Source organism: Arachis ipaensis, chromosome B1 (genome assembly GCF_059453495.1).
Source record: "Arachis ipaensis isolate K30076 ecotype BB chromosome B1, ASM5945349v1, whole genome shotgun sequence".
Taxonomy (NCBI): Eukaryota; Viridiplantae; Streptophyta; class Magnoliopsida; order Fabales; family Fabaceae; genus Arachis; species Arachis ipaensis.
The window spans coordinates 144,656,329-144,800,507 of NC_142436.1; the positions used below are offsets into that span (position 1 = coordinate 144,656,329).

Here is a 144,179-nt window from a genome sequence, read left to right on the forward strand (position 1 = left end):
CGTTGATGAAGTAGCACACCAGGGTCATGCCATGCTTGCTCACGGAACGGTTACTCGGCAACTTTGGTTATGGCACAGGCCATCTCAGACATCCTTCGTTTGGGTACCTCAAGTTTCTATTTCATAATCTTTTTACAAGTAGTACTGAACCCCTCAAATGTGAAACTTGTATTCGTGCAAAAAATTACAGAGTTTCTTTTCCTCCAACCAACACTAGAGTCAATTCCAGTTTTTCTCTAATACACTCTGATGTGTGGGGCCCATCCCCTATTTCCCATAATAATTTTTAATATTTTGTGTTATTTTTGGACGATTTCTCTCGCATGACTTGAGTATATTTTTTAAAACACAAATCTGAAGTACCTGATAAATTCTTTGCTTTCTACCAAATGATTCAAACTCAATTCAAAAAGAAAATCCAAGCACTTCGCTTAGATAATGGTGGGGAATTTATAAATCAATCAATGCACGAGTTTTTTATGAAAAATGGTCTTATCCATTAGACTTCCTCCCCCAAATACACCCCAACGAAATGGTGTGGCTGAGCGGCGAAATCGTAAGTTACTTGAGATGACCCTAGCCATGCTTTTTGATGCACAAGCTCCAAAAACTTTTTGGCCTGAAGCTATAGCGACCTCTGCCTACTTACTAACTCGCCTACCTACCCAAGTTCTCCACCACAAAATACCCTTACAAGTCTTGGCTACTCAGACTACAATCCCGTCTATTCTAACCTTACTACCTCGAGTATTTGGATGTTCCGTCTTTGTCTATATTCCCAAAGTCAATAGAACCAAACTTGATCCTTGTGCAGAAAAATGTGTTTTCGTTGGGTATGCTACACACCAAAAGGGGTATAGGTGCTACAATCCAATTACTCGTCGTATTCATGTGACCATGGATTGTGATTTTTTAGAATCTGAATTTTACTTCAGCCACCAACATGGCATTCAGGGGGAGAACAATAATGAACTACCAAGTTGGCTAAATAACCTTTGTTGCTCAGAAACTGTTCAAACAGAGCAAGTAGATGGAGCCACCGAGCATACTTCACTCAACGTAGAAAACAACTCGGTACATACAACCAGTGAGAGTCCTTTCGAGAATGTCAGACAAGAGGTAAGTAATTGTCAATCTGATAATTTACTCCATATTTTTAATAAGGCCACTAACAATAACAGTATAGCATTGGAACATGAAGAACCAGAATCCAATACCTTTATTTTTCCTCCAAGAAGAAACAGAGGGATGCTTCCTGATCGATACTCACCAGAACATGTTCCCTGTAACTCAAGATATCCGATAAGAGTGGACAGAGAAGGAATAGCAAATGTTGCAAAGGTTTTTTCCACTAGACTCTTAACAGAAGACATTCCAAGAACTGTCCGAGAAGCCAATGAGAAAGCTGAATGGCGAAAAGCCATGAATACATAAATAGAAGCTCTAGAAAAGAACGGAACTTGGGAGAAGTGTATCCTACCGACAGGAAAAAAGCCAGTTGGGTGCAAATGGGTTTTCACTATTAAACATAAGGCAGATGACACTATTGAACGGTACAAGGCAAGGTTGGTGGCTAAATGTTATACACAGACCTATGGTATCGACTATACTGATACTTTTTCACCGGTTGCAAAGATTAATACTATCAGGGTGTTTTTTTCAATAGCAGCAAATGAAGATTGGCCACCCCATCAATTTGACGACAAGAATGCTTTCTTGCATGGAGAGTTGAAAGAAAAAGTGTACATGGAAGCTCCTCCAGGTTTCTCAACGGGATTTAAAAAACATGAAGTTTGTCGGTTAAAGAAGGCTCTTTATGGGCTTAAACAATCTCCATGTGCATGGTTTGGAAGATTTACAGCTGCCATGAAAAGGTTTGGGTACAAGCAAAGCAACTCTGATCATACCTTTTTTTTGAAAAAACGGGGAGATTTAATCACTTGTCTAATAATCTATGTGAATGATATGATCATAACGGGAAGTGATGTCGAAAAAATTGTAAAATTGAGAAGAAACCTATTTACAGACTTCGAAATGAAGGATTTGGGAGGACTAAAATATTTCTTAGGAATAGAGGTTCTATGATCCAGCAAAGGAATCTTTATCTCCCAAAGAACGTACATTTTGAAACTTCTGACAGAAACAGCAATGGTGGATTGTAAACCAATATATACGCCAATGCAAGTTAATCACAAGTTGAAGATAGTAGAAGGTGCCACCCTAGCAGATAAGGAAAGGTACCAACGACTAGTTGGAAAACTAATTTACTTATCACATACTCGACCTGACATAGCTTATGTTGTGGGAATAGTAAGTCAGTTTATGCATAAGCCACAAGAAGATCATATGGAAGCTGCCATGAGGATAGTTCGATATTTGAAGGGAGATTCAGGAAGTGGAATCATTTTCAAAGGGAATGGTCATTTGAAGGTTGAGGCATACACTGACGCAGATTGGGCGGGCAACCCAAATGATAGAAGATCAACAGCTGGTTACTTTACACTTGTTGGAGGCAACCTGGTAACTTGGAAAAGCAAGAAGCAGAAAGTTGTAGCTCTTTCAAGCGCAGAGGTAGAATTTCGAGGGATCGTTAAAGTCATAATTGAAGTATTGTGGATAAGACAATTGATGACTGGGATTGGGTTTCCACCACAATTGCCAAGTTAGTTGAAATGTGACAACAAAGCTGCAATCAGCATTTCAGAGAATCCCATACAACATGATAGAACAAAACATGTTGAGGTGGATCGACACTTTATCAAAGAAAAAATTGAGAATGACATTATTGAGCTTCCATTTGTGAGATCAGAAGATCAGTTGGCTAATATTCTTTCTAAAGCAGTTTCAAGACAACCCTTGCTAAAGTTCTAACCAAGCTGATTATTGGTGAACCCACTACTCACCTTGAAGGGGGAGTATTAGAATATCATAATTAGGGAACAAAATCAGGAAAATATCAAAGATGATTAGGAAAAAAATCAATGTAATTTATTAGGATACTATTCCATAACGAGTACTCTTAGCGTACTCTTGGTCTATATATTGGTAAGAACCTTGTAATCACAGATAAAAAAATATGAATAACAAAAATAATACTTTTCTAAATAATTCTTCGTTTCTTTCCTAAACTCTTTGTACCATGGTAACAGTAAGTAGCCCAGCTTTGTCCTCAATCACGCCGCGGAGAGCGCCGTACGCAGCCTAGCCTCGTCGCGCCTCCATCGCGCAAATTTAATACTTGAAATTCAACTAAGTCGGGATTTTTTTCTTTTTTTTTCTTGTGAAAATCCTGGTAGAAATAAATATTTTACCAAGCAGGCAAAGGACCCTAATTTTTTATTTCTCCTGTTATTTTAGTTGTATAAGTTTTTTTATGAGTATTTTTCATTCCCATTTACATTACGGTGAAGTTCTTGAAAATTGACTTGCTATTTTTTATTTATTGTACGCCGTTGTAAGCAGCTCAGCTTCGTCCTCCATCGCGTCGCGATGACTGCCTATGCCCCCTCGCCTCCATCGCGCTGCTGCAAGCATCCCAGTTTCGTCCTGCATCGCGCATGCGGATGTTTAGTTTTCATGCAAATGGGACGTTTATTTTTCATGCAAATGGGATGTTTGTTCTTAATGCGAATGAGATGTTTGTTCTTAATACGAAAGGGACTGCATTTGTTTTTAATGCGAATGGGATGTTTGTTCTTCATAAAAATGTGATGTTTGTTCTTCATAAAAATGTGATGTTTGTTCTTAATACAGAATGACTCACTTGCACTTGGGGTTGGTGACGACGGGACTTGGGAGCTTTCTCGCTGGAGAGAGGGATTGCGTGCTGTCGTAGGTGACGGACGACTGACTGCGGTGAAAAGAAATTTTGGGTTAGAAGAGGATGTACTTAGGTCAAAGTGAAATTAGGTAAGAGTGGTGAGGTTGGGGTGAAAGTGAAATTGGATGGTTATTGTAAGACCTAGATTTTTGACATTTTTATTATAAACTAATTTTAAATTCAATTATTTATTTATAACTTTAATTTCAGAAATTTCTTTATTAAAGATAATTAAAGCAAGTTTCGAGTAATTGAATTTGAAATAAACTAAGATTCTCATCTAATTTTATAATTATTGAGTTATTTTCTACATTTAAAATTATAACGTAGTAGTTATGAAATAATAAAAATTTTATATGATTTAATTTAAATAGTTGATATTCTTTATAAGTCAATACTTTAAGTTTTAGAAATAAAGAAAATTAATCTTAATATCTTATAATTTCAATTAAAGTATTTAATTTTAAATTAATTAATATTTTAGTACAACAAATAATATTTTAAAATAATTTTTAAGAATTTAATTAGATTTCAAATTAATACCATATGTCCTAATTTTATTAAAATTACCCTACTCTAATTAAACCCAAAATCCCAAAATCAAAACCTTAATTTTTTACCTAGCTAGTAGCTACCCAACCCTCACACACTCACACAACACACACCACTCACACACACACACACTCCACACAAAAGCGCACACACACACCTGAAGAAGAGAGGGAGAGGATAATAGAAGACAGAGCACTGGAGGGAGAAGGAGACCGCCCCATCTCACCGCCACTGCACTGCTCGGGACCGCTGCCTCGCCACGGTTGTCGTTGCGTCGCTGTTCGTGCCATCGCCGAGGAGACCGCGCGAGAGAGAGTGAGATGCGAAGGAGAGGAGGCCGTGGGTTGCCGTCCATGAAGTTGCCGTCGCTGGTCCGTCCACGAGCCACCGCGAAGAGAAAGAGTCGCACTGCCCAGCCGCGTCGTCGTTCGTGAAGTTCGCCGTCACTACTACTGTCCGTGCCGCCGTCTAGGTCGCGTAGAGGAGGGAGGAGGTGCGCATATGGTCGCCACCACCGTGTGTTGTCACCGCCGCATTTTGTTCCGCCGTCGCCTTCGCGGAGGTCCAAGTCGTCGGAGCTCCACGCTGCCTCTACCGCCCGAAACCCCGCTGCCATCGCCGGGAAACACTGCCGGTAAGGGGTTTTAAGTTTAGTTTCTATTCTTTTGGGTTTCGAGAAGATTATTGACGCTGCGTGATTGTTACAGTCACCGTCATTGGAATTTTTGCTCGCTGCAGTCGCTTGAAGTTATTGTTGGAGCTACTGTCGGGTCGATTCGGAGTCGCAGCTGCTTTTTTGTTATTTCAGTAAGTAATTATGTTTCGAAAATCCTCACGTTAGTATTCTGCTGTGTTTGGTTAATAAATATGAGGTTTGGTAATGTAGGGTCAAGTTCTGGTGGTTACATGTCGCTTTTACGTTCCTGAGGTTGCGGTTGCCGCTGATTTCGGGTTGAGAGAAAAGGTTCTGTTGGCGCGTTTGGGATATAGTTTCGACAATCGAGGTAGGGGCTTTTTCTAAAAACTCAATTTTATATTTTGGAATTGTTATAAATGGATATCGATGTGAGAAATACATTTTTTAGTGATTATATAAGTCTTATGTATTGTCTGGCTGTTTTGGATGAATATGATTATATGTTTGATTAGATTATTGTTTGGTTTTATAAATAGACTATTGTTGAATTGTCTCTTTAAGGTTTTGGAAATGAGTTTGATCAGTTGATAATGATTTGATTTTGAATCGGTTTCCTTGAGATATGAAAATGATATGAATGGTTGGATTTAGCTTGCTTTTGAACTGATTTGGTTTTGGACCCATTGAAAAGGGTTGCGGAATGGTTTGGTTGGGACCTGAAAAGGGTGGAAAAGTCCAAGTTTTAGGAGAGGTATTGCCGAAATTTCTATAAAAATCTGAGACTTTGTTTCAAAGGTTATTTAGAAAGGTTTAGATTTGAGAAATTGTATTATTTGATTTATTAAGAAAATAGTTATGTTTTCAAGTTTAATTTATTTAAGAAAAGAATTACTTTACGATTTTAAGTCATTGAAGAAAAGTATTATGTTCTAATATCGATTTTAAATATAAAAAAAGGGGCTTATGTTCTTAGTTGGACTTGAGGATTTCGTTTAAAGGAGCTTTTAGCGATTTTAAAGGAAATTGGATTTTTGTTTTGATTTGATTTAGGAACCTTGTTTGGTCGATTTAATATAGGAAACAAAGATTTTTACGGATTTGTAATGAATTTAAGAAATTGAAATTTGGTGGGTTCCTCCTTAAAATCTGGAGACTTTGCTGCGATGGTTAATTTATAACCCCTAATTTAAAATAGTTACATGACTGATTTTAAGAGTGAATGATTTTTTAGTCTTTTCAAAGAGATTTTCAATTTGGTATGACTTTGAAGTTGCTGACATTTTTGGAGATTGTTACAAAAAAGAATGGGTTTTGATTTTAAAGAAAATTGATTTGGGAAATTGGAAACCGATGATGAATTTGAGTATGTGGTTGTGAGATGTATTGTTCACCATCATAGGAGCTGTGACAGTCTCCCACCTACGTTCGGATGTGAGAGTTATGGCAGTCTCCTACTCACGTGACATGCATTGATTTGGAAAGTCACTATGCGCTTTCGGCAAGAGTTGTGGCAGTCTCCCGCTTGTCGAGGTAGTGGTGCCGGCGTAGGAGTTGAGGCAGTCTCCCGCCTACGTTGAGATGTGAAGGCTATGGCAGTCTCCCGCTTACATAACCTTTCTACCGCAATAGTTAACTCGGGCACTATATCCCTGGCGTAGCAGATTTTCTGTTGCACGAGTATGCAGCGCACTATATCCCTGACATGGCAGAAAGGCGACATCCCAGAGATGTGTCGGGTTGGCATTTTGAACTGAAAAGTGATATCACGAGCCAATAGGATAGACATTCATGGTATGCTTTTATGTAACATTGTTTGGGTGTGCATATTGTAATTTGTTTGTCTATGTGAGTAATTATGTTTAACTGCTAATTGTTATACTTGATGTAACTGCTTTGTTTGTCTTTGAACTTCTCTACTTGTGTTTGTAACTGAAATTGGTTAGATTGTGGTGAATTGGATGTTGATTGAGTTGTTTGGGCTTGAGGCCGTGATTGATTATGTGATGGGCCGGAGGCCGTGATTGGTTTGAGTTTTCGGTTTAGTAAAGTATGAAAAATCAATCTGGTTCAGTATAGACTTAATGAACCTATACTTGGAACAACTTGGTCATTCATACTGTCTATGAAAACTTTTAATATTTGATACAAAAGGTTTTGGGTTTTGAAGAATAAACGGATTTCTCTTTTAAAAAGGATTTTGGATTTTTGAATGTAAACCTTTGATTTTTGAAACGATACATAAGGACCCTATAATGAGAACCAACGAGGACGATGTTCTCACTCCCCTACAGGTGTTTCCTTTTCAGGATATGGGCGAAGAAGTCACGAAGAGTTTGTTTCATTTCTGTTTATATGATGTATTGTATTGTTTTAGATATTATGTTTTTCTATCGCCTTTATCTTTTCACATTTTGTAAGAGGGATAAGATTTGTATTATGTAATGCTTGTAAGTCAATATTATATAAATATATATACATATTCTTCTTAAGTGTTGTATATGGTTTGTGAGTATGTATTTATGTTTTTAACTAAAAGTCTTTTGAAAGGTTATATGGTTTTAAGTTTTAGTCAGGCTCCTATCTTAGTATTAAATATATTTAGAGTTGTCGTAATATCCGAGCTATTAGAGTGGCATAGCCGTAAGCGTGACATTATGATATTGAGAATGTTACAGTTATTAGGCCTGAAATGCGGTTCGTTGTTCACATTGTTTGCATAATTCGTTGTTTATCTAGTGAAATTGTTCAATGAAACCGTGACCGTGAAATCTTTTAAGTAGAAAAAATTGATAAAAGATTTTACTAGGTGAATTCTTTTTAAAAATATATTTAAAAAAATATAATTTATATTTAAATATTTTACATAATTTTTTATTTATTAATTATATTTTTTGTATAATAATATAAAATATTTATTTATTTATAAAAAATATAAATTATAACTTTTAAAAAATATATTTCAATTTTTTAATATTTTTATTTTATTATCAAAAATTTAATAAACACGCTAAAAAATACCTATTTTATTAATAAAAAACATCCAAACAAAAAGTGATAAAATAAAAAATTAATTATTTTTAAATTAAGTTAATAAGACTTATATATAATAGAGTTATAAATTAAATAATAATTAGTTTATTATTTTATTAATTTTTTTTATTTTAAATTATCTAAATTTGTTAGAGACAAATTCAGTTTGGATAAGTTCATAAATAATTTTTTTTTAATTTATAAAAAGTTATAAGATTTATGTTTGGTGTAAGTTTTAAAATTAAATTATAATCTTTAAAAAAATTATTTAAGTATTTATAGAGAAGTTAAAAAAAATGACTTGTTTTATAATAAAAAACTTTTTATCACTCTTCTTTTAAACTAAATATTTTTGGAACTAAAAAATTAAATACAAAATAACTTATTTATAAATTATTTTTTATGCAAATATTTATTGTTTAAACTTGTTACGATGGATAACCGGAGATTGTTGGGCTGGACTCGCTGGGTTGGCCCAATCGTCTGAGGAAGGAAGCCTTCGAGTGGGTCTGTGCCTTGGGGGCCTCCGTCCGACTTGTGCGTATGAACGAATGGGGGTGGTACCTGCAAAGACACTCCAATGCCTAAGTCTGTGCCTGAGAGGTGTCAGTGTATTTATAGTGATGAACCAATAACCACCGTTGAAGTAGTGCCACTTTTTTAGGGTGTTAACCGTCCCTTTATCTCAGGGAGGTTAAGATATGGCTCTTGGAAGTGGTCAGAGAGATTCTAGGGGCAGTTACTCATTCAAACGAATGTTTATCTGCCAGCTAACTCTCGTCCCCAACTTCTTTAGGGTAAGTCGTGGTAAGAAACCGACTTTGCAGGAGGAAGGTCGGTGCTAGGTGAGGCTCAACCCTTCGGATTAGGCCTTTTATTTGTACCTGGGCCTTATCGTTGGGCCAGGGTATGAACAGTGCCCCTACTCGAGCCCAATTTCTTTTAAGATTTTGGGTTCGAGTATTCTACTCGGAGACGTAGCCGACTTGGGAGGGAACCGACGTGTTTGTTTGGAACCGACGTGACTTTCGTGACTTTTGATTTTTCACAGTTACGTCTAATCAAACGTCGCGTCTGTTAGAGGTTCGCGTAGGTATTGATTACCTTGGTAACGGTGCACCCATTAATGACTGCCCCGTTTTTACCATTATGCCCCTAACGTGTTTATAAATACTTTCCCTCTCTTTCATTGTTTCGTTTCTGCGATTTTTTAAATTTCCTCTCCACCTGTTCGTGAAACATTCTTGCGTTTGAAGGCTTTCATTTCCTCCAACCTTTTTCAGATAAAGGTTAGATTTTTCTTCTTTTCCTTTAACGACATGCTTTCTGTTTGCATGCTTTTATTTTTTAGATGGATAGGTTGATCCATAGACCTCTGTTTGATTCCGTACTTCCCCTTAGAGACCATGTTTTTTTTATTTTCTTTTCTTTTTTCCTTTTGTAGGTTTTACCAACCCTTTTTTCAAAGAAAGAAAATGTCTTCTGTTGAAAGTCTTGCTCAGTGGGTTGATGTCACAGTCCTGGGGGAGGAACCTTGGGTCGACACTGATTTTCTTACTGATCGTCGCACTCGCCAACGGCTCTACACCTCTGATGAGGATGAGCCGAAGTATGAACTACTTGCCCCGGGTCCAGAAGACCGGGTCTGTTTTGGGAGGGCTTCGGAGGCAGCCCCTCATTTCTTTTTCATGTATGAGAGCATGCTTACCCGCCTGGGCGTTTTCCTTCCCTTTTCTGACTTTGAGATTGATGTTTTACGCCACTGCCGTGTTGCACCTACCCAGCTTCATCCCAATTCCTGGGGTTTTCTGAAAATTTATCAATTTGTCAGCCATGCTTTAGACTTTCCGACTTCCTTGAGAATTTTCTTTTTTCTTTTCCATATGACTAAGCCCTTCAGTGGGCAAAATAATAAACAATAATGGGTGTCCTTCCGGGCTATAAAAGGTCGGAGGATTTTCACCCTTTTTGATGAATCTTTTCATGACTTCAAAAATTATTTTTTCAAAGTACAAGCTGTAGAGGGTCACCACCCCTTTTTCCTGGATGAGAATTCTTCCCCTCGCTTCCCTCTGTATTGGTTGGAGGCCTCCCCCTGTGAGAAATATGGTCTGGATGACCTGGATGAGATGGAGGCTGCCATTGTGGGGTTCCTCCGAGAAGTATGGGGGAGTGCCCCATATCTGGATACTAAAAAATTTCTCCAAGGGTCTCCGACCTTTGTTCAGACACAATTAGGTAGCTTTTATTTGTTTTATTGGATTTCCGACTTGTCTGACTATCTTTTTCCGACTTGTCTAACCTTTTGGCTACTACTTGTTTTTACAGAGATGGCGAGGAGGAATTCGAATGAGTCTTACCAGAGGTCCAAGAGGCTAGGGCGAGGTCCCGGGCCAGGACTGGTGGTGCCAGGGCAGTTATCTCTCCCCTTCCTCCTCCCCGAAATTTGGAGACTCCTTCTGAACCTATTGTTATCTCCTCTTCTGCTCCTTCTCAGCCGTCCCCTCCCCCCCGATCCTCCCCTGAGCCTGAAAGGAAGAAGCGCAAGGCTTTAGAGCCTAGTTCTTCTTTCGAGGGTAAAGCCAAGGTGGATGCCCCTGAATTTATCTGGAAGTACATCTATCCTCATGCCCGTATAGGCTTGGATGATGTTTCTATCCGGAACCACCTCACTATTCTAGCTCAGGAGAGTATCAGGGCGGCGGCGGTGTGCACCAAATTTCTTGATATTTTCGAGAAGACTCCTCTTAGCTCTCTTGGTTCGTCCTCGAGGGCTAAAGAGTTGGAGGAGAGACTTCTTTTATATCAAGAACATGAGAAGAAGTTGAAGGAGGAGGTCGCCAAACTAGAGGAGGAGAGGAAGGGTCTCCAGGAGAGGGAGAGCAAGTTTCAGGCCCAGTGCAACATGGAGGTCGGTTTAAGGCTGAAGGCGCAGGAGAGCTATTCAAGCCTTTTTGAGGACCTTGTAGTTGTGAAAAAAGATCTGCTGAATGCTCGGACTGCCTATGCCGAGTTGGAGGACTCTATTGCCGAGGGATCTGAAGAGGCCTGGAGGATTTTTAAGGAGCAAGTCGGAGTCATTGCTCCTGGCTTGGATCTTTCTCCTTTGGATCCTGACAAGGTTGTCATTGATGGTGCTATAGTGTCTCCTCCTGCCCCCCAAGTTGTTTCTGAGTCAGACTTGAAGACTCGGGGGCAGAGGATTATTGAGTCCCCTCCTCGCTCAAAGGATGCTCCGAGCTCTTCAAAGGTTCCTCCGACTTCCTCTCCATCTCCTATGGATGTCTCTCTCCCTGGTCTTGACGCTGCTCCAACTATTCTTCCCGGCTCTGGTGGTGATCCGTCTACTCCTCTTCCGAAAAAATAACTTTATTGGCTATATGGGGGCCCGGCCTGTGGGTCCCCCTTTTTTAAACTCTTTCTTGTTTGTTGGTGGTGGTGATAACTTAACATTTCTCTGGCCTTTTAAGGCCGTAAACAAAATATTTATAATTACCCTTTTTTGGATAAGGGTTTTAAGTTTCGGAAGAAATACCCTTTTTTGGACAAGGGTTTTTAGTTACCTTTTTGTGTGCATGCTTTCTGATTTTTCGAAGTCCCTTTAATCTTTTTTGAAAACATTTTGCTTGTCTGTCTTTCTAAGCCTTTTCGCTTTAGGACATTCTTTAAGCTTTTTCCTAGGTTCTTTGATCTCTTTTTTGTTATTCCTTATACTCAATTTTGTCTTATTGAGTTCTATAACTTAGGTTATTTTTGCGATGCGTTTTCTTTTCTACTCGGTTTTTCATTTCGACTTATAAGTCGAAATGTCTCCGAGTTTCTCACGATCAACTTTTATAACCTCTTTACACCAACTTGTACCTCGTCGTTTTATCCTGACGACCATCTAGGTCGGTTCATGGGATTTTCACGTTTTGTCGAGCTTAAGTCGGCGCGTTTCATAGGAAGAAAAAATAAACGAGAAGGAATTTATAAGAGATATTGTAAAAGATCCTTATTAATTTTGGGAAGGTACTTTACTGCTACTAAGGGTTTTTGACAGCCTATTTTCCCTTAGCCTCTACTATGATGCCTTGTTGAAAACCCTTCTCCAGAAAAAACCCTTTTACTTTCGGGAAAAAATCGTGAAGTTAGGCAAAGAGTACATCAGGGAGTAGAGTTCGCTTTTAACTGTAGTACCTTTTCATATTACAAGCATGCCACGACCTTGGTAACTCGGTGCCATTCAGGTCGGTCACTTTATAATAACCTTTTCCTAAGACCTCATTGACTTTGTATGGTCCCTTCCAATTAGCAGCGAGTTTTCCTTCCCCTGATTTGTTAACTGCAATGTCGTTTCTGATCAAGACCAAGTCATTTGGGGTGAAGGTTCTTCGAATGACTTTTTTGTTGTATCTTGTAGTCATTCTTTGCTTCAGCACTGCTTCTCTTATCTGGGCTTCTTCTCGGACTTCGGGGAGCAAATCGAGCTCCTCTTTGTGCCCCTGTACATTTCCGATCTCATCATGGAGAATCACCCTTGGACTTTGTTTGCTGATTTCTATTGGTATCATGGCTTCTACGCCATAGACTAATCGGAAGGGCGTTTCTCTAGTGGCGGATTGGGGCGTTGTCCTGTAAGCCCATAACACTTGTGGGAGCTCCTCAGCCCAGACTCCTTTTGCATCTTGTAGCCTTTTCTTCAGCCCTGCCAGTATGACTTTGTTGGCTACCTCGGCTTGTCCATTTGCTTGCGGATGCTCCACCAAGGTGAACTGGTGTTTAATCTTCATACTGGCCACCAGGCTTCTGAAGGTAGAGTCGGTGAACTGGGTTCCATTATCTGTAGTGATGGAACATGGTATCCCATACCTTGTGATAATATTTCTGTAGAGGAACCTTCGACTTCTCTGGGCTGTGATGGATGCTAGTGGTTCTGCTTCTATCCATTTTGTGAAGTAGTCTATTCCCACAATCAGGTATTTGACTTGTCCCGGGGCCTGGGGGAAAGGACCTAACAGGTCCATCCCCCATTTTGCAAAGGGCCATGGGAAGTTATACTGATTAGTTCCTCAGGGGGAGCCACGTGGAAATTTGCATGCATTTGGCATGGTTGACATTTTTTCACAAATTCCCTGGCATCTCTCTGCAAGGTTGGCCAATAGAATCCAGCTCGGATTACTTTCCTGGCGAGTGACCTGGCTCCGAGATGATTTCTGCAGATCCCACTGTGGACCTCCTCTAATACCTCGGTGGTTCTCGAGGTCGGTACGCATTTTAACAATGGTGTTGATATCCCTCTTCTATAGAGAATATTTTTCACCAGCGTGTAGTGTTGTGCTTCCCTCCGGATTTTCTTAGCCTCTTTTTCCTCCTTGGGGAGGATGTCGAATTTCATGTATTCGACCAAGGGGTTCATCCATCCGAGGTTTAGTCCGGTTACCTCAAGGACCACTTGCTTTTCCTCCGTTTTTACCACAGAGGGTTCCTGGAGAGTTTCCTGGATCAGGCTTCTGTTATTCCCTCTTGGCTTGGTACTTGCTAACTTGGATAGGGCGTCTGCTCTGCTATTTAGATCCCGAGTTATATGTTTGATCTCGGTTTCCGCAAAGCGCCCAAGATGCTCCAAAGTTTTTTCCAAGTACCTCTTCATATTTGGGTCTTTTGCCTGATACTCTCCACTTATCTGGGAGGTCACCACTTGAGAGTCGCTATATATCATCACTTTTGTAGCACCGACTTCTTCTGCCAGCTTCAACCCGGCAATTAGGGCTTCATACTCTGCCTGATTATTTGAGGCTGGGAATTCAAATTTGAGGGAAACCTCTATTTGGGTTCCCCTTTCGTCCACTAATATTATGCCTGCACCGCTCCCTGTCTTATTTGAGGATCCATCTACATAGAGTTCCCATGTAGTTGGCTTTTCCTCTTGATCTCCTGCGTATTCTGCTACGAAGTCGGTAAGGCATTAAGCTTTAATTGCCGTCCGAGTTTCATATCTCAAGTCGAACTCGGAGAGCTCTATTGCCCATTGAACCATTCTCCCTGCAACATCCATTTTTTGGAGGATTTGCTTCATGGGTTGGTTCGTGCGGACTCTTATTGTATGCGCTTGAAAGTAAGGTCGTAGCCTTCATGAGGCTATTACTAAGGAGTAGGCAAACTTCTCTAGTTTGTGATACCTTAGCTCGGGGCCTTGTAGAACTTTGCTGATGAAGTACACTGGATGTTGTCCGACCTCGTCTTCTCTTATCAGAGCTGACGCAACAGCTTTGTCTGCTACCGACAAATATAGGACGAGGTCTTCTCCAACAATGGGTCGGGTCAGTATCGAAGGCTGAATCAAGAATCTTTTGAATTCTTGGAACGCCTCTTCGCATTCAGGTGTCCATTCGAACTGACATCCCTTTCTTAATAAAGAAAACAGTGGAAGGGATTTGAATGCTGATCCTGCCAAGAATCTAGAGAGGGCTGCAAGTCGGCCATTCAACTGTTGAACCTCTCTTAAGCAAGTCGGGGTCTTCATTTCCAGGATAGCTTTACATTTATCGGGATTTGCTTCAATCCCTCTCTGTGTTAGCATAAAACCCAGGAATTTTCCAGCTTCTACCGCGAAGGCACACTTTGCGGGATTTAGTCTCATCCCGTGTAACCTCATGGTGTCAAAGACTTGCGAGAGGTCTGTCAAGAGGTCGATTTCTCCCTTGGTTTTTACTAGCATGTCGTCGACGTAGACTTCCATTAAGCTTCCAAGGTGAGAAGCGAACACCTTATTCATCAGCGTCTGATATGTGGCCCCTGCATTTTTCAATCCAAATGGCATGACCACGTAACAGAAATTAGCTCTGGGCGTGATGAATGATGTTTTCTCCTGGTCGGGCTCATACATCGGGATTTGGTTATACCCCGAGTAGGCATCCATGAACAATAAGTATTGATATCCCGAGCTAGAGTCTACTAGGGTATCAATACTTGGTAGTGGATAAGGGTCCTTGGGACATGCCTTATTTAAGTCGGTGTAGTCGACACACATTCTCCATTTGCCGTTTTGCTTATTGACTAGAACCACATTTGCTAGCCATGTTGGATATCTGACTTCTCTGATGAAGCCGGCTTCTAGGAGTGCCTGCACTTGCTCTTCTCCAACTAAGGCTCGTTCCAGGCCGAGCTTGCGTCTTCTCTGCTATACAGGTCGGGACCCTGGGTATACCGAGAGCTTGTGGGACATAAGCTCGGGGTCTATCCCGGGCATGTCGGAGGCTTTCCAGGCAAAGAGGTCGGAAATGTCTCTTAGGAGCTTAATTAACCCTTGCCTTAGGGTTTTCCCTAGGTTGGCTCCTATGTTGGTGTTTTTTCCTTCCTCTTTGCCGACCTGTATTTCCTCAGTTTTTCCTCCCGGATGTGGTCGCAGCTCTTTTCGGGCCCTTGCACCGCCGAGCTCTATGGTGTGAACTTCTTTGCCTTTTCCCCTCAGGTTCAGGCTTTCATTGTAGCACTTCCTTGCCAATTTCTGATCTCCCCTCACCGTTGCTATTCCCGCTGAGGTCGGAAATTTCATGCAAAGGTGGGGAGTGGACACCACTGCTCCGAGTCGATTAAGGGTAGCTCTGCCGATTAAAGCATTGTATGTTGACCCTACGTCGATGACTATGAAGTCTATACTCAGAGTCTTGGATTTTTCCCCTTTTCCAAAAGTGGTGTGAAGGGGCAAAAATTCCAGTGGCTTTATTGGCGTGTCGCCTAGTCCGTACAAGGTGTCGGGGTAGGCTCTTAATTCTTTCTCCTCCAACCCTAGTTTTTCAAAAGCGGGCTTGAAAAGGATGTCCGCTGAGCTTCCCTGGTCTACTAGGGTTCTGTGGAGATGGGCATTTGCTAGGATCATGGTTATTACCACTGGATCGTCGTGTCCAGGGATTATTCCTTGCCCATCCTCTTTTGTGAATGAAATGGTTGGGAGGTCGGATGATTCTCCTCCGACTTGATAGACTCGCTTGAGATGCCTTTTGCGAGAGGATTTGGTGAGTCTCCCTCCCGCGAACCCTCCTGAGATCATATGAATATGTCTCTCCGGGGTCTGCGGTGGTGGGTCTCTTCTATCCACATCGTCTCGCTTTCTCTTCCCATGACTGTCCGACCTTTCTATGAGATATCTGTCAAGCCGACCTTCTCTAGCCAGCTTTTCTATCACATTTTTAAGGTCGTAACAGTCATTTGTCGAGTGACCATATATTTTATGGTACTCACAGTAGTCGCTGCGACTCCCCCCTTTTTTATTTTTAATAGGTCTGGGAGGAGGCAGCCTTTCAGTATTGCAAATCTCTCTGTATACATCCAATATAGAAACCTTTAGAGGAGTATAAGAGTGATATTTTCTTGGTCTATCGAGACCGAGTTCTTCCTTCTTCTTGGGTTCCCTCTCCCTCTTTTTTGTTGAGGGGAGATGCCTAGGTCGCCAACTCGAATCTCTCAGTCTAGCATTTTCCTCCATGTTGATGTACTTTTCAGCTCTTTCCTGTACATCACTTAAAGAGGTGGGGTGTCTTTTAGATATGGAGTGTGAGAAGGGACCTTCTTTAAGCCCATTGACTAACCCCATTATGACTGCCTCGGTGGGCAGGTCTTGGATTTCCAAACATGCTTTGTTGAACCTTTTCATATAGGTCCGTAAGGATTCTCCGACCTCCTGCTTTATTCCCAGGAGGCTTGGCGCATGTTTTACTTTGTCCTTCTGGATGGAGAACCTCATCAAGAACTTCCTTGAGAGGTCTTCAAAACTGGTGACCGACCTCGGGGGGAGGCTGTCGAACCACTTCATCGCTGCTTTCGACAGGGTAGTCGGGAAAGCTTTGCATCGCGTAGCGTCGGAGGCATCAGCCAGATACATCCGACTTTTGAAATTGCTTAGGTGGTGCTTCGGATCTGTGGTTCCCTCATAGAGGTCCATATCGGGGCTTTTGAAGTTCCTCGGAACTTTTGCCCTCATTATATCCTCGCTGAAGGGGTCCTCCCCTCCTAGGGGCGACTCCTCTCGATCATCACAGGGGTTCCGACCTTTGAGGGAAGATTCTAACTTCAAGAGTTTTCTTTCTAACTTTTTTCGCCGTTCCATCTCCTCTTTTAGGTTCTTTTCAGTCTCCCTTTGTCGCTCCCGTTCTTGTTCCAATTGTTCCAGGCGGCTTTGGTGGACATGGACTAATCCTATAAGTTCGGTTGCGTGGGACTGCCCGTCCTTCTCCGATTCGCGCCCTTCTGAGGAATTTACCTTCGGATTTTTGACTCCGGAGGTACCTTCTCTGTGTTGATCGTTGGTTCCCTGGTGGAGGGTTAGGTCCACGTCATTGTTTCCGGTGTCCAGATTCTCTTGTTCGGAATCTGTCTCCACATGACCCTCCTCAGGGGATCTGTCCGCCATCACTGGTTGATCTCTCGGGTCCCCGGCAACGGCGCCAATGTTACGATGGGTAACCGGAGATTGTTGGGCTGGACTTGCTGGGTTGGCCCAATCATCTGAGGAAGGAAGCCTTCAAGTGGGTCTGCGCCTTGGGGGCCTCCGTCCGACTTGTGAGTATGAACGAATGGGGGTGGTACCTGCAAAGACACTCCGATGCCTAAGTCAGCAAGGGTGTGAGCAGGTCTAGAGAGTATTGGGACTTAGAGATACCTGAGAGGTGTCAGTGTATTTATAGTGGTGAACCAATAACCACCGTTGAAGTAGTGCCACTTTTTTAGGGTGTTAACCATCTCTTTATCTCAGGGAGGTTAAGATATGGCTCTTGGAAGTGGTTAGAGAGATTCTAGGGGCAGTTACTCATTCAAACGAACGTTTATCTGCTAGCTAACTCTCGTCCCCGACTTCTTTAGGGTAAGTCGTGGTAAGAAACCGACTTTGCAGGAGGAAGGTCGGTGCTAGGTGAGGCTCAATCCTTCGGATTGGGCCTTTTATTTATACCTAGGCCTTATCGTTGGGTCAGGGTATGAACAAAACTCTTTTTTTAAAATAACTTAATTAAATTATTTTTACCCAAATTAAATATTACTCTACTTGGCCAAGTTTTCACTTCTTTAATGATTTGATTTTAAATTTAATTTTGATATATTAAAATCACATAAAAATTTAATTATATAATTATCTTTTATATTGATAACATAAATAATTATTCAAAAGAAACTTTTGCGCTGCGAATGGAAATTAAACTATAGTATTAATATTGGAATGCTTGGGCGTGCTCGTTCTTTATCTCTTGTTCCTCTTGAGGGGTAAGTTCTTGCTTAATGTTGAAGATCTTGCGGATTTCACTTTGACTCTTGCCTTTCATCATGTCTCCTATTTTATTGCTTGTCAGATCCAGAAGACTCTTGATGTTTAAGTAGTTTGAAGCCAAAACCAGGTCAAACAGTTTTTCCGGTTGGTCAACCTTCAAGAATTCAGCATCCCACTTGGAAGAAGATTCAGATTCAGATTCAGATTCAGTAGTGTGCTTCTTGCAATATTCAATCACCTTCTTCAGTGTTCTGCTATTCACTAAAGAAATTGAAATTTCATCACTAGCAGCAGCAGGATTAGCCTTGATGACATCTTCAATTGTTTGTGACATAACTGCAACTTTATAGTCCACTTCAAACACATCTCCATCAGAACTCACCAATTTTATTCTCTTTGATGAAACTATTGGATTCTCATGTAATTTCTCTTCCTGTATAACCAATTGGATGCATCATTATTCAGTGATTGAGTTGGTTATGCTTATACAAATATTTTCATTCACTTATTTAGGTTGTGTTTGGGTTTAATTATTTTGTTAGTTCTTATAGTTATCAAATTTACAATTAGCTTTTTATATTTTTTTTTTCAATTAAGTTCTTAAACCGTTTTTAATTTTGTAATTAGGTCCTTCTTAGTGTAAAGACGGTTAGAGTTAACTAAATATTTATTTTGCAAATTGAATGTATCTACAATTAAAAACCTAATTAGATCTTTGACCATATATTTTTTGGAAAAAATATTTCGTTAATTTTAATGTTTTTGACATGAAAATGACCTAATTGTAAAATTAAAAACAGTATAGGGACTTAATTAAAAAAATATATAAAAATTTAATTGTAAATTTAATAAAATTATAGAAACCAAACAGAGTAATTAAATCTTGTGTTTTGATACTATCTCTTTGTTTAATTTGGAAATAAAGATAAAGGATTTGAATTCTCTAAATTTTGAATTTCACTTGAGAGGGTAATGTGATCTTTTACTATTTATTTCATAGGTGAGACCAAGAAAAAATATTCAAAGATGACAGATCACATTTTACCCTTTCAAGTGAAAATCTAAAAATTTAAAATTTAGAGGATCCAAATTCTGATAGACACAAGTTTTCTATCTCAAATACCTAAAATTTTGGAAATAAGGTCACCTTTGGTGTGTGATCCTTAAACTTAAAGGAAGAGCTTGCTATCCAATTTGAAGCTGCATCAGAATAGAATGCAACATTGTCTTTAACAAGTCTTTCTACAAAGCCTTGTGCATGGTTTTTTGGTTGGATAGCCACAATGTTGTTAATCAATTTCCAATCCACCTCCTCTCCTGCACTTTCCTTATGAATCTGCATTTGTATAAAATAACCATCATTTGGAACATTAGAATAAGGTTTTAGTGCAGATATGTGTCTCCTCTATATACATATGAAAATAGAAAACATAATTATACCATGGATAATATAGCATCCCCTACTTGATTATTCATCTCATCATCAAATACCTGAGGCACATAAATGAAAAAGAGGTAATAAAATTGGGAAAGAGCAAAACCAATTTATATAACGAAATCACAAATTTAATTTTCATACACCGTCAGCATGAAAAAGTTTCATACAAATAACTAATCCTGTATCGCCACGTTATTACTTAAAAAAGTCATCTAAACGCATGAATCTGATCAAATAACTGTATACTCTTTACACTATTAATGCATTAAAATTAAACTTCATATATAACATGAGAAAATCATATATTATTACCAAGTCATAGAAAGACAACAAACTTGTTTCTTCAGTAGAAGGGTGCCCAAATCTGGGGAGATAGTATCTGTCAAGATAATGAAAGAATCTTAAGAGCCAGTAAGTCAAAGTTTTGTGATTGGACCATCTTGTGAGCAGTTCTCTCAACAGAATGTCATCTTTCTTTCCTCTCAAAGATGGAAGAACCTAGTGAAAAAAAAAAAAAATACAAAAAACCATTAACTACAATAATATCAATTATCATGATGCCAACAACAAAAGTTAATTAACTTGGCATAGGAAATCAGATTAGACATAACCTTGGAACTAATGTAATCTTCAATAGCCTTCTTGTATTGGAAATAGAGCAGCTTGGCATTCTCTTCTCCAGGTTTCTGAGTACACAATTCATAAACAATTCTAGGCACAAAAGTTAAGGACCACACATACATTATCTTAGAATATCATCAAATTAAAAAATGTAACATAGTTAAAACAAAGAATTTAATTTTGATGCATCCAATTACGTAAGATCACATCTGTAAAAATAACTATATTTTACATTGACAACGTGAATAGTTATCCAAAAGAACGGATATGATTGCACGACTGTGTAAAACGTTTTACACTATCAGTGTATTAAAATTAAACTCTAAAACAAATTGAGCAGTGAATTAAATAAATTTGAAAGGATACGTATAATAGGAGATGTAATCTTTGCTTGTGAAAGAATCAAGCCCTTCTGCTACACTGATGGTTCTGTTTATAGCTTTCTGAAGTAAAGACCATGTTTCCTCAAAACTCTTGCTGGAGCTTTTGCATTCTTCCATGGTGGAACTCATAGGTTCAGAATCAGCAGCAACAAAGAGATTGGAAGAGGGAAATAATAATAGGGAAAGAGAAAGAGTCGAGTGCAAAAGGAGATGATGACCGTTCATTTTGACTTTGGTTAGAGAAATAAATATTAAGAGTTGACTAAACTCTCTGATTTACATCTACATTCTACATACCATATATTGCAAGGAAATATCTACGCTCAATAATTTCTTAGCCGCCATGTTTGAAAATTCTAAATAAATATGTTCGTTTATTTTTTTTCTGGGGTGCTAAAGAATTAGTCCTAGCAAAACTTTGAAGTGTTACAAAATATTTTAACAACAATAACACTTTGTTTGGTATAATGGAACTTGTGAGGAAAGAAAAGGGAAAAGATGAAAATGAGTGGAAAACTTGTTTTTCCCCTGTTTGGATTAGCAGGGAACTTGAATGGAAAATAAAAAAACCTACGTAGGGCCCACTTAAAAATTTTTTGCCCAAACTTGCGAAAAAAACTGAAATGGAAGTATAAAAATGTGTAAAATTACATATATACTCTTTCATTCAAAACAAATCAAAATCCCTAATCTGAAAAGGAAAGCACGTATCTCTATCTCCATCTTCCCTGTTTCTGCATCATCTTCAACAGCGACGCCGTAGCTTCCTAACGCCGTCAGCATTGCTGCAGCAGCTTCAGCATCTTTGGGACAGCTCCACCGCATCTTCATTCCTACATTCTCAAGCCAAAGGTGCGTTTTTTTTTTGTTGTAATCGTAGTTTTTTTCCCAAAAATGAAATACAAAAATCATCATAGCACATATAGGTGTTAATATGAGTATGAAACATGCCATTTAACTTTGTGTGTGCTATTTCTTTGTGAGAAGTGGATTGCATGGTGTGTTATGAGAAGGGCCATGATATGAGGTATGTAAAAGAATCTTGAAAAGATAATTTTAAATTTTGCTTTTTTTAACATGGTAGAAGATAACATAGAGAATACAACACTCTTTAAAAGATAATTTTAAATTTTGCTTTTTTTAAGCATATAATTAACCGGATTAACGAGTTGTTCTTTTGAATTTTTTAATGATTCTAATATAACATAATAAAATAAAAAAATTAAAATTTATTTAACTAATAAAATGTACAATTTTTTTTTTACTAAAGAATGAGGGTTTAAAGATGTATCAATAACTCCTGTAAACTTATAGTATGAGTGATGACATAAAAGTTGTTGGTGTTCTCCATCATCAGTAATTCATAACATTTCTTCTTTTTCTTTTTTGGTAAAATTTCATAACATTTCTTCCCGGAAAGTAGGGATGCACATGGGCCGGGTGAAGCCGGGTTTGATGTGACCCAGACCCGACCCGAAATATACACCGAGTCTATTTATTAGACCCGAACCCGGCCCTAGACCCAATGAAACCAATACACTTTCAGGCCATAATTATACCGGGTAAAAACCGGGTGAAAACCGGGCCGTTAACATTACATTACGTTGATACCTTCTTGTAAGCTAGCATGTAAAAATATCCAAATTTCCAAGACTCCAACCATTAGTTAACATGGTAAAATTCACTTAAAAAAATATAACAAGAACCAACCCTTCTTTAAAATTAAAGCATAACCACAATCAATACTAAAGCATAACCACAATCAATACTGATATTGTCTAATAATACCAAATATTTAAATCAATACAAATAACACAATCTTATGTATTAGTCTAAAGTCTTATGCATTCTAAATATAAAACATTAATTTATAGTCTTATAATGACTAATAACACAAAATATTAAGGTTTACAATACTTAAATTCCACATAAGAATAGTCATGATCCATCACTAATAACACAAAATATTAATTGTGTATGATGACCGGACCACCGGGCCGACTTCGAGGGACCCGAGCTATGGCCCGGACCCGACCCGAAATAATGAACGAGTCTATTTTTGAGACCCGTACCCGACCCTAAACCCGATGAAATCACACCAAATTAGTCTTTAAAGTGTTCGAGACCGGGCCGGGCCTTCGGGCCGGGCCGGGTCTGTGCACCCCTACCAGAAAGGATTCAGCTTGTCGGTGCAAAGTGCAAACACTAACGTTTTGTGTGTGTGTGTGTGTTTTATGAAGATAAAAATATTGATGGTGAGTATGGGCCTTACTATAAACCTTCAAGATTTAAGTTGTCTAATACCCTAGGTCATTTTATTTCAAAAGCCCAAAATGTCTTCAAACATATTTATTATTATTGATTTTTATTAGTGACCTTTTGGTGTTTTTTTTTTTTTTGGACGTGGACCTTTTGGTTAAATGGTTCGCATAATTGATATACAAATAAAAGTAAAGAGACTAATACCAAAAAAGGTAGAGACTTTTGTGCCCTTTCTATTCGGCATTTATGTATGTATCCAATAATCATGGGACTTGGAAAACCTACAGAAAAAAAAAGTAATAAAAATTAGTAATGACTAACCAAGGAATAACTAATAAGTATTTAAACGAAGTTCAATATCAAGGCATATTAATTTTTGACTGTCAAGTTAAAAAATATCGTAAAAAAAAATTAAGTATACCAGTTGCGGTATAGTTTGGTAGCTTGTTAATTATGTGAACTTTAATTAAAATATGGTTTAATTATTTTGTAAATTCTTATAGTTTCACTAAATTTTTAGTTAGGTTTCTATACTTTTTTTTCTTTTTAATTGGATTCCTATACTATTTAATTTTTTTAATTAAGTTCTTATCATTACAAAAATGTCTAAAATAACAGAATATTCTATTAAAAAATGAAATATTCTAAAGTTAAGGATTCTAAACCTAATTGAAGACACCTAAAATATTTTTTAAATTTCAAAATTATCCTTTTCATTTCAATCTTCAATACTTCTACAGGGATTCTTCTCTTAGTACTGAGTAGTGCTTCTTCTTCTCCTCCATCATTGTTCAGCCCTCTGTGGTTAATGTCACTGTTCCGCCCTCCACCGTCGCGAGGCTGTAGCAATCCCACTCAGACTTGTAATGAAGCTTTTACTCTGTGTCATCATTGAATTCTTTGTTACGAGCGTTGTACGTTAATTTCGGCATCTTTCGAAAGCGATTCTGTTTATTACTTGAATGATTTAGGTGAAGTTCAATTGGGATGGTTTGTTCAAAGAAGAAGAAAGGATTGTATTTGGATGGAAGCCAAAGAAGGTGAAAAGTGAGGGTTCATTTTCTTGTCGGCAAAATGGAATGAAAAAGAAAAACAGTAAAGAAAGGGTACTCGCTTGTGCTTGTGCAATGGCTTCTGCCATTCTTCTTTTTTTTAATATATTTTTGGTCGTTTGAAACTGAATATGGACCTGTTCTTTTTGCTCTTTGACCCGCTTCCTCTGCATAGGCATCTTCATTGATGCCGCTTGCAATCGCCGCACCAGCCATCTTGCGCACCTTCGTCTCCACCTTCCCCTTCACAACAACGTCGTCATCGGCATCGTTTTTGGTCGTGCATCGCGCGCCATCGTCGCATTGGGTGGTTCTACTGCTGTGCACGTCGTCGTCTTCTTTATACAGATATGTGGTAGTTGGTTCCTGAATTAGAAGTTCATTGCAGATCTAGAATTGTTGTTTGTGATTTAAATTTGTCATGATTTTGTTACTGAACTTGGAATTTGGAATTTGTATGATTGAATTGTTGATTTTTGATAAGGAATTGTTGACTGTAATTTTGTTGATGATTTTTTTAATATGATTTGTTGTTGCTGAAAGGTATCAGAGAACCAGATGAAAAGCATAATGAACTAAAAGAAGATGTTAGAGTGTTGTGAGAGTCATAGAGAATTCCAGAATTTGAAAGAGAGTTCTAGAAATTAGAGTTACATAAGTGATATCTAAACTGAGCTGTGATATGCTATTTATGCATAGTGAGGGCTGTAACAAACTGATGCCACCTCACCATATTCCTAACCACATTCCTAACTGATTGACAGCTCAGATAATAGAACTATGCCAAGTCACTAACTACTAACTGCCTATAGGCTATTCCTAACATCCTTCCTTAACCTGAGGGGTGCTGCTTCCCTGGTATTTGGAATTTGTATGATTGAATTGTTGATTTTTGATAAGGAATTGTTGACTGTAATTTTGTTGATGATTTTTTTAATATGATTTGTTGTTGCTGAAAGGTATCAGAGAACCAGATGAAAAGCAGAATGAAGTAGAAGAAGATGTTAGAGTGTTGTGAGAGTCATAGAGAATTCCAGAATTTAAAAGAGAGTTCTAGAAATTAGAGTTACATAAGTGATTTCTAAATTGAGCTGTGATCTGCTATTTATGCATAGTGAGGGCTGTAACAAACTGATGCCACCTCACCATATTCCTAACCACATTCCTAACTGATTGACAGCTCAGATAACAGAACTGGTGCCAAGCCACTAACTACTAACTGCCTATAGGCTACTCCTAACATCCTCCCTTAACCTGAGGGGTGCTGCTTCCCTGGTATAGCCTCACTGAAATCCTCCCTTGAACTTATGGGAGGTCTTGGTGTGTCTGTGGAAACTCGAAGCTTTGGCCTGAGATTGTGGAAAGCTGCCTGCGACGGTGGCTTAGTCAGTATATCCGCAAGCTGATCTTGTGAGGGTATGTGAACTACATGAGCTAGTTGCTGCACTACTCTATTCTGTACAAAGTGTAGATCTATCTCAAAATGTTTTGATCGACTGTGGAGAACTGGATTTCGGGTCATTAGTACTGTGCTTTGGTTGTCACAGAACATTGTGGGTACTAGGCCAGGTGGTAAGCGCATCTCTAGTAGTAACTTTTGCAACCAAATTGTGTCTATCATAGCATTAGCTAACGCCTAAAATTCAGCCTCCGTGCTAGACCTTGAGACTGTTTGTTGCTTCCTACTCGACCAGGTAACTAAATTCGGGCCAAGAAAAACACAGTATCCTGATACAGACTTGCGATCATCAGTGTCTGTGGCCCAGTCAGAATCACTGAAAGCCATGATTCTTAGGGTGTCGCTCTTGTGGATCTGTAACCCTAGATCAATTGTCCCGGCCAGGTAGCGAAGAATCTGCTTAACTGCTTTCCAGTGCAGATCTGATAGAGCTTGCATGTATTGGGACACCTTGCTGACAGAATAAGCAATCTCAGGTCTGGTAATGGTAGTATACTGAAGCCCCCTATCACAGATCTGTATAATGAGGGATTTTCGAAGGGAGATCACATGCTTGTTGTGAGCTTGGGACTGCTGAGCATAGGAGTCGACACTGGTTTGGCATCTGGCATGTTGGCTCTTCCTGGAAGCTCTTTGATGTATTTGGACTATTTGAGAAGAAGGAAATCTGGCGAGTTCCTGACCACTTCAACCTCGAGAAATAAGCTCATTTCTCCTAGATCTTTGAGGGTGAATATCGCATGCAATTGTTAAATTAAGCTTTCAATTTCAGTGGCGCTGGTGCCCGTGACGAGAATGTCATCTACATAGGCCAAGAGATAAATGGTGGACATCGAGCAGGAACGCACAAAGAGACATGGATCCGAGGTTGTACTGGTGAACCCAAAGCTGAATAGGGTGCTGCTGAGCTTGAGGTACCAGGCTTGTGGGGCTTGTATCAGCCCATAGAGCGCCTTCTCTAGTTTACATACAACACTAGACCCGTGCTCATAGCCTTCTGGCTGCACCATATAGACTGTCTCATGCAAGTCCCCATTGAGGAATGCATTGTTAAAGTCAAACTGCTGGACCTTCCAGCCCTTTGTCATTACAACTGCGAGAACTGTCCGTACAGTAGCAGGTTTAGCTACTGGGTTGAACACCTGATCATAGTCCAATCCTTCTCTCTGATGAAAACCCTTTGCAACTAACCTTGCCTTGTACTTTTGCACCTTTTCATCAGCCTACCGTTTGACCCGAAATACCCATTTGCACCCAAATATTTTTGTGTCAGCAGTCTCAGTGACCAATCGCCGGGTATTGTTCTTCATCAACACACCAAATTCCTCATCCATGGCAGCCTTCCAGTGTGGTGAGGATAGTGCTTGAGCAACTGTGGCAGGTTCAGTCTCTGTGAGGTCCAGTAAAGAACTCTGGAGTTGAAGATAATACACTTTTGGCTTGAAGATACCTGCACGTGACCTAGTGATCATGGGGTGCGTCTGAGTGGGTGCCAGTGCTGACTGATAATTTGTCTCAGTTAACCCTGCATCAGAACAAGAGGGAAACACAGTAGTAGAAGAGCAAATATCTGTATTATTAGATAATGAACAAGGATCAACATTAGTAGTATTGGTTGTGTGCTCTAAGGTGTGAGAGTTGGAAGGGGGAGTTGGTGAGGGTGCACTAGCTGCTGGGTTGGAACAGGGCGGGTGTGAAGGAAGGGAAATGGTGCTGGGTTGAGGCTGCTGCGCTATGAGCTGAAGGGTAGGGGCTGTTGGGTGTGGAGCAGGTCTAGAGAACTGGGTTGATATGGTGTGGGGCTGATGTGGTACAGCACAGATAGGGCTTTGGTTATTGGTAAAGTTTGAAAATAGGACAGGGAAGGGGAATCCAGTCTCGTCAAATAGCACATGTCTGGAAGGGTGAGTAGCCAAGGAATAAGCACTTTGAGGTCTTAAAAGCAAACTTGTGGGGCTGATAGTGTCTTAGCTGGGGATAGCAGGAGCAGCCAAAGGTCTTAAGAGCTGTATAGTCAGGTAGTTATTTGTTTATAAGCTCATACGGTAATTTTTGGTGAGTAACAGGTGAGGGCAGTCAGTTTATGATGTGAGTGGCTGTAAGAAGGGCTTCATCCCAAAATTTTAGCGGCATTGAGGCCTGGGATAGGAGAGTGAGACCCATCTCTATTATATGTCTATGCTTTTGTTCAGCGCTCCCGTTTTGCTCATGAGTGTAGGGACAGCTCATTCTATGTACAGTCCCATGTTACATCAGTGTCTTTGTGAAGGTATGAGAGGTGTACTCTTTTCCATTATTTGTCTGTAGTATTTTGATTTTACAACCTGTTTTATTTTCAAAGAGCAATTGATATTGCAAAAAGGCATGATGTGCTTGCACCTTGTTATGCAAAAGATAAATGCATGAGTACTTTGTTGCTGCATCAATGAAAATAATGTAATATATGAATCCTGAACTGCTGATCATGGGGGCTGGTCCCCAAATATTTGAGAATACTAGTTCTAGAGGCTGAGAGTAAGTTGTTGTTAAATCAGAAAAAGGTCAATTGTGGTGTTTTCCATGATAGCATGCACTACAGAGATTTTTTATGATTGAAAGAGGACCATTTTTATTGAATTCATTACTAGCAATATTACACAATTTCATTACTTTGTGTACAATGTGTGTGGCTAGATGTCCTAGCTTTCTATGCCAAACATCAAATACAGACACTGGTTTTACTCTAGAAGTACCCTCAACTGGTCCTAAGTGGCTTGCAGGCTTTTCAGTCATAATATTCACAGTAGTTGGACAAACTTCAGTGGTGTAAGTAGCATGAGTCTTGTCAGCAGAAACAGCATTAGTTTTCATGAATTTTTCCATTCATGGTTCTGACTTTGAGGTAGAGTTGTGTATGGTATTGTAGTTGGCAGAGGCTAAATGATTGAGTTTATGTGCAGTAGGTTTATTGATGTGGTTCGTGGTACTAGGTTTTGGTGTAGGGTTATTTTGAGTGGCTTTGGCCATGACTTTAATATCATCAAATTGATATAACCCTTGTCTAAGAGAGCCTTTGAGAAGCGTCTCCCTGGTCTCCTGGAATTTCACAAAGTAGTTAAATGGCCAGAATTCAAAGAAGACTTGGTTGTCAAAGGCAAATTTGGCTACACTAATGAGATTTTTGGAGATTGAAGGAACATGAAGTAGATTGAGCAGTTTAAAGTAGGAATGAGGATTTGAGGCTGAAATTAGAGTAGTTTTGCCAATATTAAAAATGTTCATACCTTGGCCATTACCTGTGAATACTTAATTTGTACCCTCATACTCTGAGCCTGTGATCAGATTGTTTCCATCGAAGGTTAGGTGGTGAGAAGCCCACGTATCTAGGTACCAGGCCTTGTCTGTCAATGGAGTGGAAGGTGGCGCTGCAACTAGTAGTGCCGTAGCCTGCGGTGGTGGCTGGGGTTGAAGAATTGTAGTTGAAGGAGGTGCCAGATGTGTGACTGTGGCTGCAACATTTGGAGTTTGATAGTTTTCATTGAAGCGGTGATAGCACTCCCACACCGTGTGACTAGGCCGTCCATAGAGCTGACACACCATTCTGTTATGTTGAAAACCAGATCTGCCACCTCTATAGGATCCTCTACCTCTGAATCTTCCTCTGGATTGAAAGGGTTGACCTCTACCTTGATTGTAGCTGTTGGTGTAGGATTGTGAATTGTTGTATTGACTGTTGTACGATATTGGTGACTGATCTTTATGCTGATAGTGTTGAGATCTTACTTGTGAGTGACTTTCTCCTCCTTGAGTTAGGTTGACCTGGATTGTTCTATTTTCTTGAACCTCTCGACCAGTTCTTCTTAGCTTAGGAGTTGAGCTTCAACTTCGCTTTCAGTGACACTTTTAGCTCTGGCTGAGATCATCATGATAAATGTGCTATAGTCTTCGTTGAGTCCCTGAGTAACTGCATCCACAAATTCTTCACTGGAAAGTGGTGATCCTAGGGTAGAGAGAGCGTTTGTGATTTTCTTGAGCCTAGACATGTATTTGGTTGTAGATCCTTGTAGTTTCACAGTTTTGATTTGTGCCTTTAGTTGTTTCACCTTCCACTTCAACCTTTTTGCAAAATACTCCTCTAGGTTATTCCAAATTTCACACGCATACTCACAGTTTGTTACTTGACTCGAAAAGGCTGGATCAATTGATACAAAGAACCACGAAATCAGAAATTGATCGTCTTGCTCCCATTCCAGAAATTCTTGCGTTTCATTATCTGCAATTCTATCTTCTTCAGAGGCGTATCGGCATGGAATTTTCTTCTGGTTTAGGTGATCCTTGAGACCATTGGATTTGATGAACGCAAGGGCTTGGCGCTTCCATGTAGTGAAATTATTCTCATCTAGCTTCAAGGCTACAGTGTTGATAGATGTGCGAACTGCGTTGTTTGTTGTTGTTGCGGAGGCTACTGCGGAAGTGACGGTGACACTGGTGTCGGCCATGGATCAGAACCGGATGCTCTGATACGATGAAAGGTATCAGAGAACCAGATGAAAAGCAGAACGAAGTAGAAGAAGATGTTAGAGTGTTGTGAGAGTCATAAAGAATTCCAAAATTTGAGAAAGAGTTCTAGAAATTAGAGTTACAGAAGTGATTTCTAAACTGAGCTGTGATCTGCTATTTATGCATAGTGAAAGCTATAACAAACTGATGCCAGCTCACTATATTCCTAACCACATTCCTAACTGATTGACAGCTCAGATAATAGAACTGGTGCCAAGCCACTAACTACTAACTGCCTATAGGCTACTCCTAACAGTTGCCGACAAGTTTCTCCTTTCCCATCCATTGTCGGTGTCCATTGCTCGCCGCCTCAAATTCGATCTCTGTTCTACTTCGTTTTTCTGTTTAAATCTACTTTTGCTTCAGCTTCTATTTCATTCTGTTTTTACTTTCATTTCTGTTATTGTGTTAAAAAATTTTGACTATAAATTCTGACTATGTGTTTTGTTTGTAATTAATTGATTATGTTATGGTAAAAATTTTGATTTTGATCATGCTAATTTTTGAATTTGTGTTGATTATGACAAAAATTTTACAATAATAATAGAAATGAAATTTATTGGTAAAGGGAGGGTGATAACAAAGGAAAAGAGTAAGAAGATAGTGGATGAGGTGAAAAACAGTGAAAGTGAAAATTATAAATGTAGAATATAGATAAATAAGTAAATTTTCACTTCACTAATGTTTTTTAGACGTTTATCTAAAAATTTTATTAAAAAAATATAAAAACTTAATTAAAAATCTGATAAAACTATAAAGATTTACAGAATAATTAAACCTTAAAATAGTGATTGTTGAATTTCACTTAGAATAAAGTGGTATCTTATTGCAACATGCTGTTTATCCTTAAGGGAATGATTTATCGAAGTGAAAAAAAAAAAAAAAGAGATATTGTGCTTGAGTGCTTGGCAACGATAGATTCCTTAAAAATCAAAGAAATAAGAATAACATTTGGCCATGAAATATGGCTACAATATAATATAAAGCTTAATTATTAAAAATTATTAAATTATAATTTGATTAAATATGTTAAAATATCTAATATTTTTTAATTATCGATTTCATCTAATAACTGTATTTAAATTTTTACTATAAAATATATTAAATTGTTTCAACAAGCAATAAGACCATGCATACTGTATTATTTCTTATTTAAAAATAATTATGCTATATATATATTTTTTAAAATTAGTTATTAATATAAAATATATATTAAAATATAAAATATAAAATATATATTAAAAATAAGTTAATTAATATTTATATTTATATATAAATATATGATGATTGAATTTAGTGATTAGTTTTAATATATAAGGTAAAGTATATTTTTTGTCCTGAAGTTTTACAAAAGTTTTAAAAATACTCTTAAGTTTTATTTTGTTTTAATTTTGTTCCAAAAGTTTTCGATTTGCATCAAATATACCCCTAACGGCTAATTTTTCAAAAAATTTAAGATCAATTCAACAACAATTTCATAAGAACAACCCTCAATACAAGTAAATTAAGCATAATTTTCATGCATTATTGTTAGATTGGTCTTAAATTTTTTTGAAAATTTAGCCGTCGAGGGTATATTTGATGCAAATCGAAAACTTTTGGGACAAAATTGAAATAAAATAAAACTTAGGAATATTTTTGAAATTTTTATTAAATTTTAGGGACAAAAAGTATACTTTACCCAATATATAATTAGTATTTTGGTTTAAAAAATAAATCGATTTATATTTGTTTTTTCTTGCCAGCACACTATTAGCTTCATAAGGAGCACTAATGCGGGTTCTCAAAGTTAATGGTGCGCATGGTGTTTGTTGTCTTCATTGGAATGCAATATAGCACAAGCATATCACTGGATAGTACTAAATTTTAGTTTGTAGTTTGTTGTCGGTTAGGCACATTCACACGTGTTAACCCAACAACAAAGGTTTACTACTAAATTTGTTGCGTGCGTGTCTCTCTTTATATAGAGTGCAATTAACAATTAAGTTGGATTAGTTTTATAGTTAATTTATTAATCTGTTTAAATAATTATTGAAATTCTAATAATGTTTTGTGCGTATAATAAATATATTAACTAATGACAAATTTTAAATGAAGTTTTAATCTGTAATTGTGTAGTCTTTAACTCCTTATTCTACCGACTTAGGAGGTAGTTTGAAAAAAAAAATAAAATAGTGCAACTGTGCAACCAATTGCATGCTAGAAATACCATTAACATCAATGAGAGATGATAGAGAATCCAATGGAAAGCGATGCAATCATTTAAAAATTTATTTTCGGGTAAAACATATTTTTTATTTTTAAAATTTTTAATTTATATTAAAATATTTTTTATAATAAAATTTTTTAAAAAATTTAAAATCAATTCAATAATAATATATGACAATTATGTCCAAATGACTTATATTAAAGATTATTTTTATAAAATAATTATTAAATTATTGATTCTAAACTTTTAAAAAATTAACTATCAGTGATATATTTAATACAAATCAAATTTTAAGACAAAATTCAAACAAAATAAAATTTAGTAGTATTTTTAGAATTTTAAAAAATTTAAAAATATATATACTTTATTCTTTATTTTTTAAAGAATTTAATTTTAAAGTTCCACATAAAAAATTTATATAATTATATAATTAAATTTATGTGTTTAAATCATTATTTAAGTAATAAATTTAAAAATTAATTATTTATATATAAAATTAAATTAGTATATTTTGGTCTCTTTATCCAATGTTTTGACACTGCTTTACATAACAAAAAAAAAATATTATTTCTACCTTTAATATTTGGAATAAATTTTAAAGTTATTTTTAACATTTAATCTTTTTATCGAGACTTCTTCTTTTTCTTCTTTTGTTGTCCTCTTCTGCATGCTTCTTTTTTCAACGTCATCGTCACTGCTTCCACTTTTAGGTGGCATTGTAAGCCACTTGATCTGAGCTTGAAGGATACTCCCTTAAATAAGGTTCCTTTGCTCCTTGGTTTTCTTCTCTTCCTTCTTCTCCGTCCTTCCTCTCTTTTGCGTCACTCTCGCTCGCTCCTCTAGCTCTTTCGGCGACGACAAGTGGCGAATGTTGTCCTATTGTTAGTAATCTATTAACAGAATTAACGATAGAATAACATTAAGATGATTGTGAAATATTAGAAATTTAAATAGGACAAAAATATTGATGACAAAAATGATACATTACTCTTAAAATAATTACTAAATTAGGTAACATGACAGTGAATTTTAATGGAATGAGTTGAATTACGAATTTAAAGTTTTTACTAATGCTTGTAGAATGGTTAATAGATAACTTTTCGAAAAAGAGAAAAAAAGAATATGATACATATACAATAAAATATAAATTATACTTTTTTGTCGCTCGTATACCGAAGTTTTTAATGTTTAATTTAATTAAATTTTATTTTTAACTTTTACATAAATTTTATTTTTTTCTTCAACAATTTTAATTTTTCTTATGAATGATAATAATTTAATTTATTTATTTAATTTTGTTTTTAATAAAAATAATTTTACTTAAAATAAAAGTAATGTGATTAAGAGTAAAATAAAAAAATAAATTATTTAGAATGAAAATAATGTGATTAAAAATAATTTATTTAGATGTGATTAAAAAATAATTGAATAATTATTTACTATACAAAATTTGATATTGTTAAAGGATAAAATTAAAATTTATTTTAAAATAAAAATAAAAATGAATTAAATTAATATTAAAACAATTCTATAAATTAAAGACAAAAAAATATAATTTATACTTGATTGTATATATGTCATGCTCTTTTTCTTTTTTTTTTCGTAAGATTATATATGTACTAATCATTCTATAAATATTTATAATGAATAAAAATTTTGAAGAATAAAATTAAAAAAAATTACTTGAAATTAAAAGTAATGTAAATGATTAAGAATAATTTATTTACATATAATTAAAAATAATTGAATAATTATATATAGTAAAAAAATAATATTATTAAAAGGTAAAACTAAAATAATAAAATAAAATATATTTAAATTAAACATTTAAAAAATTTGATATATTAAAGATAAAAAGATATAGAGTGCGTAAACATGTATGACTATATATTTCTTTTAATTTTGTATCTCATTAAATAGACATACAATAGACATGTGTCGAACAAAAGTAACACATGTCCTTGTTCAATGAATCTAATTGTAATATATATGTTCATTAGGAAACTCTAATTTTTTTTTTTTTTTATTATTCGTCATCATTAGTTGGCCTCATTGTTTTGGAGTTGTGTTGACTGTTGACATATAATGAATTATGATAATTGTTAATAATGTGGCCCCAAGCCCTTATTAGAATTATCAATTATGAGTTCATGAAAGTAGCCTACATATATTTTGTGAAGATACTAGGATGGGTTTTATCTTATGTATCGAAACCCTAGCTAGAAACTAGAAAGTGACTTTATACCCATTTTATCAGTGACGGCGAATGAGTATATATATACAGACTCATTCAATAATTATGTTGGGATGATTATGATATTTTAAAAAATATTATTTAAAATAAAAAACATATATATATATATATATATATATATATATATATATATATATATAGTAGATTTTATGTATTTTGTTTACATTAAAAGAAAATTATTTTTTATAATATATTTAATTATTATCGAATAAAATAAATTATATCATCATGATTAATATTAATTCTTAATTTAATTTAAATTTTGATAATTAAACTAATTAAATATAATTAATTTTTTTAATTATAAGAGTTACAAAAGAGATTTTATTTTATAATTTTTTTAAAATCACACATATATTAATTAGATCTAACAATACAAAAAAATAAATTAAAAAACTAAAAAGAAAAATCAATAAAAGGCTGAATCATAAATATAAAATAAAAAAAATAGATAAGGTATTAATTGGGTAAGAGTGAATTCAATAGTTATTAATGGAGTTGATATATAAATTGTGTGATTTTGTAGGTATAACCTTTAAGTGATGGTTTTACTATAATTAATTAGTTTAGTTGTTAAAATTTAAATTAAATTAAGAGTTAATATTAATATTTTGATGATATAATTTATTTCATTCAATAACTATTAAATTTATCATAGAACTTATTTTTTATTTACGAGAGAATTGGATATATATATATGAGTTTGGTTAGAAATGAGAACTACTAGAATGAAACTAGGTTGACATTGCTTGAATAAGAGCCAGGAGGAATATTCTTTCATATTCTACAAATTAATTAAATTAAGAGAAAGTGTAAGAAGTTAGTACTTTTATTAAAATTTGAGCCGTATTTGACCATTAAAAGAAAAATAAGTAATTTTACATTATTAAATATTATCTCACACCTTTAAAATTATTGATAATGGCTAATTAATAACTACACATCACAAGCTCTTAACACTCCTCTTAAATGAAAGCATCTTAAAAATTGGTTAAGATAGAAGTATGGCATTTCAGAATTGAAGCAATAATATGATGAATATGCAGATCTAAATTAAGTAGTAGCAATCATGCATTAACCTTATTATTATTAGTAACCAGCATGTAACCATAAAAAAAAAAAAGTAATCTCACACAATTGAATGAAATCTCGCACCATTAAAAATATTGTTAATGACTACTTAATTACTATAAATCACAAAAGTTGTTGGCACTAACAATCTTCTTATTAATAATAACGATTGGATCCAGTAACATAACTATTCATCATCATCAAAGGTGCTATTCCGTGTATCTCGTTCTTGATTAATAGTATGAGTAGTTCTAGTGTGATGATGATCAAGATCAAGTTCTCTAAATCTCTGCAAATACCTCGTGATAGGATGAGCATAATCATCGAAGCCAAGAGAGGCCAGAGCGAAGCATATGTCATCTCCATTAACCGTCTTCCTCCGCTCCTTCCGGCACTTGTCCGATGCCTCGCTAGTGACGAAGCTGATGAACTCCGACACGCATTCTTGCATGGTTTCTTTGGCTTCCTTGGAAACCTTGGCGTTGTGGGGAAGAATCTGCTTCATGATTCGACCAACGTTCGCTATTGGCAGCAACTTCTCTTGTTCCTTTATGCTACTCTCTCCAATCTCATCCATTCTCTCATCAATCATCATCATCAATTCCTTTCACTTAACTATATATATACATACATGCATCCCCATATATACGTATATATGACGATAACTACTCTTATTTTTACGAAAAATAATAAAGTAGCTTTTGTTTTGAGGTATTGAGACAGAAATTGGGAGACTGAAACTCAGTATTATATTTGTTGGTTTAGAGATTGGTACTAAAATTTTTATCTCTAAAATTTCAATATTTCAATACCTCAAAAAAGTATGACACATACAGGGGACTAAAATTTTTAGAGATGGAGACTGAAATTTTAATAACATTTTATACTTAAAATATCCTCATTTCAATTAATTAATTTCAATTTTACCCTTTGTACAAATTAAATTAGAATTTTATTCTTGTTTTAATTTCTGTCTCCCACTTTGCACCAAACAGAATACTGAAATTTATTTCAATATCTATTTTTTAGTCTCAGTCTCTCAGTCTCCGTCTCTGTCTCTCCATCAAACGCTACCAAAAGGATTATTAGAATTCATTATTTTTGTCCATAAGTTGATCATTAATATTTTAAAATATAAAATTATTAGACTAAAAAAATTAAATAAATGACTAAATGATAACTAAAAACAATAAATTCTGATAATCTTTTAATATTTTTTTATTTTTATCTGTTTTTTTGTGATTGTTTTCATTGTTATGATTGCTTATCATATCCACTACAAATAATCACAAAAAAAAAACCACTACAAATATTATTTTTTTCAATTTTATTTTACTCTCTAGAAGCAAATTTAAATAATATTTTCCTCTTTTTTTTTTTCTGTTTGGTGGTTAAAAAGTTTGATTCAGATATAATTTTTTTAAATTATTTAATTTTTCATAATTTATATGATTAAAATTTTAGAATTCGATTTTTGTTAACAAATTTAGTATAAGATAAATAAAAAAATTATAAAAACTTCATATAAATTAAAAAAAATTAAATAAAAAATCTGTTAAAGATATAATTAATTATGTATATTTATATTTATTGATAATTAATTGAATGCAGTTTTTTTTAAGATTATAAATGTACTAAAATTAGTGATATATATGGGAATGATGGTAATTGGAGAATTGGATTGGGTAGAATTGAAAGTGTGTGGGGTATGTGATGATGATGCAGGTCATGATCAGTTCATAATAATTGAATGGAGTACACAGTCATGTATTTTGTTGCAAAAACTAGCCAAATCCCACCCGGATAACCTTTCTATCTCATTGGCTTCTTATCTTAATTAATGGACGTTGACAAGGCATTTTTTTAACCTTGCCTACCTAGTCAACACTTTTTCTTTTATCAATATATATACTTAATATTTATAAAAGATTTTAAAATATATAATATTTTTGTAGTGTATATCTTTTGTCAATGTATACGTAAATTAATGTGAATTTAAATATACTAATTATCTTTTAAAAAAAGAGAGTCAGTTGAAAAGAGTGAAAACGAAAAAAGGAAATAATATTAGCCTTTTGAAAGTCCTAAGATACGAAGAATAAATAAATTCAAGGGTGTTAGCGTCGTTTAGATAAGTTTATAAGTGATTTTTTTTAATTTTTAACTTATAAAAATGTGTAGTATTAATATTTGGTACAATTTTTAAAATAAAATTGTAACTTTTAAAAAATTATTTTGGTGTTTAAAGAGAAGTTAACAAAAATGACTTCTCTCATAATAATTTTTTTTTTATCATTTTTCACTTAAAATAAATATTTTTAAAACTAAAAAACTAAACACAAAATAACTTATTTATAAGCTACTTTTAATATAAGCATTTATTGTTTAAGCTATTTCTTTAAAAGGAACTTAATTAAGTTGTTTACTCAAATTGAACTTATTATAAGTAGGAATAAAAGAATGGAATTCACTAAATTATTAATAAAGTATATATATATTTTTCAAAGTTACATTTATTAACAATAAAGGGTTTGTACTTTGTACTTGTTATAAACACTAGTGGGTGTTAAACTATACTCATCGAAATTTTTTAATTAGTGGATTGAATCATTCTCAACTTATTACACACGAAATTATATTTTTTAATTTTCACATTAGTTTCATTGCATGGCTTTTACTTTTATTTTTATGCATGTGGACGTAGTTAATAACTTATATATGTTTGACTTCTAACGTACGGATATATTTTCAATCTATTAGCACGACTATATGACTAACACAATTTATTATTTTTAATTAATAGTTAATTAATTAATAATATTATTTAAAATTATTAATTAAAAATGATACTAAACTAAAAATATTAAGTTATTAATTAAAAATACCAACGAATATAAACTAAAATTATATTTTTGTTCTTAAACTTTTCTCTTATACTAATACTATTATTGACATAGAATATAAAAATTTATCAAATATTCATAAAATGATGCTTAATCATGGGATACAAAATTTGTTTATAGAAAGTAAAGATGTAAAATGCTCTAAAATAGTTTATTTAAATGAATTATTGGGATGTTATGGACACAAGCTTTTTTGTAAGTTGCCATTTTTTTTTAATTTTCAATTGTTTTAACTTTTGCTTTTTTAATTGTTGGTTGCACAAATGTTTTTTAATTTGTTATTATTTCTTTTTACAGTTTGTGAAAAAAATGTTTAAATGTTTTATTTTGGTATTTACAAGTTGTGAAAAGCATATTATCTCTTGCAATAAAATGTGTCAAATACATGGCCACATTCTTCTTCTTTTTTTTTTTTTTCCAGCAGGCTGCAAAAATCATGTTTCAAGATTAAAAAAAACAATTTATATATGTGTATTACACCTCATTTATTTCTTTTTGAGGAATGTTAGCTAGGGAGCCAACAAATTTTGTGATGTGTAGTTATCAATTAGCTATCATTAGTATTTTTAACAGTATGGAATTAAATCTAATAATGTGAGATTGTTCATTTTTTTTGTTGGTTAAATATTGATCAAATTTTAATAAAAATATTTCCTACTAAACTTTCTTTTTTTTTTTTAAGAATTACGCCATTATATCCCATTTAAGAATTAATTAATGTAATCATGCTTATTTATTTATTTTGTTTTAGTAAGGTTATCGTCATTCTACTATACGACAGCGGAGTTTTGTTTTACAAGGTTGTCGAAATTCGGTGGGTGGAATCGGAATGTATGATCCGTACGACGGACCAACTGTCAATGAGTTCGTTCCAACTTCCAAGGTCGTTGGGAGTTTTCAATTTCCACTTTTGCACCTTCCAATATAATCCATTTGGCAGCAAAACATATTAGCACGTATTTTTTAAGTAAGTGTGGGGTTTATTTTGAATATTGTTTTATACATGCATTAATTTATTAATCAGTAAATAATTTTTAAATAGAATTTTGATTCATAACAAATTAATCTTTGACCTTTTAAATTAAAAAATACACGAGAAACAAAAGAAACATATTAGCACGTATTTCATCATTTAAATTTGTTAAAGATAATTAGTTGGAATAATATAGTTGTAATTTTCTTTCAAGAAAGAGGACATAGTTGTAATTAAATTTCAGAGAAAAAATAATACGTGGAAGTCACACAAAATATGCATGTTTCATTGTTTTTTTTTCTTTTGTTATTACTTAAAGCTTGGTATATCTTGTATTGGCCATTGGGCATATGCATAAAATTCAGGTCAAATGAGATTAAGACTTCTAAAGAGATACCATCACTTGCATATTTTTTTAATGGTGCCGGCTAAAGTAGTTCTTTTCATTTTATTTTATTTTTTAGTTCATTGATGAATATGTAATTTTCAACAATGTGATAAGTTATGACAATCTTAAAATTTTTCTATATATATATATTTGGTTCTGTTTAGTAAATATTTATTTTAAAATAAAAATATACACTAAATACACATAAATATTATCTTTAATCTTTATCTCTATTATTCTCAAACTACCGATATACACTATGTCGCATATGATTTAATAAAGTATTGATTAATTAACATCAAAGGACAAAAAGCTATCGAAACTGCCAACGAGTTATATATAGTTCAAATAGCATAATTTTTCTTTCTTATCTAAAAATTTTGAGTTCAAGTTTCACTTCTAATTTTAAAAAACACGGTGTATTCGCTCAACATCAATCTTGTACTCTTATAATAATCGAAATAATAATAATAAGAGAACAACTAGGGAACCAAAAACATATCAACCAAAATGTGTTTGGATTTCATGAAAAATCAGGTTTTGGTTTGTGCTCCGTGATCTCAGGAGTGGTTTTCAAACATATTATTCAAAATGTGATTTTAATTAAACGGTTTTGTTTACTTTTTGGCTGATCACATTTTGGTTCCATATACTTTTCCTAATGCATGCACATACATTATTGCAAATAAAAGGCCTTGAAGCATTCTTTTGACCCACTATTATGAATGCTAGCTAGGTGAACAACGTTAAATTAGTCTAATAGTTAGCTCATTAGTCGGTTTAATTTGTCTGGTGGAATCTTGTCAAGGGCGACTTTGTTTTATGCCTCGCAAAAGCCTTTGACCCCAATTTTCAAAGTATGCTATACGGCTGACCTCTATAGCTTATTGATATTCGAATATTGATGTTAACGATGTTAGTTATCAGTTTTTTGCCTAACACAAAATAGTATAATCACTGATGAATAGAGAAGACATATCATTTAAGAGGATCATCGATGAATGAAAAAGCATACCTAAATAAAGCTTTGGTTTTTGTCAATTTGTTTGCCGTTATACGACAAAGAAACGGACGACGCAATAAAGCTAAAATCTCAGAGACTTCTTCACTTGGCTACTTGAGAAACCTGAATTGAATCAGTCTCAACAAGTTCCAGTCTTAGACATGATTGTAATATCATGGGTCTCATATAAGAAAATTCAACTAATCATGATTGGGTCAGTGAATGTGGTACAAGTTAGGCCTAATCCATTTGGAAGCTTCAAAAATAATTTTTTTGAGTTTTTGACTTATAAAAAATAATAATATTAATGTCTGGTGCAATTTTCAAAATCAAATTGCGGCTTTTTAAGAAGTTATTTAGGAGCTTTATAAAAGAAGTTAACAAAAATGACTTATCTCATAATACTACTACTTTTTATCACATTTCTATAAAATAAACACTTTAGAACTAAAAATCTAAAGACAAAATAACTTATTTATAAACTACTTTTAATATTGTCATTTATTATTTAAGGTATTTTTTTAAAAGGAGCTTAATTAAGCCTGTTTATCCAAATTGGACTTATGTCTATTTAAGCTACAACAACCGAATAGGCCCAACTTTCATATCCTAGCTCACATGTAACCATTTTATTAACGCTTTCTCATGTACCAGATTAAGTGTGTGTTTGGTTTAGGGTGGGTGTGTATGGGTGTGTGGTGAAAGAGACCCAAAAAAAAAAGTGTGTTTAGTTTATCGTTAATCATCTCCCAATATACATTAAGTTTGCCAATAATGGTTACAATTGTGTTTGGACAATTTTTAGTTAACTCAATGTGGATTGATTTTTTGCTCTAGACGTACTTTTGGTGAAAGTAACAATATTTTTGCTTTTCTATCCTTGAGAATTACATTGAAATATTGATAAAATGTTAAATATCTATTTTAACCTGTTATATTGACAAGTGATAAGTTAAATCTTAAGCTTTTACTTCTTTTTTAGTAATTTTGCATTTCAATGAAATTTTAGATAACATCATTCAAAAAGTATTCATGTTTTAAAAATCATGTTTGACAAAAAAAAATGTTCAAATACAAACCACACTGAATCTGATTTTAATAAAATATGTTTTCTCTTCCTAATGTTTGTAATTTTCTTTAAGAATACTTCTAACGTTTAATTTCATTCAATTTTATCCCTATCGTTTTTTATTTGGGTCAAAACTATCCCTAATTGTTAACCCAATCTAAAATTTGAGAGATAAAATTGAAACCGTACAGAGATAACTTTGACACAAATAAAAAACGTTGAGAGCAAAAATTAAATAAAATTAAACGTAAAGGATATTTAAAAAAAATTGCAAACGTGAAGTAAAAAAAAAAAACTTTAACTTACAAATAAATAGACAAGAATAAAGAAAACTAAGCAGGTGGAGCACGAGCAGGGGCATCTGCCGGGGGTTCAACATCCCCATGAATGACGAGCTTCCAGCGTCGAAGCCGGGCACCAGCAGTTGAATTTGGGCTTTCAAGTTGGCAACCGGTTGGCCAGAAGGGCGCCCAAATCTTTAAGAATGTTGTCCTCAGAGAATGTGGCAAGCAGTTCAGCGCTCCAGCTCCCAACAACACCTTTATTGCAAAAGACCTCAAAAGACTCCTTCAGAGCCTATATTTTAAAACTTTCAGATTTATATGCACATATCAATCCACCATAACGATTGTAAGTAAAGTCAATCTCTGATCAATGCCCTGTGGAAGAGAGTATGATTCTGGAAACAGTCATTTACATATGACAGGTACTTGTCATGGAGCTCAATCACTTTCCGGACAAAATCCTGAACAACCAGACCAGCTTCAGTTTCCTCTGCCTGTAGAGATTTGCATTTAACAGGATAAGGAAAACAGGCAATAGGCAAAATAAACTCAACCAGTAACAAGCAAAACCAAAATATAACAAGTTCAGTAACAGACCCTTTTGGTACTACAATAGAAATAACTGCATCTCTAACTTTCCCATTTAGCTCCTTGTAAACCTGTAAATAATAAACGCAAAAATTTATTACGTTATGAAAAAATGGAATGACAATAATAGGAAAAACATCTAATCTGTAGTAGCATTACAAAACTTGTCTATATTTTTAACATGGAGAATAGTAGTTAATTGAAAGAATTAACATAACACTATGTAAGGTTCGCCGTAACATTACCCGATCATAGAAGCAAGTTAAGCCAACTTCATTAAGGGGTGGGAGTGACCTCCGGGCAGCAATGGAGGTTTCCAAGTAGCGAAAGAAACGACAAAGCCAACCAACCATAATTTTATGGTTTGCCCACCTCTTTACAAGTTCTCTCAACATAAATTCATCATGCTACTCTCTCAAAGAAGGTAATACCTTGAACCAAAGGGGAAAGAAGTTACTCATTTGAAAAGAAGCACGGAAAAAAAAATATATATATATATATTAATACAAGATACAACAGTCATAAGTATTGAATCATGTGGACATATTTACAGTTAAAATGTACAAGATAAGTCAGGTTTTACACCCCATCCATCAAAAAAAGGAAACTCAATCACACTATAAAATATATCACCTATCTTGATGAAAGATTAGTAGGTTATACAACAAAAGGAAACAAAATCACTATAAAATATATCACCTTCTGAATTGCGTCGATACTAGTGCATTTTGAGCTGGAAGCTCAGGCAACTACACTAATCCAAATTCAAATCCTTACCTCATACACCCCCTACCAAATATACACATCCATCTTGATAACGAGAGGATGAACTAATGGTATTTTTGTTGACACTGGCCTCAAGAAGAATAAGCAAACCGATCTCTTGTTCAGTTTATTAAATTTTAAGACTTTAGCATTTACCTTATAACGAGTTACATTGATAGGTTAAACTAGTTACCAATTACAGACCTTACGTTCCCCTTTCCTCTCTCATTGATCAACCAAACAAGAGGTAGGCAGAAATTATTTTTCCAATCCATCTCTTTGGTTCCTATCATATCTTTTTAATAATGTGAAATTTAAGCATTAACTTCATTCCATCTATTTCCTTCTTTGCAATGCTTTCACTCGTCTCTCTAGCCTAGTATATATCATCCTCTGTATTTTCCTGCTGCAGGATCACTTCCGCTACCTACAACTTGTTCTTGGGCAAGATACGTGAGCAGATGCCAGTCAATGGCATCCTCTCACTCTCAGCTTATTACCCTCCACTATCTGACTATAATATGTTATTTGTATTGTGGCTGCTGTGGCCAAAGCATTTATCACCCAGGTTTGCTTCCTAGAATCAATAACAATGACCAAACCACTTACTCTTAGAACTACCATGAGACCTATGTCTACATGATACAAATTCTCCATCAGTCCCTGGAGCTTTAGAGTTTAGACAGAGACTAAACCATTCAAATTATGCTGGTGATCACAATCAATACCAATATACAGCACCTACTCACCTACCTAACCCTTATAAGCAATTAATGATGACCAACCGGAAACAATCTCAAATGACAATGTTATACAGTTATACTCACCGTTGATTGGATGTACTCTTCAAATAACTCCTTGTACTTGTCATAGAGTTGTTGGGAATAGTCATGAGGAGGCTTTTGGGTGCACATGGTATAGATGGTTCTGCATATCATTATACAAGAATGGTAAAAATAAGTGTTTTGTTGGATTAGCTTTTCTTGTTAAATTTTTTTTTTTCTTTTTGAACAAAGTACTTTTATTAAGTTTTAAACATGTTAAGATACATCTTAAAAAAAAGTTTTTAATTATTTTCTTTACCAAAAATATCCTTTACCATAATTAATAATTACAATTTATATTAAATCCTAATTTTCCCTCCAAATCCTAAATTTCTCCTTCGAATCCTAATTTCCCTCCACATCTATATTTATATTTTCCCTCAAAGTTTTCTACACTCATCATCAATTCAATTTAGGACAAAAGAACTTTCTAAAGTACCTTCAATCTCATACAGAAAAAAAAAAGTTGCTTTCAAAATTTTCCATACACAAATTTAATCTTGGTTCACTTACTCTTCTTCAACATCACGTATCTTCTTTTTTATGATTTTTTTTTGAGTTTCAGTTTTAAAATAGGGTCTTTTTATTGTTTTAAATGTCCAAGGGCTATGCATTTTTCTACTTTTTTTTTTATTAGCCATTTGAAATAAATACACAGAGCCAATCCACCGTGGATGAAATTGAAAAAAGTGAAAGATATGCATCAAGAAGAGGGAATAGATGGTTTACGTGTAAAGCATCATGTAGTCCTCGGAGCTGAAGTGAGGTTCAGGCAAGCCTTCTAGAATATTCTTGAGCTTGGTGATGCCCTTCTGCATGAAGTCCCATGCCTGCTCCAGGTCAATGATCTTCCGCTCACTCGTCGACATGAAGATGAAGATGGCAAGCTGTGGATTTGAAACAAAACCTGCAAAGAACAAATGGTGAGGGCAATTGCTGAATGAAATTCCATTTGGTATGAAATAGAAATCGGGGAAGGTTGATGCAATTGTGGATCGGGAGCATGAGAGAAAGAGCAAACCTTGATATGGGGTCACAGTCACACACTCACAACACTCACCTTGAAATTAATCAGGGTTGACTGAAGTCTTTGATTTATATCCACACACCATATTGCAAGGAAACACCTACGCTCAATAATTTCATAGCTGCCACCTGCCAGGTTTGAAATTTCTATAAATATGTTTTTACTTTTTTGAGGGGAGAGAGAGGTGGAGGCCATGTCAATTTACTATGGCTGAAACAAACTGCTTGCTCTGGTTTTGTACAGGCAAATTTTGTTAGGATTTCAAACAACATTCAATTCCGTAATTCCTTTGAACAATTCCACTTCTTTGAACAAGAATACACAACAAAACCAACAAACAAGCATGGTGTACAAAGTTATCTCTGAGCACAAAACCATTTATACCCCTTGATCAATTACTTATGAACAATCAAGTAACTGATTCAGGTAAGATCTATGTGTAAAATCTAAAATGCTTTCAGCCAAGCAAATGAGACGATTCAATCAAATTAGTATCCAATTATAGACTAAAGTGACATGAAGAAACAAAAGATTGCCTAACACAAAATTTGGGATCAAGAGTTGACTAACTCAAAAAATGCTAACACCCTCCCTGATATAGTGTTAATAGGCGAGACCTATCTTTCTCCTCAAAACATGTGATACACTTCTTGAGGAACAGCTCCTCAGTCAAAGAAAATGGTGTGATTATGCTAGCATTCTTCTTCATCAAACCATTGGAGAGAAGATACTTGACAACCTTAGCTCTAGGAATAAGCCTCTTCTCCAAACTGTATCCAAAAAGACACGGTCTAATGCGAAACGCCGAAGAATCCCAGCCGAGATTACTGATCCAAAAGCTCATCACTGCATTGAGTTTGTCCTTGGAACGTAGCATAAAATGAGGGTGCCTCCTAAAGGCCTCCGAAAAATCTTGTTCGGACCATCCCCATTTCTTAAGGACATCAACTTTAGCATCCCATTGGGACTTAGTTACGGCCTTTTTGGCCAGCAACACCACACTGAAATTACACTGTGAAGGATCAAACCCCAATTGCTTCACTTCCTCAACTGTTTTCTTCAAATCAGCAGAGGACAGCACAGAAGGCCTAGTTCTAAGCAAATGGTGAATGTTGGCCTTGGTCAACCCTTCATCAAGCAGCAATTTCACATTTTGAGGCACACGAACATCAGCAATGGATGATGGGCATCCACTTAGATAAGCAATGGCTTTAAGATCAGAGGGACAGAACCTCCTTACCAATTCGTACAAGGATACTATATGGTTAAGGCTTCGAAGCAAGAAGTTGGGACTCTTTGTGGTCATGAGTACAATGTCAGAGGGAGAAGCACCTTTGGATGCCAAAAATTGAAACTTTGGCAAGATCGCTTTGGTGGGGTCATATGTGAGTACCACGGGAATCTTGCACATGATGGTGGCTATTTGGGAGGGGGAGAAACCGTGGGCTTTGAAGAAGGAGATGACGGAATCTGGCTTGACGGGGGTGTCAAAGCGAACGCGCTTGTTTGCTCTGAGAGCGTCTTCATGGGAGAAGCCGCACTTGGTGGTGAGGTAGGAGATAGTGAAAGAGTGGTGGTCATCGGAAGTGGAGGTGGTTGAGTGGCGGCGTGCTTCTGGCCGAAGAAGAAGAAGGTAAGATTTTGTGGATGGAGATGGAAGAGGGGGGTTGTGGCTGAGGAAGAAGAGAAGAGCTCTTGTAAGAGAGTGATGCTTTGAGTGAAACATGAAAACAGAGATTGTGTGCGGCAGCTCTGCCGTCAGGTTCGTGTATTTTAAAATTTAAATAAAAGCTTAATTTTATGTATTATTATTCGTTTCAATAAAATAATAAATTGTAAATGCGGGGATAGCTCAGTTGGGAGAGCGTCAGACTGAAGATCTGAAGGTCGTGTGTTCGATCCACGCTCACCGCATTATTAATTATCTTTTTTCCGTGTACGAGAAAGCGAGGGGTTAGTCTCACCACTACCAGTGTTCGTTGCCAGCTTCCGATCCTCTCCCTCAAATTTTTATCTTTATTATTCTCAAACAACCGATGAGAAATTCCAAGGGATACACTGTCTTAGTCTAGTAGTTAATTTATTAATTCGTTTAAGTGTACCTAAATAAAGCTTTGGATTTTGTCAAATTGGTTGCCATTATACGACAAAGAAACAGACGACGCAATAAAGCTAAAATCTCAGAGACAACCTGAATTGAAACAGTCTCAACAGCAAGTTCCAGTCTTGGACATGATTGTAATATCATCGGTCTCATATTCAACTAATCATGATTGGGTCAGTGAAAGTGGTACAAGTTAGGCCTATTATGTCTATTTAAGCTACAACAACCAAATAGCCTCAACTTTCATATCCTAGCTCACATGTAAACCTTCCATTAACCCTTTCTCATATGCCAGATTGAGTGTGTGTTTGGTTTGTCGTTCATCATCTCCCAATATACATTAAGTTTCCCATGAATGATTACAATCGTGTTTGGACAATTTTTAGTTAACTCAATGTAGATTGATTTTTTGCTCTAGACATACTTTTGGTGAAAGTAACAATTTTTTTTTGGCTTTCCATCCTTGAAAATTACATTGAAATATTGATAAAATGTTAAATATCTATTTTAACCTGTTATATTGACAAGTGATCAGTTAAATCTTAAGCTTTTACTTCCTTTTTAGTAATTTTGCATTTCAGTGAAATTTTAGATAACATCATCCAAAAAGTATTCATGTTTTAAAATTCATGTTTGACAAAAAAATGTTCAAACACAAACCACATAGACATTAATCTGATTTTAATAAAAAATAATTTTACAAGAAGTACATTCATACTAACATTCCTTTGCAAATTTTAATCCAGACATACTAAGCTTTGCATCCATAACTTCTTGTTGGGATCATCCCAAAGTCTTAAGGATATATGACACGCAAAGGGTAAAATATGTTTTTTCTTCCTAATGTTTGTGATTTTCTTTAAGAATATCTCTAACGTTTAATTTCATTCGATTTTGTTCCTAACATTTTTTATTTGGGTCAAAACTATTCCTAATTGTTAACCCAACCTAAAATTTGAGAGAAAATTTAAAAAGTACTGAGATAGTTTTGACACAAATAAAATACGTTGAGGGCAAAAATTAAATAAAATTAAACGTAAAGGATATTTAAAAAAATTGCAAACGTGAAGTTTAAAAAAACATACTTTACCTTACAAATAAATATACAAGAACAAAGAAAACTAAGCAGGTGGAGCATGAGCTTCCCCGGGTCGAAATCCTGAACAACCAGACCAGCTTCAGTTTCCTCTGCCTGTAGAGATTTGCATTTAACAGGATAAGGAAAACAGGCAATAGACAAAATAAACTCAACCAGTAACAAGCAAAACCAAAATATAACAAGTTCAGTAACAGACCCTTTTGGTACTAGCTGCATCTTCAGCCTGCTTAACCAATACCATACCTTCACTGATAACATGCTGGAAAATGTTACAAGAAAAAGTTTTATAAGCAAGTTAGCAAGAAAAGCCCAATTTTGATTGGCATAGTGATAGATTCACTACCACCAACCTGCTTAAATATACTGGAAACAGGATCTAAGCCTTCGGTATCTTAGAAGATAGCCTGAACATCCGTGACAGATCTTCAACCTACACATTTAAGGAAAAATATGACAACATTATACTCACATTAAATTACTAGAAGAAAAATCGTAACCATAACAAGTTAGTAGAATTTCAAGAGTACCTTGTCATCTCTAAGCAAAGCATGACATCCAGAGTGCTCTTTCTGGAGGAGTTGGTTTGCATACACGAATAGCAGCTCATGTTGAACTTTCTAGAACGATATTCCAAGAAGTAAAAAATAAAACCAAGAGAAATGTTCAGAAACTACAATATGTGAAGGCCACGTTTTATACTGTGATTGCATCAAAATTAAACTATTTTTGTCACCACCCCACTCTTTCTTTTAGTTGCCTGGCAATACTACACTCAACATGGGTGAAGAGCACATTGCTGAAATAGCATGAAAAAGGCCCAAGAATAAACCTCTAACAACTTTGGCTCGCCACTGGAGTGCAAATAATGAGCAACCCTATCTTTCTCCCATTTTAAGCACTCCTCAGCCTGTTATAAAAGACATAACAACAAATGCAGATCAGGCAGTAATGTAAATGAGAAATCAAGTTACTGCAAGGACAACTGAGAAACCACACCTTGAGCATGTAATCAGAACAAGAATCTTCTAGGATCCAATTAGAAGCCTTCTGAGAGTAATAAGCAGAACTGTCTTTAAGCATTGCAGTTTCAAAATCATTCTCATAGTGATCCATTCGCCCCATCCCAATTCCAACAAATATATCTAATACATTCTTTAATAAAGCCCGATCAATATGCATTCCTTCACGTTCTTGATCAATCTTTAAACAGATAAGGGTTAGTTATCTAAATTTGTAAGCACCGAAAATCTAGCATAAGGAAGAAAAACCTACAAGAAAAATAACTGCATCTCTAACTTTCACATTTAGCTCCTTGTAAACCTGTAAATAATAAACACAAAATTTATTACTTTAGGTAAAAATGGAATGGCAATAATAGGAAAAACGTCTAATATATAGTAGCACTACAGAACTTGTCTATATTGGTAACATGTAGAAGAGTAGCTAATTGAAAGAATTAACATAACACTATGTAAGGTTCGTCGTAACATTACCAAATCACAGAAGCAAGTTAAGCCAACTTCACTAAGGCGTGGGAGTGACCTCCAGGCAATAAAGTGGCGATCCAAAAAATGAAAGAAACGAGAAAGCCACCTAACCATAATTTTATGGTTTGCCCACCTCTTTACAAGTTCTATCAACATAAATTCATCATGCTTCTCTCTCAAAGAAGGTAGTACCTGAACCAAAGGGGAAAGAAGTTACTTATTTGAAAAGAAGCACGAAAAAAAAAAATTAATACAAGATACAACCATCATAAATACTGAAATCATGTGGACATATTTACAGTTAAAATGTCAGGTTTTACACCCCATCCATCAAAAAAAGGAAACTCAATCACACTATAAAATATATCACCTATTTTGATGAAAGATTAGTAGGTTACACAACAAAACGAACAAAATCACTATAAAATATATCACCTTCTGAATTGCATCGATACTAGTGCATTTTGAGCTGGAAGCTCAGGCAACTACACTAATCCAAATAAAAATCCTTACCTCATACACCCCCTACCAAATATACACACCCATCTTGATGACGAGAGGACGAACTAATGGTATTTTTGTTTACACTGGCCTCAAGAAAAATAAGTAAACCGATTTCTTGTTCAGTTTATTAAATTTTAAGACTTTAGCATTTACCTTATAATGAGTTACATTGATAGGTTAAACTAGTTACCAATTACAGACAGACCTTACATTCCCCTTTCCGCTCTCATTGATCAACCAAACAAGAGGTAAGAAAAAATTATTTTTCCAATCCATCTCTTTGGTTCCATATCTTTTTAATATTGTGAAATTTAAGCATTAACTTCATTCCATGTATTTCCTTCTTTGCAAAGCTTTCACTCGTCTCTCTAGCCTAGTATATATCATCCTCTGTATTTTCCCACTGCAGCATCACTTCCGCTACCTACAACTTGTTCTTGGGCAAGATACGTGAGCATATGCCAGTCAATGGCATCCTCTCACTCTCAGCTTATTACCCTCCATTATCTGACTATAATATGTGATTTGTATTGTGGCTGCTGTAGCCAAAGCATTTGTCACCCAGGTTTGCTTCCTATAAGCAATAACAATGACCAAATCACTTACTCTTAGAACTACCATGAGACCTATGTCTACATGATACAAATTCTCCATCAGTCCCTGGAGATTTAGAGTTTAGACAGAGAGTAAACCATTAAATTATGCTGGTGATCACAATCAATAGTTCAATACCAATATACAGCACCTACTCACCTACCTAACCCTTATAAGCAATTAATGATGACCAACCGGAAACAATCTCAAATGACAATGTATACAGTTATACTCACCGTTGATTGGATGTACTCTTCAAATACCTCCTTGTACTTGTCATAGAGTTGTTGGGAATAGTCATGAGGAGGCCTTTGGGTGCACATGTTATAGATGGTTCTGCATATCATTATACAAGAATGGTAAAAATAAGTGTTTTGTTGGATTAGCTTTTCTTGTTAAAAAAAAAATAATTCTTTCTTTTTGAACAAAATACTTTTATTAAGTTTTAAACATGTTAAGATACATCTTAAAAAAAAAGTTTGGATTTATGCCAAGCAGATCTACCATTGAAGCGATATACCTATTAAGAAGGATGATGGAGAGGTATCGTAGTAATAAAAGGGATCTACATATGGTGTTTATTGATTTGGAAAAAGCGTATGATAGGGTACCAAGGGAGGTCTTATGGAAGGTTTTAGAAAAGAAGAGAGTAAGGATCGCATATATTCGGGCAATTAAAGACATGTATGATGGGGCCACAACTAGTGTGAAGACCCAAGGTGGTGTGACAGAAGAATTCCCTATTGGTATAGGATTACACCAGGGATCATCCTTAAGTCCATACCTTTTCACATTAGTCTTGGAAGTACTCACAGAGCACATCCAAGAGCCTGTGCCATGGTGCATGCTTTTTGCCGATGATATCGTCCTTATGGGAGAGTCAAGGGAAGACCTAAATAAGAAGTTGGAGTTATGGAGAGAAGCTCTAGAAGTGTATGGTCTGCGCATAAGCCGTAGCAAGACGGAATATATGGAATGTAAGTTCAGTCTGAGAAGGGAAAACCCCAATATAGAGGTGAAGATTGGAGAAAACACCCTACGAAAAATTAAAAGTTTTAAGTATTTTGGGTGCATCATACAGGACAATGGAGAAATTGAACAGGATGTAAATCATAAGATCCAAGCAGGTTGGTCAAAATGGCGGAGTGCATCTGGTTTTATATGCGACTAAAAAGTGCCTTTAAAACTTAAAGGTAAATTCTATCGCACCGCTATAAGACCGGCTATGCTGTATGGTACGGAGTGTTGGGCGACGAAAGAGGAGCACGAACATAAGCTGAGTGTGGCAGAGATGAAGATGTTGAGATGGATGAGTGGTCATACGTGATTGGATAAAATAAGGAATGAAGATATAAGAGAGAGAGTTGGAGTAGCACCCATTGTGAAAAAGATGGTTGAATCGCGTCTCAGGTGGTTTGGACATGTGAGAAGAAGACCGATAGAACATCCAGTCAGGAGGGTGGATGAGATGGAAGATGGACAAAAGGCGAAAGGCAGAGGAAGACCTAAGAAGACTATCCATGAGGTGGTCAAACGATACCTACATGTAAACGGTCTCTCTGTAGACATGATACATGACAGAGCACAATGGCGTCGTTTGATTCATGTAGCCGACCCCACTTAGTGGGACAAGGCTTTGTTGTTGTTGTTGTTTCCCAAAAATATCCTTTACCATAATTAATAATTACAACTTATATTAAATCCTAATTTTCCCTCCAAATCCTAATTTCGCCTTCGAATCTTAATTTCCCTCCACATCTTTATTTATATTTTCCCTCAAAGTATTCTACACTCATCATCATTTAAATTTAGGACAAAAGAACTTTCTAAAGTACCTTCAATCTCATACAGAAAAAAAGTTGCTTTCATAATTTTCCATACACAAATGGTTCACTTGCTCTTCTTCAACATCACGTATCTTCTTTTTCATGAATTTTTTTTTAAGTTTCAGTTTAAAAATAGGGTCTTTTTATTGTTTTAAATGTCCAAGGGCTATGCATTTTTCTACTTTTTTTTTATTAGCCATTTGAAATAAATACACAGAGCCAAATCCACCATGGATGAAATTGAAAAAAGTGAAAGATATGCATAAAGAAGAGGGAATAGATGGTTTACGTGTAAAGCATCAGGTAGTCATCGGAGCTGAAGTAAGGTTCAGGCAAGCCTTCTTCTAGAATTATCTTGAGCTTGGTGATGCCCTGCTGAATGAAATCCCATCCCTGCTCCAGGTGGATGATCCTCCGCTCACTCGTCCACATGAAGATGAAGATGGCAAGCTGCGAATCTGAAACAAAACCTGCAAAGAACAAATGCTGAGGGCAATTGCTCAATGAAATTCCATTTGGTATTAAATAGAAAGAGCAAACCTTGATATGAAGGAAGAAGTTAAAGAAAGAAGAGAAGAGTAACTCCGACAGGGGCCCTGTCGGAGTCACAGGGCACACACTCACAACACTCACCTTGACATTAAGCAGAGTTGACTTAAGTCTTTGATTTATATCCACACACCATATTACAAGACTCAGAGTTGACTAAAATCTTTGGACATTGATTTGTATCCACACACCATATTGCAAGGAAACACCTACGCTCAATAACTTCTTAGCTACCACCTGCCAGGTTTGAAATTTCTATAAATATGTTCCTATATGTTTTTACTTTTTTGAGGGGGGAGGGGCGTAGGGGCCATGTCAATTTACTATGGCTGAAACAAACAGCTTGCTCAGGTTTTGTACAGGCAAATTTTGTTAGGAATTCAAACAACATTCAATTCCATAATTCCTTCAATATATGAACCAGTCCACTTCTTCGAACAAGAATACACTACAAAACCAACAAACAAGCATGGTGCACAAAGTTATCTCTGAGCACAAAACCATTTATACCCCTTGATCAATTACTTATGAACAATCAAGTAACTGATTCAGGTGAGATCTATGAGTAAAATCTAAAATGCTATCAGCCAAGCAAATGAGACGGTTCAATCAAATTAGTAGAAATCCAATCATAGACTAAAGTAACATGAAGAAACAAAAGATTGCTTAACACAAAATTTGGCATCAAAAGTTGACTAACTCAAAAATGCTAACATCCTCCCTGATATAGTGTTAATAGGCGAGACCTATCTTTCTCCTCAAAACATGTGACACACTTCTTTAGGAACAGCTTCTCAGTCAAAGAAAATGGTGTGATTATGCTAGCATTCTTCTTCATCAAACCATTGGAGAGAAGATATTTGACAACCTTAGCTCTAGGAATAAGCCTCTTCTCCAAACTGTAACCAAAAAGAACCGGTCTAATGCGAAGCGCCGAAGAATCCCAGCCGAGATTACTGATCCAAAAGCTCATCACTGCATTGAGTTTGTCCTCGGAACGTAGCATAAACTGAGGGTGCCTCCTATAGGCCTCTGAAAAATCTTGTTCGGACCAGCCCCATTTCTTAAGGACATGAACTTTAGCATCCCATCGGGACTTAGTTACGGCCCTTTTGGTCAGCAACACCACACTGAAATAAGACTGTGAAGGATCAAACCCCAATTGCTTCACTTCCTCAACTGTTTTCTTCAAATCAGCAGAGGACAGCACAGAAGGCCTAGTTCTAAGCAAATGGTGAATGTTGGCATTGGTCAACCCTTCATCAAGCAGCATTTTCACATTTTGAGGCACACGAACATCAGCAATGGATGATGGGCATCCAGTTAGATAAGCAATGGCTTTAAGATCAGAGGGACAGAACCTCCTTACCAATTCGTACAAGGATACTATATAGTTAAGGCTTCGAAGCAGGAAGTTGGGACTCTTTGTGGTCATGAGTACAATGTCAGAGGGAGAAGCACCTTTGGATGCCAAAAATTGAAACTTTGGCAAGATCGCTTTGGTGGGGTCATATGTGAGTACCACGGGAATCTTGCACATGATGGTGGCTATTTGGGAGGGGGAGAAACCGTGGGCTTTGAAGAAGGAGATGACGGAATCTGGCTTGACGGGGGTGTCAAAGCGAACGCGCTTGTTTGCTCTGAGAGCGTCTTCATGGGAGAAGCCGCACTTGGTGGTGAGGTAGGAGATAGTGAAAGAGTGGTGGTCATCGGAAGTGGAGGTGGTTGAGTGGCGGCGTGCTTCTGGCCGAAGAAGAAGAAGGTAAGATTTTGTGGATGGAGATGGAAGAGGGGGGTTGTGGCTGAGGAAGAAGAGAAGAGCTCTTGTAAGAGAGTGATGCTTTGAGTGAAACATGAAAACAGAGATTGTGTGCGGCAGCTCCGTGGTGAGGTTCGTGTATTTTAAATAGAAGCTTAATTTTATTTATATTATGCATTGTATTATTATTTATTGTTATTTAAAAAATATCAAATGCGGGGATAGCTCAGTTGGGAGAGCGTCAGACTGAAGATCTGAAGGTTGCGTGTTCGATTCACGCTCACCGCATATTTTTATTTCTGGCATTCAGAACGGCGTTTTCAGAAAAAAGATCAAGGGTTTCTGAATTGAGAAACCAGTTTCTCCCCCTTTCAGGCTTTCCCTTTCCCTCACGCAGAACTCTTCCCCATTCTTCCTTGAAAACCCTAGCCTCCATTGCGCCGCCGTTGGTCTCACCGTCGCCGCCTGCTTCGTCGCCCCTGTCGTCAGTCGCTCTCCCTCAAAACTATGGTCACTGCCCTCGCCGAAGGTAATGCCTCGGATGCTCAATCAGTGCTCGGTGCTTTTTCTTGGTTGATTGGCTCTGCTCACTGCTTGATGATAAATTTTAACTCTGTTACTGGCTTGTTCTTGCTTGTTTTGGGTTGATTAACTCTGTTACTAGCTTACTGATTGATGATAAATTATTACTGGCTTGTTCTTGCTTTTTTTTTTTTTTCCCTTTCCTGTCGTTAGATTTTGTTAAAGTTTTTTTATGATAAATTTTGTGCTCATTGCCTAAAGGAATACTTGTAATTTAATCACAAAATGTAACAAATTGTGTATTGAAATGAACTCGCATAATCATTGTCTTACTGACATTTTTGTAACTATGTTTTACTGTTTTAGCTCCCAGAAACCAGGCAATTATCATTTCCGTCTGTGTTAATATACCTTTGAATACAGGGAAACACTGAATGATATGTGATTGATCGCTACTACGTCAACTTGAAAGTAAAATGTTGTTAATTTCACTTTATGCTTAATACCAACACGCCTCACTCTTAGAAAACAGAACCCTCAAGTTTTTATTAGAGGAACAATCCACACACGGAGAGTAAAATGACGACGGAGCCATCGGAATCGTTCAAGCCATACACCCTGTCACAAACCCTAACCGGCCACAAGCGCGCCATCTCCGCCGTCAAGTTCTCCTCCAATGGCCGTCTCCTGGCATCGTCGTCAGCGGACAAGACCCTCCGCACTTACGCCTTCACCAACTCAGACTCTGAGTCCGGCAGCCGCACTCTGTCGCCGATGCAGGAGTATGAGGGCCATGAGCAGGGCGTCTCCGATCTGGCCTTCTCCTCAGACTCCCGATTCTTGGTCTCCGCCTCCGACGACAAGACCCTCCGCCTCTGGGACGTACCCACCGGCTCCCTCATCAAAACCCTCCATGGCCACACCAACTACGTCTTCTGTGTTAACTTCAACCCCCAATCGAACATCATTGTTTCTGGTTCCTTCGATGAGACTGTTAGGGTTTGGGACGTTAAGTCCGGTAAGTGTCTTAAGGTCCTTCCAGCACATTCTGACCCTGTCACCGCCGTCGATTTCAACCGCGACGGTTCTCTTATTGTTTCTAGTAGCTACGATGGGCTCTGTAGGATTTGGGATGCCTCCACTGGCCACTGTATGAAGACTCTCATTGACGATGAGAACCCTCCTGTTTCCTTTGTCAAGTTCTCCCCTAATGGCAAGTTCATCCTCGTTGGCACTTTGGACAACACTCTGGTAATTTTCAATTCTGTTCAATCTTTTATTATTTTCGTCAAGATTGTAGAAGAATAGTGTTAGTTTTGATCTTGAATGCCATTGGTGTTTTCAATTTCAGAATTTTCAGCCTGAACTTTTCTAGAATATGCTTGTCTATTATTGATTAATTGTAGTATGCATATTTGGTCTTAGGAAGAAAAAGCATATATAAAGTTTAACTAGTTTTTTGGGACTTGAGGAATGATGAATGAGATGTTAAATACTTATGTTTAACTAGTGAATGCACTCATTACTCTAGTCTTTCAAAATTCTAATGGATTGCTTATCATGATAAGTTTCTCTAATGGCTTCTACCTTGTTGCTAAGATATATATATATATATATTTTGTGTAATGGTGTGCAACAAACTTATTAGTTTTTCTTTTTATTTTTCTTCTTCTTAATTGCGGACTAGGTACTAGCCAATGTGCCTTGGATGTTAGCTCCGTTGGCAAAAACTGACTTGTTCAGTTTATTAATCTTTTTTGTGCTTCATTCAATTCTTCTCTCCCTGCAGAGGCTTTGGAACTATTCTACTGGCAAGTTTCTGAAGACATACACCGGTCATGTTAACTCAAAATATTGCCTTTCATCCACATTTTCTATAACAAATGGGAAGTATGTTGTTGGTGGCTCAGAAGATAATTGTATATACTTGTGGGAACTGCAAACAAGGAAAATAGTGCAGAAATTGGAAGGCCATTCTGATACTGTTGTATCCGTCTCGTGTCACCCGATGGAGAACATGATCGCTTCCGGTGCTCTTGGCAATGACAAAACTGTGAAGATCTGGACCCAACAGAAAGACTAATCTTGTGATGACGACTTAAGGCTAATCGTTCAATGGATTAGTGAAAGTTGAGTTTAGGAGAAAGTGACTTGTGATGAAACCCTTAGGTCATGTGGCAGATGAGGAACTTGGTCATTTTTGCAGTTGAGTTCACTATTGTATTAAAGAATGATTTCATTTCAAGTTTCAACCATTGTATCGTCGCGGAAGTCACTCTTTAAGGGTAATTTGGATGGTAGGTTCACTTAGTTTGGGTGTCCCTGTAATCTTCTTGTTTGGTAAATATGGAAGTTAGATAGGCAAAACCTCTATGTCTACCCCTAATGGATTAATCCCACGGCATTAGCCACCATTAACTCATTAAGGTTCTTGCAACTTGCTCTTCTGGTGGTGGCAACATGAAGAGAAATTAAAAGCTGTTTATCCTACTTTATTAGACGTGGGATGACCTATTTAATTGGGATTATTATGTATGATTCAGTTTTTAGAAAATTTCAACAAAAAAAAGTGTGTGGGTAAATAAATAAATAAAAATCAAGTTTTCTAAGTTTTACTTCACAATACATTTAACTAAATAGATGTATCTAAGTCAATTGTGATATCTATCGGTTTGAAAATGAAACAAACATGATACATATACTGTGGCTAAAATGTGCCATTTATAATAGCTTCCATACATTGGTTCTTTATGGTCCAGAATAGGTTTTATTTGATTTTTTTTTCTTTTTTTATAATGAAAACATACATACCAAAGCTAAAATCAGTCACAACCTCACTCTCTTTACCTCAAAATATTTTATATTGTATATTTGTTTTTGTCATGTGCATGTTTTTTTTTTAATGGAAGTGCATGTTTGATATTATCGTTTTTGTTTCTTCCATTACAAATTTCATATTGATATCATTATATCAAAGAAATCTGTTTATGTCTTTTATGTTTTTGGACCTTATGTTTATCTTTAAAGTAAATGACAAATAGGTCCCTAATTTTTTATATCAAAGATAAATAAGTTATCGACTAATTAAAAATACAAAAACATCGTTCACTTTCTAAAATGCAAGACATCTAAGTCTCTCTAAGAACTTATTTATTCTTATATATTTTGAATGAAAAAAATTAAAAATTTCGTATTTTAAAAAGTTAGAAAGGTTTTTATTTGTTCAATTAATCAGAAATTTATGTCTTTTAATTAAAAAATTAACGACTTATTTTTTTTTTTCTTATTTTTATGTCTTTTGTGTAAAGACTAAAGAGAAAGAGAATAGATGGTGTTGGAGGTAGTGATATAAACAAACCGTTCTCTGCATGGATGCCTACCAATGAATGGAGTGGGCCTATTGTTGATTGTACTCCTCTGAAAATTACTACGACTTTTCTTTAGCTGCCAAACCTAACCAAGTTTTGCACAATCATAATGACTACGTTTACATGTCAAAATGTACCATTTATTTTTCTAGTGTACTAACATAAAAGCTTAACTAAGAAAATACTTGTCCAATTTTAAAACCAAGAAATTTATTTAAATGCATTAAACATTAGTGAAAAATAAATAAATTTCAAATAACTCATCATGAAGTAAAAAGAAAAAAGAGTTTGGAGGTACAAAATTTTATACATTAACAGAGTAAAAACAACTTCATATTGTTATCCAATAAGTTTTAAAAAATTGCCACATCTTAATAGATAATTACCACTTCTATTATCACTTGGCAATCTGGCGTGATTTTATAATATTTTGAATTTCATTACTTGAACATGTATAGTTTATGTAAAAGTTAATCTCCATTATGTTTTTTAATTATATAATTCATTATATACGTTTTTCACTCATTAAGTAAAATAGGAGTAAATTTTGATACAATATATCAAATTTAATTATTCTGCAAAATTTCATTTTCCATTTTTTATAAATATAGTAAGCCATATATATTACAATAATATGCTTCTTTTTATTAGGGACGCTGTATTATTATTATTATTGTTATTATTATTATTATTATTATTTGACGTGTTATTTATTTTTCTTCAAAGAAGGGCGCGATGTGGAAAGAGTAAAGACTAAAGGAAGAGTGGAAGACTGAGTTCAAGCGTTCAACCATGTGACTTTTGTATTAAAATTTTATTAACAGAGGAGCGAATTTCCATGAAGAGTATTATCAATTTTTTTTTATGAGTAATGTTATATTTTTAATTTTTTTTATGAATTAAATTTAACTAAATAAAATTTAGAATAATAATTATCATAATTAATTTTTATTATATTAAATCAATTTAGTTAAATTTAATTAACAAAAGGATTTGGATAATGTATAGACTATTTAAATAATGGGTATAAAAAGTAAGTATAATGATCTATGAAGCACGGACACTTTGCTGAGTTGCCGTGTCCGCGTGTCGGACACATTTCGGACACGACACTCACCGACACTCGTCCGACACGCGTGTCTGCTGTGTCCAAACCGTGTCTCAATAAAAAATAAAAATTCTTCTCCGGACACACTTGGACACACCTAAATACCATCACGTGTCGGCGTGTCCGGTCTTATTCTTAATATATATTGTTAAAATAAATTTAGATATAGTATATATTATTATTTATTAAAATAAAAAATATTTTAAATACTTGATATAATTAAAATAAGACATTAAAAATAATTAAAAAAAATTAATTTATATTTTAATATCAATAAAATATTAAAATATTATTACAGTTTATCTAAAAAATACTTTATATTTTATACGTATGCGTGTCCCCGTGTCATGTAAGATTTTAAAATTCGCGTGTCGGCGTGTCCCGTGTCGTGTCGTGTCCCGTGTCCGTGTCAGTGTCCGTGCATCATAGATAATGATTGATGATAATATTATTGTGTAGTTTTTTTAGACGTTTGTCCGCGTTATTAACCCAAAAAAAAAAGGTATACTTAAAGTAATTTTTCTAAAATTCTCATTAAGATATATACAACTCAAAAGCAGTATACTAACAATGTAAGGATTATTTTATTTTATGCAACTAAATTTTCCTATATAATAATTTTTTAAATAATAAGCGTGAGCATTAAATATTGGAACGGAGTAATTATGAAATTTGTTCCTTGAAATATTTTTAGATACTAAATAGGTGGTTCTTGTGGTTTCACGTTGCTGGTTCTTAAATTTTTTTTATATTTAATAGTTCCTTGGAAGTTAAAGATGTGATATCAATTTAATTTGGTTCTTATTATATAAGCCACAGGCGACATCAAATATATCTCAAGTTTTATTCTAGAAAGAATATTGGATTTATTTGATATATATCATCACGTGAATCTTTTAACAAAATTTCATATCTTTGGAAAGTTAATATACATGATGTTATGTTAGAGATTAACTTTGAGAGTATATCTTTTAGTACATCTGAAATAATAGAGTTTGAGAGGTCGAATAATTGATATATATGGCTATGTACACATATTATTTGAAGAATTATAATATATCAAAATAAAAATAAATTGAGAAGCGTCACGTGGAGTAGAAGTAGATAATTCTCACCTTATAATAACGCAAAAATAATAATGAAAGCTCCATCTCTCGATCGTAGATAGTAGATATACTATAATAGATTAATATCCATATTCTGCTGCTAATTTATTTATTTATTTATTTCATGTGTTTTCTTCTATAGGCAAAACTGGTGAGGGGTATTTTGGTGAATTCATTAGACGTCCCAATTATGGCCACGTAAACGCGCTACATGTAAGGCGTATGACACTGTGGCCTGTGGGGCTTTAGGTTAAACTATGTTTAATTAGGTGAATTATTTGAGTAATGAATTAAAAGAATTTTAAATCTATAAACTTTCAGTAAAAATTAAAATATTTAAATTTTAAAATATGGGATTTTAAATTTTATTTATAGGAAATAAATATTAGTTTCCCGTTTTTGCTCTCTGTTAAAATTAATGTTAAATTGCCTTAAAAATTAAAATACAATATTTTTTAGATAGATGAAGATATAATCTAATTATTGTATTCAAGTCAAATGCTTAATAGTATAACCATTAACCAACAATTGTTTTTTCCAAACATAATATTTTGAAATTTATGAAAATTTATTACATACAGCATTATTTAACTTTTCTTATGCTTGATTTTTTTAAAAAAATGAGCAACAGATTTTATACATTGTAACCATCAATTAGTCATCAATAATGTATTTAATGGTGTGAGATTTCATCTAATAATACAAAATCACTTATTTTTTTTACTGACTAAATACTGGCCAAATTTTAATAAATCTGTTGGCCCCTAGACTTTCTCTTATCCAAATGCACTTTTTATTATCAATATGTCAAGCTGAATTTCGAATACAACATGGAATTCAAATTATTTTTTTTAGAAAAATAATAAATAAATTTTTTATCTTTTGTTTTATAAATATTTAAACTCTTAAGTCTTAAAAATTAAAAAATATATTTAAATTTTTGACCTCCTCAAAATTTAAATATTTGAATTTTTTGTCTATCTGAATTTAAATTACCATCAGTTTTATCATTGTCATTTTCAAATTATGGTGGTAGAGGTTTATATAACGCATCTCTGCGTTTGAGCATTGAAAATTTTTTTTGTTGAAACTCAGGTGTAGTCGACTTCATGTGAAGTTAATATTTCAGAACTGTTAAATGATTTGATTGATTTGATTAAATTTTCATCTAACGGCTCTCAGGTATCAACTTCACCTGAGTTTTTACCAATTTTTTTTTATCTCGTTACCTTTTTACACTTTACATGTAAAATATCATAACGGTTACATTTGCAGAACGACATGCACGTATACATCTTCGTTATGTTGCATAAATTTAGATGGATGGACAAATTTAGATGTCTAATTTTAAAAAATTAGAAATTTAAATATATTTTTTTATCTTCAAAAATTTAAATATTTGTAGAACAAAATATTAAAAATTTATTTTTTTTTATAAGAAAAAACAAGATTTTGATGGATCAAACCGTTTAAAAGGATAAGACTACCAGATCCAGTTGCTAGTTGGGATTAGTTATTATCTCTCTCGGACGAAGTATGTGATTATTAATATATCGTTAATGAAGATTTGAAAATATGTTCAACTCTTACCTATTAACTAATGCTCTTGAGTTGAGTTTCCTGACACACTCTACACATTACAAGAAAATAAAATCTTACTTTATACATTTCCATTTTACTGACAAATATTTTAAATATATCCTCCTAAAAACACTAGTTAAGATATATAATAATATTTTTACAAAATTTAAGTAGTTAAAATTATATATAATTAAATTATAAAATTAAAAAATTTGTTACTAAACGTTTATATATGTAAGCATATATTGAATAGAATATTATAATAAAAAAATAAATAATTAATAAAATTTAAATTAATAAATTATAATTCAAATGATATAATCTTTTGTTTTTATCTAAAAATTTTGAGTTAGAATCTCGTTCTGACGGGGTGAAAACTACAAATGGCAACGGCGAAGCAATTTCACGCAGTAGGATCTCCTCTTCTCACTCTCACTCACCACACTCTCTATGATTGGAATCGGAATCTCCATTGCCACGTGGCACTCCGTTTCTCACGCGCCATAAGCGCGTCCCGACCCCTTTCTCTCTCCAAACTCGTACTACTATTTTTTTTTATTCTATAATATTATTGATATTAATATATAATATATATATATCTCTATTTTCTGTGTTGTGTGTGCATATCAATCAGCGTGCGTGAGGAGAAGAAGAAGAAGAAGAAGGTGTTTGGTTTGGTGAGAGAACACAGTCATCTTCAATTCAACCTTCTTCGTAGCCATGAAAACTCTTCTTCTTTATTAACGCAGGTACTACCACCACTCTCTTTCTCTCTCTACTTTGTGTGCACGACTTCGTATTTTATTATAATATAATAATAATAATAATATGTATAGATTAGTGTTTTTTTCTGTGTGTTGTTATTATTTTTGGTTCATCATCAAAAACTATGCTTTCTTCACGTTTTCTTTATTTCCAATCTGCAACTTGGCCAATCGGTGCGTAACCACCACGACCCGTTTTTGCAGCTTCGTTTCTTCATGTGGGTCTCACCGACTGCTGCTGCTGCTTCTTCCATGGAGGTAACCGCTTCCGCTAACTCCCAATCTTCTCTCTATCTCTATCTCGTGTTTTCCTCGTTGTACGGTCTTCCTTAATGTACTTGCTGCTGCTCTCTTATCGTAGTAAATAATAACTCGAATTTTCTTGGATCATATTGGATTTCTCACTGTGGAACCTGTGCCTCTGCTTGTCTTTTTCTTGCTGCTTCTTTCTTTTTTTTTTATTTAATATATATAAAAAAATAGATAATATTTTTATGTCGTGTTCTTCTACTTGTGCCTTGCTGAGGTCGTGTTTCAGCTTTGAGTGTTGGTGGTTTCGTAGAGATTGTGTTGCTTTCGGCATTCAAGAGTAATGTAGCTAATGGGTTCTCATGCATTTGTGTAAAGTCTTCAACTTTTCCTCTCCTTTCGTATCTTACTTCATGAAACGGATCTGGTTCATTTATCTCAGCTTCTGCTTGCTTGTCATAAACTAATATAACATCTCTACTCCTTATTATGGTTTATTATTATTATTATTATGATGTAGAGGTGGTTTGGTTGGTATGAGATTCATGTATATATAGTTAAGAAATAAAAAATGAAAAATTGGAGACTCTGCTTGAGCTGAATTAGTTCAAGTTTCATTCTTAAATGCTGGTGTTTAATTTACTTTATCTTGACCAATTCTCTTTCTTTTTTTTTTTCAAGAAAAATATGTATACATATATATGTCGATGAGATTTGTGTTCAAATTTTGTTGCAGGTGGATGAGGTGCAAGTGAATAAACTTGTGAATTGTGTAGATGAGCAGGCAGATGAACAATCACTTACTCCAGAATTTTCTGATGATTATGACAATTTTGGTGATCCAGATGTATTTCCTCGAGTGGGCCAGGAGTACCAGGTCGAGATTCCATCACTGATATCAAATTCTGATTATTCCTGGTTGCAAAAGAATTCACATGAGGCAGAAAGCACAGTTAGTGCTCTCCATGCATTTCGAGTAGGATTACCCATCCCATTGATTCGGCTTACAAATGAAGTTGGAAACTATAATCATGATCATCTGAAAAATGCATGCAAGTCATCAACTGGAGTTGGCAAGAAAATTGAATCTTCAAAACTCGAATGTGTCAAAGAGACTCAGGGTGGTCCGGAGTATGAAAAACTGAATCCGAAGGTCGAGGTGACTGACAGCACATTGGTGGATAGAATGGAATTGGGAAATCCCAATGTTAAGCAAGAGACGAAGCATGGAGAGAAAGACCTTCGTCTGGTTCCGGGGGCTGCAAGTGACACCTGGAATGAAATTGAAGAGAGCAGTTTTATCCTTGGATTATATATATTTGGGAAGAATCTTGTTCAAGTGAAGAAATTCATTGGCAATAAGAAGATGGGTGATATATTGTCATTCTATTATGGGAAATTTTACAAGTCTGACAGATATCAAAGATGGTCTGGTTGCAGGAAAATGAGAAGCAGAAAATGCATTTTTGGGCAAAAGATTTTCACAGGACCGAGGCAACAAGAGCTTTTGTCTCGTTTGTTACCCAACATATCAGAGGAATGCCGCAATAAATTACATGAGGTACTGATTTATGATTTTCCCTCATTTCTTCACTGTCATGGATGAGATCTATCAGTTGTTTATTCCTCAATAAAACATTAGTTTGATAGCAAAGATGTTATTTCTGTTGAGGATTGGGTTTACTTTCAAAGCCGTGATTTCTTTCGAAAAAATTTGTAGCAGATCACTTATACCGACTTGAAAAGTCTATCTAATGAACCTCAGTAGTTGTATGAAAACCATCTTGATGAGTTTGCTGCCTCTTAATTTATAATTATATTATATTTACTAGGAATGTCTTATAATTATATTCAAATTGAATTACTTGGTAGGTGTCAAAGACATTTGTAGAGGGGAAAATACTTCTAGAAGATTATGTTTTAACTTTAAAGGCCTTAGTGGGGCTCAAAGTTCTCGTTGAGGCAGTAGGAATTGGTAAAGGGAAGGAAGATCTAACAGGTCTCGCTGTAGATTCTATGAAGTCCACTCAGGGACTTCCTCTTCGCCCAGAAATACCAGTTGGCAAAGCATGTTCAATGCTTACATCTGGGGAAATAATAAGCTTTCTAACTGGTGATTTCAGATTAAGCAAGGCTCGGACCAGTGATCTATTTTGGGAAGCTGTTTGGCCTCGTTTACTTGCAAGGGGATGGCACTCTGAGCAGCCAAGTTGTTACAATTATGCTGTTTCGTCCAAGAATGCTCTGGTCTTCCTTGTCCCTGGAGTCAAAAAGTTTTCAAGGAAACTAGTGAAGGGGAATCACTATTTTGATTCTGTCAGTGATGTCTTGGGTAAAGTTGCTTCTGATCCTGAGCTAATTGAACTTGAGAAAGTTGCAGATAATGGTTGCACTGAGAGGGATGGGAATGGGTGGTGTGAAGAAACAAAATTAGACAGGGAGAATTCCCCTGATCAGCCACGCCATTGCTATCTCATGGTAAAACCTCCAAACCGCAGCATGGATGGAATGAAATTTACTGTTGTAGACACAAGTCTGGTTAGAGAAAAGATGAAAATGGTGAGAGAAGTGAGAAGCTTACCATTTGAAGTTTTAAGAAGTTCTGCTTTTGAAAATGATTCAGATACTTCAGAGGAACAAACAAATGAATCGGAGTCTGTCAACACCATGTACTATGATAGGAAGAAGGCTGGAGGTGGAATTTCTTCGGACTTGCATGGTGTAGAAAGTAATCCTTCAAAAGGGGAGCTTTCGATAAGCAGCATGGATTCTACTGCTCTATCTGCTGCCTCCAAGGACCAGAAGACAGACTTGCCCAATAACACACAGAGAAGAGATGGTATGAAGTGCCAATCGCTACAGAGAATGATATCTGAGAACAAAATAGATTTAGTCCCCGCAGCAAAAAGACGGCGGAGATTAACTGCGTGTAGCCGTCCAAAGAAAAATGTCAACACAGCTAGTTTGTTTATAGTTCCCAGAGTAAAACAAGAGGAGGCTAGTTTCTATCCTGACACCCCGAAACAAAGTGCGAATGTAACTGCTGGTTTATTTTTCACTCCAGCTGTAAAACAAGAGAAGGCCAGTGATCATGCTTATGACTCTGGACTTTGTGAGAATGTTCCTTCAATTAAAATTCCACCTCAGGAAAGTAACTCATTATTTGGTCTTCCAACCCAGGGGAATGAGACACTAGCAGGTCCAGTTTCAAATTCCAGCTCAATTATCAGCACAGAAGCTATTCCTGCTACTAGTTCTTCAGGTACCAAGGATCGACATGAGAAACCTCTGCTGCGGACTCTAATTGACCTTAATTTACCTGTTGCGCCTGAAGTTCAAGGCGATGAAACTTCTGAGAATGAAGCTTCTGACGTGCAGCAAAAGAACACAAGCAAGGAATTAGAAGAGCTCAGTGTAGCAACAGTCTCCAAACCTGTGGATCACTCTTACCATCAGCCTGACATACAAACCAGGAGACAGAGCACAAGAAACCGCCCTCCCACAGCAAAGGTGCTGGAAGCTTTAGCATTTGGATATCTTGACAGAAAGGAGAAGCGAAGTCGTCGGGATTACCACCTAGACAGTTCCAGACCTCCCCGACGTCGCAAAGCGGCAGGTTCTGGCAGTGGTGTCACAGGTCTTGAAAAAGATGGAAAAGCAAATGTTGTCTATAATGGTAATGGTAACGATAACAGCAGCAGTAACAGCAATGTGTTATGTACAGACTTCAAGTCTACTGAAGGATAAAGGAACTGAGGTTCCAAGCTTCTTTTATGACTGACAATGGAGAATGATACTTCCTTGATTTTGTGCCCTGGATGATTGATTATTGTTGCCAGTTTGGTGGGGTCAAACATCAGAAGGAAGGTTTCAGTTTTACAGCTTTAGAGATGTGAAGAATTTCCATGGGGAATGTTACCATTAACTGCAAAGAGAGACATAGAGATCCCTCAGGTCTCTTTGCACTCCAACAAGAGCTGAGAAAATGCTTTCTTTCAAGTCTCTGTGGAGTTGAAGTTCTATGCTGTGTTCCCACCTGTCAATACACACTGCAAGACAATGCACATTATGATTCTAGTTTCCTTCTTTTTCTTCTCTTTTGTTCATTATAGTTACATGTTTAACCTTGCCAATTCTGTCAAATAAGGACAGAGTGAAGGAAAATGGAGTGGTTTTCAGAAGGCTTTTCCCCTCTTTGGGTGTGTCCTCCTGAATGATTACTCCAAATATTCATTATACATGCATATATGAAGTGATTCTCATTCACAATTACTTGGCTGTTGTTACTAGTGATTTGCCTTCCCCTCTTGGATTCCAATAATGGATTGGAGGGAATGAAAGGGGTATTTTACATAGATAAATATACTTTTCCTTACACATTGAGTAGATACATTTTCTTCAACCTTTTTGTGCAGTCCTAATCCAAGTTCTTATTACATTATTTGAGAGTTGAGACTATCATCAGGAGCTGAATTGTTTACCTTATCCAGACACACTTTCAAAACAACCGTTAGTTTTCTATTGTGCTTTTGCGACACTTGTTCATTTAATTTGTCCTTTATGATCTGCTCTTTATTTATTTATTTATTTTTAATGTTTTAATGTTTCCGTTCCCCAACTAACTTTCGGTCACAAACATAATAAATTGTGTCGCTTCCAAGTGTAAGGAGGATTAATTGGATTGCACATTTCAACCAGATATTGTGTGCTACTTGTAGTTGTAAGTTGAGTTTTGTGTAATAATGAATGTCTCCATCGTTGTTGTTCCCTCAACAACGGAGCCACTTGTCACTTGTCACATACTTTCGTAGCGGAATTCATTACTACATTTTTTTTTTATCTCCCCCTTCTCGTAAAATCAGTTTACCAAATTACCAAAGTTATTTATCTCTAAAAACTAAGTACTGTAAAATTTATATCATTGTAAACTTATTTATACTTTTTTATTTACCAATTTAAATTAAAATACATAAATTTATCAATTTGTGTATTTAGTTGTGTTATCCCTGACAAAAAAAGGTGAAAACAAAAATTACAATATTTACATTAGTGCTAGCTGTGAATATTTTTTTTTTTTTGCATTTCCAACGAAAATAGACAAAAAAAAAAAGAGGGAAGAGAGAAAAAATTACTGTTATCATTGTCAATTGAATTATGTGCAAATAAAGAGGGGATGATAATAATTTATTAATTTCTCTCTCCTATGCTCATTTTTACTGGAAAAAATGTGGAAGAAAAAAATTGCTCAACTTTAATTGGCAGCATCAACGTAAACATTGTAATTTTTATATTCGTTTTTTTCATCGAAAACACAATTAAATGTTTAAAATTATTGTTTTACTCGAATTTTTGTTCCATTGTTAACAATAAATAAATCAACAATTTTTGAGTTTTGTTTCACAATCTTAATTTAAGGAGCGGAAATGATTCTTTTTGTGGATGTCTCGAAGTCTCAATTGTAGTTTCGAAAGTAAAATTAAAGATGAAAAGAAAACATGCAAGGTGCCGGAGGTAAAGTAAAATGCAGAAATTAAAGCAAACATGAAATTAAAAGGAAGATGAAGGAAGAAACATGAACGTAAAAGAGAAAAAGACGTAAAAATAGAGGAATTTTATTAATAAAAACTGGAAAAAAGCAAAGTACAAGTGTTTGAGTTCAGAGGAATTACTTAAGATTCCCAATTTTACTCTGTGATGCCAAGGGGCTGAGAGCGTTTTTTGGGTTTCTAAGCGTTTTTCAAGAAGAACTGAACTGATTACAACGTGTTTCTAAAGTTCTATTTATAGACTAGCCTAATCTCAATGGACAGTTACTCTTTGTACACCACTTGCAAGAAATTTGAATTTCTTATAGCTGTTCCTGCACTTCTTGCTTGCTGTTAATTTCAAAATTTAAATAAATAACCAACTATCAAATGATCTAACTTAATTTAAAATAGATATAAATATTATATATAGGAATATTACCAAACAACTAATTATTTATTTTTATAATTTTCTTATGAAAATAATATTTTGTCTAACATAATGCCCCCAAGATTTCTCACTTGAAGATATGCAATGATTGAAAGTGAAAAAACTTAGTTGTTTATAGACATTTTTCTTATTTTTGATATTGAAAGTCAATTGACATTTTAGACACATCCATTTGACAGATTAAATGCCTATTAGTAATAGACTTAACAGAATTTCTAAGTCTATAAAATTTTTTACATTAATAGTTGAACTGTCAATGGGGTCTATTCTTTTGTATGAAATTTTTAAGTGTGTCAAATGATATCTGTTCTAATTTCGGCACATTAAATGTGTATCAATTGACCTTTGTTTTGACCTTTAATATTTCAGTTAAGAGTTTTTTGACACACACTTTCATTGTTTTAATTGACACAATTTTCCTAACTTCAGAAGTAACAAAATCTTAACTTCGTGAAGTCGTTTCTTTCATATGTTAAACTCCAGGTGTTAATTAAATTTGATAAAATTTATAATCCTATAAAATCTCCACACTAACATTCTAATAGTTTTGACTCCAAGCGCTAAGAGACTCAACAGAATTTCTAAGTCAATTAGGCTTTTGTATTTATGAAGTACATACCCAAATGTCAATGAGAGATTATTTTTGTCCAAGATTTTAAACTTGACGCATTTTTTTTCTTTAAATAAAACAATTCATATCTATTTTACACATCTCAATACTTTCAGGATTAAATGCCTTGGTGTCAACTGTCAGTGGCTTGACTCTAGGATTATACATCCTGAACTCCACATGCATAGTAACATGTACTATTATCAACAGAAACTTCTTCCACTCCTCCATCTTCGTTCCAGAAAATTAACTTTTGATGTAGAGTGGATGGAATAGCACCCATTCCTTAAATCCAATCACATTCCAAAAGCAAGCTAAAACCAGCTTTAGAAGGAACAATAACAAATAGAGTTAGCCTATTGACAGAACCAACCTCAATTGACAGCAGAACCACGCCTCTAACAGAAGAAGTCCTTCCATTAAAATCTGTTACCCTAATGCTACTTTTAATCAGCTCTTTTTCAGTCTTTCCAAGCCTTCCCATCATTCTTTCAGACATGAGATTGACAGCAGCTCTCCCGTCAACTAAAATCTTATTAACTATCCTTCCATCAACACGAGCCTTGATATGCAATGGACGCAAATGCTCCTTGTCATTTTCAGTAGGTTTCTCAAACAATCCTCCACCACACATATTGTCATCTAGTAACAAGCATTCACTTCCAGGAAAGACATCATAACAATCATCTTCTAATGACTCTACTTCCTGGACTTGACTATACTCCTCAGGCAGTATTGACACCACAGCTATAGGTTGCTTAATACCAAATATTGCTTCTAAGCTGTCATCAAAATCAGTGTCAAAATTATCAGTAATTAAATCTTCATCCTTTTCTCCCTTGTGTTCAATCATTACTTTCTTTCCAGCAAGATTCTTCTTTGCATTTTATTGCATTTAGGGTGATTAGAAGAATTGCCTGTTTCTACAAACTTAGCTATGGTTGGCAAAGGAGGAAAATCTACACCGTGTCTCTTGTATGGATCTAAAGGAACATACTCAAGTATATTCTCTTTTTGCCCAAAAGTTGTAAAAGGAGAATATTTTGGAACATTTTGACAATTGGGCCAAGGAGAATAATTAGGAACCTGCTGCATGTTAGGATTATAACAAGAATAAATTGGCTTTGAGGAAATAGGCACATTTTTTGAAATATATATACTACCTCCATCTTGTGCATGATTCATGTTCCATAACTGAGACTAATAGTCCCTGGGCTTAAAAGGTCTAGACTTCACCCATTTGTTTTTTTCTCTTGCAAAAGCAGTAGGTTGATTCTGCACATTTCTCACATTCTGGACCCATTTATTGTTTGAAATTTTGGTGGGAGGAACTCTTGTCTTTTGAGAAAATCCATCAGGTTTTCCATCAATCATGACCACAGTCTTCATCTTCTGGTTGACGGGTTGCACCCCAGTGTTGTTGACGCACTTGTTCAAAGGAGTTTGACCACCCAACTTTTATTTTTCCTCGGCTATCTTCCGCTTTAGCTCGTTAGTTTCATTTTCTTTTTCAGCAATCTTCTTTCTCAACTCAGCCTTTTCTTTCTCTTCAACTTTATACTTTTCAAACTCTTTTGCAGCTTCCTTGTCAAAAACAGCATTACACTTTGGACACATGGCGATGGTGCTGTCATATTCTTTAATTCTCAACAAAAGATCTAACAAATCCTCACCAAGATAAGGATAAATTGGCTTCTTGTCTTGCTCAAAGATCCTCAAGTCTTTATATTCATCTTTAGCACTAACCATTGTGGCATCAACTTCTACCATGTTGACTGACAAGTTGAATGGCTCAACATAATTTGAATCAGCAGCAAATGGTTCAGTGTCCACCTTCATAGTAGTTTTATCCTCAAACTTCAATCTTCCCTCCTCAATTGCTTTTTGTATCAAATCCCTGAAACGGACGCAATTATTAGTGGTATGTGAGAACACCTGATGAAACTTACAAAATTTTTTATTCTTTATTTCATCAGTTGAAGGCATCTTTTTTTCTTCTGGTAAAATAAGCTGCTTATCTTTTAATAAAACTTCAAATATTTGATCTGCCTTAGAAATATCAAAAGAATAAGTCTTATCTTCAGTTTTGGAATATGAAGAAACATTTTCTTTTCCTTTAACAGGCTTCAAAGATTTGCATACATAAGGAGGACCCCCACGCAATTCAGCAATATAAACCTCTTTCTCATCTGAATCACTACTATCGAAACAACAATCCACATGTGCAACCTTTTTAGAACCTTTTTTGAAATTTTCTTTTTCTTTTTTAATTTGTTCTATTTGTCTTACTCTTTCAGCTAACTGGAAAAGATCTAAAGTATGTTGATTGACAAGTTTCTCCCTAACTCCAAATTCTAACCCATTAGTAGCCATTTTGACAACTTCAGTTTTTGGAATCGGAGTAAAACACTTATTTCTCATGTTTCTAAATCGCGCCAAATAAGTATCAATGGATTCTCCTTCTGCACGTTTGACAGAAAATAAATCCGTAAGACTAACTTTCAATTCACCTCGGAAAAACTGATCATGAAAATTTCTTTCTAACTGCGTCCAAGAATGAATAGAATTTGGTCTCAAGTTGGAGAACCATGTAAATGCATTTTTTGTTAAAGAAGAAGGAAAGTATCTCATCTTAAGATATTCATTAGAAGCTGCTTCCCCAATTTCAACAGTATATCGAGCAATATGCTCTACTGCAGACTCATTTTCTTCTCCAGAAAATTTTGTAAGGGATTTTGGAATTTTCCAACCCCTTGGGAGCTCTGCTTGTTGGACACATTCAGAAAAAGCAGACACAAAATATGGCCTATTTAAGCAACCAACATTAAATCCCAAACGGTTTAAAACTTGTTCAACATTTCTTGCTAGATTATAATGCCCCCCTAAGTTGTTTTGCCTAAGTCTTTCTAACATATCATCAGCATTTTGATCATGTCTAGGCATATGGACATCATAATTAGAAATTGCTCCCCCGTTCTGATTGACATTATCAAATCTTAAACCCAAGTTGTCATTTTCTTCCAAATTTACCACAGTAACAATCCTATTGACTTGCCTATTTAATTGTTCAATTCTAGTGTTTGTGTTTTCTAAAAGAGGATTTAAAACTGTCACCATTTGATGAGTTAACATGTTTATTAGATCATGGTGGCTTTCATCAATCTGTTGTCTAATATTTGTTAAAGATCCCACAGTTTGACTAGGTTGATTAACAGGCATTGCTCTTGACATGTCAGGAAATACAGGTCTGAAATTTTCTACCATAGTGACAGTGGATGTAGTAGAATTAGATGCACTGTTATTTCCTGTATTAATAGAATGTGAAAAATTTTGTTGTGATACGTGTGAACCTGACGCCCCAGAAACAGGTACATTTGACATGCCATATGGATTTTGATAAATAGGATTTTGAAAAGTTGAGTAGAGAGGCACATGCAATTCTTGTGTCACCGTGGAGGGGACATACCCCGGTGGCAAGCCATATGGCGGCCACCCCACGGTATTTATGTGAGTTGCATTTAACCCTGTATGGGCATGGCCAACGCCATCATGCCTCACTGACATCAAGGTAGGCTCTGCGTGTGAAATCACAGGAGAATTTTCGGATTCATTTCCTCTAATCTCATCACTAGAAGTAGAAGAAGATGCTGCAGAAGTATTTGACATGTCAACTGACGCTGATTTCCTTGGCTCTGGACGTACGAACTTACCACTGCGCAATCACATGAAAACTCAAAAACTCCTGGTTTTCCTTTTGACAAACTACAATCTATTGACAATGTCCCACCGGGCGTGCCAATTTGTTTTACTCGAATTTTTGTTCCATTGTTAACAACAAATAAATCAACAATTTTCGAGTTTTGTTTCACAATCTTAATTTAAGGAGCGGAAACGATTCCTTTTGTGGATGTCTCGAAGTCTCAATTGTAGTTTCGAAAGTAAAATTAAAGATGAAAAGAAAACATGCAAGGAGGCAAAGTAAAATGCAGAAATTAAAGCAAACAGGAAATTAAAAGGAAGATGAAGGAAGAAACATGAACGTAAAAGAGAAAAAGACGTAAAAGTAGAGGAATTTTATTAATAAAAACTGGAAAAAAGCAAAGTACAAGTGTTTGAGTTCAGAGGAATTACTTAAGATTCCCAATTTTACTCTGTGATGCCAAGGGGCTGAGAGCGTTTTTTAGGTTTCTAAGCGTTTTCCAAGAAGAACTGAACTGATTACAACGTGTTCCTAAAGCTCTATTTATAGACTAGCCTAATCTCAATAGGCAGTTACTCTTTGTACACCACTTACAAAAAATTTGAATTTCTTGTAGCTGTTCCCATACTTCTTGCTTGCTGTTAATTTCAAAATTTAAATAAATAACTAACTATCAAATGATCTAACTTAATTTAAAATAAATATAAATATTATATATAGAAATATTACCAAACAACTAATTATTTATTTTTATAATTTTCTTATGAAAATAATATTTTGTCTAACAATTATGTATTACGATTTATTTGAATAAATGAGTAATTTATTTTATTTAAATAAAAAACTAACTTATCTATTCTTAAATCTGAATAATTAAATTCATAAAATAAGTATAAATAAATTAAACAAATAGTCGGAATAGGAAGGTTTAAGAGCCGAGACATAAAGGAAAGTGCATTTGAAGCGGTGAGAGGGTGAGAGATGGGTCAGGCATTTCGTCGAGCATCTGGAAGAATACGAGCTTCCTCCGAAGCAGATATTCCCAAACCTAAGAAGGTCGTCGATCCACCGCCGCCACGGAAGGTGGATGTTTCCAAGGTCACCGCACAACCACAGGACACACTAAACGCGGGTAAGTTACTTGAAAGATTTGCGGTTCCCAGAAATTTAGCTCCTTTAGTTTTGTTTCTTTCTTAGAAACCATACAAGGTGCTCTGTATTCAGCAGTTATTATTTTTTTTACCTTTTTTCTTTTTAATTGTGGATTTTGACTCTGCGAACTGTGAATTTGTGATCCCTAAATGGTGTTGTTTGATGCCATTGGTGGTGGTTGTGTTCGTTTAAGATGGTGGCTCTAAAGTTAACTTGGAGAATGTTCTGGAAGAAAGAGATCCAAAATACGATGCCATGCTTGGTCAAATGCTTGGTAGAATTACTGCAAAACCTGGGGGGAAATCCGAAATGGGTGAGGTCAGTTTCTTTTCCATTTTAATTCTATGCAAAACTTGTTAATACTGTTTCATCATCAACAATGGAATTAACATTGCGTATGATACAGAAATACAAAATTAAGAGTATAAATAGGAATAGCTTCATTGTGATTGGTTTATTAGTGAATTGTTATCATTGAATCTTGATTCATTGATTCTTCTCTATGAACTGTTACTCAGTTCTCCCTATTGAGCTTGGGTTCATTCTTACTCTTGACATAATCAGATTCTTGTTTGTTTGAGTCTTCATTTGAATCTACCAAGTTTGTTAAGGCACTTAGTATTCTAAAATTTACTGAGTTCATAGTGAATAACACAGCTTGAATGGTCTAAGTATTGCTCATTACTGCAAAATTTATTGTGTGGCAGCCTCGTCATGCTGATGATAATGTTTTTACAGGCATTTGTGGTAGAGAAATCTAAGAGGCCTATGCCAAAGTTGCGAGATACAAAACCGGATTCTGGTAGGTATGAAGAAAGGCCTGTTTCTACAGGCAATTTGAATGTGGCTCAGTTGCGCCATATCTTCCTCTTGCATGAGGGCAGGGATGAAGATCACAGAGGACCAATGGACGTCCACAAGATTGCTGAAAAGTTCCGGATTGAAGCCGTGCAGATTCAGAGGATCTTACAGTTCCTGTCACTCCCTCCGGAAAATAGCAACCAAGAAAAAAACAAATCATCAAGATAAAGCTCTACAGGCATAGCTAACAGGTTTGTTTGACAGGGGATAGCTTTGAGTACATTTGTGGGACGATGAGTTTCAATAAGGGTTTGGTATGACCAACAATGTGTCTTTGTTCTTTCTTCTATGCTACCAAGTTTAAGTGGCAACATTTTTTCATTCAAAGCTCTAAACAGCAGCAGCTTAAGCTATCTTACTCTGTAAGATACTGTACTTGTAATGTAATTTCTTATAGGAGAGTTACCTGAAATATATGGTTAGATTTCTTTCTTTTTACTCACAGTAAGGATAATTAGTAGCTTAATCTATAAAACACAGTACGCAAAATAATCAGCATAGCTGAGGGTCTCAAACTCGAAACGATAACTAGTGCTTCAATTTACCTCTTCAAATTCAAATCTAATGTAACACAAGATAGGTTTTGTATCATATTGTAAATTTACATTTGCAATTCAAGAAAAACATTAGTTAGAACAACCACACCTCCTGCAGGCAAGGCTATATAATTCAGTTCCCAAAAAGAAAAAGGTAAACACGTATTGATGTATGCTAAGATCCTCCTTCATCCTAAGTTCCCTCCATCTAAAGGAACATTACTCTTATGAACTACCGGTGTAACCAAAATCAATTAGGTCATCCCTCGTGCTTTCTTCCTATTCTATGAGGGAATCAACCTCATATTTCAAAAATGAATGGGTAATCAAATAAAAAATAAAAAAAAAAAGTGTGGAAATTCAAGTTGAAAGGGACTCTAGCCAATCAGAAGTCAACTCATATGCAACAAATGTTACAGCCCCGGCTGGTGCGGCTTTAACGGTTGACGGTAGTATCCCCTTGTATAGACCGGCCCAACCTTCCGACCGTATTATCCGGCTCAAGGCATCAGACATATTCCTGTATGTATGAAGCTCAACTCTTGCTCCATATCTTGGATGCCTCTGAAGCCCCTCAATCTGTAGCAGAGTAAAATTAATAATTACATCGACATGACGGATGCAACAACAAAACATTTAGCTTTCTAATTTCTTCAATATCCTTTACACGTTTCAGAACGACACAAAGCTTGCATATGCACCAGTGGTTATCACAAGTTAATATTCTAAAATTTAATTATTTTGAAGTAATGATAACAGAAGTAATAATTGAAATGGGCAGAGGTTTTACCTGAAACCTTTTCTTGACTACATCAAGTGGATGACAGACAAGTTTTGCACATGTTCCAGCTGCCAACCCACAAACGAAGAGTTCGAAGCTAGACAGGTTACCTCCTGTGGTGGTATTGGAATATCTATGGTTCCAAGCCTACAATTTCATACAATGCCTAATAAATTAATAATCAGAACCAATGGATGCAGGTCATAATTATGTCAACTATTAAGTAAGAAATTTTAAATATGGCAACTGAAATTTACCATGGCCCAACGCTTAAATGTATCATAGGTGCCAAATTGTAGGCCTGCATAAGGTATAATCTCAACTAGCGTCGGTGACAATCCAGCATACAAGCCTTTGTATCCCCGAGTCTGGACGATATCAAGATATGCTGACCTCATGTTTGGATACACCTGATGGTTTGGCAAGATATTAGCAAGCAATTGCAATGTGAAATAATTTCAAAAGGGCCAAAACAACATCGGAGATCAGTAAATCAGAACAAAGCAGAGAAGAAGAGCATAAACAGCATATTCATGTTAACAGAAAATTAAATTCACAGGAAGGGATAAATAAAGTTCAAAAAATCATTAATGAAGGCTTTGGCTTCGCCCAATGCAACAAAACAGGATATAAGATGACAAACTAAATTTGGCAGTATAACTATAATTAGACAAGAAGGAATGGGGAACCAATGGGGAGAAGCCAAAAGCCCACTCTTTGCAACGGGCAAAAAGAACAAACAAAATAGAACAATGCCAACTTAAAATTTTCAAGCATATCATGGTAAGGAAAAATGCATATCAGCTGGCAGCAGGTGTTCAAAAACAAGACCAGTTATTTGATTCACTAGCCTTCAAAGCACTTAAACATTACACAGGTTAACTTTGAAGTTGCATTATAACCTTGTTTCCTATACCTTTGGCTCCCCCTGAGAAGCTAATATGGTTCGGAGAAGATCAAACGGGTAAGACCCTATTGTAGCTGCACATCCAGCTAATGCCCCACTGACATAGGACAGATAAGGGCTCAAACTACTGTGATCCTCTGCAGCCAACAGAAAAGAAACCAATGAACAATATAGACCAAGAATTGGATAGGGTATGAGATATTTCCTGACAAGTAATTGCATCCCTAAAACATACACCATGCATGGGCATAGATTTTTCTTGCATACATACACACATTAACCGACAACATCCTCCGACTCAATAAAGCCTCACACAGAGTACATTTGGTAAAATCAAATCCAGCGACATATCCGCAAGAGTTTCAACAGTTCATGAAACAATAATTTAGAAGTTGTATAAGTGATCATGACATGATAACTGATAAAACACCGCCTAAGTCTTCAAAGAAATACTTTGCTAATAAAGCGAGTATATTGCAACACTGAGTAATAAAGTAAAATACCTGACTTGGAAGAACCAGAGGCAAGAGTTTTCAACTTGTGTAAAACTGTAAACTGTATAGCTGTATATGGCATAACCATAAGCAATGCCGGTACATTCCCCCGCCAAAAACCCTGTAAATTTGTCATAGAAACTTATGCTGATAAGTGATAACTTACAAAAGAAAATGCACTTGAACAGAATTGGATAAACTGTGCGCTATTGTTTAGACCTGAAAACCTTCTTCTCTGAAAATATCTTTAGATGCTTGAAATATACCAGTGTATTTTGATGGTGCAGCAAAATCCTTGCGTAGTAAAGCCCATGAAGATGTGGGCTCTAGTTGAACCTATCATTGCCAATGAATATGAATATTGAATAAAACATCATTGTTAGAGGGAAATAAAATAAACTTGAAAGGAGGCAACGACAAAAGAATAAACTACCTGGAACCTAATCTTAATAACATCGAGGGGAGAGGTTACTGTCCTTGAAATTCCACCGGAAATTGCCCCAGCAGAGGAATCAATAATGGCACGCTTCAATTGACTATGCTCCTCCATTGCCACAAACACCTTCCCTCTCCCTTCCTTCTAAGACTACACTATAACCTGCAATGTGCATAAACCCTATTAAACGAAACTTGCATAGCCCATAGCCATATACGACATTGTTCAATGCTTGATGTAACGAAAAGAGAAGCAAATCCACGATTCTTCGTTAGCTGAAAACCCTTCAAATTAGGGGTTCCTTTCAATTTTAATGAAAAGGGCAAAATCGGAACGGTAAAAAATTCAAGCTTTAGGATCGGCGGTAACGTACCTGCAGAGGAAGATGAAGAAGGTGGGCAATCAAGAAGAGAACCCACATTACGGAGAGAGAGAGAGAGAGAGAGAGAGAGAGATTGCAGAAAGGGTTTTATAATTAAATTAATTAATTAATTAAAAAATTTGCCGCCTTATTTGATTGAGATTGCAGGAATTTAGCGGAGACAGGGATTTCAGGGCGCAATTTTTTCGCCTTTCTTTTGTGGCTATGTAGTGTACTTTCACAACTAAAACGAGAGATTTTAGCTTCACAATTTTTATTTTTATAATATATACTTTTAGCATTTAAGATTGAACATTGATGTGCCTCTTTGCTAAGAGCTCGCGAGCTTATAAGGAAGGATTTTTTTTGGTGACTTTATAAGGAAGGATTTTTTTTTAGTTATCTTTTTTTTAAGATTTTATAAAAAAATAAAAGTACCAAAGATAGGAGACTCGAATTCGCAACCTCTTAATTGAGTATGGGGAGACTATGTCATTTGAGCTATTACTCATTGGTAAGTAAAAGTAATTTTATATTTAAATATCTCGTGAAAAATATATTTTTATCTATTAATTATGTTTGGGTATAATAATATAAAAGTACTTTTTTGTTTATTTATTATACGAAAAATATATTTTTTTAACAGAAAAAGATTTTTTTAAAAAAATATAAATTACAGTTTCTCAAAAAAGATGTTTTTTTTTTATTTTTTTAGTACTTTTATTTTTACTACTAGAAATTTGTCAATTATATTTAAAAAAAATATGTTTTCATTAAAAAAAATTTTTTAATCAAAATAATGGCGCCCAAACAAGCACTAAATAACATATAATCTTGATTTTATCGCAATTAAATTCCAAAAGTTATATGTGTTTTATAATATAAATTAGTGTATTAGTATATATTTATTTTTCTATATTTATGTCTGAAAAATTTTTTTTTACGATATTTTTTAACTTGATAGGTTAAGAAATAATTTATCGTAAATTAAAAATTTAAATTTTTAATATTTATTTAAGAGAACTAATGAATTAATTATTAAATTAATTTAAATCTAAATTGATTAAGTTATTCATGAATATATTTATTTTATATAAAATAATTTTATATATTTTTTGTTATTTATACTTTATATTATAATATAAAAAAAAGCTTGGCAATAAGCATTCAAGCATTATCATATAAAAAACTCGGCATCCAATCTCATAAACACTAGTGAGTTATAACCAAACATTTTTATAAAAGCTCAATTTATCTACACAATTACACAAATTAAGTTTAGGAGCTATGATCCAATAACTATAAGGCTCAGTCTGGAAACAGATTAATTAAGTTATTTTTGAAAAATATAGTTTAAATAATAAATGATTATATTAAAAATAATTTATAAATAAGTTATTTTGTATTTGAGTTTTTAGTTTTGAAAGTGTTTATTTTATAAAAATGTGATAAAAAATAGTAGTATTATATGAAGAGTTATTTTTTTTAACTTCTTTATAAGTTTCTAAATAACTTCTTAAAAAGCTGCAATTTGGTTTTGAAAATTACACTAGACATTAATACTACTATTTTTCATAAATCAAAAACTCAAAAAAGTTACTTTTGAAGCTTTCCAAACGGGCCTAATTCGACAGTTGTGTTTGTTTTGAGATACTGGAACAGAGACTGGAAGACTGAGACTCAATATCATGTTTGTTGGCTCAGAGATTGGTACTAAAATTTCTGTCTCTGTCCCCAAAATTTTAATATTTCAAGACCTCCAAAAAGTGGAAACATAGAGGACTAAAATTTTTAGAGATAAAAACTGAAATTTTAATAACATTTTATACTTAAAATACCCTCATTTTAATTAATTAATTAATTTTAATTTTACATTTTATGCAAATTAAATTAGAGCTTTATTATTGTTTCAATTTCTTTCTCCCATTTTACACCATATAGAATAATAAAATTTATTTTAGTCTCTATTTCTCAGTTTTAATCTTTAAATCTCTGTCTCTACACCAAAAACTACCTTAAACACCTATAATTCGAAAGGCTAATTTAAAACACATTAGAATAATCAAGAAGCACTACGCAACTCTCTTAATTAATGCTATCACTTATAAAACAATACCTGCTGGAGTGAATACATCTGTGATCCCAGCTGAAGAGATTTCATGGATCTTCTGTTAGTGTTTTTTGCAGTGTTCCACGCATTTGTATTCATCAAGAGCCGACGAATAACTTCTTTTTTGAGAGCATATGAATTAGGGACAAAAACAATACTAACATTAAACAATCTATTAAATAAAAAAATTCACAAAGTATTTATATTTAATAAAAAATATCGTATGTAGTAAACAAATAACTTAATGTCTATAAGAAAAAATGAACTAAAATATTTTAAAGTAAATTTTATATGTATTTACTAAATATTGTCAAACTAATAATAGTAATAATAATATTGATTTAAGTAGTAGAAAATAATAATATATTATTAAGATATTAACATATAATTCTCTGACTATTTAGATAAATTTAATAGACAAAAATAAGAAATATATCTTATTCAAAATATTGTATAAAAAATAATCAAGAATTATTTAAAAGATATATATAATATTCATAGAAATATAAAAAAAATTAATGTAATTATTAAAAATATATGATATAAAATATTATAATTATTGATAAATACCATCATAATTAATTATTAAATAATAACAAGTTTAATTATTTAATACATAATATTTTTTAAAAATAGCATCAATATGTAGACTCACACTAGAATACGCCACTTAAGCATATTTGGTTCTAAAGCTTACACTCATAAATAGTAAACCAAAATACTATATATAACATTTATAGAAATATAAGAAAGAATCGTGATAATATTTAAAAGGATATAAAAACATATTAATTATGATATATAATTACTAAAAGATATGAAATAAAATATTAGAATTATTAACAAATTTTAACATAATTAATCATTAAATATTAATTTGTGTATAATTGATTACATAATATTTTTTTTAAAATAGTTGGAAAGAGAGAGATATTCAAATTGACACTAAAATATGCTATGAAAGCATGCTTGGTTTCGGAATATAACCTATTGTAGAATTATTGATTATTGATGATTGACTCATGAAAATATAAAAAAAAAAGAAAGAAAGAATCATAATAATAATAACTAAAAAGATATAAAACAGAATATTTAAATTATTGACAAATCTCGACATAAATAATCATTAAATATTAATTTATGTATAATTGATTATATAATATTTTTTAAAAAAATTATGGAAAAAACATGTATGCAAACTGTCATTAGAATACGTCACATAAGAATATAATAATGAGTTTATCTCAAAAAAAGTTTAATTTTAATATACTAATTAGTTATATAAAATATATTATACAGAATTATTTAATTATATCTCTTTTTTTGGATAATTATTTGTAGTCAATATAAAAAAATAGTTATTTTTTATTGATATATTATTATATAATTAGATGTATATATAAAATTGTTTTATTTACACTAAAAATATATCAAAATTAAATTTAATATAAATTTAAAATGTTTGTTATATCTACTAATTCTAGTTATTATTTATTAAATAAATTTAATTTTAATGTATTGTCAATATAAAAAATTTTATATAATTATTTAATTAGATTTATATATTTAAATTATTTTTTAATAATAAATTTAAAAAATAGTTACTTTCATTAATGTGATAATATACAATTCAATGACGGCGTAAAAATAATTTATCATGAAAATTAAATTATTATTAATTTACTTTTGGAGTTTTAAACTTTTATAGGGTGTATATTGATTTAAGTAATAAGTTTTTTTTGACAGAAAGTAATACATTATTTTTAAACTATGCATGGTTTGTTATTACTTATTACCTGATCATCAGTGATCACCTAAAGTTGTTACAAAAAGGTTTAAACTTTAAAACATGGGCCTATATCTAATTATCAAATATTTCAGTTCTTGATTACTTGCTTTAATTTTTTACATTATAATTGTAAATTTGTCACTTCTTATTTTTTTAATTATATTATTTGTAGCTGATTTTATTTGCTGTTGAAAGAACATGATGTATTATTGCTTAGTCGTAGCAAAAAGAAAAGTAAAAGTGATAAAGAAAAAAAAAAAGAAAGAAAGAAAGAAAGAAAAAGTAGTGAATTATTAGCTTTATTTGCAAGTCTTCCCATACATTAAGAGTGTTATTTGCTTCGTTTTTATAACAACTTGAGCACCTTCAGTGGACACAATTTCTCTCGAGAAGCAGTGCAAATAAACTTTGTAAAAGTTGTTTTGGAATCTAAAATTGTATGGCTATCTTTTGTGTTTATTCTTACTAGGAATTAGACCAGAATTGAGATGTGTATGCTTCTTCTTTTCCCTTTCCAATTATGTGTTTGATGAAGAAATAATTGACTCCCGTGTATATTTAATAAAATTTACATTTTAGGGTGGTTGCGGTAAATATATAATTTTACAGTAATGTTTTTCAATATTTGAAAATACTTTTAATTTTTTGAAAAATAAAAAAAGTATTTAAAAAATATAACAAAAAGTGACATTAAATTTAACAATACTGTTTTAAGTATTATCAAATATTAGATTTTACCTTAATAAATTAAAATACTTAGGTTAAACGGATAAATATAAAATGATAATATTATTCAGTATTGTATGCGAGTATGTTAATTTTTAACCTTGGATGAAACCATTAATGTAGCATGATTATATACACTTGGCCTCTTTTATTATTATATTTTTTACTGTTCATCTGTCATAATTTCGTCTTAATTAATCAGGTTTCAATTCAGGTTGTGTACCTAACTATAATGGGTGAATATTATATTCTTGAAAATGACTTAAATAATATCCGCTAATTTTTTTTTTAAAAATGAAAAAAATTTGTGTCTAATTCAATATCATAGTTAATTAGTGTATTTTTCTTTGATATGAATTTTAATTTTTTTTATTTTAAATAACAAATCGATCCTCAAATTTAAAAGATCGTCCCGTCAAATTTTATACTGCACAAATCAAAGCGTTCGACTTGTGGTAAAGTAAATTTTTTTCACTCGAAAGCAAATTAGAGGGTCTGATTAGCACGTTTAAAAATTTTTTCAACCAAATTCATGAATCAACCAATGTACATTACTATATAGTTCGAATCAAGTATGTTTTGAACTAGAATTACATGTGATTCGAATTACTCACACACGTAGACACACTATAATTCGAATCAACCTGATTCGAATTACACCCACATACGCTGCATATAGTAATTTAAATTGGCCAGATTCAAATTACTCATCATTTAATTCTGTCCATTATTTTATTAAAAAATTAATAATTGATTAAAAAATTAATAATTTAAAAATTAAAAAATATATATTTTATTTCATGCATTAAAAAAAGTTAACAAAATATTTAATTACAAGACTTCTTTAAAATATTAATGAGTTATCAATTCAAATTTTATACAATACTCTTTTGTCCATTTTTAATAGCTCATGAATATTTTTTTATAAATTTTTTAAATAAATTTATTTAAATTATACCACAAAAAAATATTTTATTCTATACAAAATAATTTAAAAAAATAGCTTAAAAGATGTTAGGAGTACTATAAAAATTTGTAATGTCCTAATGACTTAGGACATTAAAGAAATACTCTACATAGTCAATAATAATTTAAAAATTAAAATAAATATAGTTATAACTAGTATTTACCTAAATTACCAGAATATTACAAACTTTTATAGTACTCCTAACATTTTTTAAGCCATTTTTTAAATTATTTTGCATAGAATAAAGGGCATTTTAAACCATTTTAAACTATTTTAAGCCATTTTTATGCAAAATAATTTTTAAAAAATGGCTTAAAAAATATTAGGAGTACTATAAAAGTTTGTAATATTCTAGTAATTTAGGTAAATATTGGTTATAACTATATTTTTTTTAATTTCTAAATTATTATTGACTATGTAGAGTATTTCTTTAATGTCCTAAGTCATTAGCACATTACAAATTTTTATAGTACTCCTAACATCTTTTAAGCCATTTTTTAAAATTATTTTGTATAGAATAAAATATTTTTTTGTGGTATAATTTAAATAAATTTATTAAAAAAAATTATGAGCTATTAAAAATGGGCAAAAGAGTATTGTATGAAATTTGAATTGATAGCTCATTAATATTTTAAAAAAATCTCGTAATTAAATATTTTGTTAGCTTTTTTTAATGCATGAAATAAAATATATATTTTTTTAATTTTTAAATTATTAATTTTTTAATAAAAGAATGAGCATAATTAAATAATGAGTAATTCGAATCTGGCCAATTCGAATTACTATGTGCAGCGTGTGTGAGTGTAATTCGAATCACCTTGATTCGAATTACTGTGGGTGTAATTCGAATCAGGTTGATTCGAATTATAGTGTATCTGCTGTGTGAGTTACATGTAATTCTAGTTCAAAACATACTGATTCGAATTATATAGTAATATGCATTGGTGTATTCATGAACCGTTTTTTTTTTTATTTATTTGTGTAAAATTTTATTCTCCTTAGCTTATTATAGTGTTTTACTCTTAAATTTGTATATTTAAAAAATTTTAAAGTAAAAAAAATAAATTTGACCTTAATATTTGTATATTTATAAAAAAAATTAAAAATCACAAGTCTAACCCTTAAATTTGTATATTTACAAAAAAAAAAAAAATTAAAAACCACAAATTTGACTTTCATATTTATAGTATCCACACAAAAAATTAATTCTCCAAATTTTCACATTGTTAGAAAACACCACTAAACAACAGCACTAAAAATAAAAAGCGAATAATATCAAGTACTTGAATCGATCTTGCATTGGTTCATAATATTTTATTAATGTATATTATTATTAGTTGAATTCTATTAAACTCTTTCTCAAATAGAGGATAAATTATCTTCCATAGCATATTTAATAACTATTAGATGAAATGAATGATGTGATCATGACTAATATTTACTTTTAATTTATTTGAGTTTTGACAACTAAACTAATTAAATATAGGGTTCATCTAGTGTACAGATGCATTTTGGTACAGATTTACAGATTTTTGTTTTTATTTGGTTTAAAAGCGTATCACTAAAAGTATTGCTTAAAGAGAAAGTGTTACCCTTAATCGTTAACTTGGCTCTGATACCAATTTTTAACTCTTTTATGTTTATAATGTGCATAGATTTGAAGATGTTGAAAATTGTTAACTCTTTTATGTTTATAATGTGTATAGATTTAAGGATCTTGAAAATTTCTATTATTACTAGTATTTATAATTCTGATTTCATTTTTATAGTTTTTTAATCTTGTTTTAGTTTATAATATTCTTTTTTGCATGGATTATTGTTTATAAAATCTTTTATCTGTTTGTCTTTTTCTTTAATATATTTTTTCAAATCTTCAAAAACTTCTTTTATTTCTACACTTTCCGTTGTTTCTAAATATCTTTTTAATTTTTCAACCTCATTCTCCATTTTTTCTTTTAACAGCTTTAATTCTTTTAAGTCATAATATGGTTTTCCAGGCATTTATAAATTTTTTAAGTTTAACTCCAACTTGTTTATATTTATTCTTATTTCTATCCTTTTTATTATAAGGTCATCAATTTCGATCTGAAGATTATTTAATTCCTTTTTATACTCCTTTATTTTACTTTTTAATTTTTTCGCTCTTTTTCTTTTTATTTTATTTTCTGGTCTTTCAATCTTTGTATGCTTCATTATTTACTTTAGAATTTCTGCAAATTCTATCATTACTTCATCACTTTTTTCTAGAGATTCTATTAATTTTTCTAACTCTTCAACTTCTCTTTTTAACTTGTCATAGATTATTTTTAGAGCTTTAAATGCGCTTTGATTTATTTCAGAGAACTGCAAATAATTCAAACGATTTTCTCTTTCAAAGAGCTCTTGTTTCTTATCTTGATAAGTTACATATATTTCTTCTTTATTTATTGTCATAATTTAGTATTTAGGGTTTCATTTAATTTTTCGACCTTTTTTGTTAATTCTTTTATTTCAGAATCTTCTTCTTTAATCTTTAACTTAGATAAACTTAAGGGACTATTAATTTTAGATTCTCTTATTTGAAAATTTGATGAAACCAATTTTCCTAATGGTTCTTTTAGTAATAGAACTGAGTTTTCAATAGCTTTATATTTTGGTATTTCTGTTTTTACAATTTTCTGAAATAATTCATCGATATAAATTCTTTCTCTGTTTTTAAATATTATACTATGATGGCTATTTGTTAAAGCATAATTTATTGCATATGTAATTGAAAATGGTTCATCATCTTGTTCCATTAGATTCTTTCTATGAAATTTATAAGCCAAACTTACAGATCTTCCAAGATTTTCAGTTGATAAAGGTATAGCATATCCAAGATGGGCATTAAATTTAACATTTACGTTTGCCGAATTTCCATGAACAATTCCAATTATTTGATCTATTGGGTCATCAGTAATTCTTTTGTCACAGATTGCTAAACTTATTGGTGAATTAATTCCTTTCATACATGTAGATTTAATTAAGACTTGTATAGTACTAATATGAATCCATCCAATTTTAGATCTTTTTTGTTGATCCTTAATTTTCTCAATCTGTTTACTCAATTCTTCATTATTTATCAAAGCTATTTCAAGTTCTCCATTGGCAGATTTTATTTTTATAGGAGCTTCAAGTTGAATTTTTTCATAGTATATTATATTTTTTCTGTTAAAAACTTCTTTTAAAAGATTTTGTTTATTAAAATTTTCATTTGATTTGAGATTTAATTCTGTTTTTAGAACAGCCTGCTTTTCATTATCTAATAAAGCAGTTAATCTATAATAATCAGATTCTTCTGTTAATTCTAAACTTTCTAAATAATTCATAATTGAAAGACTAGAATGAAGATGTACCTTTCTGGAGAAAAACTTCCTTTATTCAATATATTTTATATAAGGGGTTTTTATCTCCAGAGGGGAGATTGTAGATACTAACTCCAGAGGGGAGTTTAGAACTATTTTTCCCTAAGGGGATTCTTCCTCAGACTATAGAATCGCCTCGGCAGCTTCCTCCTTGCTCTCCTAGCATATGAGTACTCTTAGCCTCCTGCTTCCTATTGTCTGATGCCTTTACAATTGCCTAAGCAGCCTATTTATAATAGTTGGGTTTGATGGACAATTCCCATCCTTACCCTTCTTATGACGTCATTGCTTACGTCATTGTTTGTTCTCTTTCACCAGCTACATTGTTGGTGCTCTATGACCTAAGTGCTTACGTCACTATGCAATAATGTTGAGAGATGCTTCAGATGTGCTGTCCTATTTTTTTATCATGTGACCGTCAGATGTATTGTCTTCTTCCTTCATCATGTGAGTTGATTCCGTTTCATTATTGCTTTCTTCAGATAACTCTGAAGCACATAGCTGGCACTTGTGGTCTTCTCTGTCTTTTATCAAATAGCAGAGATTCCTCTTTATCCCTTCAGGGAGCTTTTCTAAAAGTCCAGATAAGTTGTAGAATGCTGATTCAAATTCTACCAAGAGTCTCATCTCTCTTTCTTCAATTTCATTTCTTTTACTGGACACAAGCAGAGTATTTCTACTTTTATAATTAATCCTTGTGTGAGATTCCTTCGTTATTTTTTGAGTTCTTTCAAAGAACCTTGCTAATGTGCTGGCTAGCCTTCCTTCATGACTGTAAATTGTTAAATCTTGAATTTGATCAATTGGTTGAAAATTTCCTGGGAAGACGGACATGAATATTACTTGGTGTGTTGGAACCAAGCATTCTTCTTCTTCATTAAAAATAGGTTGACTGTTTGTAAATTTTAGGGATATATCCCTTAGATTTACATTGTCAATCATATTTTTAAATCTCTTTACTGCATCAACGAATCCTGCAGGAAACTCACTAATAATTTTTAGATCATTAAAAATTAAGATTGTATCAATTAATCCATACTGGAAAAACTGATAGGTGTCAGATGGGGAAGCATCTGGAAATATAACCAGCTTTGTTAGCTGTTCTTTGGCAACAGGATAATATCCCAAAATTGCCCTTTTTTCTTCAGTCCAATTCAAGACTATGTTAAGGGTTTCTCTGAGATTAGATCTACAGACCCTTTTCTTTTCCTTGATTTCAGCCCTTGTAGGAATGTTTCTTATTATCCCTGTTCTCTGGGTTTGAATTGGAGCTTTATCTGCTCTTTTTAGGGTTTGCTCTGGATGGAGAGCTTCATATTCCTTGAAGGATTTCTTTGCCTCTTCCAGTGTTAGGAACCCTCCTTTATGAATTATCTTTGACTGGTGTGTGAATGGTGCTACTTTTTCCCAGGCATCATATACTCCTTTCATGGGGCCATTATAAATTACATAGTATTTTTTATCTTGGGTGGATTTTTTAATGATTTCAGCAATTATTTTATTTTCTGAAATTTTTGCTTCACCTGATTTGTCCACCATGCTTAGCTGGCTGAACTCTGATGTTTCTGCTTGTTGTGTTGATTTCATTGCTTCGATGGCCTTCTTGAGGGATTGGATCTGTGTCCTTATTTGCTGACAATGCTTGCATTTTTCGAGCTCTTGCTCATATTTTTGAATTTCTTGATCTAATGCATTGTAGACGAACTCCATTCTCTTGTTAATGTATCTGCAATAACATTTTTGTCACCCTTAATATATTCAATTTTTATTGGATATTGTAACAAAAACAATTGCCATCTTACCAATCGTCCATGATTATAATCAACTTTTAAATTATATCGTATGAAACCTGTTAGGTAGCTTGAATCTGTCCTTAATGTAAATTCTCTTGGTAGTAAATCAATTTTCCATTTCTTAAGAGATTTAATTGCTGCTAGAGTTTTCTTTTCATGAGTGGTATATCTCTGTTCTGTTGGAGTAAAAGTCCCTGAAATATACCTGCAAAGTAATTCCTTTAGGGAATCTTTAGAATCTAGTGATTCTTTTCCTTGTTCCAAACTTTTTATAGCTTTCTTAGCTTTTAGACATCCTGACCAGGTTATATCTGAAGCATCTGTTTCTACTATTAAGTAGTCATTTTCTTCTGGAATATAAAGTTCTGGAAGTTTTTCACATAATTCTTTAATCCTTTGAATTTGCATACTATCTTTTTCATCCCATTTCCATTCTTTTTTAGTACTTATTTTTGGAAATAAGCTTTTAGTGTATTCTGTTATATTCTTTAAAAATCCTTGATCAGAAATATAATTTATACATCCTAAAAATCTTTGTAATTGTTTTCTATCTTCTATTTTATTAGGAAATAAATTTACCTTTTCTAGGACATTTGGTTGAAGTTTTAGCTTTCCTTGAGTAGATAGAATTAATCCAAGAAACTCTATTTCTTGTTTTGCTATTCTTGCTTTCTTTTTGCTAAGAACTAATCCTTTTTCTTTACATCTTTCTAAAACTATTAATAATTTTTGAAGATGATCTTCTCTATCCTGTTTTGTAAAAATTAGTATATCATCAATATACACTAAAACAAATTCATTTAACTCTTTTAGATTTTCTTCCATAAATCTTTGGTAAATACCTGGGACTTGTTTTAATCCGAATGGTAATACATTCCATTCATAGAGTAACACACTTGTTGATTCTTTTGTTGGGCAAGTAAAAGCAGTTAATTTCTTTGTTTCTTCGTCTAAACGAAGCTACCAATATCCTGATTTTGCATCAAGAGATGAAAACCAAGTTGCTCCTTTGATTTTTTCTAAAATAGAATCTTTTCTTGGAAGTTTATGAGCATCACCAATAGTTGCTTCATTCATCTTCTTATAGTTAATAACCATTCTTCGTTTTCCCCTTTTAATTTCATTATTGTTTTCGACATAAAAGGCTGGAGCCGCATGAGGACTTTTACTTAATCTTATAATTCCTTTTTCCAAAAGATCTCTACATTCTAATGAAAACTCTTCTCTATCTCTTGCGGAATAAGGAATTTTATTTGGAACATTTATCTCTTTTGTAGGATCTTTTAATTTAATACTTACTAATTCGTTATTTGTATTTTTAACATCTAAAGGATTTTCAGCACAAATTTCATCCAAAAGTTCTTCTATCTTTATTTCAAGACTATTTTTTGGGATATTTATCTGAAAGTATAAATTTAAATAACATGTCTCTAATATAGAAAATATTTTAAATTTTAAGACCTTATCTATAGTGGTAGTTGGTATTTTTATACGTTTTGATTTTTGATTTATTGAAGAATCGTGTGGTGCTTTTAAAACTATATATGTTAATTCTTGAATGAATGGATGATATAGCTTTAAAAAATTATTTCCTATGATAAAATTCATTCCAGAGTCTAACATATATATAGATGGAACAATGAACCTATAATTTTGAATAAAAATTTCAACCATCTCTGCTTTTTGGTTAATTTTATGTATTGATTTGTCAGTTATTCTAACTCTTAATGGTTTCTTTAATTTTTTCCAATCAAGTTTTATGTTTGAACTAGCAAAGCATTGCGTTGCTCCAGAATCTATGAAAGCATTTATAAACTTTTCTGTTATTTTTATAGTAATAAATGTAGCATTATTACTCAGTCTCTGAGTCTGTTTCCGAGACATATTCAAAAATATAGTCTAAGTTATCATCAGATTCTTCTAATGGTTCCATGAAACAGGACTTAGCAATTTCTATTTGTTTAGTAAGATCCTTTTTATCCTTCTTTTTCGGACATTCATTTGCATAGTGTCCTTCTTCTTGGCAATACCAACACTTACAATTTTCTTTTTTATTCGGGCAATAATCACTTTTTTGTCTTTTGTTTTTATTATTATTTCTTTTTCTAAAATACCTCTTTTTTCTCCAGTTTGGATAGTATTTTTTTTTCTAAATTGATATTTTCTTTTTCTTTGAAAATTTTTATTAAGACCATATTTTTTAGGTATCTCTTCATTATCCTGACAGCAAATTCTAATTATATTTGCAAATCTTTTTTGAGTTGCTTCTTGCATACAACGTTCTTTTATTTCCTCTCTTATTGCAGAGGTTGTTCCACCAAAATTATTTTCAATTGTTCCTCTATTTATTTCTCTTATAAATCTTTCCATAATAAATTCATTAGCAGGATATGGAAGTTTTGTTATATACATACTAAGATAATGATTTTTATCTTCTTCTTTTAATTTGTAATAATGTATTCTATATTCACATATATAAGACTCCACATTACATAGATCATATATCTGAATGTTAGCTAAATGATTTTTTGCTTCTTGATATTCTTTATTATAGACTTCTTGTTTATGATCTATAATATTTTTTCCAAAAAATTCTTTATATAGAATCATCATTATATATAATATCTTATCATAAGCTGTTGTTTTTGTTGCTAATTCTTCTATTATTTGGTTTTCTATTGATGTCATATAATCTCTTATAGCTCCTTTAGTATGAAACCCTATGTAATTCCAAATATCTCTTCCAGATAATTCATTAAGTTTTGAATTAGTAAAGGCTTCTAATAAAAAGGAATTCAACCAGTTTTCGAAAATTTCTTTTTCATTCTTTTTACAGTCTAAATCGAGCATTCTTTCTCCTTCCATTTCCTGGATTTTAGGAACGTATTTTGATGGTGTTTTTGTATATTTTGAATCTTTATTTATAAATCCTTTTTTAAAAGCATAATTATCAAAACCTGTTTCCCATTTAAATTGAGATTGATTATCCCTAGATGTTCCAGCTTCATTTTTTACTTGTATTGGAATTGCTGGTTCTTCGTCACTTGAATAATCTAGGATGTGTTCTTCATTTTCTATATTTTCAGAATTTACTAATTCTTCTTCTATCTGAAATCCCTGTTCCATAATATTATTTTCTTGAGCCATTTTTAATTGTTTAAAAAGCATTGTAACTTCTTCTAATTTTTCTTCAATATTCATAATTTTAGTGGTGGTTTTACTTTTAAATCTGTTATGTTGATTATATTTTGAAATTTTCCTTCTTTGGGATTTTCTTTTTCCTTATTTCTTTGAAATTTTATAGATACTAATATTTCTTCAAGCATATCTACTATAGAATTTAATTGTGGGTTAAAAGTATGATAAAGATGTGGGGAATCATTTCCATGGTAACATTTCTTAGAAATTCCGTGTGAAAAATAAGTTTTTTCAGGTTTTCGAAGTCCTTCAATAAAACTTATAGTAAAATAAAGATTTTGAGAAAAATCATTTTGTATTGATTTTAAGAATTCGGTGTCATTACAGTTAATATTAGTTAAAATCGTTAATTTTTGATCTATTAATTTTGATAACTTAATTATTTCTTCTCTTAAATCTTCTAATTTACTTTTTTCCATTAGGTGACGTTTTTCTTTGTGAAGAGCTACGGTTTTAAGTGAAAAGTGTGGCTTTAGAAAGTGTGGTTTAAGTAAACAAATCTTTAAATCTGTACAGATTTAGATCTGTACCATATAATTTTCTTTAAATATAATAAAACTTTCTTTTGTAAATTATAAGAGTTACAAAAGAGATATTATTTTATAATTTTAAAAACCATATATATTAATTACATCTAACAATACAAAAAGAAAAAAATTAGAAAACTAATTAAAAAAGAACAAATCAAAAGAAAAATCAAAAGGCCGAGTCACAAATTTAAAATAATAAAATAATAAATAAGGTGTTAATTGAGTAAGGGTAAATTTCATAATTGTTCATAGAATTGATATAAAAATAATGTGATTTTAAAGGTATGAAGTTTAAATAGTTTTACTATAATTAATTAGTTTGGTTATCAAAATTCAACTTAAATTAAGAGTTAATATTAAGCATCTTGATGACATAATTTATTTTATCTAATAATTATTAAATTTATCATAAAAGATAATTTATTCTTTATTTAAGAGAGAATCAGAGATAGAATTTACCTTATCGTTATTATTTTAGTATTTGTGCACATAAGCTATTTTTTTCATATAAAAATAATTATGGTGTAACTCAAGGAAATGGACGTGTATCAAATATTTGTGCTGCTATAGTGTCAATCAAAATCGCAACCTACATTTTGCTTTTTCACTTTTTTTTTATGAAACAAATCAATCGCAACTTACAGTTTTAGAATTGTCGACTTTTTCTTTCTTTTTTTTTTCAAATAAACCAAACGCAAGTTGTGTTTTTGAAATGGCCTTTTTTTTGAAATACCAAAACGCAGGTTGTGTTTTAAACGTGTAGAATTTTTGTACCAAAAGTTGTAAAACGCAGCTTGTATTTTGTACAATTTTAATCTAGAGTCTTGCCTATAAATACGAAATTCAATTCATCTAGACTTATACCTCACTTCTACTCTCATTCCTCTTTTTTTTTTCATATATTTCATACTTGTGAATTTTTTTTGGGAATTAGTTGTGTCAAAAAAATCGGATTAGGTGAAGTTGAGGTTATGGAAGGTATTGTAAATTTGCGAGTGTATTATAACGGTGAAATTATACCAAACATACACGAAGGAGTGACTTTTATTTCTGAATGTCCATTTTCATTTTCTATTCCATGCACTATGAGTTTTGTAGAGTTGCAAAATGGTCTTTGTGAGAATATACAAAGTCACATTTCGAAAAGGATGAGCAATATTTTATACAGAAATACTATACAAGTATTTGGTGGGCTGATACAGTTTCAAATAATGTCCATCACTGACAACGCATGTATATATTTATCAACAAACTCGATTTCACGTGTCGATGATAGAGTTGTACGTTAAGTTTCACTACAACAGAAGCGGATAATAACGGCAAAAAATTTTTGGCGATTTGAAAAAGTGCCGCTATCTGGCGATTTTGTGGTGGCTGTTGTAGCGGTTTAGTTCCCCAGCCAGTATATTATGCGATTTGTGGCAGATTTGGAATAAACTGCCAATTTATCATCTATTCTATTAGATAAAGGACAAAAAAAATCCTTAATTTCCATTTTTTTTTTCTTTTTACATCCAGTGTAAATCCCCATTCTTCTTCTTTTCCATATCAGATGAGAGCTACCCGATACCTACCCATCTTCGCGAGAGCCACCCGCTCTATTTGGTGAGTGGCGATTGTTCGTCCCTATCTTTGTTGTATTTAGAGATTAAAATGAAGCTCCGTGTTGCAGATGCGGCAGAGATCTCCACTCGATTCGTGTTCTCTCCTTATTCGACATCCGTTCTCAGCTACTCTGCCTGCTCGTTGAGATCCACCATCAATTTCCCTCCAACAGCGGGCTTCAAATCTGGGGCTTGCTCCTATTTGACATCCATCGCTTGCGCTTCAAACCAGGCGAGCCTCTCCATCCTATTGGAGCGCTGCAGATACTATCCATGGGTTTATTGATGAAGAGGTGAGATTGCATTTAGATTTATTCTCCATATGTATTCTTTTTATTCTCACTATTAAATTTAATTTTCTTACAATAAAGGTCTTCTATGTGTATCACATATATTTTATTTTTCATGATTTTGGAACTGAAAGTAAATTGCTTATGTATACCTTTAATTCTTGTGCTGAAAGTTTTATTTCTTCCATTTCTGAATTAAATGTATTTTTGTGGCTGTGATCTACGAATATCATTTAGTAATTTTAAACTTGACTTCCTTTATTAACATATCTGGCCTTCTTTATTTATATATGTGATGCTTTGTTATCTCGACCAATGTGATCTATGTGGTTTTGCCTTTAATTTACTATTATCATCCTTGATCAAATGTGCATGTATTATACTGCATGCAATCAATGGAATCCTTTGGATTCATCATCGGTATGTCCTCCACGCCTCCCCATTTTTCACATCTTCTATTCATGTGATTTATTAACATTCAGCTGTTAACTTCATAGCTTACAATGTTCCTTCCTGATTTATTTGAAATATTGGCAGGATGATGGTGACTTCTTGCAAACAACAGAGCCAAAGAGGACAAGGTAATACAAAATTTGATGACACAAATATAATAACCATAAAGTATCATTTGCACTTATTTGTCTCTCTTTGTTTTGATCATCAATGAGACAGGTAAAAATATCAAGATATATTGATATCATTTTTCAAAACAATTTTATATGTTAATTTATAATAAGCCCATTTCAAACAAATTTTGAAGTTATGTCCTGTTTATGTTTGTGTATTGTTCTGTGTCAATATTTACTCCTTGTTTTGACCGTTTGAAGTCAACTATTTTGTTGGGTTTAGTGGTTTATAATTTTAGGTACTGTTGAGTATTGTGTACTTGTATTTGCTCTTTTTTATTTTTTGGTTGGTTGATTTATGATTGGCAATTTGAGGCTTTGCTTGATTCAATGATCAAGATGATGAAACAACTTTATTCGAGGAGGTTGAGAATATTCTATCTGGTTTAAAGCATTTAAAGCATTTCTACCCATGCTAGAATTCTTTGAGAAATATATTTTATTAATATACTTTCTTTAATTATTCAATTTATTACCTACTGTGATATGTGTCATTTACAAAGGGGCTTGACTATCTTAATTTTATTTTGACTTTATTAAGATAATCTAATAGGTAAAGCCAATAACTATTTCTAACTTGTTATATATTGAATTTCTTATTGTTGGAAGATACTTCCACTTGGAACCAACAATCTAGAGCTACTTGAAGATGTTTATTTGTTGATAATCTTTGTGGGTAAAATATTTTTTTTCCAGGTCTTTATTTTTTTGTTTAAAGTTTTCATTTGTTGATTAGTTTATCTTTTCTTAGTAGAAGATGTTTGTTAGATCTTTGCTTTTAATATCTATCAATTGTGGATGAATTTATTTAAGATGTTCATGCTCTACTGTGACTGAGAGGGTTATGTTTTGTGACAGTGGCAAGACACTACGTGACATCTTGGAGGCCCTTCCCCGAGAATGGATATCTGAAGATCTAATGGAGGCACTCATGAATAGAGGAGTTCATCTTTCTCCTACAATGTGAGCATAAGACATCATTTCGAGCTAATTTTCTTTTTATTAGGTATTGGTATTTAATTATTTATTTTCTACCATGTGACTTCTATCCATTAAAATGTATTTCTCATTGGCTGTATTTAGATTAGAAGTGGGAGACTGGGTGAAATTTATTGGAACTATCACAGCTCCTACCTATGGGTGGCAAGGTGCTAGACCAAAGAGTATTGGATTTGTGCAAAGTATTCAAGATCGTGATAATCTTATCGTTTTATTTTGTTCTGGAGAAGTTTATGTTTTAGCAAATGAAGTTGTAAAACTCATTTCATTAGACTGAGGGCAACATGTACAGTTGAAAAAGGACGTGAATAAATAAAAAAATATATTTATAGTATTAAAAAATTTGAAAAAAGTTCAAAAAATTTATCTTTAAAATTAAATTAAAAAAAGCATTTTTTAAAAGAAAAAAATTAATTTGCAGTGAAATTAGCGGCGGTTTGTAACCGCCGGTAAAAAATGGACTAAATCCTAATACTTGTATATTGCGGCGGTTTAAAACTGCCGCTAATCTAGTTGCCGCAAAACCTAATCCCAGCGCTCATAACCAAGGCGGTCCATTGAGCCGCCGGCCTTTGATTTTGTGGCGATTTAAAATCGCTGCTAATCATAAAAAACCGCTGCAATGTAGCCTCTTTTGTAGTGTTTGAACAGCATACGGGACTAGACCCGGTTAGCGAGGAGGTCAATGTTAATGAACTCGAGGATATAAAATGGGAAGAAGATAATAACGACAGGGAAGAGAAGTTCGAAGCCATGTACGAAGTCGATGACGAAAATGATGACGGAGATCTGGCAGACAATCTGATGGGGGAAAATAAAGCAAATGCGATTGTAAACTAGCACTCCCTTTAGTGTTCCATCTTTTATGCAAATTCTAATTTTGGACAGTTCCAAAATAGTCAAACGCTGATTTTATCTGCATACAAAGGATATGAAACACGTTTTGACAGCTACTTCTCCCTCCATGTCAAATGCAGCTTGTATTTTGCAATAGTCTTTTGTCTTTTTTTTTTTTTCTATTTCATGCAAAATGTGACTTGCGCTTTATAAATCTTTAAATATACAGATCCACATATGTAAATAACACACTATACACCAATATATTTATATTATACTATTTTTTATTCTATTTTAAAATTAATTTCTGATCTACATACATGAGCATATCTCTCTTATATTATCTAATTTTCAGCTTTGTTTAACATCGTTCATCGCCAAGCAATAGAACTTTATTAATAAATCGAAGTTTGATTAATAATTGGCTTAGCTTAGAAAAAAAAAAAGGTCAACACTTTCTATTTCTACAGGTTGGTCTGCTTAGTGTTGGTCTCCTATTCTATCTAAGATCCTCCAAAATAAGAATAAATAATATTTGTATTAGGATAAAATGGTTTCCTCTAATAATAATGACACACAAGTCGTGAAAAAACGGCAATAAATAATAGGATTATAGGAACATGTTGCCATCCGTCTTTAATACACTCCAATACTACTGATATTCGAATTTACTTAATCTCAAGAATTAAGGCTAAGTCAATTTAATCTTTAATATTTAACAAAAAAACTAAGAAATTAAATTAGTATTTGGTTAATCCAAAAATTAAATTAGTTTTTTGGTTATTAAAAAATATAATCTTAGTTAATTAACTAAATTGGTTGTACATAATAAAATCGGTTATTAACCGATTAGTAAAATTTAAAATTAATTTTTAATCGGTTATTAAAATAAAAACTGGTTGGTTTTTATACTAAAAAAATTGGTTTTTATACAAAAAAAAAAGGTTTTTAAACCTAAAAATCGATTTTAACACAAAAATTAAATTTTTTACATACAAAAACTTAAATTTTTAACTTTTTTTTTCAAACTGAATTTTTTAATCTAAAAATTATTTTTTTTTTCTAAATGATACGAGTAACTTTTTCTTATCTCATTCTCTCCATCTCTCTCCTTTTCTCCCCCTTCCTATCCTCTCTTCCTTCTCTCTCTCTCCCCTTCCCCTCTTTCTCCCCCCTCTCTTTGTCTTTCTCTCTCTCTCTCTCTCTCTCTCTCTCTCTCTCTCTCCCATTTCTCTCTCTCCCCATCCTCTCTCTCTTCCTTTTCTCTCTCTCTCTCTCCTCCTCTCTTCCTTTTCTCTCCCTCCCCTTCCTCTCTATCTATCTCTCTCTCCCCTTCTCCTCTTTCTCCCCTTCCCCTTTCTTTCTCTTTATCCTTCTCTCCCCCTCTCTCCCCTTACTCTCTCTCTCCCCTTGCTTCTTTCTCTCTCCCCTCCTCTCCCTTTCTCCTTTTCTCTTCCCTCTTTTTTTCTCTCTCTCCTTCCCTTCTTCTCTCTTCTCATCTCTCTCCTTTTTCTCTCTCTCCTCCTCTATCTCCTCCTCCTCTCTCTTTCTTCTCTTTCCTCTTTCTCTCTTGCTTTGGAGAGAAGAGAAAAAAAGAGAAAAGAGAGGGATAGAAAGTGAGAGAAGGCTGTATGAGAAGAGAAAAGAGAGACTAGGGAAAGAAAGAGGAGAAGGAGAGAGAAGGAAGAGAGGAAGAGGAGGAGAGAGAGAGAAAGAAGAAAAGAAAAGAGAGAGGAGCGAGAGATAGAAAGAGAGAAAAAGAGAGAGAGAGAGAGGCGAGGGAGAGAGAAAGGAGGGAAAGGAAAGAGGGAAAGGAGGAAGAGGGGAGAGAGAGAGAGAGAGGAAGAGAGAGAAGGGAGGGGAAGAAAGAGGGTAAGGAGAGAGAGGGGAGAGAGAAGGAGAGAAAGACAGAGAGAGAGAAGGAGAGAAAGAGAGAGAGGGGGAGAGCAAAGGAGAGAGAGGGAGAGAAGGAGAGAGAGATAAGAGAGAGAAAGAAAGGGAAAGTGGAGAAAAAGGGAAAGAGGAGAGAGAAAGAGAGAGAGAAAAAAAGGAGGGGAGAGAGAGGGAGAGAGAGAGAGAGAAAGAGATGGAGAAGGGAAAGGAGAGAGAGAGAGAGATATGGGAGAAAGAGGAGGATAGAAAGAGGGGAAGGGGAGAGAGGGAGAGGAAGAGAGTGCGATAGAGAGAGAAAGAGAGAGATAGAGAGAGAGAGAAAGAGAAAGAGAGGGGAAAGAAGGGGAAGAGTGGGGGAAAAAGAAGAGAGAGAAGGGGAGAGAGAGAAATAGAGAGAGAAGGGAGAGAAAGAAGGGAAGGAGAGAGAGAAAGAGAGAGACAAAGAGGAGGAGGAGAAAGAAGAAAATGAGAGAGAGAGAGAGAGAGAGGAAGGAGGGAATGAGAGAGAGAAGGGAAAGAGAGAGAAAGAGAAGGGAGAGAAAGAGGAAAGAGAGAGAGAGAATAAGAGAAAGAAGGGAGGGAGAGAGGAAGAGAGAGGAAGGGAGAGAGAGAGAGAGAGAGAGAGAGAGAGAGTATGTAAAAACTAATTTTGGAGTTTGAATAAAACCAGTTTTAATTAGGTTTTGATTTTAATTTGGTTTTGATTTTGGTTAACCGGTTAAAAATCGATTTTTTTAATTTGGTTTTGCTTAACCAATTCTAAAAAATATGGATATGATTTTTAAAATTATTTTATTAAATTAGTTAACCAAAATGTGGTTATGGTTTTTTAACCGGTTAACCACATTTTGGTTTTTTTTATGAACACCCCTTCTAAGAATACAAAAGAATATAAGAAAAATAAAGTTTTAGTAAAAAGAACACTTTATTATTCAAGTATTTTTTATAAATGACTCACACCTAAACTCTACCTCTCACCTCTATTTATAGTCATTCACATTTTCAATAGATGGTTAAGATTAAATTTAATCAACGATCCAGATTGATCATCTAGAACCTTCACTATAAATGTCTATCCTACTACATTTTTCTAATAATTTTAGATTATTCTATATTATTCTTCGTACTTCTATATACATTCACATTCTTCTAGAATATTCTATGACTTTTTAAAATTTTTTAGAATCTTTTAGAATATTTTAGAACCTTCTAGGATATTTTAGAATGTTTCAAAACCATTTAGAATATTCTCAAACACTCTAAAAAATTATTTAAATACTGTTAAATTTAATTTTTTAAAATTTACCGTAACAATGTGGTGAAGAGAAAAATAATAAAAAAATACAATTTTTTTAATATATATATAATTAAATACTTATTTAGAATAGAGAAATTTTTAGGACTTTAAATTTTAGTATTTTTAGTAATTATTTGATCAGTACAAATATTAAATTATTTTTGATAAATAAATTTTATTAATTTATATGTATAAATTTTAAAAAATATAAATATAAATTATATTAATTTATGTATGTAAAATTTTGATAAATATAAATATAAATTATTAATAATTAAATACTGACAAAAAATAATAATATTTACTAATTATATAATATTATTATATAAAATAATGTGTCATTTTATTTTTAGTAACTTTTAAATTTGATTATACACTACTTGTATAATAATTAATAAGTATTAAAGTTGGTGGATGGGAGGTGGGAAGACAAGCAACCGGCTACACGAATGGTGGGTCCTCTGACATGAAATAGTACGGTGGAGATGATATTTATAAAAATAGTTTTACACTCAAATCAACTCTCAATCTTAGGATACATTCACACACACCACACATTTACATACACATAAAGATTTTATCTATTATTTTGTTATTGCCAAAATTTAAATTCCAATTTAAATTATATAATTACTCAACCAAAACTTCAGTTACATCGACGGGGTTTAGCTGGGACACGATTTGAATTCTCCCGGGCTGGTTGTGGACCTGAGGATCTGTACTTAGGCCGAGGTGCAATCCCAATTGGGTGGTTTGGGCCATTTCATAACACGACTCGTCATTTTTTTTTACACAAGTTTTTTCATTATATAATTATCCTAAATAATATAATTGTTCTTGAGACTTGTATGAAGATGTGTCTAACCGTCTAGCTACCAATGATAAATTCATTGAGTGAAGACCCAATTTAGTTTGTCTATTTTCACAAAAAACAACTCGACCTTTTACAAAAAAAAAAAAAAAGACATTACGGTCCTTAACAATTTTATTATTTTGAAAAAAATACGAAGCCTCAACTAAATTTTTTTTTTTGTAATTTGTAGTGGTGGTTTTAATCCCACAAATTATTAGTAAATTTATTTGCCAACGAAAACTACATAAAAAAAGATTATCAACGGAAGTGAAGTGGTGTTGCAAGAAAAGAAAGGAATTAAAATAGAAAAATTTAAAAAAAAAAAAATAGCATCACACAATAAATGAGAGAAGAAAATGATGATGTTGATGATCCTAGTGCTAGTATTAATGGTAGTGTTACGATGGGTAACTGGAGATTAATGGGCTGGACTCGTTAGGTTGGCCCAATCGTCTGAGGAGGGAAGCCTTCGCAATAGATCACCCTTCTGGGCCTCCGTCCGACTTGTGAGTATGAATGAGCGGGGGGTGGTACCTGCAAAGACACTCCGATACCTAAGTCAGCAAGGGCGTAAGCAGGTTTAGGAAGTATTGGGACTTAGTGATACCTGAGGAGTGTCAGTATATTTATAGTGGTGAACCAACAACCACCGTTGGAGTAGTTCCACCTTTTAAGGTGGATAACCATCCCTTTATCTTAGAGAAGTTGGGATATGGCTCCTGGAAGTGGGTTGAGAGATTTTAGGGGCGGTTACTAGCTTGAATGAGTGCCTATCTGCCAGCTAATCTCAGTTCCCGACTTCTTTAGGGCAAGACGTGTTAAGAACCGACTTCTCCAAGGGAAGGTCGGTGTAGGATGAGGCCCAATCTTTTGGGTTGGGCCTTTCATTTGGACCTGGACCTTAGCATTGGCCCAGGGTATGAACAGTGCCCCTACTGAAGCCCAATTTCTTTTAAGAGTTGGGGTCGAGTATTTAACTCAGGACCGTAGCCGACCTGATAGGGGACCGACGTGATGTTTCAGAACCGATGTGTTTTAAAAATTCTCAACAGTCGCGTCTAATCAAACGTCGCGTCCGTTAGGGATTTGTGTATTCATACGCGGGGATCAGTTACATTGGGAACAGTGCCTCTCTTTAAATGATGGCTTCCGTTTTTACCATTATGCCCCCAACGTTTTTATAAATACTTTCCCTCTCTTTCCTTGCTTCGTTTCTGAAAATTTTCACACTTCCTCTCTTCTGTTCGGAAGAAGCTTTTGTTCGAAGGAATTCATCTTTCTCTGCCCCTATCCTTTTTCAAGCAAAGGTTAGTTTTTCTCTACTCTCTTTTTATAAAATGCTTTCATTTGCGTGTTTTTATTTTTAGAGAGGAGGGTTGGCTTGTAGGCTTCTAGTGATTCTATTTTGTTTGATTTCCAGGTCCCTTAGAAACCCTATTTTTTTATCCTTTTTTCTTTTTCCTTTGTAGGTTTCACTAACCCTTTCTAGGAAAAATGTCTTCTATAGAAACCCTTGCTCAGTGGGTGGATGTCAGGGTTATGGGGGAAGAACCTTTTGTTGATACCGACTTCATCACTAATCTTCGCACTCATCATAGACTTTGCACCTCTGATGAAAATGAGCCGAAATATGAACTGATTGCCCCGAGTCCGGAAGACCGGGTTTGTTTTGGGAGGGCTCCTGAGGCAGCCCCTCATTTTTTCTATATTTATGAGAGCATGATTACTCGCCTGGGCGTTTTTCTTCCTTTTTCCGACTTTGAGATTGCTGTTTTATGCCATTGTCGTGTTGCTCCTACCCAACTGCACCCTAATTCTTGGGGTTTTCTAAAAATTTACCAATTTATCAGCCATGCTTTAGATTTTTCGACTTCTCTGAGGATTTTCTTTTTCCTCTTTCACATGACCAAGCCTTTTAGTGGGCAAAATAACAAACAACAGTGGGTGTCTTTCTGAGCTATACAAGGTCGGAGAGTCTTCACTCTTTTTGATGAATCCTTTCATGACTTCAAAAATTATTTTTTCAAAGTTCAAGCTGTAGAAGGTCACCATCCCTTTTTCCTAGATGAGAATTCTTCCCCTCGCTTCCCTCTGTACTGGTTGGAGGCCTCCCCCTGTGAGAAATATAGTTTGGATGATTTGGATGAAGTGGAAACAGCCATCGTGGGGTTCCTCCGAGAAGTATGGGGAAGGGCCCCTTATCTGGATACAAAAAAGTTTCTCCAGGGGTCTCCGACCTTTGTCCAGACACAACTAGGTAGCTTTTTGTGTGTTTATATTTTCTGACTTGTTTTGCTGATTTTAGTTACCTAATTGTTTTTTACAGAGATGGCGAAGAAGAATTCCAGGGAGTCTTACCAGAGAGTTCAGGAGGCCAAGGCAAGATCCCGCGCCAGAGTTGGTGGCACCAGGGTAACTAGCTCTTCCCTTCCTTCCCCTCCCCCCTCTTCTCGCAATTTGGGGACCCCTGCCCAGCCCATTGTCATTTCTTCCTCAGCTTCTTCTTTGTCGTCCCCTCCTCCCTAATCTTCCCCTGAGCCAGAAAAGAAGAAGCGCAAGACCTTGGAGTCTAGCTCTTCTTTTGAAGGTGAGGTCAAGGTGGATGCGCCTCAATTCGTTCGGAAGTATATCTATCCTCATACCCGAATAGGTATGGATGATGCTTCTGTACGAAACCACCTTACCATTCTAGCTCAGGAGAGTATCAGGGCGGCGGGGGTGTGCACAAAGTTCCTTGATCTTTTTGAGAAGACTCCTCTTAGCTCTCTGGGTTCATCCTCGAGGGTTAAAGAGCTAGAGGGGAGGCTTCTCTTATATCAAGGGCAGGAGAAGGCGCTGAGGGAGGAGGTCGCCAAGTTGAAGGAAGAGAGGGATGGTCTCCAGGAGAGGGAGAGGAAGCTGCAGGCCTAGTGTTCCATGGCGGAGGGTCTGAGGGAGAAGGCGCAGGAGAGTTACTCGAGTCTGTTCGAGGATCTTGTGGAGGTGAAGAAGGATTTGATGAGGGCTCGGGAGGCCTATACAGAGCTGGAGGACTCCATTGCTAACGGGGCTGAAGAAGCATGGAGAATTTTTAAGGAACAGGTCGGAGTCCTTGCTCCCGACCTGGATCTCTCTCCTTTGGATCCGAATAAAATTGTAGTCGACAGAGCTATCGTTTCTCCTCCCTCTCCCCGCTATGTCACCGAGTCTGATCTAAAGACTCGGGGTCAAAGGATAATGGAGTCCCCTCCCCGATCAAAGGATGCTCCATGTTCCTCGAAGGCTCCGAGAACTTCTACTTCTCCTATGGACACTTTTCTTCCTGGCCCTGATGGCGTTCCGACCATTCTCCCTGACTCTGGTGGTGGCGACCTTCCTAGCTGAAAAAATTTGTTGTGGCTATATGGGGCCCGGGCCTGTGGGTCTCCCTCTTTTTTAAACTTATTTGTTTTTATGTGGTGGTGATGGTCTGTTAACATTTTTCTTGGCCTTTTAAGGCCGTAAACAAAATATTTAGAAATACCCTTTTTTGGATAAAGGGTTTAGGTTAACAAAAAATACCCCTTTTTTGGATAAGGTTTTAAGTTACCTTTCTTTGTCTTTTTGTGTGCATGCTTTTCTGTTTTTAGGTTTTGAAAGACCCCTTTTGATCCTTATTTTGAAAACCCCTTTTTCTTGGCTGACTGTCCCTCCTTTTAAGTTTCTTTTTTCTTTAAGAACTTGGGATAGTCTTTTGCTTTGGTGCTTTTAATAGGTTTTCTGATCTCTTTTCAGTATTCCTTATACTCAAGATTTATTGAGTTCCTATGACTTAGGTTATTTTTGCAATGCGTTTTCTTTGCTGCTCGGTTTTTCCGACTTATGAGTTGGAATGTTTCCGAGTTTTTCATGATAAACTTTAATAACCTCTTTACACCGACTTGTACCTCGTCGTTTCATCCTGACGGCCATCTAGGTTGGTTCATGGGATTTTCACGTTTTGTCGAACTTAAGTCGGCGCGTTTCGTAGAAAGAAAGAAAAGCGAGGAGGAATTTATAAGAGATATTGTAAAAGATCTTTATTTATTTGTGAAGGTACTTTACTGCTACTAAGGATTTTTGACTGTTTATTGTCCTTTAGTCTCTACTGTGATGCCTCGTTAAAAACCCTCCTTCAGAAAAAACCCTTTTATTTTGGGAAAAAATCATGAAGTTGGGAAAAGAGTACATCAGGGAGTAGAGTTCGCTTTTAACTATAGTACCTTTTTATATTACAAGCATGCCACGACCTTGGTAACTCGGTGCCGTTTAAGTCGGTCACCTTATAATAACATTTTCCTAAGACCTCACTAATTTTGTATGGTCCTTTCCAATTAGCTGCGAGTTTTCCTTCCCCAGATTTGTTGACTCTAATGTCGTTTCTGATTAAGATCAAGTCGTCTGGGGTGAAACTTCTTCGAATGACTTTTTTGTTATATCTGGTAGTCATCTTCTGCTTCACTGCCGCTTCTCTTATCTGGGTTTGCTCTCGAACTTCGGGGAGCAGCTCAAGCTCCTCTTTGTGCCCCTGTATGTTTCCGAGCTCGTCATGGAAGATCACCCTTGGACTTTGCTCATCGATTTCTACTGGTATCATGGCTTCTACACCATAGACAAGTCGGAAGTGTTTCCCCTGTGGTAGATTGAGGCGTCGTTCGGTAAGCCCATAATACTTGTGGTAGCTCCTTAGCTCAGGCTCCTTTTGCATCTTGTAGTCTTTTTTTTAGTCCTGCCAGTATGACTTTGTTGGCTGCTTCGGCTTGCTCATTTGCTTGTGGATGTTCCATCGAGGTGAATTGGTGTTTTATCTTCATATTGGCTACCAGGCTTCTGAAGGTAGAGTCGGTGAATTGGGTCCCGTTATCTGTGGTGATGGAATGAGGTATCCCATACCTTGTGATAATATTTTTGTAGAGGAACCTCCGACTTCTCTGGGCCGTGATGGTGGCTAATGGTTCTGCTTCTATCCACTTTGTGAAGTAGTCTATTCCCACAATCAAGTATTTGACTTGTCCTGGGGCCTGGGAAAAAGGTCATAACAGATCCATCCCCCATTTTGCAAAGGGCCATGGGGAAGTTATACTGATGAGCTCCTCGGGGGGAGCCACGTGGAAATTTACGTGTATCTGGCATGGCTGGCACTTTTTCACAAATTCTATGGTATCCCTTTGCAAGGTCGGCCAGTAGAATCCAGCTCGGATTATCTTTCTGGCGAGTAACTTGGCTCCGAGGTAGTTTTCGCAGATCTCATTATGAACCTCCTCTAATACTTCAGATGTTCTTGAGGTCGGTACGCACTTCAGTAGTGGAGTTGATATTCCTCTTTTATAGAGGATATTTTTTACCAGAGTGTAGTATTGTGCTTCCCTCCGAATTTTCTTGGCCTCTTTTTCCTCTTTGGGGAGGATGTCAAATTTTAGGTATTTGACCAAGGGATTCATCCATCCGAGGTTTAGCCCGGTTACTTCAAGGACATCTTATTTGTTTTCTGTTTTCACCACGGAGGGTTCTTGGAGAGTTTCCTGGATCAAGCTTCTATTATTCCCTCCCGGTTTGGTACTTGCTAACTTGGAGAGGGCGTCTGCTCTGCTGTTAAGATCCCGAGTTATGTGTCTGACCTCAGTTTCTGCAAAGCGTCCGAGGTGCTCCAGAGTTTTTTCCAAGTATTTCTTCATATTCGGGTCTTTGGCCTGATACTCTCCATTTATTTGGGTCACTACTTGAGAGTCACTGAATATCAGCACTTTGGTTGCACTGACCTCTTCTGCTAGCTTTAATCCCGCAATCAAGGCTTCATATTCTGCCTGATTATTAGAAGCTGGAAATTCAAATTTGAGGGAAACCTCTATCTGTGTTCCCCCTTCATTGGCTAGTATTATGCCTGCACCGCTTTCTGTCTTGTTTGAGGATCTATCTACGTATAGTTCCCACGTAGTTGGCTTTTCCTCTTGGTCTCCCGCGTATTCCGCTATGAAGTTAGTGAGGCATTGGGCTTTGATTGTTGTCCGAGTTTCGTACTTCAAATTGAACTCGGAGAGCTCTATCGCCCACTGAACCATTCTCCCTGCAATATCCGTTTTTTGGAGGATTTGCTTCATAGGTTAGTTCGTTCGGACTCTTATTGTATAGGCTTGGAAGTAAGGCCGTAACCTCCGTGAGGCTATTACTAAGGAGTAAGCAAAATTCTCTAGTTTGTGGTACATTAGTTCGGGACCCTGTAAGACTTTGCTGGTGAAGTACACTGGATGCGGTCCGACCTCATCCTCTCGTATCAGGGCTGATGCGACAGCTTTGTCTGCTACAGACAAATATAGGACGAGCTCTTCCCCAATTAGAGGTCGAGTTAGGATTGGAGGTTGGCTCAAGAACGTTTTGAACTCCTGGAACGCTTCTTCGCATTCTGGAGTCCATTCGAACTGGCATCCCTTTCTTAGTAGAGAGAACAGTGGAAGGGATCTTAATGCTGACCCTGCTAAGAACCTGAAAAGGGCTGCAAGTCGGCCATTCAGTTGTTGAACCTCTCTTAAGCAAGTCAGGCTTTTCATTTCTAGGATGGCTTTGCACTTGTCGGGATTTGCTTCGATCCCTCTTTGGGTTAGCATAAATCCTAGAAATTTTCCAGCCTTCACCGCGAAGGTGCATTTTGCGGGATTTAGCCTCATCCCATGCGACCTTATGGTGTTGAAAACTCGTGTGAGGTCTGTTAAGAGGTCGGCTTCTTCCCGGGTTTTCACCAGCATGTCGTCTACGTACACCTCCATTAAGTTCCCGAGGTGGGGAGCAAACACCTTGTTCATCAGCCTTTGGTACGAGGCCCCTGCATTTTTTAATCCAAAGGGCATGACCACGTAGCAATAATTCGCTCTAGGCGTGATGAATGATGTCTTTTCCTGGTCCGGTTTGTACATCGGGATTTGGTTATATCCCAAGTAGGCATCCATAAACGACAAGTATTGATACCCTGAGCTGGAGTCTACTAGAGTATCAATGCTTGGAAGTGGATATGGGTCTTTGGGACATGCTTTATTCAGGTTGGTATAGTCGACGCACATCCTCCACTTGCCGTTTTGCTTCTTGACTAGCACTACGTTTGCTAGCCATGTTGGATATTTGACTTTTCTGATGAAGTCAGCTTCCAGGAGAGCTTGTATCTGCTCTTCCACTGCTTGAGCTCGTTCTGGGCCGAGCTTACGTCTTCGCTGCTGTACAGGTCGTGACCCCGGATATACCGAGAGCTTATGGGACATGAGCTCGGGGTTTATCCCGGGCATGTCGGAAGCTTTCCAGGCAAAGAGGTCAGAGTTATTTCTTAGGAGCTTTGTCAATCTTTGCTTTAGGTCTTCTTCTAGGTCGGCTCCTATGTTGGTATTTTTCCTTCCTCTTCGCCGACTTGTACTTCTTCAGTTTTTCCTCCTGGTTATGGAGGCAGCTCTTCTTTGGCTCTTGTGCCGCCGAGCTCTATGGTGTGGACTTCCTTACCTTTCCCTCTCAGGTTCAGGCTTTCATTGTAGCATTTTCTTGCCAATTTCTGGTCTCCCCGTACCGTTGCTATCCCCGCAAGTGTCGGGAATTTCATGCAAAGATGAGGGGTAGACACCACTGCTTCGAGTCGATTTAGGGTAGCTCTGCCAATTAAGGCATTATATGCTGACCCCACGTCGAGAACTATAAAGTCTATGCTCAGAGTTTTGGATTTTCCCCCTTTCTGAAGGTCGTGTGAAGGGGTAGAAATCCTAGTGGTTTTATCGGCGTGTCGCCTAATCCGTATAAGGTATCGGGGTAGGCTCTTAACTCCTTTTCGTCCAACTCTAGTTTGTCGAACGCGGACTTGAAAATGATGTCTGCTGAACTCCCTTGGTCTACTAGAGTTCTATGGAGATGGGTATTGGCTAGGATCATGGTTATCACCACTGGATCATCATGTCCAGGGGTTACCCCTTGCCCATCCTCCTTTGTAAATGAGATTGTAGGGAGGTCGGGTGATTCGCTCCCGACTGGGTAGACTCGCTTGAGGTGTCTCTTGCGAGATGACTTGGTGAGTCCTCCTCCCACAAATCCTCCCGAGATCATATGTATGTATCTCTCAGGGGTTTGCGGTGGCGGGTCTCTTCTGTCCCCATCCTCTCGCTTTCTCTTCCCATGATTGACCGACCTTTCCATGAGATATTTATCAAGTCGACCCTCTCTGGCCAGCTTTTCTATCACATTTTTGAGGTCATAGCAATCATTTGTTGAATGACCATAGATCTTATGGTATTCACAGTAGTCGCTGCGACTTCCTCCCTTTTTATTTTTGATGGGTCTGGGAGGCAGCAGTCTTTCAGTATTGCAGATTTCTCGGTATACGTCCACCGTGGAAACCTTTAGAGGAGTATAAGAGTGATATTTCCTCGGTCTGTCGAGACTGAGCTCTTCTTTCTTCTTGGGCTCTCTTTCTTTCCCTTTTATCGAGTGGGGATGCCCAGGTCGCCAATTCGGCTCTCGTAGTCTGGCATTCTCCTCCATGTTGATGTACTTCTCAGCTCTTTCTTGTACATCACTCAAGGAGGTGGGGTGCCTTTTTGATATGGACTGTGAAAAGGGACCTTCCCTAAGTCCATTTACTAGCCCCATGATGACCGCTTCAGTGGGCAGGTCTTGAATCTCCAAACACGCTTTATTAAACCTTTCTATATAGTCACGTAAAGGTTCTCCGACCTTCTGCTTTATTCCCAGGAGGCTCGGTGCGTGCTTCACTTTATCCTTCTGGATGGAGAACCTCATTAAGAACTTTCTCGAGAGGTCCTCGAAGCTGGTAACCGACCTTGGAGGGAGGCTATCAAACTGCTTCATCGCCGCTTTTGATAGAGTGGTTGGGAAAGCCTTGCAACGAGTTGCATCAGAAGCATCAGCCAGATACATCCGACTTTTAAAATTGCTTAGATGATGCTTCGGGTTCGTGGTTCCGTCATAGAGGTTCATATCAGGGCTTTTGAAGTTTCTTGGAACTTTTGCCCTCATGATGTCCTCACTGAAAGGATCCTCTCCTCCCAGGGGCGACTCCTCTCGGTCGCCGCGGGAGTTCCGACTTCTAAGGGAAGACTCTAACCTTAAGAGTTTTTCCTCTAACTCTTTTCGCCGCTCTATCTCTTCTCTGAGGTTTCGTTCCGCCTCTCGTTGTCGCTCTAATTCCTGTTCCAGTTGTTCCAAACGACCTTGATGACCATGGACCAATCCCATTAGCTCGGTTGCACGGGGTGGCCCTTCCTTTCCTGATTCTCGTCCCTCCGAGGAGTTTATCTTTGGGTTTTTTAACCCAGAGGTGCCCTCCCTATGTTGGTCGTCGGTTCCCTGGTGAAGAGTTGGGTCCGCGTCGTTGTTTCCGGTGTCCAGGTCTCCCTGTTCGGAATCGGATGCGGTATGACCATCTTCTGGTGACTTGTCTGCCATCACTGGTCGATCTCTCGGGTCCCCGGCAACGGCGCCAATGTTACGATGAGTAACCAGAGATTAATGGACTGGACTCGTTAGGTTGGCCCGATCGTCTGAGGAGGGAAGCCTTCGCAATAGATCACCCTTCTGGGCCTCCGTCCGACTTGTGAGTATGAATGAGCGGGGGGTGGTACCTGCAAAGACACTCCGATGCCTAAGTCAGCAAGGGCGTAAGCAGGTTTAGAAAGTATTGGGACTTAGTGATACCTGAGGAGTGTCAGTGTATTTATAGTGGTGAACCAACAACCACCGTTGGAGTAGTTCCACCTTTTAAGGTGGATAACCGTCCCTTTATCTTAGGAAAGTTGGGATATGGCTCCTGGAAGTGGGTTGAGAGATTTTAGGGGCGGTTACTAGCTTGAATGAGTGCCTATCTGCCAGCTAATCGCAGTTCCCGACTTCTTTAGGGCAAGACGTGTTAAGAACCGACTTCTCCAAGGGAAGGTCGGTGTAGGATGAGGCCCAATCTTTTGGGTTGGGCCTTTCGTTTGGACCTGGGCCTTAGCGTTGGGTTAGGGTATGAACAGGTAGTAAAAAAGATAATGATGATAATAAGGTCTCATTGTACAATAAACACAATAGAGGTAGAAGTTATAACGAAAAGAAAAAAAATAATAGTAGTACTAATAATAAATGATCATATTGTTGAAAAAAATTGTCAGAGTTTAAAATTCTAAAAATTGTAAATAAATTCACACAAAATTAATTTTCCTTACTATTTAGCAAATTTTTTAATGGAAGAATCGTATTATCCGAAAATAAAAAAAATTAAAGATCGAAATATTCTCTTTTTTTTTAAAAAACACTTTATCCTTCATAAAAATAACAAGAACCAGATTAAATCTTACTCAAAAATTTATATTATGTTAAAATAATAATTTTAGGAGTCGAAATATTCCTTTTAAGTAAAAGATCATATTGTCTTTCGTATAAATTAAAAAAAAGACCGAATTAAATCTTTATTTTAAATTTAACAGTGACGTACACTTGAATGCAATAAGCTAAGCCTGCTGCTTTCGATATTTTTATCAGAATAACCATCGCATGATGGATATTATTGTAATATTATTAGTGGTAAAAGGTATCAAGAACCTAGATCAAAGACTCAGAGAGCTAATAATAGAAGGTTTAGAAAAAAGAGAAAGAAGTGGAGAAGAGAGAAAGTAATGAATCTGTGAATTGTATTGTGAAAATAAAAAATTGGTTACTGTAGTAGTAAGTAGTGCTACTTATAGTCAAGAGTCTCTAGAATTTTCTAGCCACTAACTAATTCCAGTTCAGCAACTAACTGGCTAACCAACTGTGTCAATCATGATGCTAACTGTGTTTACTTGAAATGGAACCAGTTGCATTCTAACTAACTCAGCTAAAGGTAGTTACTAGAACTTAAGCATACCTAACATCATCTCTACTTTCTCCTTTTTCTTGTCTTGCCCTGCCGAACTTAAGCATACCTAACATCATCTCTACTTTCTCCTTTTTCTTGTCTTGCCCTGCCTTGATCATCATGTATCATCATATCTAGTTGTCTTACTCTACTGTTTCTGCTAATCATTGCTTCTGACCTCTCTGCCTTTCATTTTTTTAGCTGCATTATCCCATTCCTCAATACTTAGTTTAGTCCTAAAGTGCAGAAAGTTGTCAGAAGACACAATCTTTGTTAGAATATCAGCCACCTGCATGGTTCCTGGTATGTGGCTTACTCTAATGTCTTTGCTATTCACATGATTCCTAACAAAATGAAGGTCTATTTCAAAGTGTTTGGACTTTGAATGTAGGATTGGGTTGGCAGCAAGTAGTACTGCACTTAAATTGTCACAGTAGACCATAGGTGCCTCTTTTGGTCGAAATTGTAGCTCACACATTAAGTTTTTCACCCAAATTAGCTCAGCTACCAGGTTTGCCATACTCCTATATTCAGCTTCTGTGCTTGATCTTGCTACTGCTGTTTGCTTCTTTGAAGCCCAGGAAATCAGATTTGAACCAAGAAATACACAGTACCCACTTGTTGACTTCCTATCATCAGGGTCCCCAGCCCAATCTGAGTCACTGTAGGCTGTGACTTCCATAGAGATAGCCTTCTTCAAGTGCAATCCATGTCTTATTGTACCACTGAGGTACCTGAGTATTCTCTTTACCATCCTCCAATGAGTGTTTAGAGGAGCTTGTACAAATTGTGACATTTTATGTACACTGTATGAAATTTTATGTCTGGTCACTGTTAGATATTGTAAGCTGCCAATAACCGACCTATACAGCTGAGGGTCATCAAAGTTGGAATTGCCATAGGCTGATAACTTCACTATTGAGGGCAGGGGGTGTGACAGCTTGAGCAACCTTCCATGTTTGCTTTCTTTAATACCTCATTGATGTACTTCTGTTGAGAGAGAAGCAGTCCTCCATCACTTGTCTTAGCTACCTGAATTCCAAGAAAGTAGTGAAGATTGCCCATGTCTTTGAGTGCAAATTTTGCATTCAATTTTTCAATCACTTCTTGTATTTGTATTTCAGACTCTCCTGTGATGATTATATCATCAACATACACTAACACAAAGGTCTTCACTCTATTCATCACCCTTAGAAATACTAACACATCTGATTTGGTTGCTTTGAACCTAATTTCTGTCAATCCATTGGAAAGCTTGTGATACTACTCTCTAGGGGCTTGTTTTAATCCATAGAGGGCCTTGGTTAATCTACAGACTAGTGTGGAATCTCCTTTTTCATACCCCTTTGGCTGCTTCATATACACTTCTTCCGCCAAGTCTTCATGTAAAAAGGCATTGTTTACATCCAATTGGCTAATTGTCCATGATTCAGCTAGGGCAATTGATAGTAGAACCCTAATTGAAGTAGGCTTGACCACTGGGCTGTATGTCTCAGTGAAGTCAAATCCTGGTCTCTGTGAATATCCTTGTGCTACCAGCCTTGCCTTGTATTTTTTCAATGATCCATCATAATTGTACTTAATTCTGAATATCCATCTGCTTCCTATTGCTTCTCTATTAGAAGGGAGATTGACTAGTTCCCAAATTTTATTTTTCAACAGAGCTTCATATTGCAAATCCATAGCTGCCTTCCATTCAGGGGATTGAAGTGCTTGCTGTACATTCCTTGGCTCCACACGGGCTAGAAACACTCTTGGTTTGAAGATACCAGCTTTTCTTCTGGTGACCATAGAGTGTGTATTTATTGTTGGTGCTGCTGGAGGTGCTTCTTCATCATGTGGCACAACAATTTCAATGTCATTTATATGTATTAGGATGGGGGTTGCTGAAGCTGCTGCTGGTCTTTGAATTATTGCTGTTCTGATTGGTAAAACAAGTTCATGTTGCTACTGTTGTTGTGTAATGACTTCTGAATTGTTTGATTTTTGTTGTTGCTGCCGAATAGTAGTCTCAGAATTGCCTCTTAATTGTTGCTGCAGCTGTGTGTTTACTTTTGAATTGTTTCTTAATTGTAATTGTTGTTGCTGCTGCTGAATAGTAACCTCAAGACTGCTTCTTGATTGATGTTGCTGCTGTGTATAAGGTCTTGATTGCTACTGCTGTGTGTATGGTCTTGAATTATTCTTTGATTGTAACTGTTGTTGCTGCTGCTGAATAGTAATCTCAGGATTGATTCTCAACTGCTGTTGCTGCTGTGTGTTAAGCCTTGAATTATTCTTTGATTGTAGTTGTTGCTCCTGCCTATTTGCTGAATTGACTAATAGTAGCTGCTATTGCTGTCGTGGATTGGTTGATGAATTGATTAAAGGTTGTGGCTGTGGATGTCTATTGATTTTTGAGCTGTTCAATTGGTCCTGAAGCTGCTATTGTGTGATGCGTATTTTCGGAAAACGAAAAACGAATTCCAAATACACAAAACTAACCGGCAAGTGCACCGGGTCGTATCAAGTAATAAAACTCACGGGAGTTAGGTCGATCCCACAGGGATTGAAGGATTGAGCAATTTTAGTTTAGTGATTGATTTAGTCAAGCGAATCAAGAGTTGATTTGAGTGGTTTGTATTTGACAGAAGCTAAATTGCATGAAATTTAAAGGGAGAAGGGTGAATTGCAGAAAATTAAAGAGCAAAGAAAGTAAATAAGCTGAATATTAAAGAACAAGTAATGTAAATTTCAGAAACTTAGATTGCAAGAAATGTAAATTGCAGAATCTTAAAGTGCAAGAAATGTAAATGGCTTGAATGGTAAAGGAAATTGGGAAGTGGATTTGCAGAAATTAAACAAGGAACAATAAATTGCAAACAACAGGAACGTAGAAGATGGATTCAATTGAACCGGATCTTGACAAAAAGGGAAATCAGCTTGGTGTAGCAACAAAACAGGGAAATTGAAATTTAAAGCTGTAGATCTCAGGACCCAAGAGACTAGATACCCAAGTCTAGATCTCACTACCTTCCTAGATCCAGCAAGAACAATTGCAAGGGAAATGTAAATTGCAGAGAGAATAGAAGAAGAAGAAATGAACAGAAATTGAAATTTGATTTTGCATAAAATTAAACAAGATCCAAAGGTGAGATTGAAACAGAAGTTCTTCAATTCTCCACCTAAGATCCCAAGCAAGAAAAGTAAAGAGTGCTCAACAAGAACCAAGAAGAAGAGAGATCAATTCTCCTCCCCAATTCTCTAGAATTCTAGAACAACAATTCAGAAAATGTAAAGTGAATTCTCTACTGTAAGTGTTATGAAAATTCTAAAAGGAAGCTCTCTAAAAACTTAAATCATAAGCTATTTATATACTTTCTTCAAGTGGTCTTCAAGCCTTCAATTGGGCCTTTGTTCTTGATGGAATTGGGTTGATAAAGGCCTTGGTTGATTGCTCTTGGAGTTGGAGAAAGATCCATTGTGAACCGGGTTGAAAAACATAAAAGCTTGAGTAAAAGTTTGAGTAAAAGTTTGAGGTCAAACTTTTACTCAAACTTTTCGCATCAGCTAAGCTTCCTTGCTGCTACCAACGTTTGAGCCAAAGTTTGGGGTCAAACTTTTGCTCAAACGTTGGCCCCCTTGTAAATGTGTGTTGCGCCAACGTTTGAGCAAAAGTTTGACCTCAAACGTTGGCGCAAGCTTTTTTCTCCAGGGTGTGCAAGTGTGGCGCCAACGTTTGAGCAAAAGTTTGACCTCAAATGTTGGCGCAAGCTTTTTTCTCCAGGGTATTGAGTTTGTGATCCCAAAAGTTTGAGCTAAAGTTTGAGGTCAAACTTTTGCTCAAGCTTTTTTTCTCTGGAGTGTTTTCAACTCTTTTAAAAGTTTGAGCTAAAGTTTGAGGTCAAACTTTTGCTCAAGCTTTTTGTTCTCTCTTGCTCCTAGCCATTCCTTCTTTCTTTAACCTTCTTCAAAACTCTTTTCACCTATCATCAATCAACCAAACACATCAAATCTTTGCTTAAAATCATGAGTTTGTTATTCTTTCATAATATATGACAATTATAGCATAGAATCTCATGAAATTGCATTAATTCATACATGGTTGATTGAATCAAAGGAAACATGGAAAGCTACCCAATTGGCTTGCTTATGGCTCAAGAAAGTGCATGAATCAATTGAAAACAAAAGAAAAAGGCTAGTGAAACTAGGCTAAAATGACTTGTCATCATTGTGTACCGCTCATTTATTGTTGAGCTGTTCAATTGGTCCTGAAGCTGCTGTTGTGAACTGATTATTGATTGTTGTGGCTGCTATTTTTGTGAATTGACAACTGAATTGTTCAATTGTTATTGGTTCTGTTGTTGTACATTGACTGCCAAGTTTGCCAATTGTGATTGCTGCTGCTGTTGTATGTTAATTGCTGAGTTTGCCAACTGTGTTTGCTGCTGCTGATGTATATTTATTGCTGAATTTGTCAGGGAATGTTACTGGTACTGCTGCTGTCTACTATTTGTAAAATGTTGCTAGTGTTGCTGCTATCTACTATTTGTAGAGTTGTTCAAGTGTTGATGTTGCTGTTGCTGTCTGATGATGTCAGAGATGCTTCCTAATTTCTGCTGTCTATTAATATTGATTAATGGAATTCTTGGAACCATTGGAGCTACTGAACTTGCCACTGAACTACTCTGCTCTTGCTGCATGTCTTCACTTGCCTGTGCTGCTTGTTGTCTCAAAACTGTGTCATGTTACTGAGCTGTTGCTACTAATTGCTAGTGCTGTTGTCTTGAGTCTGAACTGGGTTGCAGCTGCTGTCCTTATCATTGAAACTGCTAGAGTTAAACTTGAATCAACTAGCATATGTCCCTGCTTAGCTGTTTCTTTAAATGGAAATTTGCCTTCAAAGAAAACTACATTCAAAGTTGTAATGACCTTCCATTATTGAGTGAGACACTTGTACCCTTTCGTGTTGTACCATACTTGATAAATGTACACGGTGATGACCTGAAATCTAATTTGTGCTTGTTGAAAGGTCTTTGGTAAGGAAAGCATAGGCACCCAAACACTCTTAGGTTCTCATAGGGAGGTTTCTTCCCAAATAATTTTTCTGTAGGTGTCATCCATGTAAAAATGGTGTAGGTAACACATTAATCAACTTGGTTGCTGTTGTAAATGCCTCTCTCCAAATTTATGTAGGCATTGAGGCTCCAGCCAACAATGTTAGTCCCATCTCAACTACATGCATGTGTTTCCTTTTTGCTGAGACATTTTGCTGATGTACATGCGGACAAGAGAACCTGTGACAAACTCCTCTTTCCTGTAAAATCTTTGACAAACCAACATATTCAGCCGCATTGTCACTTTGTACCATCTTTAATTTTGTATTTAGTTACAATTCAATCATTTGGTGAAAGTGATTAAAGACTGATTTAAGCTGAGCTCTAGATTTAAGAAGGTATATCCAAGTAAACTTTGAGAATGCATCAATGAAATTCACAAAATACCAATTTCCATTATTATCAGATATAAGTGCTGGTCCCCAAATATCTGTATATACAAGCTCTAATGGTTTTGTGTACACTGTTTGTGAAATAGGAAAGGTTAATTGGTACGACTTGCCAATACAACAAGCTGGACATTCTAGTTTATCAATTGTAAAAGAAAGATTACAAGCACTCAGAACTTTTAACATGACACTTTTATTCGGGTGTCCTAATTTGGCATGCCAGAGAAGAAGCTGATTCAAGCTTTTTACTGACTAAACATAGGCTGTTGGTATGTATGTAGTGGTGAACTTGACAAACTTATACAACCCCTTATCAACATTCCCTTGAAGAACAACTTCCTTGTTTTCCTGTGATTTAATACAATATTTATCAGCTTAAAATTCAAAGAATACTTTGATATCACAGCAGAATTGGTACACACTCATCAAATTCTTAGTGATTTCAGGTACATGCAATAATTTTCTCATCAAGAACAACCTAGAGCTCAAATCAGACTTAAAACACGAATTACCAACAAAATTGACCGTTGCCTATCACAACTTGCTCATCTCCTCCATACTCCTCATTCTTCATCAGATTCTGCTCATTATGCGTCATGTGATGTGTAGCACCTGAATCAGGGTACCAAGTTAGATCCTGAATGGTTACTGGAGTTGCCATCACATTGCTATAATTGGCCTTGGATTCGGAGATCTGATTGTTGTAGCCTTCTTCATTGTAACCTACATCATACTGTTCCTCACTGTACCTGTACCAGCATGTCTTTGCTGTGTGGCCAATTTTGTCACATACCTGGCATTGTGGACCTTTCTCCCATGTAATTTATCCCTGATGACTATAGTTTTTTGAATCTTCATAGTTTCTTGAATCACTATAGTTTCCTCTTCCATACTGCCCCCTTCCATAGCCAAATGAGGAATGACCTTGTGTTGCTCTGCCTCCATTGTATGATTTTTGCACCATTCTGCTGCCTATATATGAGCTTCTGCCTCCTCTATACGGTCGGCCACCTCTACCTCAAAAACCACCACTGAATCCACCTCTTGACTGCTAATTTTGTCCAGATTGAAAGTGCTGATCTAGATTAGCTTGAATAAAAACTTCTGGTCTCCTGAATCTTACTAACATGCTTTCATGTGCTAAGAGTAAGGCTTCTAACTCACCTAATGTTATCCCTTGATACTGTGTTGTGGTTAGAACAGAGGTTATTAACGAAGAATATTCTTTAATCAGGCCGTTCAAGATTGCATTCACATGGTCACTTTCTTCTATAGATTCTCCTACAGAGGCTAACGCATGTATGATTCCTTTTATCGATAGTACATACTCAGTAACAGAAGCACCGATCTAAATAGTGCTAAGCTTGTTCTTCAGCTGCATCACCTTTGCCTTGATCTGAAAGGCGAAGTGATCTTCCAACCTCTTCCAAACTTGACACATATAGGTGCAACCAACCATTCTTGTTGTGAATGCTTTACTCATTGAAGCTAACAACCATGATTTGAGGAGTGCATCTTACCTCTTCCATTTCTGAAACTCGGAGTTCACTGTACCAGCTCCACCGTTCTCTGAGACTAGAAATTACAGTTGTATTTCTTCTCTCGTGATGTGATTCAACATGTCATTCCCTTCAATTATTGACTCCACCTGATCTTTCCACTGTAGATAGTTATCCTCATCAAATTTCATTAAAATCAGTGTTTCTGTAAACACTTGAGCCATTGTAGTTGAGCTTCACTTGAATCAGATATGCTTTCTTGGACTTTTATGGAAGTTGTGGTACCATCGGCTTTGATACGATGAAAGGTATCAAGAACCTAGATCAAAGACTCAGAGAGCTAATAGAAGGTTTAGAGAAAAGAGAATGAAATGGAGAAGAGGGAAAGTAATGAATCTGTAAATTGTATTGTGAAAATGAAAAATTTGTTACTGTAGCAGTGAGTAGTGCTACTTATAGTCAAGAGTCTCTAGAATTTTCTAGCCACTAACTAATTCCAGTTCAGCAACTAACTGGCTAACCAACTGTGTCAATCATGATGCTAACTGTGTTTACTTGAAATGGAACCAGTTGCATTCTAACTAACTCAGCTAAAGGTAGTTACTAGAACTTAAGCATACCTAACAAGTGGAACTGCAATATCGTGGAATTTATGATCGAAACCCTAGCTAGTTGGCTAGCTATTACTTGGCTACTTGGCCACTAGTTTTAGTGGCAATAACGAGAGAGATCGATGAGATGGTGGATTCATTTGGGTTACTTGTTACTACCACAATTCAACTCTGCTTTCGGATGCATAAATACAAACAATACTTTTCTTGTATGTAGAACCAAAATTATATGTATTAAGATATAAGATGTCCTAATAATAGCATGAATAATACATAAATGTTAGACTAACTATTTTTTTCCTAACAAAATTTAATTAGGTCAAATTTACGTACTCGAACTCTTTTTAGATTTAAATACGTTCTAGATTTTTTCCCCTTATATTTATTATTACCATTATTATCATCATCTGATCTCTTATCTCCTATCTTCTCTTTTTCTTTCTCCTTTTCTCTATTATATTTTTTGTTTTTATCTCTCATAAAAGAAAAGAACAAGAAGAAAAAAATAAAAAAATACACAACAAAGAAGAAAAAGAGTAAGAGTAAAAAAAGAAAAAAAAGAGAAGAAAACATTTTTTTATTTAGCCGTCTTCTCCTTGATCCTCCTCTCTTCTTCGTCGTGCAATGACCTGGTCGCTCTTAGCATCATCGTCGCAAATGGTTACATGGTCTCGAATGATTGCTCGTCGGCTCTGTTTTCGTTGTTCGTGAATGGTTGCTTGATCCTCTTCAAGCGCATCCTCTCTCTCCTTGGAATCTCTACAGAGCGTCACAGCCGCGAACTGATCCTCTTCCGAACTCATTCTCTATTCGAGCTCACTTTGCCACCATAGTCCTTTCACACTTGTCGTGTCTCCGGTAAGCCACGGCTTCTTCAATTTCAATTCCTAAGATTCTGAGTTGAGTTTGTGTACTAGATTCTGAATTAGGATTGTGTTTTGAGTTGGGATTGTTGCTAATTTGGATATAGAGTTTGTATTTTTTGTTTAGGTTTTCTCTTTTCGAATTTTCTAGGTTTTGGATTCTAAGTTTTTTATTGTTGAATACTTGATTATAATTCTTTATTGATATTTTTTGTGATTCTGAATTTTTTATTGTTGAATACTTGATTAGAAGTGTTTGTTGATGTTCTTTTGTAATTCTGAATTCTGTGTTTTGGATTCTAAATTTTTTATTGTTGAATACTTGATTAGAAGTATTTGTTGATGTTCTTTGTGATTCTGAATTTTGGGTTTTGGATTCTGAATATTTTTTATTGTTGAATATTTGATTAGAAGTATTTGTTGCCGTTCTTTGGGATTCTAAACTCTGTTTTTTGGATTGAATATTTGATTACAAGTATTTGTTGATGTTTTTTTGTGATTCTAAATTCTTTGTTTCTGGTATGATAGGATATAGATATTAATTAATAACCTATTAATATATTAAACCGGTCCAACCATGCTTTGATTCTGGTTGGACCATTGAACCAATTACTTGATCGGTTTATTGATTGGTTCAATTCTCGCAACCTTGGTTCTAACACATCATTTAGTTAGAAATAATGCCGAATATTTTGGTAAATAACATAATAAATCTTCAAAGAACTACAAGTTTAGAACCTTCAGAATTTTCGGTTAAATTTTTTTTATATCATGGTTAAAAATTTTTTATACTGTTTTTTTGACAACTTCTAATTGGTTAAGGAATTTAATGTGTTACAGTTAAGAAATTTTGGTGCCACAATTAAAAAACTTCTTGCGTCATGATTAAAAGCTTTCAATGTTATTTTTCTCATAAATCCTGCACAATTTAAAAATCTCCCTACTATCTTCTTCAGCATCTTATTTTTCTTCTTCATCTTCTCCTTCGTGTTTCATATTCTCATAATTCTTCTTGTTTTATCCTCTTAACAAGAACTTGTGTCACAGATAAGAAATTTTGATATCAAAATTAAAAATTTTTTTGCATCACACTTAAAAAGTTTCGGCATTATTTCTCTAATAAATTCTGCATGCGCAATTCAAAGCTCTTCCTCCCCTATTATCATCTTTTTTCTTCTTCATCTTCTCTTTTTTGTTTGGGTAATTCACTTAAATAAAAAAAATGGACCAAATATTTATCCAAATACAACAATTGAAAACTGATTACTTACTTGTCCTATTTTTATTCTATGTAAACTGTGGAACCCCTTCCACTTTTTAACAAAAACATGTAAACCGTGGTACCCCTTCCACGGTTTACAAAGAGAAATTTGTGTGCATAAACTGTGGTATCCCTTCCACGGTTTACAAAAAAAAATGTGAGCACAAACCGTGGTACCCCTTCCACGGTTTATGAAGAGGTATATATACATAATCTGCAAGACTGAGTGACAGATTATATTGTTGGGTGATAGAGTTGTTGCAGGTGAGAGCATTTGGGAGAGAATCCGGGGGCATCGAGACTCTGGCGTGGTGGGTCATGGAAAACCAAGATCGCATGTACTGATTGAACGACGTTGCTCACGTGGCTGGAAACATCAACCAAGAGGTTAGTTTTTTATATGTTAAAATTTCATTAGTAAGGAGTGAATTTTTTTTGTTAATTTATTTGTTAGAATGTTATGTGTGCTTCGTGTAATTCGTAAATAATTTATAGTGTAGTGATTTGTCCGTTAAATTTTGATTAGTATCGAATTAATTTTTTGTTAATGAACCATATTTTTTTTAAAATTTGATATATGTCGAATTAATTTTTTCGTTAATGAACCGTATATTTTTAAATTTTGATTAGTGTCGAAATAATTTTTTCTTCTACATGTTGCAGCCGACTAGGTGTATTTGTAGTGTTAGGAGACAACAGAATATGCTTCTACATGAATGGATCAGGCCGTACTTGGAAACTGCGGGTCTGTATGTATCACTTGGCTAGACTGAACGGTCATTGGTTCTGGGTTGATGAGCCTCTGCTTAGCACATTCGTTGAGAGGTGGCGTCCTGAGACGCATACCTTCCACATTCCATTTGGAAAATGCATCATCACTCTGCAAGATGTGGCGTATCAGCTGAGTTTGCCCATTGATGGGGAGGTCGTTAGTGGGTGCCTCACTGACCTTGTGCAGTTCATGGACAATGGAAGACCAGCGTGGGAGTGGTTTTAGGAATTATTCGGTGAGCTACCGCCACCAAATAAAGTCAAGTAGATGACGGTTCACTTCACATGGTTCCATAAGAGGTTTTAGGTGCTCCCATCAGATGCGAATGAGGAGACAATGCGTATATACGCGCGTGCTTACATTATGATGTTGTTGTCGACTCAGCTGTTTAGGGACAAGAACGCGAACTGGTTCACCTTCGATAGTTGCCATGTGGCATCGATGGACGACTTGAGAAAATACAGCTGAGGCTCAGCTGCACTGGCCTGGTTGTATAGATGTATGTGTCGGGTGGCAAACAGAAATGTCGTTAATTTGGTCGGGCCACTTCAGCTACTGCAGTCCTGGATTTTCTGGAGGTTTCCCACGCTGAGACCTAATGGTTTTGACATGTTTGGATTTCCGCTAGCCTCCAGGTATGGATTAATGTTTTGTGAAACATAAATGCCTATTTTGATATACTATCATTTTCTATGCAATGCTTACAACGAATATTGTAGGTGGGCAACATATCTACCGACCTCCGATGTCAGGGAGCAAAGAGTGGTGTCAACTCGTCTTTCTTTGGATAGATTGCGTGATCGAGACGTAAGTTGTTTAGTTGTTGCTTTTGTTGAATCCGTAGTTCATATCATGCATCCTTTTATGGTGTTATCTAAACATAGCTTGTCCTTTACAATTTTTATGGGAGTCTTATTCTGTTCCTGAGGTGGCAGCTGTTGTCCATCCGGAGATACTGGTTAAGGAGCACAGCAGGCTGTGGAGGGCGGTCACGAGCTTGATATATTTTGCCGCGATAAAGTGGCATCAACTTGATAGAGTGGTACCGCAGCTCGGCGGCGTACAACATCTCCCTCAGCCGGCTCTGAACATAGACTAGCTCTATACGAAGGATGGTAGGGGTGGAGATCGATGGTTCCCCACTTATTATCAGACATGGCATCTGCACTGGAGCAATAGGGTGGATTCAGTCATCCAGGTCTATCGAGTTGCTGATCCAGGTCCATCGGTTAAGTACTTAGACTGGTGGCATCGTGTGGCCCACATAGTGGGTACCGTCAATGCTCACGAGGGGTTTGCAATGTCGAAAGGCCTCGATGCAAGGTGGAAATGTCCAGAAAAGATGATAAAAGTAGACTGTAGATTCATCGACCTAATCCCCAACCCTAATTGGTTTAGTCTTCAACACTGCAACCGTACCGGCTATGGTGGACTGGACCCCAAGCATCTAACGTGGCAACTCAGCATACAAGTCTTCTCAATCTCCATATATCTGTGCTATTGCCTTCTGCTTTGCCATCCAAACCTTCCTGTAACTAGGCCTGAATCCATAATTTGCTTCCGTTGCTTCCTGCAACACCTTTATCGTAACCGTTGCATCCGCTCTAACCAATGGATAGATCCTCGCACAGATAACGTGGTAATCAAGCTGCCAGTGCTCGCTCAAAATCGAGGTAGCCAAGCAAGTGTGCGGATCGTTATACCTTCTGACCTCCCAAGTGCCCTTTCGTGCACGAAGCGAGATGCGAATCAACCAAGTGCATCCTTTGCCGAACTCCTTGCATTTTCCATGATACTTCAGATGATCTGACTCTAAGACCATGTACTCAACACCTCGATGAATGCTATAATCCTTCACACTCAAAACAGCTTCCTCTTTATTCCAGAATGATTGCCCAATCTAAAATTCTGTAAAAGAACCCCAACGACAGCATCTTCGTCTGGGTGTTGCCCCATAGCCTCCAAGTTTAGAGTTGAAAAGTGCAAAAGGTACTGCTGTGTGCCAGAACTTGATGGGTCATGCTGTGTATGTGGATTGGCACTTATATCATCATCACTGACCCTAATTATATCAACAGGCTCCTGGTCTGAATCATCCTCCCGCATTGCAGTATTAACTCGATTAGGTTTCCCTAACCTTACAATATTAGGAATAATGCCAGGACCACTAGCCACCTCAACTGTCTGCTGCCGGACCGAATGGTACAGAACCAACTGCATCCGTACGGTCTAAATCAACTGCAAAGGAAGGAGATGCAACGGACGGACGAGCTGGTGCAACTGCAGCCATCAAACTAGAAGCACTGCCCATAGCAATCGATTGAGGATTTGGAGCTGATGCCAAAGAACTGTCGACATCGACCTCCAATTTTGCATACAACTCGTGTACTCTAATCTCTGAAAAACTTCTACGACAATGAAACAGAACCCAAAGATCTTCATCGGACGCTATCACAAACGTATCATACTTCACACCGGTTTGCACAACTGTGATTGGGATCTTATAAAATAACTTCTTCACCTATTTGCTCCCAAATACTCCAAACTTCTGCAATATGCTGTTCTTTAGATCTGACAGCATATTCGATGAACTGATAAATACACTCAAGTGTTCTCTGTAGGTGAACTTCATACCTCTCTTGCTTCTATGAATTTTTCCAGTGCAATGCACTAGCACTAGGAAACTCTCTTCCTCACTTGCCATTGTAAAAATGATACTCTTCTATACAATTGATTTCACCGAGTATATATAGAGTTTTTACTCCTTATAAACCGTAGAAGGGGTAGAACGAATTATGTATGCATGCTTACTATTCATAAACCGTGGAAAGGTTACCACAATTTATGTGTTTTCTACATTGTTCATAAACCATAGAAGGGGTACTATGATTTACATAGAATAAAAATAGGACAAGTAAGTAATCCGTTTTCAATTGTTGCATTTGGGTAAATATTTGGTCCATTTGTTTTATTTAGGTAAATTGCCCTTTTTGGTTTTATCTTCTTATAATCCTTCTTATTTTGCCCTTTTAATTAGAACAAAAACAAGAAAAAAAAAGAAGAAATCAAATAAAGAAGAAGAAAAAATAAAAAATGTTGCGTTAATACCGAAGGAGGAGAAGAAATAAAATAAAAAAAGGATAAATAGATCATTGACCTTTTGGCCTACGAACATTTAAGTCCTCAAAGACTTGAAAATACATTTAAATTCCTAACATTCTCAAAATCTGGACACATTGATCCGTATTGCTCACTTGAGTTTGTCAAACCCAATGGAAAAATCAAACGTGACTTCCATAGTACTAATCTGGCCGATATGGATGTCCACGTGAAAGAGTTTTTAAAATGGGACAAATTAGAATCAGAGATCGGTGTGTTCCAATTTTGAGAATGTCAGGGACTTAAATGTATTTTCAAATCCTTAAAGACTTAAATGTTCGCAAATCAAAAAGTCAGGGATCAATTTGTCCTTAATATGCATCAATAACAGCAGCAATAAAAGAACAATGATAAAAAAAAAAACGCATAAAAAAAGAATGTGAAAAAGAAGGTTTGTGATTCAATAATATTGTATAAGATTTTCTTTTTTATTTTCTTATTTTAGTGTACTTAAACCTAAGTGATTTTAGGTTGTTTGTTGTTGTTGTTGTTGTTGTTATGGGTCATCGGAGATTAATGGGCTGAACTCGTTGGATTGGCCCAATCGTCTAAGGGAGGAAGCCTTCGAGCAGGTTTGTGTTTGGGAGCCTCCGTCCGACTTGTGTGTGAGAAAGAATGGGGGGTGGTACCTGCAAAGACACTCCGATGCCTAAGTCAGCAAGAGTCTAAGCAAGTTTAAGGAATATTGGAACTTAATGATACCTGAGGAGTGTCAGTGTATTTATAGTGATGAACCAATAACCACTGTTGGAGTAGTTCCACCTCTTAAGGAGGATAACCGTCCCTTTATCTTAGGAAAGTTGGGATATGGCTCCTGGAAGTGGGTTGAGAGATTTTAGGGACAGTTACTTATTTGAATGGGTGTTATCTGCCAGCTAATCTCTACTCCCGACTTTCTTAGAGCAAATCGTGGTTAGATCCGACTTCTTGAGAGAAGGTCGGTGTCGAATGAGGGCTAATCTTTGGATTGGGCCTTTCATTTGGACCTGGGCCCTAGTGTTAGGCCAAGGTATGAACAGCGCCCCTACTCGAGTATAATCTCTTTTCTTTAAGAGTTGGACTTGAGTATTTTAACTCGGGCTTGTAGCCGACATGGTGAGGAACCGACGTGATTTTTCGAAACTGACGTGATTCAAAATTTCTCAACAGTCGCATCTAATCAAACGTTGTGTCCATTAGGGGTTTCGTATTTACACGTGGGGAGCAGTTACATTGGTAACGGCGCATCTCTTTAATGACCATTTTGATTTTACCGTTATGCCCCTGGCGTATTTATAAATATTTTTCCCTCTCTTTCTTTGTTTTCTTTCTGAAAAACTTTTTGCCTTCACCCTCTGTTCGAAAGAAACTTCTTCTGCTCGAAAGAAACTTCTTCCTTCTCCGAGTCACTGCCGCCTCTGCCCTTCTTCGCAAGCAAAGGTCAGTTTTCTCTCTTCTCCTCTTTTATTAATGAATGCTTTTTTTTTTTGCATGTTTTGTTTAGAGGAGTGTTCGTAGCAAGTCTGGCTGTAGGCCTAGTGCTTCTGTTTTACTGAGGATCTTACCTTGGCCCTGTAGAGATCCTATTTTTGACTCTTTCCCTTTTTCTTTGTAGGTTTCGTCACCCTTTTACTAGGAAAAGATGCCTTCTCTAGAGTCTCTTTCACAGTGGGTGGATGTCACCATTCTTGGGGAGAGCCCCTTAGTAGACACTGACTACATTACTGATCTTTGTACTCATCATAGAATATGTGTTCTTGATGAGGATGAGCCAAAATATGAATTGACTGCCCAGGGTCTGGAAGACCGGGTTTGTTTTGGGAGGACTTCTGATGTGGACCCTCATTTCTTTTTTATGTATGAAAGCCTTTTTACCCGCCTGGGAGTTTTTCTACCTTTTTCTGATTTTGAGATCTCTGTTCTGTCTCACTGCCGCGTCGCTCCTACTCAGCTTCACCCCAACTCTTGGGGTTTCCTAAAGATTTACCAACTTGTTAGCCAAGCGCTGGAATTTTCGACCTCTTTGAAAATCTTCTTTTATCTTTTTCATATGACCAAGCCCTTTAGTGGGCAAAACAATAAGCAACAGTGGGTGTCTTTCCGAGCTATTCAAGGCCGGAGAGTTTTCAACCTTTTTGATAAGTCCTTCCATGATTTTAAAAATTTCTTCTTTAAAGTAAAAGCTGTAAAGGGTCACCATCCCTTTTTTCTGGATGAAAATTCTTTTTCCCACTTTCCTTTGTACTGCCTGGAGGCTTCTCCTGTGGAGAAGTATGGTTTGGATGACTTAGATGAGGTTGAGGAGGCTGTTGTGGGGTTCCTCCGAGAAGTTTGGGGGAGGGCCCCCTATCTGGATACGAAGAAGTTCCTTCAAGGGACTCCGAGCTTTGTTCGGCCCAGATAGGTAGTTTTGTTGTTGTTTCATGTTCTCCGACTTGATGTTGCTACTTCCGACTTTGAAATCTTTTTGAACTATTATTTTTGACTTGCAGACTGATTCTTTTATTTTTCTTTTTATAGAAATGGTGAAGAAGAATTCCAGTTCCTCCTACCAGAAAGTACAAGATGCAAAAAAGAGGTCTTGGGCCCGAGTGGATGCCGCTAGGGCTGCTGGCACTCTTCCTCCTCCTCCTCCTCCTCCCCCTCCTCCTCCTCGCAACTTGGGGACCTCTTCTCGCCCTATATTGGTATCTTCTGCCTCTTCTCTTTCTCCCCCCGTCCAACCCCCTCCTGAACCCGAGAAGAAAAAGCGCAAGACTTCAGAGTCTGGCTCTTCTTTTTCTAGGGAAGCTAAATGGTTCCAAGTTTGTTTGGAACCACATCTATCCTCATACCTGAATTAATATGGATGATGGTTCCATTTGAAACCATCTTAATATCTTAGTTCAGGGGAGTGTTCGGGTGGCTGGGGTATGCACGAAGCTCCTTGATATTTTGGAAAAACTCCCCTTAGCTCTTTGGACTCAACCCAGAAGGTTGAGGAATTGGAGAGGATGATTTTCCTTTATCAGGAGGAAGAGAAGAGGCTTAAATATGAGGTTGTCGAGCTGAAGGAGAAAAGGGACCGTCTCCAGGAGAGGGAGAAGAGGTTGATGGGGCAGTGCGCTATGGCGGAGGGCCTTAAGGAGAAGGCGGAGCAGAACTATATCATGATTTATGGGGAGAATCTTGACTTGAAGAAGGAGCTGTCAGGATGTCGGGAGGCTTTCCAGGATTTGGAGGATTCAGTGGCTGAGGGTGCAGAAGAGGCCTGTAGGGTTTTTAAGGAGCAAGTCGGGGTCATTGACCCTGACTTGGATCTTTCTCCTCTTGACCCTGACAAGATTGTAGTTGATGGGGTCATTGTTTACCCTCCCCGACCTGAAACTGACTCCGACTTGAAGACTCGCGGACAGAGGATAACAGAATCTCCTCCTCGTGAGGAGCGCCAAGATGGTTACCTGCCGAGTTCTTCAGAGGGTCCTGCTCAAGCTCCTGAAAGATCTGCTCCGTCCTCCCCTGTTGTTGATCTGACTTGTCTCCCTGTTGCTGACCCAGCTTCTGGTGATTCTTGAATTTTATTTTTATTTGAATCAAGCTATGTGTGGGCCCAGCTTGTGGGTTCCTTTGTTGAATACTTTTATTTGTTTCTGTGGTGGTTGGTTCTTGACATTTTCTTTCCGAGTTATGTGTTTGACCTCGGTTTCAGCAAATCGTCCCAGGTGCTCCAAGGTCTTGTCTAAGTATCTTTTCATATTGGGGTCTTTAGCCTGATACTCTCCATTTATTTGAGAGGTTACCACCTGAGAGTCGCTGAACACGACTACCTTCGTTGCACCGACTTCTTCTGCCAGCTTTAATCCTGCAATCAAGGCTTCATATTCTGCCTGATTGTTGGAAGCTGGGAAATCGAATTTGAGGGAGACTTCTGTTTGCGTTCCCTTTGGTTGACTAGTATTATGCCTGCACCGCTTTCGACTTTATTTGAGGATCCATCTACATATATCTCCCATGTAGTGGATGCTTCTTCTTCGTCTCCTGCATATTCTGCCACGAAGTCGGTGAGACATTGGGCTTTTATTGCCGTCCGAGTTTTATACTTGAGGTCAAACTCGGATAGCTCTATAGCCCATTGAACCATTCTTCCCGCAATATCCGTTTCCTGAAGGATTTGCTTCATGGGCTGGTTCGTTCGAACTCTTATTGTATGAGCTTGAAAATAAGGTCGTAGTCTCTGAGAGGCTACTATTAAGGCATATGCAAACTTCTCAAGTTTTTTATACCTTAATTCAGGGCCTTGTAGGACTTTGTTGGTGAAGTATACAGGATGCTGCCCGACCTCATCCTCCCGTATTAGAGCTGATGCTACAGTTTTATCTGCTACAGACAAATACAGGACGAGTTCCTCCTCAACTTTAGATCGGGTCAGAATGGGAAGTTGGCTTAAAAACCTTTTGAATTCTTGGAATGCTTCTTTGTACTCAGGAGTCCATTCGAACTGGCATCCTTTTCTTAGTAGAGAGAAGAGTGGCAGTAATCTTAATGCTGATCCTGCCAAGAATCTGGAGAGGGCGGCAATTTGGCCATTCAGCTGCTGGACCTCTTTTAAGCAAGTCGGGCTTTTCATTTCTAGGACTGCTTTACATTTGTCGGGATTGGCTTCGATTTTCCTTTGTGTAAGCATGAATCCTAGAAATTTTTCTGCCTCAACCGCAAAGGTGCATTTTGCATGATTTAATCTAATCTCATGCATCCTTATGGTGCTGAAAACTTGCAAAAGGTCAGCGAGGAGGTCGGCCTCATCCTTGGTTTTTACTAGCATGTCGTCCACATAGACTTCCATTAAATTCCCAAGGTGAGGAGCAAACACTTTATTCATCAGCCTTTGATATATGGCTCCCGCATTTTTCAGTCCAAAAGGCATGATCACATAGCAATAATTTGTCCTAGGCGTGATGAATGATGTTTTTTCTTGATCCAGCTTGTACATCGAGATTTGGTTGTATCCCGAGTATGCGTCCATAAATGACAAGTATTGATACCCCGAGCTGGAGTCTACTAAGGTATCAATGTTTGGAAGTGGATATGGGTCTTTGGGGCATGCCTTGTTCAGGTCAGTGTAATCGACACACATCCTCCACTTACCGTTTTACTTTTTAACCAGCACTACATTCGCCAGCCATGCCGGATACTTGACCTCTTTAACGAAGCCGGCTTCTAGGAGGGCTTGTACTTGTTCTTCCACCACTTGATCCCGTTCGGGTCCGAGCTTCCGTCTTCTTTGCTGAACAGGTCGTGATCCGGGGTACACTGAAAGCTTATGTGACATGAGTTTGGGATCTATCCCTGACATGTCAGAGGCTTTCCAGGCAAAGAGGTCGGAATTCTCTTGTAGGAGCTTTACAAGCTTCTGCTTCAAGTCTTATTTTAGGTTGGATCCTATGTTGGTGTTTTTTCCTTCCTCTTTTCCAACCTGTACCTCTTCAGTCTTTCCCTCCAGTTGTGGTCGCAGCTCCTCCTTGGCTCTAACTCCACCGAGCTCTATGGTGTGAACTTCCTTGCCCTTTCCTCTCAGGTTCAGGCTTTCGTTGTAGCACTTCCTTGCCAGTTTCTGATCTCCCCTGATGGTTGCTATCCCCACTGGCGTTGGGAATTTTATGCACAGGTGGGAGGGGGGGTAGACACCACTGCTCCGAGACGATTTAGGGTGATCCTGCCTATTAGAGCATTGTAGGCTGATCCCACATCAACGACTATGAAGTCGATGCTCAGAGTTTTGGATTTCTCCCATTTTCTGAAAGTCGTGTGCAGGGGTATGAATCCTAGTGTCTTTATTGGGGTGTACCCTAGCCCATACAAAGTATCGGGGTAAGCTCTCAACTCCTTTTCGTCCAATCCCAGCTTATCAAATGTTGGTTTGAACAGGATGTCGACTGAGCTTCCCTGATCCACCAGGGTTCTATGAAGATGGGCATTGGCAAGGATCATAGTTATCACAACTAGATCATCATGTCCATGAATGATTCCTTGCCCTTCTTCTTTAGTGAAAGAGATAGTAGGGAGGTTGGGAGCTTCAACCCCGACTTGGTAGACCTCTTTTAGATGTCTCTTGCGATATGACTTTATTTGGCCGCCTCTACCGAATCCCCCCGAGATCATGTGTATATGTCTTTCTGGGGTTTGTGGCGGTGGACCTCTCCGATCCTCGTCATCTCGCTTCCTTTTCCCCTGATACTCCGACCTTTCCACGAGATATCTATCAAGCCGACCTTCTATGGCCAGCTTTTCTATCACATTTTTAAGGTCGTAACAATCATTCGTTGAGTGACCATATATCTTATGGTACTTACAGTAGTCGCCATGACTCCCCCTTTTTTATTTTTGATGGGCCTAGGGGGTGGTAGCCTTTCAGTATGGCAAATTTCCCTATAGACATCAACTAGGGAAACTCGTAGAGGAGTATAGGAGTGATATGTTCTAAGGGCCGACTTCCTCTTTTCTCTTGGGCTCTCTTTCCTTCTCTTTTGATGAGTGAGAGTGCCCAGGTCGCCAGCTCGACTCTCGAAGTCTGGAATTTTCCTCCATGTTGATATACTTCTCAGCTCTCTCCTATACATCACTTAGGGAGGTCGGGTGCCTTTTCGATATGGACTGGGAGAAGGGGCCTTCTCGAAGTCCATTTACTAGACCCGTAATTACTGCTTCTGTGTGCAGGTCTTGGATCTCCAAGCACTCTTTATTGAACCTTTCCATGTAGTCCCTCAAAGGTTCTCTGACCTCTTGTTTTACTCCCAGGAGGTTTGGTGTGTGCTTTACTTTGTCCTTCTGGATGGAGAATCACATCAGAAAATTTCGCGAGAGGTCGTCGAAATTGGTGACTGACCTCGGGGGAAGACTATCGAACCACTTCATCGCTGCTTTTGTCAAGGTTGTCGGGAAAGCCTTGCAGCGATTAGCATCAGAAGCGTCGGCTAGATACATCCGACTTTTAAAGTTGTTTAAATGATGCTTTGGATTAAAGGTTCTGTCGTAGAGGTCCATATCAGGGTTTTTAAAGTTCCTTGGAACTTTTGCCCTCATAATGTCTTCGCTGAATAGATTTTGTCCCCACAAGGGAGAGTCTTCTCAGTCGCTGCGAGAACTTCGACTTTTAAGAGCAGATTCCAGCCTTAAGAGCTTTTCTTCTAGCTCTTTTCGTCGTTCAATCTCGTTTCTCAAATTTCTCTCCGCCTCTCGCTGTCGCTCCAGTTCTTGTTCCAACTGCTCCAGGTGCCCTTGGTGGCCGTGGAACAATCCCATGAAATCGGCTGCATGGGGTTGTCCCTCCTTTCCTGATTCGCGCCCTTCAAAAGAGTTTGCCTTTGGGTCTTTCAACCCAGAGGTGCCTTCTCTATGCTGGTTGGTCACCCCTTGATGGGTGATTATATTCGTGTCGTTGTTCCCAAGGTCCTGATTTTCTTGCTTAAAATCAGACGCTGTGTGGCCATCTTCGGGTGAATTGTCCGCCATTACTAGTTGATCTCTCGGGTCCCCGGCAACGGCGCCAATGTTACGATGGGTAACCGGAGATTAATGGGCTGAACTCATTGGATTGGCCCAATCGTCTGAGGGAGGAAGCCTTCGAGCAGGTTTGCGTTTGGGAGCCTCCGTCCGACTTGTGTGTGAGAAAGAATGGGGGGTGGTACCTGCAAAGACACTCTGATGCCTAAGTCAGCAAGAGTCTAAGCAAGTTTAGGGAATATTAGAACTTAGTGATACCTGAGGGGTGTCAGTGTATTTATAGTGGTGAACCAATAACCACCGTTGGAGTAGTTCCACCTTTTAAGGAGAATAACCGTCCCTTTATCTTAGGAAAGTTGGGATATGACTCCTGGAAGTGGGTTGAGAGATTTTAGTGGCAGTTACTTATTTGAATGGGTGTTATCTGCCAGCTAATCTCTACTCCCGACTTCCTTATAGCAAGTCGTGGTTAGATTCGACTTCTTAAGAGAAGGTCGGTGTCGAATGAGGGCCAATATTTGGATTGGGCCTTTTGTTTGGACCTGGGTCTTAGTGTTGGCTCAGGGTATGAACAATTACTATTATTATTGTTATTATTATTATTATTATTATAAAATACAATTTACTTTATATAATGAAAATTTCATAAATGAATTAAAAGTTAAGAAAGTAATTATTGTTAGGATGTAAATACAGTCACGTTTTGTTTTTGTTATTCACGAACTTTCTTTCTCAAAAGATAAATTAAGAAAATAATTAAAATTTCTAAAGATATAAAAATATTTTATAAAATTATTTTTATAGTTTTTTTAAATAATCTCTTTAAATATTTTTTTTATTTTTTAGTTTTTTTTTATTGTTTTATTATTACCTTTTTTATTTCACTTATTATAATCACCTTGTTGAGTAGGACATAATTGATGAGGTGGACAAATGATCTCTCTTAAAATTTTATAAGTGAACAATTAATAATTATTTAAAAGCAAAAGAAGGATTAACAATATCATTTTCCCATCACAAAGGCTTTGGGAATAATTAAGAACATGATCGCGATTAAGATTCATCACACCGTATAAAGTGATCCTAGCCATCAAAATTAAGTGATCAAAATCTTCATATATAAGTTTTGATCCATATAAGAGAATTGATCCAACATTCCTTATGTTTACTGCTTTATTCTCCGAATCAATGTAAATCCCTCCTTCCCTTAATTTTTAATCAAATTATGGCATAAAACCTAACAATCAATAAGTAAATAAACCATTCCCCTTTTTCTTCCTTTAATCTTATTCCTTTCTATCATCACAAAATTCCTCACCGTTCGTTTCATGTCCCTAGTTTTGGAAAACTCTAGTTAATTTTGTTAGGTTTAATTATTTGGTTGATTTTTATAGTTTGATTAAATTTATAATTAAATTTTTATATATTTTTTTAATTGAGTTTTTATACTATTTTTAATTTTATAATTAAAATTTTTGTTAGTGTAAAATTGTTATAGTTAACAGAATATTTTTTTGTAAATTAAAAAGATCTAAAATTAAAATTTAATTATATCTTTGATTACATATTTTTTTAGAGGAATATTATGTTAATTTTAATATTTTTTATATAAAACAGACCTAATTATAAAATTAAAAGTAGTGTAGAAATCCAATTAAAAAAAAGTATAAAAATTTAATTAAAAATTTGATAAAATTTTAGAGATTAACAAAATAATTAACCATTTTATTATTATTAAATAGAGAAAAAAATATTACATAACATATATATGTGAAAAATATTAATTCTGTTACACATCTAAGTGTTTTTATCAATCAAGTTCAATCAAGATAGATCAAACACAATAAAAACTACTTACACAAAGTGTCCGCGTGAATCACGCACTTCTTCTTTGTATTTATTCTTGTTCTTTGCGTGTTTCCTCTTTATTATTGTTCTTTTATTTCTATTGTTGTTGCTGCATTTTTTTTATTTCTTCTTCTTTTTTTTTTCATCTGATGGCTATTACAGTATTTTTTATTTCTTTTTTTTTCTCTTTTTTTTTTGTTTTTATTCTTGTTAAGAGAATAAAATAAGAAGAGTTATGATAAGGAGAAACAAAAAGGAAAAGATGAAGAAGAAAAAGAAGAAGAATATGATTATGGAGAAAAGGAGAAGGAGGAGGAGGGAGGATTTTGAATTGTGCAAAATTTATCAAAAAAATAGCACCAAATTTTTTTAACTATGATACAAATATTAATTTTGACACTGAAATTTATTAACCGTAACACAAGTTCTTATTAAGAGAGTGAAATAAGAAGAATTATGAGAATGTTAAGGAGGAGGAGGAGGAGGTGGAGGTGGTGGTGAAAGACAAAGCGAGTTTTGAATGTGTAGAATTTATTAAAAGAATAGTACCGAATTTTTTAAATTATGACATAGGAAGTTTCTTAATTTTAACACCGAATTTTCTTAACTGTAACATAGAAAATTTCTTAAGAAATTTTTTATTATCACTGAACTAATTGAGTAGTATTGAACTCATATATAAGAGGTCTAGCAATTTTTTTCTTATCAACTAACAAAATACATTTGAATTATTTTGTTGGTTAAGTGAGTTAAGATTTTGAATTTGTAGTTCTTTAAAGATTTTTTGTGTCATTTATCAAAAATTATGGTGTCATTTTTAACTAATTTCTTGTGTTATCAACAAAAAATTCATGTGTTACTTTTGCTATCATTAAACTAATTGTGTGATATTAAACTAAAAAGAAGATTATGATAATAATGATGATGATGATAATGATAATGAAGGAGGAGAAAGAGGAAAAAGAAAGAGAAGAATAATTTAAAGAAGAAATCAAAGAAGAAGATGGAAGAAATCCAGGAAAAGAAAGGAGAAAAAGTAAGAAGTTGAAGAGGAAGAGATGGTGACGATGTTAATGATAATCAAGATGGAAAAAGATAATAATGATAATGATGATGATGATGATGATGATGATGATAATGAAGGAGGAGAAAGAGAAAAAAGAAAGAGAAGAATAATTTAAAGAAGAAATCAAAGAAGAAGATGAAAGAGAACGAGGAAGAGGAAAGAGAAAAAGTAAGAGGTTGAAGAGGAAGAGATGACGACGATGTTAATGATAATCAAGATGGAAAAAGAGGAGGAGGAGAAAGAAGAAGAAGAAGAAGAAGAAGAAGTAGAACAAAAATGTAAAAAATGCGTGTATGTAAATTTAACTTTTAATTTGACAAGTCAAGAACTAATCCGTTGCGATTATGATCTCCATTTAAGGATTTGCTGTTGGCTAATGAGTTGCTGGCTTGCTGCATGCACAACGCAAGATTTAAATTTTAGACATTTATTTAAATAAATTAGTGAGCTAATTATTAGACCAATCTAATGTGATTATAAATTTATCTTCTGTTGAACTTGGTCAAAGAAAAAGTTGAGTTGTTTAGCATTTCTAAAAAAAATATTGCATATAATTTTCTATATTAACAATCTTTAGTAGTGAAGTTATTGTTCACGTAAGTCACCAACCTTTTAGGAAATTAATAATAATAATTAACGAAAAAAGTTACTACTAAATCTCCTAATTATAAAAGAATTAAATATTATTATTTCCTATTTCCTAACAATCTTTAATTACCTTATAAAACTCTCGTGCTTCAATTTATACTTTATCACATTACAAAATGTCCAATAAATTGTTCTGCATTTTAATCGTATTTCAAGTTTTCAACTCAATTGTTTTTTCATTACAAAGAATTCTTGAAAGATAATAATATTTCACATCAAAGTTATATTTTTTGTTTCTTACATACAAGTTCTTTGACAAATTGGAGATTAAATTAACATTTACATATACAATATAATTTTATTAATTAACATTAACATTTATAAGAAATTACTGAACTAACAATCGATTTTTTTTGAAAATCGGTTGCTAAATCCTTAGCGACCGATTCTTAAAATATGAACCACATTTTAATCAATATTACACATTATTAAGATGAACATTAACCATAACCATATGCAACTATAATCAGGGTCAACATTTGTATCTTCATCTGATAGTGTTCTTGACTCAACTGCATAGATTCTCGAAATGTATTAATAAAAAACATAATAATAAAAATCTAATAATCACATCAAAATCAAGATCCAAATAGAGAAATTGACGTACCTAAAATCTGAATGAAAAGTCCTGCAAAGCAGCAAGGTAAAGAGGGGTCACTCTACTTCCACCCTAATTTATGATAACAAATTATTTTTTCTCCTCATTATCTCAGCAAAATGCACATTCCCAACTGCTGCAGCAAAGCAAAAGGACATTGGAATCGATGCTCGATTTCTCAAGGAGAAATTGAGGTACCTAAAATCTGACCTAATATGTACATGAATTAGAAACAAAAACTAAAAATGAAAAACTACATAATGTAAATGATTTGAAAAGAGCACCAAAAACGAATAACAACGAAAATAGTACAAAATCAAAAATTATATACCTGTCAGCTTCACTAGAGATTCGGACAATGAGCAACGGCGGATCTGGACGGCGATGCAACGCTTTGCGACAAAGCTAATAATTTGAAATTAAAGCACATAATAGGCAAAAAAACAGAGAAATAGATAAGCAACAACAAATTAGAGAAGCTTAATTAATATCCTAATAGATAAAATCAAATCAAAATCAAAATAAAAATAGTAAAAATTCTCTTGAATTATAGTGACACAAAATTTAGAGATACGAAGATAAAGTACCTTGACTAAAGAAAAAAATCTGCTTAACCGAAAGACTGCTGTTGTTACCAAAGAAGAAGTTATTGTAGGAGGCAGCGCTGAGAAAAGAATGATGCGATGCGAGCAACGACAGATCGGGACGACGATCTGCGACAATAGCTGAACAAGCAGAGGAAGAACGCAGCGAGGGGGCAGACGATGATGAAGACTCGAGGAGGCGAGATGGCACCGACGAGAATGGCGTCGACAAGAACGGCGCCGACCAGGACTTGCCAGAGAGTAAGGGAGGCAGCGAGAGGGACACTGTGTGAGGAGAGAGCTCAGTGTAAATTAGGGTTCAAAAGTTATGTTTTCGTTTAATTTATTTTGAAATTTAATTTGTTTAATATATTGATTAATCAACAAAAAAAAACAGTGACCGATTTAGCAACCAATTAATTTATAACTTATTTTTTAGCGGTCGCAAATTCGGTCGCTAAGAATTACAATAACGACTGATTTAGGGGCCAATTGCTCTAACCCCATATTTTATAGTTGGTCACTAAAATCGGTTGCTATATTATCCCTTAGTAACCGATTTAGCGACCAACTATTTTCTCGGCCTATTTTTATATCAGCTGCTAATTCGGTAGCTAAATTATAAAATAGCAACCGATTTTACGACCAAATATTTTAAAAGCAACATTTTAAAGTTGGTCGCTAAATTAGTTGCTATTTTAACACTTAACAACCGATTTAGTGACTAATTTCTTAGCGACCAACAATTATTAAGCTTGTTTTTATATTAGTCACAAAATCAGTCGCTAAATTAAATATAGCGATCGATTTAGTCACCAACGGGCCTGAAAAGCCTTTGTTTGTTTTGGTTGCTAATTCGGTCGCTAAATTAAAAAATAATGACCAATTTTAGTGACCACGACCAATTTTAGCGACCAAGAATGGGTAGTCACTAAATTGTTCGCTAATTAAAATTTAGCGACCGATTTAGCAACTAATTTTTTTTCCATCGATGATGAATTGATTTCTTATCGATGTCTCTCTATTTTTGTTCATCTATAAAGATTGATAAATCCACAAATCTCAATTATGTTTTTTAAGTGGTATTTTTTTTTTCTTCTCCTATTCGATTGTATTTTCTTTTCACTTTTTTATCATTAGATTTAGTCGTGAATTCCATTTTTTTGTTATACTACAACAGAAGAAAAAAGAAATGAAATTCCATCCCTTAAACTCGGCTTCTGCAGTTTTTTTGTGTCTTTCTATATCTTATTTAAAAAAAAAATAAACTCTATCAACTACGAAAGATTTTTTTTTTCATCAAATAGAAAGTATCTATTACTACTATTTTTTTTGTTAATCGCTAAAATTAGTCGCTATTTTTTTAGAGATAAATGCCACCGTTTTTTTTTTACAATTTTTTCTTTGATATCGTCGTTGATTAAACTTGACATATTTGTATAAGAAAACACTAAATAAGTAATACTGAATTTACAAGTAATTCTAAAATGTTAATCATTATCATTAATTATACCAACACTTGTCAATGAGTTATAACTCAAATGACATAATCTCTTCATACTCAATTAAGAAGTTGCAAGTTTGAGTCTCCTATTTTTGATAAAAAAAAAAATTATACCAACACTTATTTGTACAATATTTACTAAAAAAAATTATAAATAGATATAGAATAATGTGTGATAGATATCGAATTTTGAGTTTCAAAGTTTATTTTTAATGGATATCGATCGAATAATGTGTAATAAATTCGCCGTGAGCAACTTAAAAATAGCAAAGTATATAACTATAATCGGTAATCAAGATTTGTGGTATCCAGTAGTAGTTGCCTCACTAAGCTAAGCATCGCGCCAAAGAGATAAGGGTAAGGTATCACATGGCTATTATATTATAGGTTCCTCCAGCTATAGCTAATTATTAGCAGTATTATATTGCAGTTATGCCTGTCTTACTTTCTTGATAAATATTGTTAAAATAATAGTTAATGCTATATTACTAGTATCATTTTATCCCCACTCACAACATCTTCCAAATAAGAATTGAAGGGTCTATATGAATATTACTCTCATTTCATTTATATTTAATTATTTTATTAATCTTATAGTTTTATTAAAATTTTAATTAAATATTTATATTTTTTTAATTAAATTTTTAAATTATTTTTAATTTTATAATTATATTATTTTTATATAAAAATATTAAAATTAAAGAAATATTTTTTTTAAATACATACGGTAAAAAATTAAATTAAATTTTTAATTATAAATATTTTTAATGTACAAAAAAATATTTTATTAATTTTAATATTTTTTATATTAAAAAATCTAATTATAAAACTAAAAAAAAATTAAACATCTAATTAAAAGAACATAAAAGTATAAAATCCTAATTTCAAACTTAATAAAATTATAGAAATAATTAATAGGAGAATTAGACTTTTAATTTATACAACAAAAAGTTGAAGTTACTTCTTATACAATTGAAAGCCAGCTTTAATATAGTCTTTCTGGATTTTGCATTGTGAAATAAGGAGTGCTAAGGGGTCAGCAAATTTTGTAAATTGTGATTTGTAACTATCAATTAGTAATATGAAATTACTCATTTTTCTTTTAATGATTAAGTATTGACCAAATTTTAATAAAAGAGTCCGATGATTAAGTACTGATGATTAAGTACTAACTGGTCTCTTAGACTTTCTGTGTGAAATTATCAATGCTTGTATTACTGGTAGTTTATATGTAGCGCCTGATCTAAATATCAATTTTTATTTTTTTTCATAAAAAATCTAACCGATCACAAAATTAGCTGCTATGAGAGATTGATTTGTTATATGTAGCGACTGATTTAACAATTAATTTATATTTTTTTCAAAAAAAAAGTCGAACCGATCACAAAATTAGCTGCTGTGAGGGATCGATTTAGTTACTCGCTAAATTGGTTCGCTATTTCAAACTGTGTTTTTTTACACGTAGATATACATGCTTGGAAAACATATATATATCCCATTTCCAAAATTTAAAAGATGCTGAATAATACGTGCAAATATATATAGTATCATACTTTTAATTTGTTCATCTCATGTCATTATAGTACATACTTTCATTTTGGCTTTTATGCTGGGGACAGTCACATGGACTAGGTCTCTATTGTCTATGAGGGAAAAATCTTTCAATCTATTGTTGAGCCAAGTCGGCAAGTCCCTTGTGATGATTCCCTAAGTCACATGGGATTAAACAAGTAACCATGCACGCATGCTTGCTTTCAAATTTGCCCCATCCATCCATAGTTTTCAGAGCGAGGTAGAGACCCGAATAACTTTTTTGTATGTAAAAGAATTGTGGCCAAAAAGCAATTCCAAAAGTTGATGTGTGCCTTGCCTCCCCAACTTGAATGCAAATTTCTCCAAATGGATATATTGGGAATTAAATTTGTCATCAAAGACTTGTTTTTGTGTCACCTTATCATCATATGCCCTATGTCATGGTGACCATATATATATATAAAAGGCTGCGTTTTGGTTATGAGAATATGATAAGATAAAATATTAAAAACAAAATATATAGAAATACAAAAATTAGTATTTTTATATTTTGTTTAATGATAAATTAAAATAAATTATAAAAGTCTAATGTACTCCTATTTTATTTTTATAAAAAAGTTTTAAAAAAAAAATATAATGATAAAAAAATATATTTACGAAAATTTGATAAAAATAATAAAAAAAAATAAAAAATAAGTTATATTTTTATTAATGTTTTTATATTTTTCGTGTTAAAAATGACACAAAATATACTAATTTAATATCTCTCCATATAATATCTCTATTCATATTTTATCTATAAAATATAATTTTGTATATCTATGTGTTCCTGTTATCACGAAACAAACGCTGCCTAAGTTGCTAAGTAGTGCTAACATTTAATAAGTTATAATTTTCTTTAAATATGTGTAGTATTCCTTGAGTATAGACCATAATAATCTGAAGTTCTTACAAATGCATCATTATTGAACTACACACAGTTAATAAACTGCAATTAAAAAATGAAGTACTAAAGTTTGTGGTAAAATTTATCATAAAACCATTTGTTCTACAAATTTTTATGACATGGTATTAGATTTTTGCAATTTAAAAGTCTAGAATTTAATTTTTATTAATTCTACAAAAAAAAAATTAACATAATGCAAATACAAGGAGAAAATAAGCCTATTCAAAGTTTACATATACAAATTCAACAAACAATTTATTAAAAAAGATGTGTTAATAAAGATATAATAACTATTTATATAATTTTTTTTATCTGTTCAATAAACTTCTGGCACAAGTTTTACGATAGAATTTATTGTGAAACAAGTAAGAAGTCATTATTGGTGGATCTAATAAGGATAGAAATTGAGAGTGAGAGGTGGTCCTTATGGAAAAGATAGAGAAGGGCATAGGACAGATAATATGGGCATGAAAAGGAAATAAGGAATTTTGGTGTGTAAATGTCTGCATCACAAGACTGAGTAGCACGAGAGGATATAGCAAACTGAAGCAAAGTCACGAGCATTGGTGTTGGTTTATAAAGCAGTGTGTGCCCTAAAGGGTCTAAAATAAACCCTTCATGCTCTACTTTTATTTAATTTAATTTGGTTTGGTTGGATATGGGGTAGAATTAATTGGAACTTTGAATCTATATGTTGCTTTCTACTACTTTTATTCCCTTACAAGTTGTGTTATATATGTGCACAATGCATTATTTATTACCAAAATTT

At 35.0% G+C, this 144,179-nt stretch overlaps 9 protein-coding genes, 2 non-coding genes and 2 pseudogenes across 15 annotated transcripts; 5 read left to right on the forward strand and 8 right to left on the reverse strand.

The window, feature by feature from the left end:
* Positions 1-18,097: 18,097 nt before the first annotated feature.
* LOC107638466 (cullin-like protein 3) lies at positions 18,098-21,014 on the reverse strand. Its single transcript, XM_016341763.3, has 6 exons — positions 20,705-21,014; positions 20,329-20,428; positions 20,030-20,215; positions 19,720-19,770; positions 19,427-19,615; positions 18,098-18,712 (listed from the first exon to the last, which is right to left on the reverse strand). Exons 1-6 carry the CDS (start codon positions 20,944-20,946, stop codon positions 18,221-18,223), a joined length of 1,260 nt encoding a protein of 419 aa, XP_016197249.2. The 5' UTR covers positions 20,947-21,014; the 3' UTR covers positions 18,098-18,220.
* An 8,319-nt stretch (positions 21,015-29,333) lies between these two features.
* LOC107614129 (uncharacterized) lies at positions 29,334-29,972 on the reverse strand. The gene has a single exon (XM_016316356.1). It carries the CDS (start codon positions 29,970-29,972, stop codon positions 29,334-29,336), a length of 639 nt encoding a protein of 212 aa, XP_016171842.1.
* Positions 29,973-35,681: 5,709 nt separating this feature from the next.
* On the reverse strand, positions 35,682-36,144 carry LOC107638484 (nuclear transcription factor Y subunit B-5-like). Its single transcript, XM_016341787.3, has one exon. It carries the CDS (start codon positions 36,142-36,144, stop codon positions 35,755-35,757), a length of 390 nt encoding a protein of 129 aa, XP_016197273.1. The 3' UTR covers positions 35,682-35,754.
* A 5,957-nt stretch (positions 36,145-42,101) lies between these two features.
* On the reverse strand, positions 42,102-53,690 carry LOC107638461 (cullin-1-like; annotated as a pseudogene). The gene is made up of 11 exons (XR_015902564.1): positions 53,295-53,690; positions 51,416-51,515; positions 50,088-50,273; positions 49,867-49,914; positions 49,591-49,794; positions 49,424-49,501; positions 49,122-49,211; positions 48,945-49,024; positions 48,791-48,853; positions 42,562-42,681; positions 42,102-42,479 (listed from the first exon to the last, which is right to left on the reverse strand). The product of XR_015902564.1 is annotated as a cullin-1-like (transcript).
* Positions 45,549-48,019, reverse strand: LOC107638473 (uncharacterized). Its single transcript, XM_016341775.3, has one exon. The coding sequence runs from the start codon at positions 47,115-47,117 to the stop codon at positions 45,972-45,974; it is 1,146 nt and encodes a 381-aa protein (XP_016197261.1). The 5' UTR covers positions 47,118-48,019; the 3' UTR covers positions 45,549-45,971.
* TRNAF-GAA (transfer RNA phenylalanine (anticodon GAA)) lies at positions 47,233-47,305 on the forward strand. The gene has a single exon. It is a non-coding gene; the product is annotated as a tRNA-Phe (tRNA).
* A 450-nt stretch (positions 53,691-54,140) lies between the features above and the next one.
* LOC107614138 (uncharacterized) lies at positions 54,141-55,409 on the reverse strand. Its single transcript, XM_016316367.2, has one exon. The coding sequence runs from the start codon at positions 55,407-55,409 to the stop codon at positions 54,264-54,266; it is 1,146 nt and encodes a 381-aa protein (XP_016171853.1). The 3' UTR covers positions 54,141-54,263.
* Positions 55,410-55,528: 119 nt separating this feature from the next.
* Positions 55,529-55,601, forward strand: TRNAF-GAA (transfer RNA phenylalanine (anticodon GAA)). The gene has a single exon. It is a non-coding gene; the product is annotated as a tRNA-Phe (tRNA).
* Positions 55,602-55,635: 34 nt separating this feature from the next.
* On the forward strand, positions 55,636-58,325 carry LOC107638493 (COMPASS-like H3K4 histone methylase component WDR5A). Of its 3 annotated transcripts, none has more exons than XM_016341799.3 (3): positions 55,636-55,842; positions 56,259-57,086; positions 57,625-58,325. In XM_016341799.3, exons 2-3 carry the CDS (start codon positions 56,415-56,417, stop codon positions 57,916-57,918), a joined length of 966 nt encoding a protein of 321 aa, XP_016197285.1. In that variant the 5' UTR covers positions 55,636-55,842; positions 56,259-56,414; the 3' UTR covers positions 57,919-58,325. The 3 variants fall into 3 exon arrangements, with proteins under 3 accessions (XP_016197285.1, XP_016197294.1, XP_016197301.1); XM_016341808.3 differs by having other exon boundaries at positions 55,663-55,842; positions 56,202-57,086; XM_016341815.3 differs by having other exon boundaries at positions 55,663-55,842; positions 56,368-57,086.
* Positions 58,326-63,613: 5,288 nt separating this feature from the next.
* LOC107638511 (uncharacterized) lies at positions 63,614-68,397 on the forward strand. 2 transcript variants are annotated; one of them, XM_088502057.1, is made up of 5 exons: positions 63,614-63,747; positions 63,967-64,020; positions 64,301-64,383; positions 64,748-65,572; positions 65,884-68,397. In XM_088502057.1, exons 4-5 carry the CDS (start codon positions 65,198-65,200, stop codon positions 67,756-67,758), a joined length of 2,250 nt encoding a protein of 749 aa, XP_088358183.1. In that variant the 5' UTR covers positions 63,614-63,747; positions 63,967-64,020; positions 64,301-64,383; positions 64,748-65,197; the 3' UTR covers positions 67,759-68,397. The 2 variants fall into 2 exon arrangements, with proteins under 2 accessions (XP_088358183.1, XP_016197314.2); XM_016341828.3 differs by lacking the exon at positions 64,301-64,383.
* Positions 68,398-75,220: 6,823 nt separating this feature from the next.
* On the forward strand, positions 75,221-76,722 carry LOC107638527 (dynein beta chain, ciliary protein). Its single transcript, XM_016341852.3, has 3 exons — positions 75,221-75,429; positions 75,643-75,767; positions 76,188-76,722. The coding sequence occupies exons 1-3, from the start codon at positions 75,279-75,281 to the stop codon at positions 76,476-76,478; spliced, it is 567 nt and encodes a 188-aa protein (XP_016197338.1). The 5' UTR covers positions 75,221-75,278; the 3' UTR covers positions 76,479-76,722.
* Positions 76,723-76,829: 107 nt separating this feature from the next.
* LOC107638520 (mitochondrial thiamine diphosphate carrier 2) lies at positions 76,830-80,024 on the reverse strand. Its single transcript, XM_016341840.3, has 8 exons — positions 79,838-80,024; positions 79,462-79,626; positions 79,248-79,364; positions 79,038-79,149; positions 78,544-78,671; positions 77,885-78,037; positions 77,637-77,774; positions 76,830-77,425 (listed from the first exon to the last, which is right to left on the reverse strand). Exons 2-8 carry the CDS (start codon positions 79,576-79,578, stop codon positions 77,207-77,209), a joined length of 984 nt encoding a protein of 327 aa, XP_016197326.1. The 5' UTR covers positions 79,579-79,626; positions 79,838-80,024; the 3' UTR covers positions 76,830-77,206.
* Positions 80,025-89,157: 9,133 nt separating this feature from the next.
* On the reverse strand, positions 89,158-90,510 carry LOC148578747 (uncharacterized; annotated as a pseudogene).
* Positions 90,511-144,179: the final 53,669 nt, after the last annotated feature.

Excerpts from the sequence above, each read along its gene's own strand:
- LOC107638473 (XM_016341775.3), bottom strand. The coding sequence starts at position 47,117 with ATGTTTCACTCAAAGCATCACTCTCTTACAAGAGCTCTTCTCTTCTTC.
- LOC107614138 (XM_016316367.2), bottom strand. The coding sequence starts at position 55,409 with ATGTTTCACTCAAAGCATCACTCTCTTACAAGAGCTCTTCTCTTCTTC.
- LOC107638484 (XM_016341787.3), bottom strand. The coding sequence starts at position 36,144 with ATGGATGAGATTGGAGAGAGTAGCATAAAGGAACAAGAGAAGTTGCTG.
- LOC107638493 (XM_016341799.3), top strand. The coding sequence starts at position 56,415 with ATGACGACGGAGCCATCGGAATCGTTCAAGCCATACACCCTGTCACAA. Across the intron at positions 57,087-57,624 it reads GCACTTTGGACAACACTCTG|AGGCTTTGGAACTATTCTAC; the intron begins GTAATTTTCAAT and ends CTCTCCCTGCAG.
- LOC107638511 (XM_016341828.3), top strand. The coding sequence starts at position 63,979 with ATGTGGGTCTCACCGACTGCTGCTGCTGCTTCTTCCATGGAG. Across the intron at positions 64,021-64,747 it reads CTGCTGCTTCTTCCATGGAG|GTGGATGAGGTGCAAGTGAA; the intron begins GTAACCGCTTCC and ends ATTTTGTTGCAG. Across the intron at positions 65,573-65,883 it reads GCCGCAATAAATTACATGAG|GTGTCAAAGACATTTGTAGA; the intron begins GTACTGATTTAT and ends ATTACTTGGTAG.
- LOC107638466 (XM_016341763.3), bottom strand. The coding sequence starts at position 20,946 with ATGAACGGTCATCATCTCCTTTTGCACTCGACTCTTTCTCTTTCCCTA. Across the intron at positions 19,771-20,029 it reads TGTTGTCTTTCTATGACTTG|GTATTTGATGATGAGATGAA; the intron begins GTAATAATATAT and ends TATGTGCCTCAG. Across the intron at positions 18,713-19,426 it reads TTAAGGATCACACACCAAAG|GAAGAGAAATTACATGAGAA; the intron begins GTGACCTTATTT and ends TTGGTTATACAG.
- LOC107638520 (XM_016341840.3), bottom strand. The coding sequence starts at position 79,578 with ATGGAGGAGCATAGTCAATTGAAGCGTGCCATTATTGATTCCTCTGCT. Across the intron at positions 79,150-79,247 it reads TCAGAGAAGAAGGTTTTCAG|GGTTTTTGGCGGGGGAATGT; the intron begins GTCTAAACAATA and ends ACAAATTTACAG. Across the intron at positions 78,672-79,037 it reads CTCTGGTTCTTCCAAGTCAG|AGGATCACAGTAGTTTGAGC; the intron begins GTATTTTACTTT and ends TGTTGGCTGCAG.
- LOC107614129 (XM_016316356.1), bottom strand. The coding sequence starts at position 29,972 with ATGGCCGACACCAGTGTCACCGTCACTTCCGCAGTAGCCTCCGCAACA.
- LOC107638527 (XM_016341852.3), top strand. The coding sequence starts at position 75,279 with ATGGGTCAGGCATTTCGTCGAGCATCTGGAAGAATACGAGCTTCCTCC. Across the intron at positions 75,430-75,642 it reads ACAGGACACACTAAACGCGG|ATGGTGGCTCTAAAGTTAAC; the intron begins GTAAGTTACTTG and ends TGTTCGTTTAAG. Across the intron at positions 75,768-76,187 it reads GGAAATCCGAAATGGGTGAG|GCATTTGTGGTAGAGAAATC; the intron begins GTCAGTTTCTTT and ends ATGTTTTTACAG.